Consider the following 144,179-nt stretch of genomic DNA (forward strand, 5'->3'; position numbering starts at 1 on the left):
GTCCCACCTGCAGCCAACACATCCCTGTTGCCCTTGCTTTTGCATCGCAGTAGCGGCACGGATGCAGCCGCAGGTGAGGTTGCAGTTGTGGTGATGGGGCTGGCGGCAGCACGGGCACCATGATGATGTGGGAGGAAAGGGGTGGGGACCCTGAGCTGGGAGCAGGGCATCATTGTAGGGGTGAAGGGTGGCATTGGGCCATTTTGCAAAATGTCTTGGGCCACCCCTGAGTATTGGGGCAAAGAAGGAAGAAGTCGGTTGATTCAAATCTGCACACCTTTAAGATCCAAATTAACACATGCTGATCATTGGCAATGTGACCATCTGGAATACAGAGCTGTGACGCCAAGTCTTTTCACAGCTTTCCCCCTCTTTTCCTGTCCTTTACTCTGCCGCATCCTCCCCCAGCAGAAGTCATGAGTTTAAAATTTATGCTATGATTATTGCCTTACCTAATTCATGCAACAACATCACACTCCATGGCCACATTCGTGCCTTACACTTCATGTAAGCACTATGATACCAAATGGCTTCTCCCAAAGAATTCTGGGAGCTGTAGTATCTTCAGGGTGCTGAAGCTCCAATTCCCAGAGTTCCCTGTGAAGAGAGATTGATTGTTAAAGCACTCTGGAAATTGTAGCTCTGTGTAGGGAATAAGGGGTCTCCTAACAACTCCCAGCACCCTTTACTAATTCCAGAATTCTTTGGGGTGAATGTGGCACATGACTCTTCACACTGCAAGCATAAGGTCCCAATTTAAATTTCATCAGTAGGAACCTAGGAAGCTGCTTTATACAGAGTCAGACCATTGGCTCACCTAGCTCAGTTACTGCCATCTACACTGACTAGTAGTCCCTGCTCTACATGCAAAAGGTCCCAGGTTCAAATCCCCGACATCACCATGTAGGTCTGGGAGAGCTGAAACCCTGGAGAGCTGCTGCCAGTAGTGCAGACGGTATTAACTGAGCTAGGTGAACCAATGGTTTGACACAGCTTCCTTTTTTCTTGTAGAAATGTCTGGCTGATGCCAAAAGCTGCCTGATGTCAACAGCTTCTCATGCGAAGGTACCGGCTCCTTACAGCTTCCAGGCTGCGAGGCAGGAATTGCACCATATTTAATGCAGCACACGGCAGCAGCACGCTGCGATGTAAATGAGGACTCCAGCAGGGTCATGAAATATGCATTGTTTGTGTGTTTTCTGATTCGTGCTTTCACTCTAATTGACTCCCTTTCCAGCTGACGTACGGCAAACGCTGGTATGTCTCGGCTGCAGCTGAATACTGAACGCTGACCTTTTTTGCCTTTCTTTTCTCTAGTCACACTTTCAAAGTCATGCTAAAATATCCGACAGGAATTCCCCCCACCTCTGATTATTTGTCCTCTCCTGAACGAGATTGAACACGGCAGTCATAATACTAGAAAGTACTACTGCTAGAACTCAGGGGCATCCAGTGTCGGAAGGTTCATGGCAGATGAAAAGGAAGGACTTCTTTACATATGCAAAGTTCAACTATGGATTTAATGTTCACAAGAGGTAGGTCACATAGAGAGCTTATGGTGCCACTTTAAACAAGTATGGCTGCCCCCAAAGAATTCTGGGAGCTGTAGTTTGTTAAGGGCGCTGAGAGTTGCTGGGAGGCCCCTATTCTTCCCTCATAGACCTACAATTTCCAGAGCTCCCCAGAAAGAGGGATGTTAAGCTACTCTGAAAATTGGAGCTCTGGAAAGACAAGAAGCCTCCTATTAATTATCAGCACCCTTAACAAATGGCAGTTCTTGAAATTCCTTAGGGGAAGCCATGGCTGTTTAAGGTGAGGCCATTGTGCTTTAGATGTATGGTGGGAATGTGGCCATGGTGATGGTCACCAGTTTGGATGGCTTTAACAGAGAAATAAATAGATTCACGGAGGATAAGGCTATGAATACCTACTAGCCATGGTCTCTCTGTTCTACCTCCTCTGTCAGAGGCAGTATGCCTTTGAAATACCAGTTGCTGGGGATCTCAAGTGAAGAGAGGTTCCAGTTGCTGGTTTCCTACAGGTCTCTGGTTGGCCACTGTGAGAACAGGATGCTGGACTAGAGGGGCCTTTGGCCTGATCCAGCAAGGCTCTTCCAATGCATACCAGGATGCAGATTCCACCCCTCTTCTGTCCCCCAAGCACTGTCCAATTTTGTGCTGAGCAGCAACTGCTCAAAGGATAGTTTCTTGTAAGAGAATCTGCTCCTATCCAGCACCGAGAGAGTTAGAAAAGAAATCCATGCCAGTGGCGAAGTGTGGAAGGGGACACAGGGTCAGTGCAAAATTGCTAGGGGAGCAAAATTTCAACACCTGGTGCTGCCCCAATACAGCAGCACACTTCCGTCGCTAGGCTCTGTTGAATACATCTTCTCCATGCGAACCAGGAAGTGATCTCTCCAGACAATGGAATGACTCTTCTTTTCTTAACTCGGCCACTGCGATCTCCTGGCTGATGTGGACACTGTTAGGCAGTTGAATGTGCATGCATACTCCATCCATTTCCCTCCTGCTCCCTCCCTCCACGTGGCCCTTGGCACTGGCAACCCACGCTATGCCACTGATCCATGCTATGGGAAATCCTCAAGCAGGAACTGAGCACGGGACCACTCTCCCCTCCTGTGGGTTCCAGCAACCCGTATTCAGTAGCATTACTGCTTCCAACTGTGGAGGCAGAGCATCCACTGCCCCCCAGATACTGTTGGACTCCAACTCCAACTCCCATCCCTGACTTTTGGCTGGGCTGCCTGAGGTTGATGGGAATTGGACTCCAACAGCATTTGGAACAGCCCAGTGGTGCTGTTCTAGACTGATCATCCTCTGACTCATCCAACCTCCCAGCACACACACAGCATGGTGGATCAGGACCTTGGATTGTGCCTTAATAAATCTGGACTGATTATTAAATCAGCATACACAATTTTATGCAGATCTATTTCCCTTCTTTTTTTTGGTGATGTGTTTTTTCTCTCATTTCCCTCATCAGGCACCAGGTGTGGCCTCACTGCTGTTGCTCTCCCCTCCCAGCCTTTTGTGCTGAAATGCAGGTGGAGGGGAAGGACTTGGATGCACAGCTTTGCAGCATCATCTGGAGAGAATGAGTAAGTAAGGAAGCATTAGGGCTCATTTGGAATTGAAGGCAGAGAAAGGGGAATAGAAAACCAACCCAAATCTATTCTCTTATCCTAAGGCGACTGTCAGCTGAGTGGCATTATAATGGGGCACAGAGACCGCCGTGGGGACAAGCTCAGAGCCATTTAGCTAGTGTCAGGGAAATACTAATTGCGGGCGCCGTCACCTCGCTGCTCTGTGATTCACTCTGCATGCAGCAAATCTCACTCGCCCCAACAGCTATGGTCCAAAGCATCATAGCTTGAGGAAATTTGGAGACTTGGAGAAAGGTGAACTGAACAGTCCTTGGTGGGCCAGCCAGCACTTAGGATGAGAGGTTCATAGGATGCTGTTCTATAGTGAGTCAGACTCATTTGTCCATCTAGCTTAGTATTTACACTACTCTTGGCTGTGAGCCCTGGAAGACTTGCTCCCTGCCTTGCAGGCCTTTTCCTACGCTGACTGACTCCAGCTACAAAAGCTGAGGCTGTTGAACAGACTCTGGGGCTGTTGCTGTTGGGTTTTTGTATCTTTAGTTTTAGATCTTGTGATCTTTATGTGGCAATTGTTTGGTTTGATTGTACATTTTTTATTTGTTTTTTATTGTTTAGGAGTACTTTTGTAATGTTGCAGTTATGGATATTTTTTCTTGTTGTAATCTGCCTTGTGCATGGTTTGAACTGTGGAAAGGTGACATACAAATGTATGTATGTATGTATGTATGTATGTATGTATGGACTCTGACTAGCAGTGGCTCATTGGGATTTCAGGCAGGGTTCTCTTCCAGCCTACCTGGAGTTTTCGGTTTTTGAATGTTTCGGAACTTGAACGGTCTTCCGGAACGGATTACGTTCAAAAACTGAGGTACCACTATATTCCAATCCAATTCACCTAAGTTGCAAGGTCTGCTAACACAAATTTGGTAGGTTCACCTTTAAATTTGAACTGATTTGTTTCTTTCCCATCTCTGATGGTAATCTTGTGCTTTGGGGGAGTCCCAAGATTTCCACCTAGACATGAATGAAGGAGGTAGTATATAGCCAGCATTTTACTTCTTCATTCCCTGCTTCCTTGATCTCTCTTAAGCCTCCTGTATTGCTGCTTAACCTTGGCTTCCTTTATATATTATCTGTATCTGTGCTAACACAGCAATATGTCCTGGAGCAGATTTCAGCAAGGAAGGAGCGAGGCTCTGGATACCAGCCAGCAAATGACGGATTTATTGCTGATGGGAATGGCCATCGTTGGAGATGGGCTAGATTTTATGAAATGATAAATGCATCTGTGAAATGCATTATCTGATGGTTATGTGAAATCATGGAATGTGTGAAATGCAAGGCAACAGTATTCCCTAAATTTGGGAAGTGGGTCTTCTCTTGCACAATTCAGCTGATTTTCATAAGTACCCTATGGCCTTTTTAAAGGCTATCAGTTCCCCACTGCTGGTGTAGACAATACTGACCTTTATGGACCAATGGTCTGGCTCTGTATAAGGCAGCTTCCTGTGTTCCTAAGAAACTAATGCACATTGTGATGGGCAGTGGCAAGCACACAGGTCACATTTGTCACAGTCAGGATGCCTATGTCCTGGTCACGCCTGCACCCAACCTTGTTTTTGTACAATCTTGTTTGTCCTCAGTAACCAAAATTATATTATCAACATATACAAGCAGAAAAGTTGTTTTCCTTCATTTGCAAGGAATTGTACAAAAAAAGTGGCACTAATAAAGAAAAGTTCCAGGGTGGCAACAGAAAGCAAACTAAAAATGCTTTTGCAGTTCATCAAAACTATCCAGCAATATCAAGTTATACGAAAACTGGTGCTATTAACAGTAGTCCTTCTAGTAGGTTAATTGGTTCAGCAACTTCCATGCATATGGTAAAGGTAAAGGGACCCCTGACCATTAGGTCCAGGCGTGGCCAACTCTGGGGCTGCAGCACTCATCTCACTTTATTGGCCGAGGGAGCCGGCATACAGCTTCCGGGTCATGTGGCCAGCATGACTAAGCCGCTTCTGGCGAACCAGAGCAGTGCACGGAAATGCCGTTTACCTTCCCACCGGAGTGGTACCTATTTATCTAATTGCACTTTGACATGCTTTTGAACTGCTAGGTTGGCAGGAGCAGGGACCGAGCAACGGGAGCTCACCTCATCGTGGGGATTTGAACCAACGACCTTCTGATCGGCAAGTCCTAGGCTCTGTGATTTAACCCACAGCGCCACCTGCGTCCCTTTTATGCATATGGTATGTAATGCTAATTATTTCCCCCAAGAGTTAAATGATAACTGGTATCTGGCGGGCAGACCAAAGCACTCGTCAGGAGAGCTATGAGTTTCAGATGAGAGTCAGGTGCCTTGTCAATCCCAGCAGGTATATTAAAGGACAACCCGGCCTGCCCAGGCCGCAAAAGGTTTACAAAGTTCAGTTATTGCAAAAGTTTTTCAGTGTTAATTTTATGCATTTTTTAAAATCACCACGGTATTTAACAATAATATCTTATGTTTTTTAAATGAGAAATTGTGAATTGCAGAATTTTAAATACCCATCATCATCCTTGGCTTCACTCAATTTTGTTTATAATACTTTTCCATTTTCTTCTAGCTGTGAGGGTGGGGAGTGGCCTAGGGCCTCTCTTCATCTAAATCTGGCCCTGCTTCCTGCCTGTGTTAGGTGGGTAGCTTTATAAAGTGTGGGGAGCTTCCCCCTCCTTTAAAGGCAGCCTTTCCCAACAGGAGGCCCTCCAGATGTTCTGGACTACAATACCCATCAGCCCCAGACAGTTGCAGGCCAAAGCATTTGGAAGACCCCAGGCTGGGGAAGGATGTGTTAAATCATCAAATTGGTCTGGGTGGGCTCCAGCCTCGCCCTCTCCCTACCCCCCCACAGTATCTCTGTGCCTTACCATGTGTAAGAAAACAACATTAACATTAATTAACAAGCTTCTTAATCACATTGAAACCAGCAACACAGGGGTAGAGAATGAAGACCTTAAAGGAGCAGCTGTCCAATTAGCAACGAGGCGTCTTTGATGTGCTCTGTCTGAGTTATTATACCACCGCTGCTGCTGTCATGAGCAATCCTCTAAAAGCTTTAAAACTGAAGCCAAGGGCTGGTTATTTGATTATCCTGATGAAATTCTGCACACTTCCCTCCCTCCTGTCTCAAGCCAATTCCTCCGTGTCAGCTCTGCAGCCTCCCCCCCTTTCTTTCCTTCTTGCTGTGGGGCCAAAACAGCAGGTCAGCTCCTCCGCCTTCCTCTTCCCCTGCTGGGACACCCCCCCCCAAGACTCGTCATTAACATGCAGCGCCAGGCAGGACTGCATCACGGTATGGAGTGGAGATCCCGATCCCGTGGTGCCTCCTGTTCCTTGAAATTCAGAAGGTGAGCAGCAGGGATTGCTTCAGCAGCAACATTTAACTTCTCTTGCCAGGTAAGAAGTTTTTAAACCTGTCCCCCTCAATTCTTCTTTGCTATGGTCCAGATGGACCAGTCGTATTTCTCAAGGTCTAACAGCAAAATGTTCAGTCTCCAAAATGCCCATTTATTTTGGGGGAGACCACCTTAAACCTCCCTAAAACATGAAACCTCAACCTTTGCACCTGCAACACAAACTCCATCCCTTTCCCTGCCTTGGCAGGAGACATTTCAGGGTGCTCTGTCTGCTGGTCCCCAGCTATGCTCATGATTTACCGCAACGCATTGTAGAAATGGAACTCTAAAATCAAAACGAGGGGGTGATCATCTGTGGCTTTTGCAGTCCAGCTGGATCAATGCTTTTCAAAACAACCTCAAGGGACTTTAAACAACCATTTCATTCAGATCAGGGTTGCCAAAAACCCAATGATTTAATCTGAAGTGGATTTGTCTTCTGCAGGTCTATGCGTACAATGGGTTTGTGCAATTTGAAGTAGATGTTTGAAGTATTAGGGTGACTCTGGAAAGAGTTGATAGGGGAAACTGTGTTCTGGCAGACTGTGCAATTGGTGTGAAAATGTGTCAGGACGGGATATTGTTTAGGGGTTGTTGCTGGAGTCAAGATTTATTTTGGAGGTGCATTATTTCTGCCATTATGCCATTGTATTAATATCAATGGATTCTCTAATTGAATGGTATGTCTATTTGTAGAAGATGTCTTCAATAGCCTATTATATAAATGTTGTCATATCTTGCAACTGTTTGTGGATCATACAAGCTTTTTGATGTTGCAAGCTGCCTGGAGCATGACTTACTATGGAAGGGCAGAATGCAAGTAAATGTTGTTGCTTATGATGGATGTGAGGCTACTGCACATGTGTTCAGGTGCATTCTGCTTGGTTGTGTGCCAGTGGAGGTTGGTCCATCAGGGTGAATGTGTCACTGCTCACCAACCTCAGCCTGACCTCAGCCTGCTCCAGCCTGTGTTCTTTATTCCATCCAGTCACTCATCAGCAAGGAAGAAATTCACTGCTTCATCCAGGCCAAATTCCCACAAGGGATGGGGGAGAGATCTGATTCAGTTCCTATTTAAAGGCAAACCTTACCTAAGCCGCACTTTCCAAAACAATACGTGAAGCGAAACACAGCCATCCTTCGAAATTGGCACTTGGCTGAACTTTGCGATGCAATTTTTCAGTCAAGTAATGTGCACAAAAATGTATCTACTGAAGTGGAGTGTGCATAGAAATGCATATATTTCTGAAAACAATATAAGACAAAATGCGTTAGATAAGGGGGAATTACTTTGCAAAAATGTGAATACAGGGATAATTTTTGACTAAATGCTGGTGAATTTTCATTTGGAGTTGACAAACCAATGTGGAAATGTAGAGATCTGAGGGTAAGACTGAGAAAACATGAGACTGAGAAAAACCCAAATTGACAGCTTCCCACCCAGGTTTCCCAAGAGGCCTCTGGCTGACCCCTGTGAGAAGATGCTGGACTAGAGGGACCTGATCCTGCAGGCTCTTCTTATGTTCTTATGCTTTTTTCAGGCAGTAGCAATTTGGAAAGGTAGGGAGGAGTGCGCTCCGAGATCTGGATTAAGCATAAAAAATAAGTGATGTGTTAATCTGGTTGTCATTCAAAGCACCTTCCTTCTCTGTCTCGCTCATCCTTTCTTTCTTTGGGATAATATCCTAATAATGCCAGCAAATCCAACCAAGAGACGGTCCAGGAGACCGTCTTTTGAATCTTGTCAGCTCCCTAAATTAATTTTCCAGATCACCAACTGAATGCTCCGATAGCATTTTCCCTCTGGAAGAAAAAAGATGATAGAACGACCCCATTGCTAACGAGAAGTTTAACGTTACAATGGCTTAACATCTTGCAAAGAACAAGGTGCACCAGAGAGAGATAGAGGCGTGGCTGGATTTTGATGCTGTGACAATTATGGATGTTGAGAAAGGAATTAGGAGGCCTGGCCTAGGACATTCTTCTCAAGGGCCATGCTGTTTCGCAGGAAGTGTTTTCCCCCCAGTGCTAATGGACTCCCATGCAGCTGGCCTGGCAATGAAGTTGGTGACATCTTGGGATGGGGAAAAAATTTGATTAAGTTCGCATTGAAAAGCGAACTTGACTCACTCGCACTACCTGAATCAAGATGCAAACCGAAAGTTGCACGACTTCAAATTTTGCAGTGTGGTTCTCCAGCGAAGTACTCTGTATGAAAATGCATCTGTAAGAGGGTAAAATATCCATAAAAATGCACATATATGTGAAAATAACATACAAAAGGTATTATCTTAAGTAAAGCTGCTCCTTTGTTTATTGTGCATCTATTTCATTTCATTGACAAATTGCTTCCTATGAAATGTCTTCTTGCAACAATTCAACAGGAAACCCCATCAACAATAAAAAAACATACCGAAACCAATTTCATATATGAAAACCATTTCAAACAGATACCAGCTAGGATTTTTTTTTTTAAATCCCCAACTCTGTTTAAGAGACTTGTTGGGAAAGGTAGGCTGCAATTTAATGCTGAATTTTTGTTATTGTTCTGTTTTGTGCTTTTGTTTAACTGTTATTTTATATTGATAGTTGTTTTTTTTTTTAAATCCAGTTGAATGCCTGCCCTGATAATTTTACTGAAGAGGGCACCATAAAACATATTTGAATAAACAAAAGGAAAAAAAAGATGAAAAAGGCTGATTATGTCTTTCTTTCCTTTTAAAGGACCATATGTTTCTCCCCCCAAAAAACTCACTTGCTTTTTAAATCAGTGTGGGGGAGCCTGTGGCAGAAGGGCCATAGCTCAGTGGGGGAGCACCTGCTTTCATGCAGAAGGCGCTGGGTTTGATTCCCAGCTTCTCCATGCAGGAAATACACTTGTCTGAAACCCTGGAAAGTGTCTGCTAGTCAATGTAGACAAAACTGAGCTAGACGGACCAATGAACTAGGGTGAGTCAATATAGACTGGTCTTACTCTGTGGGAGGCAGGTTTCAGGTTCATCGACAGCACTTAGGTCCAGTCCCTGGCATCTACAGGTAGAGGTGGGAGGGAACCCTCTCTGAAAAATTGTACAGCCACCGCCGGCGGTCAGTGTGCAGACAATAAGGATTATAATGACCAATTGTCAGGGCCTTCTGGCGGTTCCCTAGCTGCGAGAAGCCAAGTTACAGGGAACCAGGCAGAGGGCCCTCTCAGTAGTGGCACCCGCCCTGTGGAACGCCCTCCTACCAGATGTCAAAGAGAAAAATAACTACCAAACTTTTAGAAGGCATCTGAAGGCAGCCCTGTTTAGGGAAGCTTTTAATGTTTAATAGGTTATTGTATTTTAGTGTTTTGTTGGAAGCTGCCCAGAGTGGCTGGGGAAACCCAGCCAGATGGGCGGGGTATTATTATTATTATTATTATTATTATTATTATTATTATTATTATGGTCTGACTCAGTGTAAGTCAGCTTCCTATGTTTCTACCTAGCTTCTACACACATAAACGAAGGCAGCATGCAGCCAGGGCATGAGGAGAGCCTTTCGTGATTCGGAAATGAGACGGGAGCTCAGAAAGTGATCCTGGATGAGAATGGAGGATGCTGCAAGCAGGGCTGGTGTAGCCGTTAGGCGGGGTGCCCCAAGATGGCACTCTCGTGGACACACCTGCCACACTGCTTTTGTTCCTGCTGCTGAAGCAGGCACCAGCACTGGTTTCAGGTGAGAGCTCGCCAAAATTGCACAAGATCTTGCAAAGCACACGAGATCTCACTTGACATAGGCACTGATTCTGGTGCTGCTTCTCTGCTGCTGGCAGTGGCAGGGTAGCACTTCCCATTTCATCTTAAGTGGCAAAACTGTATGCACCACCTCTGGCTGCAGGCACCTCCCTATTTCCCTCTGTGAAAAGCTGGAGGATGTGCTTGATTTTCAAACGTTCGGGCAACCAAAGGCCAGAGGAAATTGCTTCAGGGGACCAGATCCAGCACAATACCTGGGTTATAGAAATAGTATGGGCTCTGCTGCTGCTTGCTCTGCTCACCAACCTGTCCTGCCCTTTGCTCCATCGACAGCTGTATGAACGGCACTGTGTGATGACAGCCTTAGATTTTTATGTATATAGGAAGAAATCGTCTGCCAGGCCAGGAATTAGAAAGAGAATGCCTTTCTTTCTTTCTTTCTTTCTTTCTTTCTTTCTTTCTTTCTTTCTTTCTTTCTTTCTTTCTTTCTCTCCCCCCCTCTCTTTCTCTTTGCATGAGACCTCTCCGTGCCTAGCTGAGCTGAAATGAAAAGGCCGAACCCTTCTATATTTAGGTGAGGGCAGTGCTCAGGGTGGGTAATCCTCTTTCCCTGAATTATCTAGCTTGGGGGATTAGGCCCTTTAAACTCTTCGCCAAACCTCCCCCGCTCCATAAGGACACTGTGGAAGAGATGGGCATTTGAAAACTCACATTTTGCAGAGGGAATGCCATGGCTACAAAAACATAGGGTGCCCACAGAGTGGGGCTCTGCACTTGACTTGGTGGAAGGTACTAAGGCTGGAACAAAGCATATTGATCCCCTGCCCAGATCAGATGGTCAAAGAGGGCAGTGGTTTGCATAAAATTTACATATGGTAATTAATATAGCCAGATGCACATTTGGAAAATAATGGCTGGAATTTACACAGAAATATAACACATCTCACCAGTGTGGGGGGAAAGACTGTCCAGGAGAATTTTGTGCCTGCCAGTTGTTGTCCAGGTATTGCACCTCTTGATAGTCAACTTCCTGTTCTTCCTTCTTATGGTTCTTTAGCTTTGAACCAGACAGCCTTTCAAATCTAACAGAGGATATCTTCCAGCAGGGGACTGTCCTCTGATGACCCTTCAGAATTAATGAGGACTGTCCTCTGTAAAGCAGGACACACAGTCCCAGAATTCATCGACATCTTATCTGGATTGCTCAATGGGATGGATCCCCAGCCTTCCCGGAAAGATCCCTTGCCCATCACTCCCGCCCTTCCCTGCAATGTGCAACTCTGAGGAAGTGTTGGGTGGTTTCTGGGCAGTAGGCTCTCTGGTTTTCACCAGCTGGCATCAGTGAAGTTCAGGAGGCGTAGCCGGTATCCCTGCATGAACTGACTGAGGCCTAGAACATGCTCCAGAACCCGTTGTAATGTGCAAGGGTTCCTCAGCACATCATTTGATGTGAACATGGTTCCTGAAAGTAATACAAAATGAAACAGGGACATAGACTTTGCAGAGCTCATGATGAAGTGGAGGTAAAAGGAAAGTCATTTGTCCCTCACTTACTCTGAACAGAGAAGATTCCTCCCCAGCCAGTTCAAAACCAGGGTGGGTTTTGAATTGGTTCCAACTGGAGGGTGCTCCTGATTAGCCCTCCCTCTGACACTCTCCAACCAAATTCAGGCTCTGAACCTCAGCCCCAGGGTCAGGAAAGAAATACTTCCTTGTTGTCCATGGTCAGATTAGGAAAGTCCAGAAGCAAGCCAGACTACAAACAGATCAGGGCTACCCTTCACCCCAGACTCAACCTGGTGGATCTCTCTCTAACACAGTGCTTCTCAAACTTTTCCCCCCTGGGCCACACTTTCAGAATAAAAATCTGCTCACACCGCATCAAATTTTAAATTGAAAATAAATACAATGGAAAACAAAAAGAAACAGTGTCTAGTGGTGCTTGATTTATAACATAGAACACAATTACTTTATTATATGATCGTGGGACAACCACAAAGTATAAAACAATGCAGCTACATAGGAACATGAATCATTCCCAAAATATAATATTGTTTGTCCTTGAATCTTCCTGCCACACTTGCCATCATCTCCTGCCACATCCTTTGAGAACCACTGCTCTAACAGGATGGGACTCCTCTCCTTCTCTTTTCTTCCCTGGGAGGAGAAAGTTTTGGGACCAGGGCTGGCCCTGCCATTAGGCAAAATGAGACAGCTACTTCAGGTGGGAGGTTTGAGGAGCAGGCAGCAGTGGTGAGGTGTTGGAGAAGAGAGCAGAGCTTCTTACACAGCCAATCCTGTACCCACTAGTCTATTGCCCTCAGGTGTGTTGGAAGATATTGTCCCATCACCATTGTTCAGAGGTGTTGTGGTCTAGGGTTGGGTGTGTGTGTCAAAAACCCATCACTGTTTCTCCCTATCTACAACATCCTAGAGCTACCCAAACAACATGAAAGGGGAACATTTTTAGCCACTGAAAAGAAGTCTTATCAGCCTTTGTGCAGATTGGAGCCAGAGTGAAAGGAGGCAAGTCAGCCATAGACGATTGGCTCCTAGGGTCACTCTGGAGAAGGTGCATGAGAACACTGACAAAAACCAAGGGGCTCTCTTTTAAGAGAATGGTGTGCAAGGTATTGTACAAAGGAGCAGAAATTGTCGATGTTCACCCCATGATCAGAACAGGAATCAATCCAGCCAATACGATCAGTATCTGCTTTTGTTGCTGCTTTTAGTGTGTAATAACAATGTAATGTACGCAATTACTTAAGTAAATTATGCAAGCTATGCAATTTCAACACGGTGGGCAGCTAGGCAAATAATTTAGTTGTGGACAGAAGATGAACTGCAGTGGAATGGAAATGGGGGTGCATGACACAAATACAGAGCGAAATGGAAATTGGTGCTCTTCTTATACGCCCAGGACAGAGGAAGTTTACCCCTGTTCAAATATACTATAAACTGCAGGAATCCAAATTCCAAAAGCAAATATTGGCATCCATATAATGAGCGGGAAAAGAAACTCAGAAAGACAAGGAAGTCCACTAACAGTACATTTTTGATTGCTACACAAATTAGACAATATCAGGGGAAGTGAGGTGGGTTTGCAGCCCCTCAGAATGTCTTGTTCTTAGTGGAATGGACGCCCTCGGAAGGTGGTGGACTCTCCTTCATTGGAGGTTATTAAGCAGAGGTTGGATGGCCACCTGTCATGGATGCTTTAGATGAGATTCCTGCATTTTGTAGGGGGTTGGACTAGATGACCCGCAGGGTCCCTTCCAGCCCTAGGACTCTCCTTTGCTTGTGTTGAGTCCCATATATGGGTGGTGCTTGGCGCAGATGAACAGCAGCTAGTAAACTATAGGTGGACCTCTCTCTTGACTTTCCACACCTGTCCTACATCTAAATATTGTACCACACTGTCCTCGCGGTTCTCAAGTGGATGGAGGCTCTCGTTTAATGGAAGAGATCCCTCTGGCTCAGTGTTTCACCCTTAGCAAAGAGTCCACCCCTCCAACACACATGTCCTGCTCCTTCGGATACCGGAATAAAATAGGAGAAACAAAGCAATACTGAAGCCTGGTGTTCCAAACTGCCTCCCTCCTTCTAATAACGACTATTGTCTCTCTCTGTCTCCCCCTCATTCCCTCTGCGCCAAGCATAATCAATTTTCTGTATAAGTTAAAGTCAACACATCTGTTACGTTAGTCTTCCCTGACGCCCTACTCCCTCCTTCCCTCCTTCCCTCCCTCCCCACCCCTCCCATCTGTTCTGCCTGCAGCTTCCCCGTATAGCTTTGTTGTTGGGGTGTGTGTGTATGTGTGTGTGTGTGTATGTCTGTGGATGAGAGAGAGAGAGAGAGAGACTCCCTCTCTCTCTCTTCCTAGCTGATGGACTCTCTCGTTGCTGATCTCTCCTTACCTGGATGCCTGTCCTCAGTGGGTTGATCCGCTCGGCTTGCCAGAACATTTGGTCTGCTTAATCCCCCTCTGACGCCCACATTTGAGGGGCCAAGAGGCAAAAGGAGAAGAAGGGAAGGGGGGAAAAATGACCGGGGAGCAAATAAACAAATGAGTAGCAGCTCTGGAACGAAACATTGACTAATTCTGGTAAGAAATGCTCCTTCTTTTCTTTTCCTTTTAATTCCTGGGTGCATTTGGCCCTACTTTTCCTTGGAAGTCCAGCTACAGTGCAGCAGTAAAGGATTCATCCGAAGAGCAAAGGCAGGGAACAGGAAGGGATGGCGGAAAGGGGAGGAGGGGAGAAGGGAGATTGCAAAGTCCCCTGAGCTCGTCAAGGGTTCGTTCGGGTGGTGAAGGTTCATCGGTGCCCCCAGCTCATCTTTGGCATGAGGATGTGTGGGTTATGTCTTAAAAGAGCTCTTGCGTGTACCTGGACTACCAGAAGGGTTGCGGATGGGTGTGTTGCTTGGTTATTCCCCCTCCCCCAATGCACAGGACGTCTGGGTATCATTTGGAGACCAGCACTAGGCTTCAAAAGATGTTACATTGCAATCTGGTGCATTTTGCTAGCCGCGAACTGGTGGTTTCTAGCAAATATCCCGTTCCAGATTGGCCTTGGGGACAGGTCAGAAGTGAATATCAGTTCAGAAGCAGAGGTGGAGAAATCCATAAAAAATTGAATGCAATAAACTTTTTATTATGCTAGCGAATTTATATTTTGCGTATAGTTGATCTCTCTGGATCAAATTTAAGAGACAGCGAAAAAAGTACCAGGGGAGTGAGGGGTGAAAATGACCATGTGGGAACATAAATTGAATGGAACTTTTAACAAAACGACCCTAAATTATACACACCAGAAGTGCTTGAATGGACATTTTGAATAATGATAATTTCCCAACCTACACCCCGGAGATGAGAGCAGGGATATTGAAAGGAACAAATATTTTGCCATCCCCATAAAAATAAAATGCAGTTGTATCAGAAATGAACTTGATTTATTTTTATTTATTTATTTTAAATCTGCAAAGCGTGCTCATGTTGAGTTGGCAATGTTTGTTCCTAATGAGAGCACTGCTAGGTTTTTGCCAAACGTAAAGCTGTAGCTCCTTGGCTTGGCTCCAAGAACCTCAGCCGGCAGTTCCTGACACTCTCCTGTTACCTGATGACATGGATTTACTGGTGTGGGGTACAATCCATCTGCAATGATGACCTTTGGCCATAACACATGGACCTTGCCCACCTTGCATTTGGGGCTTCGCTTCTTCTTATGGATAGTATGCAAAACTAGCACAAGTGGGATGGGTAAGGAATAGGAATTCCCCACCTCAGTAACTGTTCTGAGATAGAGATGTGGGAGAAATGTGAACTAGTTCTCATTTAAGGCAAACATACATAAATCTCACTTTCAAAATGCAGATACGAACTGACACACAGCCATCTTCTGAAATTTGCACCTCTCCGAATTTTGCTCTGCCATTCTCTAGCCAAGAAATGTGTACAAAAATGCATATGCCAGGGTAGAGTGTGCATATAAATGCATATATTAGTGAAAACAACATATAAAAAGGCATTTTATTAGAAGGAAATGACTCTGGAGAAATGTGTGTGCCAGGTAAAATCGCAATAAATTGTGCCTATTAGGAGAAATTCGCACTAAAAGGATGGTGAATTTTCATAAGGATTTAAAAATACACATAAATATCCACTAATTGCTGTGGAGAATTGAGCTTAAGATTGGAAAAAATGAGAAACTGAGAGAAACTGAAATGGACAGAGTCACCCATTGCTATTCTGAGATCAAAGTCCACTGTATGCTTATTGTTGTAAAGCACACCTCCCTTGATGGTTTGATATACAGGAGGAGGAAAATGTGCGAATGTAGCTTTCAGTTTGCAACGCTCGTTCCGTGTGCCCCCTTTCTCGCATCCTGGCAGGCTTGTACTACGGTTACATTAAACCTTAATGTGAGGCTTCACTTCTACCAAGCAGCTGGGGTTTGCTAATCCTTTGAGTGGTTGCTGCGAATGGGGTTCTCTGGCTAATAGTCTTTGCATTTGTGCTGGCAAGAATTTAAAGGGGCCAGACGGTGCCCTTTGAGTCCAATATAAGATGCAGGAAGGGGGGCAAGGGAAGAACTTGAGATGAGGTAAGCCGTTGCATTATTTTGGTTCAGAGGCAATGACATATGTGCATCTTAAAATGCTTTGCTCAATGGATCATTAAGAATCCTAAGGACTCGTGTTCGTTCCCAAGAAACAAAGGCATCTAGGAGAAAGCATGATGCCTGCATCTAAACTGGTAAAGTTGAATGAGGGTGGTGTTTTTTTCTACTTCTTGGATTGGTTGGTCCAAAGTTGATCATGAGGAAAATCTGGATCATTTTATTTCCCCCAGTAATTCTTGTTTCATTTCTGCCTGTTTTACTGTACATCAGCCCTGTGGATAGGTCCATAAAATTACTAGCCCCCAAAACCTTACTAGTGCTCCTGATCACACATAAGACTATGTGGCCTTTGAAGGGGAAATTGGGAAAACACAATTTATAAAAAAAGGGCTCTAGAACAGATTTTTGCTTGTCACATATGACCAGGTTAGTGCCTAATTTTCAGGCTTGTTAAGATCTGCTGATATGGTGGATTTGGTTAATTAGTTGATTCATTTGCCCAAACTACAAATATTAGCTACCTGTTTCATAAACATACCAACATTCTGAAAGTGCTGCCGATTCAGTGTTTTGATTTTATTATCTTATCACCCGTGAAGCCATGAATAACATCAGATACAAGTAACTCCAGATACAGTACGTGCAATTCTAAATTATTCATTCTGGCTTATTACTAATGGCTGATTCACTTGCAGGTATAACATATCAGGGTTGCTAAAAGTCGGGAAAGTGAGATTTTCTTGTAAGAAAGTAAACAAGGCACTGCGATCTAAATTAGAAGTATATAAAATCACAGGAGAGTTACTTGTACAAAAGGCATAATATTTAATACTGTTGGACATATTCCACTCAAATGTATGTGATAGAGGGGGTTTGGGTGGGCATCTAACAATAGTTAGAAGCAGTTAAGGCTGCAAGCCTATATCCACTTACCTGAGAGTAAGCCCCATGGAACCCAGCAGAACTTAGCTTTGAGTAAACATGTACTGGATATCACTGGCAGAATCTTCTTCTGTGTTGATGTTAAGTCTGGGGTATTTGATGCTGTCAGTCTGAATCCAGTCTGAGAAATACTCTAAATTTTGTAGGTGAAATTTGCTGATTAGGATGAGTGAATCTGTCTGCTTCATTTTCTAATTTTTCCAACCACCATGCCACATTTCTGCATGAGTTTGATTTTTTTTTTATAAAAAAAGGCTTTTCAGTATTAATCAGGAGTTTAGTAAGCTTTTTTCTTGTTATGTGTATACAAAGAGAAATGTATGCAAAATTTTTGCATGCTATTTCCCATACTACAATGCAATTAAGTGCCTTACTTTCATTCACATATGCAATTTATTTTGCACAACTTCTCCTAAATCACACCTTTTTGTACACATTGATTTGGTTGGAGAACTGTATTGAAAAATTCAGAGAAGTGTTAAGTTTTAAAAGATGACCATGTTCAGTTTCCATAGTGTTTTGAGAAGTGCAAATTAAGCAGGTTCATATTTAATTACAAACCAACCCAATTTCCTCTCTCATCCCTTGCTGAATAATCTGGAAAAGGATGTGTTGATGAAATTCTAATCAATGCTCACAGTGTGATGTAGAAGCCCTTGTGTTACACCAAACTCCTCCATGCTAGAGGTGTGTGTGTGTGTCAGATGTAAATTATAAACATTTGTCTTCAGATAGTTTCTGTCTTAAGATGAGATGTAGGAAGTATTTACAAATGTACAACAGAATGGTTAGTACAATGCGAGGTCTCATTGAGTTCAGTGGGACTTACTCCCGATACAGTTGGATCTAAGTGCTACTTAAAACATTGCTTTTTTTGTCTCTATGGTACATTTTAAACTGGCCCTGTTTAAAAATGGGTGATACAATATTGCTGCATCATGGGATACGGTTCCATGATGCAGTGCATCTCAACACGCAAGGATTTTAAGAGGGAAGGTGAAAGATTAAGCCAGTTCTTGTGTGCCTCTCAGCTAGGGATGTGTGAATCTGTCCGTTTTGGTTTCTCTTAAATTTTTCATTCTCCCAATGAATTTTCTCCGCATTCCTGCATCCCTTTGCAATTTTTAAAAATAAAAAGTCCTCATGAAAATTCGCCAGCACTTTCGTGTGCGCTTCTCCTAAGATACATTTATTTTGTAAACAATTTTGTCTGCCATACACATTTTTGGAAGCAGTTTCCCTTGATATAATGCATTTGTGTGTGCTATTTTCACAAATGCAGGCATTTTTATGCACGCTCTATCTAATATATACACATTTCAGTGCAAATTATTTTGGTTGGAGGACTGCACTGCAAAATCCAGAACTATGTCCACATTTCAGGAGTTAGCTCCTTTTCCATTTGTGAATTGATTCAGGGAGGGCAAATTTAGTAGATTCACGATAAAATGCAACTCAAACTGAAATTCTTCACCACTTAGCACACACACTATGCATTCATTTCACACACTGCCCCCCAAAATATCTGGGGTGAGGGAAAAGGGGCTCCCAGGTTAAACTCTGCCCCCTGAAGGTGGAGTTGGGCTGTGGCGAGGTGAATTTCAGAAACACAGCAGCTCTGATGGCCATACCAAAATGTTTTTAAAGCTTATAAGCTCTACCCTTCCCTGAAAGTAAAAAGACGCCCCCCCCCCAGTTTAAGGGCCTAGCTGAGAAAAAAACCCTTCTCTGCATTTGTAGCTGCCTCATTAAAGATTGAGCTGGCTGGTGGAAACATTGACTGGCTTCTCTGCTGTGACGTTGTCAAGAGGAAAAACCTGCCAGCTTGCAGCTTCTTCGCTTTATCCCGGTCTGTTTTATATCCCTGCCCCATGCCGTATCCCTCCTCCCTGTGAAATGAAGGCGCCTCCCCCCCCCCGTTCCACTGTGCCTATCAACACATGCTTCTCTCCCACCCTTTCTCCTGGGACTGGATGCCTCAGCTGGTCCTGCTTAATAGCCGAAAACTGCCTCCCAGTGTGTGTGTGTGTGTGTGTGTGTGTGTGTGTGTGTTGAAAGCAGAGCATCATCTGACCCTCAGAACTTCTTCGCGATGCCCCTTTTGACAGTGATCTTGCCAGAGAGTTGCCTTTGGGAGAGGGGCAGGTTGTCAATTTTGGTTTCCCCTAGTTTCTCATTTTTCCAGTCTTCAGTTCGTCAAATTCTGCATCAGTTGGTGCTTTTTTAAAAAATGATGATGATGGTAATAATAATATCCTCCTGAAACTTTGCCAGTGATTTAATGCACGTTTCCCCATATTATATGGAATTTCCCCCCAAATACACATGTTTGCAAGCAATTTCCCCTAATATAACACATGCTGTATGCTATTTTCATTAACAGATGCATTTTAAAGCACACTTCCCCCTTGTAGATGGACATATTATTTGGTTGGAGAATTGCACTGCAAATTCAGAGAAGTGTGGATTTCAAAGGAGAGTTATGTTTTGGTATTGGTTTGAGATGTGCAGATTTTGCTAGGTTTTTATTAAAAGGTGAACCAAGCGAATTTCTCCCCTATCCCTAAAAGCTCCCCTATCCCCCACCGGCAGCTCATGTAAAGCCTTTTGCAACTTTGTTGCTCGCAGGAAAAATCCACCCCATGAGACTCTTAATCTCAGGGTCTGGGGTTCGTGCCCCACCTTGGGCAAAAAGATTCCTGCATTGCAGGGGATTGGACTAGATATCCCTTGGGGTCTCTTCCAACTCTACAATTCTATGATTCTATGAATGTTTTGAACTGAACAGTGGCAGCTAGTGCCTGTTGGACTTGCTAGGGGTCGAAGCAGGGAGCCCACCAGTAGGTGGAGCCAGAGCCAATGAGAGTCAAGCCAACTAATTCTAGTTTTGTCTAGATCCTCCTCCTTCTCCCTGCTGTGTTCTACAGAGGTGACACTGAGGCTAAGGAGGAGGAAGAAGTCAGCAGGCAGTGCCACCTCCTGGACTGGTTGTAAGGAAGAAGTCAATCAGGCTGACTGAGGGCAGACTGAGTTTAGTGGGGCAGCGCCCCACTTTTGTCTTAGTGCAGCCTTTCTCAACCTGTGGGTCTCCAGATGTTGTTGGACTACAACTCCCACCACCCCTAGCTAGCAAGTCCAGAGCTCAGGGATGATGGGAGTTGTAGTCCAACAACATCTGGGGACCCACAGGTTGAGAACCTCTGGTCTTAATGGATCACCTGCAGTGGAACCAAATGTATAAATGCAGAATTATCAAGCTTTGGTTCATTGGTAGCAACCGTACACCAGTAGAAAAAACGCTGGCTTTGCCCTCATACATCTATTTGGGTTTCAGCTCACTCTCCTTCCTGCCCACGAGTCACCTCTGCATCCAATTCTCTTTTTATGAGAAGAACAGGCTGTGCTATTTGGATGAAATGTGTGAGCCCAGGATCCAGCCTCAGTCCTCCCTGGGGGAGAAATGACAAGCCAGTTTTTAATGTGGCATGAGCTGGTCTTGGCTTTGCAGAGAAACAATTACTTTAAAAGAGACAAACAAATCACACTAATGAGATTTTAAAAAAAGAAATATTAAAGCACTCTTTCAAATCCTTGTTTTTCATTCTTATTGTACTTCTGGATTTCAGCCACTAAGACTATTTTTCCCCACCCCCAGCAACAGTAAGTGCTAGAATCCATATCGAGATGAACCAATATGCTAAGTACACTGCAGAGGAGGGTTGTAAAAAGCTCCACCCTCTGATCTCTGCAGATCAAACTGTTGTTACAGCTGTAAAAGTTGAGTGGCTGGTCCCATTTGACAACCCCAGACCCCAATGTCTTTAGTGCCCCCATCTGTCAGCATTTCCCCAGGAATATGTGCAAGGATGCCAAGGTAGTGCAGTGGTTAGAGTGTTGGACTAGGACCTGGGAGACCAGGGTTTGAATCCCCACTCAGCCAGAAAACTCACTGGGTGATCCTGGGCCATGAAATGGTGGAGATCGTGTATAGCATTTTGAGTTCTTTGGAGGAAAAGTGGAAGCAAAATGTCATAATTAAGAGTAGGGGGGCAGAGCTGTGTGTGTTGCCCCTTTCCCAAACATCCTTATAGGTTCCAGTCCCACACGCTCCACACCCAACCTTTCGACATAAAGCAGGAATGCCTGAATAGGGCTCCTAAATGCATTCAGCCAAACAAAGTTAGATTCAAACTGAGCATGCAGAGTTTCTGACCCTGGTAAGGTTAAGGAGTGTTCACATGCTAGCTTCAATGAGTGTAGAATGTGTATGTACACCTGTGTACACAAATAGCCACGGTGTACATACATAGTTATTCATATGTAATGCTCAATGAGTGTACAGTCTGTGTACCCAGGTGTACCATAGTTGAGCTGTATAAACACACACTCTCTTACACAAACACTTGCACGTGTGTAGAGATATCTTGGATCCACCATAGGACACTGGAAAATATTTGCATGCCTGAGCACAACTTGCCCTAAGCAAACCTAGCAGCCTGCTTTTGCCATGTATTAATGAATTATATATACAGAGTGCTTTGGTTTGAAACCAAACCCCTCCTACCAGCAGCTTGCATTTTAAAATACAAAGTCTTTTATATATATAGGAAGCTGTCTTATACCAAGGGAGACCATTGGTTCATTTAGCTCTGCATCATCTGCACTGACTGACAGAGGCTCTCCAAAGTGTCAGACAAGGAGCTCTCCCAACTATACCTGGAGATGCCAAGGATTGAACCTGGGACCTTCCGCATGCAAGGCGGGTGCCCTACCGCTGGCCTACAGCCCTTCCTATCACTTGAGCGATGTCTTAGTGAGGCTCTTTTGGATTGTGGCTGTGGTGCTGAGGCCCACTTAGCAGTTTTGTTAAGCTAGGCCTGTCTACGTGTGTGTGTGTGTGTAAGTGCTAGGGGTAGTTTAGGGCTGGGGTGGTGAAACATTGAGAATGAGAAGGTGTGTGTGTGTGTGTGTGTTTGTGTGTGTGAGAGATAGAGATAGAGATAGAGAGAGAGAGAGAGAGAGAGAGAGAGAGAGAGAGAGAGAGGTAAAGGTAAAGTTAGCCCTAACCATTGGGTCCAGTTGTGACCGACTCTGGGGTTGTGGCGCTCATCTCGCCGAGGGAGCCGGCGTACAGCTTCCTGGTCATGTGGCCAGCTTGACTAAGCCACTTCTGGCGAACCAGAGCAGCGCACGGAAATGGCGTTTACCTTCCCGCCAGAGCAGTACCTATTTATCTACTTGCACTTTGATGTGCTTTCGAACTGCTAGGTTGGCAGGAGCTGGCACCGAGCAACGGGAGCTCACCCTGTCACGGGGATTCGAACCGCCGACCTTCTGATCAGCAAGTCCTAGGCTCTGTGGTTTAACCCACAGCATCACCCGCGTCCCTGAGAGAGAGATACTCACTCTGTAAAACAGGAGCTCCTGCTTTGCTGTTTGAAAGCAGGGATTGTCTGCAGAATCTTGTTAGGTCTGTCAGCAACAGATGGCCTCAGTTCCCAACTGGTGGAAGGGATATTTCTGCCAAAGAAAAGTTGCCAAAGTGGTTGCACCAGAACAGTAGCGAAAAGGGACAAAGGCTTCACGGCATCTCACGTCTCATGCCTAGAAAAGTTTGTTGACATTCTAGCCACATTCATTTAAAGCTCTATGATACCACTTTAAATAGCCATGGTTACCTGCAAAGAATTCTGGGGGCTCTGGTTAGCTAAGGGTGCTGAGAATTGTTAAGAGGACCCCCTAGAGCTACAATTCTCAAAGTAGTCTAACAGTCAATCCCCCTTCACAAGAAACTTAATCTGGGGGTTTGTGGGGAAGGATCTTCCACTAAGGAAGTGTGCTGGTCCCGAGGGTTAACTGTGAGGCGAGGTCCGAGTCCAGTCCAAGGTTGAGGGTGCAGTAGGGAGACAGTCCGTCAAAGCTGAAGCTGGGTTCGAGGCAGGGAGTCGGGTGAAGTCAGGAGCTCCGACAGAGAGGCAAGGCAGGGTGCAGGCAGGAACTGGCTACCAACAATGTTGCTCCCACAACTTGGGACTGGGGCTGGCTGGCTTTTATCTGCCCCGAGGCATAAGGTGGCCCTGGTCCACAGGTGACTCGCCTCTCCTGGCCTGGAGGTGAGCACTCCTCCTGCGGGAACTTAGTTCCCTCCGCCTCTCTGCCCTGAGCCTCTGCAGCTCAGGCTCTCCTGGCTGGAGGGTTACCGGACCCAGAGGCAACCTCAGCTTCCCCTGACGGGGCTGAGAGTGGAGAACCTGCAGGCAATGGATCCTCCATCACCTCAGGAGCCAGAGCAGACTCAGCTGGTGCCTGCACCTGAGGATCCAGCACAGGTGGGGGCCCTTCAGGCTCAAGCCCCAGCCCTGGCTCAGCTGGTTCTGTGCAGGCTGGGATTCCTCAGGTTCAGCCTCCGAGTCCAAATCCCAGGCCATCACAGGAAGCCTTTCTGAACCTGGTGTGTTCCCGAGGTTCTGAACTACAACTCCCATCATCTCCAGCCAGCCCAAGAAGCTAGCAAGGAACTCGCTCTCCAGGGTTTCTCATGGAAGTCCTACCTGGAAATGCTGGGGACTGAACTTCATGCAAATGACATCCACTCTGTACAATATTATGGCCACATATGGTATACCTCCTGCTGAGTGACTCCTGCAGCCCAGGTTGTAGCCAAAATATCTGAAGGGCAAGCTGTCATTTCCAAAATGCCCTTCAAAAGCAGCCTGGCAGAGAGCACATTGAAGCCGTCTAAGCTGCTATGAGCTGAGCATTATCCCTCCTCACCTCCAGACACTCCCCATGCAGCTGTGTTTCCCACCTTGAAACTGAAACGCACCAACTGTTTCATCTAGCTATTGCCAGGAGTAGTTATTTGCATAGATTCCACCCCCCCAGTTTTTACTAATTATGTTTATTGTAAATGTTTTCTGCATTCCTGTTGATTCTGTAAGTTGCTTTGAGTCATTTATGTGAGTAAAGTGACTAGTTAATAGCAACCGCAGCAGCAGCAGCAACAACAACAACAAGAAATTGGAGTGCCTGTATGTCAAAAATCATTTTTTGGCAGTTTTTATGTTATTAAAAGCAGCTGAAAACAATTTACAGTCACAGGAATAAGATGGGTCCTAAAAATATACATCTTAAGTGTCAAAAACCAGGGGTAAAGAGCTGCCAACTGCTTGTGTGAAAGAGTGTTCACTATGTGATTTGTACAGCTATTGTGTACAGAGACTACACACCCATTAAACATTATGCATGAATAATTGCACAAGTATAAACTATTTGTGTACACAGGTGCAGAGACTGTGCAGTCATTGAATGTAATGTGGGAACATGTTCCATGAACAGATTTCTAACACCATGCTTGTGGCTTAATGTTTCTTTTTTATATTAGAAAGAGCTTATGAAAGTGGATGGAATAAGAAAGACCCCTCCTTTTGTCCTTTCTGTTTATAAAGCAGAGTGTAGCATAATTTGTACATGGAGAAATTCAGTGGAGCTCGGAACACTCTTTCCCCTATCTTGATAGACCTGCCCATTTAGACCGCATGTTCAGGAGCAAGAATGGTGCGTATGAAGCAGGGAATGGAGTGGAGTCAATGTGGTGCCCTCCATATGTTGTTGGATTCCATCTCCCCATCAGCCCCAGCCAGCTTGGCAAATAATCAGGGATGATGGGAATTGTAGTCCAACAGAATCTGTGCACCTTGTTGGCTCTAGGTGTTGTTGAACTCTAACTTTCATCAGCCCTAGCCAGCACGGTCAACAGTTAGTGCTGATGGGAGTTGGAGTTCAGCAGTCATGATCCACAGGGATGTCCAGAATGGAGAAAGGCTGGTGGTTCATAAAGCTCCTTGTCAGAAGTTCCTGGTTCCCCAGTCAGGCAGAAGGGTGAGGCAGGACAAGTCAAAAGGTGGTACCTTGGAGAGCAACTTAGATGTGAATTCAGGACCATGGACAGTACTTTTGCAGCTGAATTCAAACAGTCATGCTATCTCAGCAAGATTCTGGAGTAACAGGATGAGTTTTATAGCACTGTGAAGTAGTCATTAACTGGAGGCCCTCAACCTCAAGTTAAAGGGCAGGTGCTTTCTTCTGCCACTGATGTTTCAGTGGGATTCCCAGCTGTGCAATTCTCTCCCCAGGGCTTTCTTGATCTCCTGAGGAGTCTGTGGACCAGCATCTCCCTGGAGTTTAGGTGAGGAGATGCAGGCTCCAATGTCTATGGCTCCCCATGAGACAAACCAGGGAGTATATCTATCTCTTCACTGAGGCTGTTGTTATTGCAGGACTCTGCCTTTGAGGATTCAGGGGAATCAGGGCTTAGTAGGTGGGCTTTGGTACCCACCAACCCATACCAGACAACACATTCAAGGGTCATGCTATTCTTGAATATACTTTCCAGTAAATTTAGGGTGGGGGGATGGTTCTTTAAAGTGGGAGTAGGGAATCTTCTTCAGCCCAAGGGACACCGTTCCTCAAGGGACACCTTCCAGGGATGACATGGCCTGATACGAAAGCAGGTGGACTCTGTGCCAAAAGTGAGTGGGGCAGCAGATAAGACTGTTGTCAGAGGTTTCTACACACATACTTTCCTCCATCTTCTATCAAGGCAAGCGAGAGGCATTCTCACAGTTCAATGTTGTATTCAAGCCAGGGAAGAACCAATTGAGGAGAGTGTGTGGCAGGGCCCATGAAAGAGGGCAGGACTGTGGGGCAGGCATGGCCTATGGAGAGTCCTGAATGCCAGATAGAGTCCCTGATGGGGGGCTACATCTAGGTCCCAGTACCCAGCTCCTTTCAAGCGGCATCCATTTCTCCCATACCCTCCAACATTTCTCCAAAAATGAAAATAGGGATGTCCTATTCAATAATAATAATAATAATAATAATAATAATAATAATAATTAATTTTCTTATTTACACTGGGTTGCCCTAGCCAGTCAGATATAAAAAGATAACAAAACATATATAAAAAGATAACAATATATATAAAAAGATAGCAAAACATCAAACATTAATAAACCTCTATACAGGGCTGCCTTCAGATGTCTTCTAAATGTTGTATAGTTACTTATCTCCTTGGCTTGGAGGGTCTCATAACTCCATACCCTCCAACATTTCTCTGATGAAAATAAGGACGTCCTAAGAAAAAGCGGGACATTCCAGGATCAAATCAGAAACCCAGAAGGCTTCTGTAAATCAGGGAAAATAGGGACACTGGGAGGGTCTGTTTTCCTTACTCTGCCCAGCTGGAGCCTGCCAGGAGGGAGTTGGAGAAAGGGATGCGTGGGGAAGGCAGTTACGGCTGGATCCTGGTTTGCAGATGTGAGACTGTTCGAGAGGCAGGACTGTGGTCCAGCTTGCAGCCGGCCAACCCCAGCCAGGCCTGGTTCATCCTCCTGCAGTTCTCCCCCACCCCCCTGCCCCACCCCCACCTGCCAAGTCCAGGATGAAAAATCCTTTCAATATTTAAACAGTACCACGGAACAAAAAGCACCAGCTGGCTTCGACTGTGTAGGCAGAGAAAAACGAGGGTGGGGGAGAGGAAGAGGGGGAAGGCTTTTCTTATGCATTTCACTAATGAGGCTCTTCCCTGAGGTAGCCAGGCTGGCGTGCTTTCATCCATGCAATCTTCTTGGAGGACATGAGGGCGATCCCGGCTTGTCAGCCACTCCCTTCACTCAGGAGGGTCTCAGGAACCTCATTAGAGATGCTGGCCTGTTTTCAGAGCAGCCTTCCAGGTGTAAATCTAACTTTCAGCACTTCAGACTTCTGGGATATTGCTATGCTAAGCTGCAGGCCTGATAAATCAAGATGGATGCAAGGGATCTCTTCCCTCCCAGCCAACCTGGACTTTAGTGGTTCCATTCTTTTCTTTAAAAAAACCAGAAACACCCTAAACATGACCCAAAAGGACATGGGAAGATTCTTGGTTGCAGCGCACTGCAGAGCTGCCTGCCCGAAAAACAACCTTGGAAGCCTGCATGTAGTCCATCAGGGGGAAAGCTACACAAAGCTTTCCTCACCCCCCATGATATGTTTGCTTCCTGTATGCAGACTTATAAGTATCTTCAGAGAACATTTTCACATCTTGGAACATAAAGCAATATTTTGCATTAAATCATTTTTTGAGGTTTTACTTGTGTGTGTATGTGTGGCCACACTTTCTGCTTTTCATTTTTTTTTTTTTTTGCACCCCTAGCTAACTTTGAGGCTGATACTTGGGTGGCCTCCCTTTCATCTCTGAACGCAGCAGAACACAATGTTCTGCACAATGTTTTGCATTGTGTGTGGATGGGGGCAGGCTAAGAGCCTGTTAGAAAGGTGCTTGATTGAAAAAGGAGAGGAAGCCAGCTTGAAAGAGGACTTTGAGGCACACTGGGATTTGGGAGCTGATGCGCTAAACTGACTCAGGGGTTTCTACAGAAATGATAACAGAAAGAAATTGAGCAAACAGCCCCTTCCCACCCTCTCTTCCTCCATCCTTCCTTCCTTGGCTACTAGCCGCAATGGCTGTGTTCTCTCGCTGGACGCCACACTCAGAGCACATTGCAGTCATTCAGTCTCAAGGTAACCAATGCATGAACTACTTGTGCTGTTTGGTAGTGAGGAAGTGAGTGATGGCATACAGTGAACATTGCATTCTTTTTCCCTGTTCCAGCCACCCAGGATGCTTCATTCCATTCCCCTTCCCATTTTCCATCCCTCAAAAGGCATTCAGCACTCTGTGGCCATGGAGCATACCCAGAATGTATTGTGCTTTTTTAGGGGGGGGGGAGTTGTGCCATTACAGTTCCCCCCCCCCAAAACACTCTCTTTTTGGGGCATTTCTGCAAGCCCCTGTGGCTCTCTGAGCCTGCTAATACCCACTCCTTGTTTCTCAGCGATTCTGTTTGGTCTATAACCCTGTCAGTACTCACTACTCGAGTTTGTTGTTAGGAGTGATACTGGAGTTTGTTGTTAGGAGTGATACTGTTGTTAGGAGTGATACTGGGGGGGGGGGAATTAATTAGCAGCTTTTCTAATTAATTCCTGTGCTTGCAGTTAATTAACTGCAGTCTGTCCAAAAGAAAAAGATGTTACTAATGTGGCGGGGGGCAGCTCTGAGGTGAAGTGGATGTGTCTAAATTGCACTGGCTTTCTTATTATTTTTAATCAAAATAATTTCGGCGTAAATTTCAGGCAATGCCTGGAAGGTGTTCCTCTTCCTTCTGCAATGGTGTTTTTTGTTTAAAGATTGAGCTTTCAATATCTTGACAGCCTTGCAGAAGGAAGGCCCACCAGTTGGGGGGGGGGGAGGGGAAGGCATGGCTGTGTAGAGACATTGTTAGATTCTGCTGGTTGATGACCCCTAAGCTAGAAGGAAGCAAATATCTATCAGAGTGGGAGAGTGCTCTTGCGCTGGCTTGTTTCCCATTGGGGCATCTGGTTAGCCATTGTGAGAACAAGATGCTAGACTAGTTGACCCTGCTTTGGCCTCATCCAGAAGGCAGGCTCTTTGTCTATTCTTACGAGGGTGACGTGCAGTTATTTATCCAGCACGCTGCAGCCTCCCTGCCTGCCCACAGTTCCTGATTTGAAAATGGACCCATATGGGGAGTTACCTCACAATGGCCTCTAGAGTTTTTAACCACAATTTAAAATACAACAGAACAATGCAAGATTTGTCCCCTCCGGATGTTGACAGACTACAACTCCCATCAGCCCCAGCCAGCATAGCCAATGACCAGGGAGTTGTAGTTTGGTAGCATCTGGAGGGACAAAGGTTAAACAGGCTTTCAAGGTAAAGTCTTGTCAAATGAAATCACGGGCGGGATTCGAGATGGAGGCAGCGGAAGGAAAATGATAAAATAATTGTAACAGATTAACTTTTTTGTAATAGATAAAATATTTAACGCAGTAGGGAAGAGTAAAGACACAGTGGAGGCAACGGTGGGAAGTCAACTTATGAAACAATGTAATTATGTGGTTTGAAGGTTATTGTGAAAATGTTTGAAAAATGTTATATGTAAAGGTAAAGGGACACCTGACTGTTAAGTCCAGTCGTGGACGACTCTGGGATTGTGGTGCTCATCTTGCTTTACTGGCCGAGGGAGCCAGCGTACAGCTTCTGGGTCATGTGGCCAGCATGACTAAGCTGCTTCTGGCGAACCAGAGCAGCACACGGAAACACTTTTTACCTTCCCGCTGGAATGGTACTTACGGTATTTATCTTCTTGAACTTTGACGTGCTTTGAAACTGCTAGGTTGGCAGGAGCAGGGACTGAGCAACGGGAGCTCACCCTGTTGTGGGGATTCGAACCGCCAACCTTCTGATTGGCAAGCCCTAGGCTCTGTGGTTTAGACCACAGCACCACCCACGTCCTGTATGTATATAGTGTGTATATACAGTGGTACCTCAGGTTACATACGCTTCAGGTTACATATGCTTCAGGTTACAGACTCCGCTAACCCAGAAATATTACCTCAGGTTAAGAACTTTGCTTCAGGATGAGAACAGAAATTGTGTGGTGGCGGCGCAGCAGCAGCAGGAGGCCCCATTAGCTAAAATGGCACCTCAGATTAAGAACAGTTTCAGGTTAAGAACAGACCTCCAGAACAAATTAAGTTCTTAACCCGAGGTACCACTTTACTTTCAGGGCCCAATTCAAATTGCTGGTTTTGACCTATGAAGCCTTAAATGCCTTAGGCTCGCAATACCTCAAAGGACCACCTCTTCCCATATGAAGCAACCTGGACCTTAAAAAAGAATAATACAGCAACTCCTATTTAGTAGAAAGAAAGTCCATCCTCAATATAGGAGAAATTCACATGAGCCAAAATGGCTCTTTTAAATAAAATAAGTGTTGATTTTTAGTCTCTTTGCTTCCACCCATTTACCACCATAGATAGATGTAGGCAGAAGTTTCAGATCCATTCCAGCCTTTTTATTCTGCCTGTGTCTCTCTATCTCTGTCTGCCTCACTCTCCTCCCTTCCACATGGGTTGTGGCTGCTGAAGGAGCCAGGTTGCTGCTCCATACAACATTAGACTGTGCCTGGGCATACCTAACACATCCTGTGCACACACCTATGGGAAATTGCCAAAATTGGTCAAAAAGATGCTCAGAGTGACTGGGGAAACCCAGCCAGATGGGCAGGGTATAAATAATAAATTATTATTATTATTATTATTATTATTATTATTATTATTATTCATATATTATGCAAAAGAAGATGTGCATATTAGGGAAAATTCACATGAAGATGCTGATGAATGTTCCTGCGGCCTTTCAAATAACACCCCACCACCCCACCCCACCCCTGCAAATTGATATGGAAATGTGGAGAACTGAACATAAAACAGGAAAAATAAGAGACCAAAAGAAACTGAAAATGACAGACTCATTCATCCCTATTGTGATTTGGGCTTGATTGGAAGCCTTGGGAAGGTTAAGACCTCTTTACCAGTGCTCCCAAACCACTGACCCCATGCTGGGGGTTTTTTAATATATAAAAACACCCTACCCTACCCTGGACTCTGTATTGATGAAAGGCAGCTTATACTGCATTTTAAATAAATTCATAAAGTTGTGTGATGTAATTGTTTCTGGACTGTACCAGTTCAGATTGTTGGGTGTGGGATGGATAAAGCTGTACTGGAAATTTCCCCAGAGTGAAAAAGACAAAGTGACTTCCTGCGCATATAAATCTAGTACGTCAGGAAGAAGGTTTTCAGGCTAGCCTTCTCTCTCTGGCATGTTATTTTTGTATGTTTGCACAGGGAAAGAAATGCTTCCCCTTCTGAAAGGCCGTATTTTCAGGGGAAAGCATTTTTTTGTCTTCCCATTGCCCACTGTGGATTAACTCACTCCTCTCCATATGGCATTGAATTATGGCCTTTAAATACTGGATCAAGAGAAAGGAAGCGCAATCTCAACACAACCTATTCTCCAAGGAGTCATAGAGGAGGTCACTCGGGGATTCGGTTTCTGCCTCTTAATACCATTTGTGCTTAGAGTCTAAAATAGGAACCATCTGATCTCACACTTCAAGGAGAGAACTGGCCTCCTTTGCTTTCAGATGTGTTTCATGTAGAATATTACAGGGCAGGTACATTTCTAGATACCTACAGCTTCTTTGAAAGAGGTGACCCTTCTGAATAAACCAAAAGCTACTCCGTGTGTTGGGCAGAAGGGATGGGAAGGTGCCTCTCTCCCAATATTGTTCTTGTAAGAATAATTCTAATTCTATTTATAATTCCATGACATCACAATATGATTCAATACATAGTTATACGAAAGCACTTTAACATGAGGCCCTTCTTCGTGTGCCTCCTCCTTGAGAGGTCTGGAGAGTAGCAACACAAGAATGGGTCTTCTCTACAGTGGCTCCCCATTTGTGGAATGCTCTCCCCAGGGAAGTTCGCCTGGTGCCCTCATTATACACCTTGAGGTGCCAGGCAAAAACATTCATTTTTAACCAGGCCTTTGATTGATCTGATTTCCATCCTATGCCCTTTTAAAATGCATTTTTTGGGAGGGGGTCTACTGGTTTGTTTTTGTTTTTATTATGTATTTTGTGGTTTTATATCTTGATTTTATTCTGTGAACCACCCTGAGACCCCCGGGTATAGGGCGGTATATAAATATTAAATAAATAGCAATAATAATAATAATGACCATAACACTATAGTGCACAACAATTCACTATATGTTAAAAGAGAGAATTCACAGACACACTAAATACATCCTCTTGGAAACAACCATCAGCAGGGGCAGCCCATTCTGTTTTGCCACCTGAGGCAAAATGGGAATTGCCCCCCATCCACCAGCACGACTGCCACTGCTGCAGCACTCCAGCTCTCACTGAACTGGGCAGGAGCTGGGGGGTTCCTCAAAGCATTGCCACTCAGCTTCTCCCCTGGGAGGGAGTGGGGAGCCAAGCGGCAACACAGCGTACAGGAACACCCCAGCTCTTGCCAAACTTGGCAGGAGATGGCGTGCTCCTCAAAGTATTGCCACTCGGGTTCTGTGTTGGGGGGTGGGGTGGGGAAGATGAACAGCAATGCCACACACTGGAACACTTCCCTCATGGTGGTGGAAGTGATGGGTCCAAGCGGTTTAGCATTTAGCATTTCCCCCTTGCCCTGCTCCTTTCTGAGGGAAAACCTGCTCTTTAGCTCTAAATCAGAGCAAATGTCAATCCAGAGAAAACGAAGGAGTGGTTTTCTATGGAGGAAAGCAGTGGGACAAGAGGAAGTGTGGATAAGCCCAGGGAAAAAAGACAGCAGGAGTCAGGCAAATGCATGGGTTTACTCCAGCGGAAGAATAAACCACCTGATTGGTGAGCCGAGCCAACTTTTTCTCTCTCCATGACATCATACTGCAGGGAACCCCCTCACTGCGGATTCTCAGGCACGGACTCTCGTCTGACAATCCATAAGAGTAGAGATGGAATGAAGCAGGCAGAAAGGCATGGAATTAAGGGGCTCAGATCCTCATGTTGCTGAGAGACTGTCAGAGTGGGAAGACAGATTTATCACTCTCCTGCAAAATGGTTGTGTTGTATTCTCTGGGCACTTGTTTAAGCCTGTCGATGATGGACAGTCTCTCTCAACCTTGTGCCCTCCAGATGTTTTGGACTAGAACTCCCATCAGCCCCAGCCAGCATGGCTGTGCTAAATTCTGTGACTAAATTTTACCTAATATGTTTTAGCTATAAGGTGTAGATTCGTGGCTCATCAGCGTCTATGGCTGGAATCTTGCTTTTGACAAAATTGCTGATACTCTTTCCCTGTTTTTAGATTGTCAGAGTAGTGGGAATATGTGAACAGACTATAATTCAGTTCCAAGGCTACATTCCTCAGAACCAGCCTTGCAAACAGGCCCAGAAGTCTGTCGGTCACAACCCCCCCCCCCCCAGTATCACTCCTAACAATAGCCCTCTCCACCTGCTAGCAAATGCTGAAATACAAATGATTCAGGAGGAGGCGAGATGGTTTTTGGTAGTTCTCCTTCCCCACTCCAGCCCCTACTAGCACCACCTGAAATGAGCTCCAGAAAGTTGAGGCCTCTGGAGAACGAGGTGGGGGGTGGTGTGGGCAGCTGCAGGTGGAACTAACAAAAAACCACCAGCCTTCACTAAAAGCCCTGCTGTGAGTGCAAGAATACCAGCTGAATCCTACCCATTGGACATAATGAAAAATTAAACAGCACAATGGAAAAAGAAAAATTCAATAAAACCAAAGAGCAAGACTGCTGTAGGGGGTGGGGGGAAGAAACCATACAATGTATGAAGGCCCAAGATAGATCTATCCATTATTTTGTGACTTAACGCTGCAATCGTATATGCACTTTATCTAGTAGTAAGCTGCGGGCAGATTTACTGTGTTTTGCAGTACAGTAAGCCTGCAACTTCCACACATATAACTTGTGCAAATTCAGCATCATACATATGACAATTTTGACAGAAAAAAATAAAAGGGGATGGGGTTCTGGGGAAAATGACTTTGGCAATCCCACCTGCAATTTAATCCAATGTGTTTTGACTATGCTCAATTTGGCTTTAGGCACAATCCCTGGAATGAAACCCCTGCATAAGCCATGAGCTTAATATGTTCTACACATAATTCTATGAATTGGACTGAATCCTCAGAAATTTTGGGAAATGGATGAAATGGGGACCATTGGGGTGTGTGTGTGTGTGTGTGTGTACATGGGAAAGGGAGAGATATGTTTGTGTGAACTATTTGCTGAATGGGGTTGTGACTTTGCCCCTGACATTTTTTCTCCTGCAAGCCAGAGCTTTCAAATAACAACTGCACAATTTCCCCAGCATTCTGGCTTTGAAATAAGGCTACAGATTTTTCTTCCAGTAAGACCAATGGGATCTGTTTGCATCGCCTGTTGCAGGAACATTCTGCTAACTTATTGTTGGCCATAATGCTGTTAGTCAATCTTTTCAAGTATTCGCACTTCTAAAATGTCAGACTTAAAAATACCACAATTCCTTAAAAATCAGACAAAAACTTCTGCTACTCTTTTCTAATCACAAACAAACAACCTCCTCCTCCACCACCCAACCAGCTCTTACTTTTCTGCAAAAAGCTGTTCTTAAAAATAAAATAAAAATTAAAGTGATGTGGAATATGAACTTCTTGAAATAATCATTGGGGGAGGGATAGGAAAGTAATTACATTCTAAGAATCCGCTTTATACTCAAAGAACCCCCTTACTCACATGGCTCAGGATTCCTGAAGTATTAGACATACATGTAATTGAAGGACACCTGTCACTATATTAAATTGAATTATGGCATCGTTCATTGGATTACACTGTTTTGGAGAGGAAATGTAAGGTATCTATGGAGGTGCCGTTAGTACAGATTGGTTTAAGAGACTCAAATCTAACAGTAGGTTCCTATTTGGGAATATGAATTCAAAATAATAATAAAAATAGGTAAAGGACCCCTGGATGGTTAAGTCCAGTCAAAGGCAACTATGGGGTTGTGACACTCATCTCGCTTTCAGGCCGAGGGAGCTGGTGTGTGTCCACAGACAGCTTTCTGGGTCATGTGGCCGGCATGACTAAATTGCTTCTGGCACAACGGAATGGCGTGATGGATTCGAACCTCTGACCTTCTGATCGGCAAGCCCAAGAGGCTCAGTGGTTTAGGCCACAGCGCCCCCCACCACCCTATAAGAAGGGCCGTGCTGGCTCAGCTCAAAGGCCCAGTGTCATACAGTGGACATCTAGATGCCTTTGGGAAGCTCATCAGCAACACTTGAGTGCAGCAGTAGTCTCTCTCACTGTGAGTCCCAGAAACTGACATTCAGAGGCATCCTGCTTTTGACAGTGGAGGTGGAGCATAGCCTCATCCTCCGTGAGTTTGCCTAATTCTCTTCTAAAGCCATCTCAGCATTCAGCTTCATTTGAAAGCCCTGGGTTCTATGGGAGATGCAATGCTCAGTTAAGATTCAAACTGAACATTATGGGGTAGTATCTCTGGAGTATGAGGGTTTTATTTTTACTTGAAATCTATGGGAAGGGGCTTGCTTCTATTCCCACCTCCCACCTCTTCAACTCTTTATTCAAATGTATTCATTTGAATACATTTTATTCAAAATGTATATATCCAGGTTTGTGACCTCTCTTTCCCGCTGATTCATTGTTCTACAATACTTTGATGCCTGAAACACATTAAGAGCTATTAAAGGGGAACTGGCTATTATAGCACATTCATTGAACAAATATAGGTGAGCCTCATCCTGCACAACAGCACTGATCATGTGATCAGCAGTATAACAACATAATTAACAGCAGCAGGTATGCAGCTTAATGGAGAACATGGATGATCATCATTAGTTTTTGCTTACTTGTGACTCATGAGTCATGCTAGTATATGTTGATTTCCTAAAATGCCATACCCTTCACTAAATGAACTTGGTATTCTTTTTATTTGTTGTCAACCTTTCAGGGCCTGTAGGTGCATATTTGAATCAGAGAAACTGTCAAGGGCATCACACTCACAAAACCAATCATAGCCCACAAACATAGCTATTCTGGGCCTCATCAATAGGAGTATAGCATCTAGATCAAGGGAAGTAATAGTGCCACTGTATTCTGCTCTGGTCAGACCTCACCTGGAGTACTGTGTCCAGTTCTGGGCACCACAGTTCAAGAAGGACACTGACAAACTGGAACGTGTCCAGAGGAGGGCAACCAAAATGGTCAAAGGCCTGGAAACGATGCCTTATGAGGAACGGCTAAGGGAGCTGGGCATGTTTAGCCTGGAGAAGAGGAGGTTAAGGGGTGATATGACAGCCATGTTCAAATATATAAAAGGATGTCACATAGAGGAGGGAGAAAAGTTGTTTTCTGCTGCTCCAGAGAAGCGGACACGGAGCAATGGATCCAAACTACAAGAAAGAAGATTCCACCTAAACATTAGGAAGAACTTCCTGACAGTAAGAGCTGTTTGACAGTGGAATTTGCTGCCAAGGAGTGTGGTGGAGTCTCCTTCTTTGGAGGTCTTTAAGCAGAGGCTTGACAACCATATGTCAGGAGTGCTCTGATGGTGTTTCCTGCTTGGCAGGGGGTTGGACTCGATGGCCCTTGTGGTCTCTTCCAACTCTATGATTCTATGATTCTATAATAGATTGATTCTTTCAGGTCTTCTTTTTCTGGGGGGGGGGGGGTTGCTGTGGAAGAGAGATCCCTGTGGTCTCAAGGGAAGGCATCTGTAGGCACCTCATTGAAAGCCTCTGGCCTTGGAGAACTTTTAATTTTTGAGGGTAGAGGCAAATATTTTAGACCATTTTTGTCCCCTGTGGATACTCCCACTGCATTCGTGAAAGTGAGGGATGACCTTCAGTCAGTAGAAAGCTGTTTCTAGATAGGCTGTTTATATGTACAAAAATGTGGCTGTTAACTTGCGCTATCTAGTACTAATATTCTGTCAACCCCCCCCCCCAACCCCACAAAGACTGATAAGTAAAACGACAGAAAATTTCACGGGGAACAACCAGTAGCTGGCAATGACCTATAATGTCAGCACTAAAGTATCATGGTACATGTTCAATAAATAGGCAATGTTGCATAACCTCCACACATGTTTTGTGTGAATGTATCAGAATGAATGCTCAGTGAATAACTCCTGGAATCTACAAGAATATTTGTGGGTGCAGTCCTATAAACTTGGGGGAAGGGTTGCCCTTTGAATGTGTTTTAAAACCCAAACTTGCATTACATGTTTTCAGTACCATTTAGTATGGATGTGCAATAATTATGAGGGCTCCCCCTCCCCCAGAAAGTGCTTTCTTTCTCTGTAACCCCACCCCTTGCACGATGGTAGCGATGGAGGTAGGAGACCAAGAGGAAAATTTCAGCACCTAGGATAGGCAAGTAGCTTGCTTGTAGCTTTAAAAGTTTTTGTCAAGACAAATTACTCCTCCTCAGCTGTGATCACTTGTCCTTCAAGAAAACAGATTACTGTAGTGCAACAATAGCATAAAATACCTCATTATACTTGTCATACTCCCCCGTCTCCCCCACACACATACAAGAAAAATGATCAACAAACATGGGTTCTTCTAGCTACAGACTGGCATTTCAGGCAAAATAATCTCTGCAGTGATATTTTGGGTAGCAAAATGGCTCCTTTAAATAATTCATGGACTCGGTTTGCTAATATATTCCAGCAGGATTTGAGCTCTGCCTCTCTCCACTCCCTTGCTTGCCTACCTTGCCAAAGATGCATCTTCTCTGACCTTCTGCCAACCTGTAATTTGAACCAAGGGAGTATGTGACTCTAGCTGTGGGAGAGCTAATGCAGCGTCTTAAAAGGCAACTTGGTGATACTATAGTGATAAATAGAGCAATGGCCTACCTTGTTTTCCCATTTCTCTAGGCATGCAAGTACCAGTCCACTGTCCATGGTGCTGAAATTTGCCTCTTGGAATCAGCCTGTGTCATCACAATGACCTTCAAATGCCTTTCGGCTCCTCCAAACTGTATCACGCAGCTACTAACATAGGATCTTATAGCACAGAAAGCTCACTTAATAAACCCTATGGAGAGTTCTTATAACTGGCAATATCACATCCATCAGACACATTACTTGCCTTCTTCTACTGTTATTTAAGTACTGCTGGAGTAATCTGAGGTTTATTTTCATTTTCGCTCTTCAGCCTGACAGCAGCCACAGAAAACTCTCTTAGCTAATATTCAAAGCATCAACTTGCAAGCGCAAAATCTATCCCCTATGACTGGGTTTTAGCAACCTACTCAGGAAGTTGCTGCCCCTAAATATTACCCCATATAACATAGCTGTCTCCAATACAGGCTGTGAAGGGTTCTCTGCTATTGGGTCAATAATCCAAGAGTCACTGTCTGATTGCACCCAGCAGTCAAGGTCTGTGCAGCTATTTCTGGGAATGATGATCAATAGATGCAATTTAGTCACCATTGAAATAAATAAATAAATAAATAAAAGATAAGATAAGATAAATCCAAGATAGAAAAGAGAACAAGAAACAAACAAAATAACTATAAAGGGAATTTTATTTTGAGGGAGGGGAGGAAGGTCAGAAGAGAGAGAAACATTAGTCACCCAACTTGCTGACACTATTTTTGCTACAACTTTCAATAGGGAGTGATTTGTAGGTCTTCATGGGATGCAGGAGTAATGTGAGCATCTAAAGTAATTCCTGTTGGTAATGCATTATGCAGGGTGGTATAGGGGCCATACAAAGTTTAAATGGATTGGTGACATTAGATCAATCTTTCTTTTTTAAACAAGATACACATGAATATTGGAGGAAAGGCGTCTGTTTGCAGCTTGCCTTTCTCTAGCAATGCTGGGGGGAAAGCGGAAAGACAGAACTGGAATAATAATAAAGTGCCGGTCATGAGCTTGCGTACTGAGTGACTTCTGAATATGAAACTTTCATGGACTAGAGCAGTCTTCCCCATCCTGATGCTAGCCAAGAGGTTTTTTGGACTCCAGCTTCCATCAGCCACAAGCAGTATGGCCAATGGTGAGGGATGATGGGAGTTGTAGTCCAAAAGCATTTAAAGGTCACTGGGATGGGGAAGGCTGAGTAGAGACACATGAAGGGTCATCTCCAATTGGTGCATCTCTCTCTCTCTCTCTCTCTCTCTCTCTCTCTCTCTCTCTTACACACACCCACACCCACACCCACACACACCCACCCACACCCCTTTTTGGTGCCAAAGTATGGCATTTCTGTTTTCTCAGGTATTTTAATTTGCCTCAGCCTCATATTCTTGCTCATGTTATGCTTCTATTGTATATTTTAGTAATTCATGACTTATAAAATTCATGTTTTATAATTCACCTTCCCTAGGGTTGCCATATTTTAAAAAGTAAAACCCCCAAATATAGTGATTTTAAGCTTTTTGAGCTGTTTCCACTGCTTTTTCCATACATCTGGGTTTTCCCTGACATTTTGCCAATTCGGCAAAATTCCCCCCTGATGCTACTTTTATACCCCGAAATCAGGACATGTCATTCATTCATTCATTCATTGAATTTATATACCGCCCTATACCCGGAGGTCTCAGGAATTTTCCTGACCTATGGCAAGCCTACCTCCCTGGAATTGGTTGGGTAAAAGGCAGCATATAAATATTTTAAAATGGACAAACAAAATGCATGAGGGGTCAAAGAAAAGGGAAGAAAATCTTAACAGGGGAGTCAGATGCAAAAAATGATGTTCCCGGATTAAAGCGTGCAAACCAAGGCTACATCTGCAATATACATTTAAAGCAGTACAATGCCACTTTAACAGTCATGGTTTCTCCCAAAGAATCCTGGGAAGCATAGTTTGGTAAAGGTGCTGAGAGTTGTTAGGAGATCTTCATTCCCCCTACAGAGCTACAATCCGCAGAGTGGTTTAACAATCAATCACTCTTCCTGGGGAATTCAGGGCATTACAACAGAGGGGATGGCATTCCATAGTAGCACAGGAAGAGTAGCAGAAAATGCCCCTTTTTAGGTCACAGCAGGCTCAACATTTCACTCAGCTGTCCACTATCACCCCAATATTTATTTGTGAAATTAGGATTGTTCTGTCCCAAGTTGCTACCAAAATAGAACTCTACTTTTAGATGATTCCTGTTGCATGACCAAGGTTTCCTAGGCGTAATTTAAAGATCTCAGAACTCTGCTAGTAGCAAGCACCTTTCTCTCTACTCTGAATGTTAACAAGGGCTACAGTGCCTCATTTTTAGGAAGAGAAGCATGTATTTAACAGAAAAACAACCTAGCATTTTTGGGAGCAGTGATATGAATCCAAAGTGGCAGGAAGCAGGTATCAGCTGCTCATGCTCTGAAAAACACAACCTTTTCCATGGTTCTTTATTTTTCTTTTTTTAATTGATGTTTTGAAGAAACCTATTGCTTCACCTTTAAAAACCCAAACAATCTATTTTTTTAAAAAAATCAGAAAAGCCACTGAAATGACAAAGGTTGAATTTAAAGGCTAGAAGGAATGTCGCTTTGCTGACTGCTTTTAAGCCAAGCTGTCTTTTTCTTATTTTAAAAAATGTTATTGCTTGAAGCTATTTTATTTTCTGCCATCAAATCCACCCACAGCCCATGTCAAGTTCCAGGAGTTGATGTTAGGGACAGAAAACAAGTCACAAGGGGTTTAAACAGGGCAGGAAACTCTGTAAAGCCCAAGTCAAAATATGCCGCTGTTTGTTTTTCTTTCATTTCATCCAAATGAAATAAACTACCCCAGGGCACTGCAGAAGTATCCCAAAAATTATTGGTTTTTCAAGGAATTGAAGGAAGCAATCACAGCTCGTCAACTAACGTTGTTTTTTGTACGTTAAGAGCCGAAAGCTCAAGAGAAGGGAAGAGCTAGATTCCTCACCCGCCCCAGTTATAAATCGTTCGCACATTTTCTCCTCTCTCGTAGTCTTTCTTCCAGCTATCCTACGCAAAGCAGGACTTGCAGGGTGTTAATCAGTTTTGGTACAATTTGCTTTCCACTATTCACGGGCCTGATTGAAATTCATTATTTCCAGGGCCGGTGGGGCACTGGTAATGAAATGGGAGTTGTACTTATCTGCTGTGTGTGTACAGAAGATCAAAAAACAAAACACCATAAACAGCAACAACAAATGATTCTGTCTTAGAAAGCAATTTAATTACACCGAACATGCTTCTGCTCCAAGCCACTGGCATGGTTGAGTCAAGGCCTGGAACAGCTGAGTGCCAACACTGTCATCTTTTCCCTCTGTTTGCACATATTCTATGCAAAGTTTCTCTCTCTGTGTAGAGCTGGATGGGTCCCAGGGGTCATCTAGTCCAAACCCCTGCAATGCAGGAACCACAGCTAAGCTACATCTCCATAATGATGTGATGGTATGCTATCTAGTGTGTAGTTTGTACTGGGGCTGAAGAACAGAGAGACAGGCCTCTCTGTCAGGTCCCCTGGACTCCCCTTAGGCTATGTCTGAGAGGCTGTGTGTTGTAGTAGTTAGAGTGTCAGACCAGGCCCTGGGAGACCAGGGTTCAAATCCCCCCTTGGTTGTGCAGCTCACGAAGTGACTTTGGACCAGTCACTGCCTCTCAGTCTAAGCTACTTCACAGGATTGTTGTGAGGATAAAATGGGGAGGGGAGAACCATGTACACAGCATTGAGCTCCTTGGAAGCAAATGTGGAATATAAATGCAAGAGATAAATAATAAATAAAATCATATGTTGCTTCCTTAAGCCCTTACTGGGCCTGCTTCCTCCTTGGGGTTTTTTGCCTGGCTGGAATGTGAGGACACCTCTTATTTGTCTGGATCTTTGATTTCTTTCTTTCTTTCTTTCTTTCTTTCTTTCTTTCTTTCTTTCTTTCTTTCTTTCTTTCTTTCTGCCTCCTTCTGCCACTCCAGGGATGCCAGATCTATGGGGCCAATAGGTCTTCTCAATGTTGAGGGAGTGGAGGAGGCCAAGCACAGAGCTGAGCATCAGAGGGCTCAGCCTCCTCCCAATGATGTGATGTGTGCATGTCATGTGCCACACACATGACATCACACATGAGCAACACATGCTGGGCCCCCTCAATATTGAGCTCAAGTTGGAGCCTCTGCCCCACTCTCTAGATGTAAATCTGGTTTTTGCATGGATGGAATATAACCTACTATACCAAGGGAGTTCCATCCATTGCCACATCAATTTTACTTCTCACCCACCTTTTGCATCTCCTCCCTGCCCACCACTGGCATGCAGCCCAGGGGACATTACCCACAAGGAAATGCAGCCCTCAAACTGAGGAAAGCCTCCTATGCAAAGACCTTCATGTCTGGTCTGCCCTGGAACTGTGGGTGGCTGCGTCAGAATCTAGATTTAGGAGGTGTGTCCCTCAGCTCCAGAGCCATAGGAGCTCAGGAAGCTGCTTCCTGCTGAGTCAGAACTTTAGTCCATCTGGCTCAGTTCTGCTCACACTGATTGCTGGTGGCTCTCCAGGATTTCAGGCAGGGAGTCTTTCCCAGCCCTACCTGGAGGTGCCATGCGGGACTGAACCTGGGACCTTCTGCATGCCAAGCAATTGCTCTTCCAGTGACCTACAATTCTTGGTCTGAAGGTCTATAAAGAGTTATTGCTTTTGTTTCTTTCTGTGTTATGCATTGTTGTGTTTCCATATTGTAAACTGACCTGTGATCCTCAGCTGAAGGGTGGCATAGAAATTTAATAAGTAAAACTAAAGCTGCCTTATACTGAGTTGGAACCTTGGTCCATCCAGCTTGATATTGTCTACACTGTCAGGCAGCAGACCTCCCAGGTTTTGGGCAATGAGTCTTTCCTTTGGGGGCACTGTTAAGGTAAAATATTTCTCTGTGCAAATGGGGTGTGGTGTGTGTGTGTGTGTGTGTGTGAGAGAGAGAGAGAGAGAAAGAGAGACCAATTAGTGTCAATTGTTTTTGCTTCTGTCTTATATTTCATTTTCATTTTTGGAATCCTGCCCTTCCCAACCCATATACATTCACTGAAGTGATGTGCACATCCATGCTGTGAATGGGGCATCACAGTAACATGGTTAGCCTAGGGCGAGTTCAGACGATACCTGAAAAGTCATATCTGGCTGTACTGCTGTTCTCCTCTTCTCTCACACATCAACGTGGAGATGTCCAAATTATGAACTGCAAGGGCTCCGGCTTGCCCCTGCAATTTAGGGAGCTAGGGTTGTGCGATGTGCGCATGCCATGTGCCCACACTGCGGGCCGTGCTGATGTCACTCATACATGCCGTTGGGCGTGCCCCATGACATGTGTCAGTGATGCAAGAATGTCCCATGGCATGTGCAAGTGAGGCGAGAACATCATGCAGTGTGTGCATACGCTCACCACAGAATTTTGAGGGGCCCCAGCCCCCTCCTTGAACATTTTTGGGGGCTTTTGGCCTCCTATTCCCCTAGATGACACCCCTGATGGACAACACTCATAGAGTCCCATATGTATTTAGGATGCAGTTGCCTGAATTGCAACAACCGTATGTGCTTGGATGCAGCCTGCTGGTGGGTTCTGTGGCAAGCTAGCTTTTGTTATTGTCAGGGATTGGACTCAAGAGAGCGAGACGGAGGAGGAGTGGTGGAGATCAACCCCCCCTTCTACTGACGCTGCAGGAGGAGAAGAATGCAGCATTGATTTACAGCAGAGGTTTGAGGGGGATGAAGAAGGACACAGGTCAGAGAGAGACGAACAAAGTAGTTGGGAAGTGTTAGAAGAAGGGGGCAGGAATTGCAGCAGAGCAGCCAGCTGACACATTGTCACTGGAGAGTATTTCTGATCCTCCTTCACCCAGAACTCGACGTTCATTAAGGGTGCAGGAACAATGGAATCAGAGTTTTGGCTACAAGCAGCCACTGTAAAGGGAGATGCTGTTGCTAGGAAGGTGGGAGGAGGAGCCCAGTTTGGAGCAACACCATGTTAAGGCTTGTTGCGTTCTTTCGTCTCACTATTAGGATTGAACAAAACTCGTTAAAAAAGGACTTCACCTTGTTTCTCTGCTCTTGCTGCAACTAGGGGAGGAGGAGCTTTCATGCAGCCTTGACAGTTATTTTGTTCTGTACTCGAAACCCCAAAGTTGTCTTTATACTGTTAGCCATTCTTAAGCGTCTATTATTATTATTATTATTATTATTATTATTATTATTATTAACTCCACAATAAAGCATTGCATTCATTCCTCGTGTGCCTTCTTGGAGTAAGCTCAGCTCTGAATCTGGGACCTGCCCGCCTGGTTCAGAAGACAGTGACTGGACTGCTTGGCTCTTGTCTTTGTGAATCCCAAGGACATCCAGAAACAACCTGAGCTTCCTCTGGCTCAGGACTGGAGGACTAGAGGGTGGCGGCCTTACTACCGAGCAGACTTGGCTTTCCCTGATCTGCTTCACATGCTAGCAGCTTGGGATAAGCAAATGAAATTCTGTACATGCTGGCAGCAGGGAGATGAAAAAGTAGACCCCAACTTCTTTATGTGCAATTGTGTTCTTGACTCAAAGATTTAATCTGGGGACTGACTGCACAGATTCTGCTTGTATGTGTAGGATTTTAGACACCTAGAGCATAATTTGTGCATGCCAGCAGAGCAGCGATGGGGATGGGGTGCTGACTTCATGTTGTAGGGACCCCATGGATTAGGCATGGATCACCTAAAACACCCTTTTGTTCCTTCTTCTATATTCCATCCCCCAACCTTGCTCACAACTTGTTTTTAAAGACTGCAGAACGTCCGGCTGGTGGTAGGACTTGGACTTCTCCCAGTGTTCTGGGGACAACTGTGCTGTACTGAGATGCTGTGCTTGTGGTAGTGAGGGAAACATGCAAGCAATTGACAAGCTGTCTCAATCATTTATTTTTGTCTTCTTGAAGATGCTGCAGAGTCTGTGGAAAACATTTCATTTACCCTGATTCAGCTGCTCCACAAAGTCTTGATGAAACTCTCCTTCCTTCCTTGACTGTTTCTTCAAAGCTACTGCCTTTGAATTTCCTTGTTGGCAGAACTGGACTTATTTTGCACATGATTTCTGTTCCTTTTGCTCACAGAAGGAAGCTAAGGAGTTATGAAGGGCAATGGAACTTGACCACCCCACCCTGCCACCAAGAAACCTCTGAAAATCACCTTTGGTCCTTCCTCTCCCTTCAGATATTTCATCATTCATTGCAGAAACACTTGAATGTCTATTTTCCTGGTCTTATGAGGAGTAGAAAGTTGGGGGTTTCTTTTAAAACAGAAGCAGTGGTACCGAATATATTGAAGTAGTACAGAATCATAGAAGTCCTTCTTTGTGTGCCCCCTCCATCAGAGGTCTGGAGGGTGGCAACACAGGCCTTTTCTGCCGTGCCCCCCCCCCAAGGAAGCTCACCTGGTGCCTTTATTACACATCTTTAGGCAACTGGCAAAAAACCCCAAAACTCTTCTCCTAGGCCTTTGGCTAATTAAACAATCTATGGTCTTTCAAACTGTGGGCGGGTGGGTATTGTTTCATTTGTTATTATGTTATGCATTTTGTGTTTTTATACTGTAAACTGTAAGCTTGACATATTTTGTGTGTGTGTTTTTATGCTGTAAATAAATAAATAAGTCACACAGCTAGTTTACCGAGATAAATAGGAACGAATATATCGGTCACTTTTGTAGTTGTATTCTGTTGTGTTTCATCATCAATCTGGAAATGTTTTTTTTAAAAAAAACAACAAAAAAACAAAAGCACCTGCATGAAAAATTGTGTTGTGCTCATATGCATTTCCCACCACAACATATGTACACTTTCCTAAAATGCACATTTTTGGGGGTATGCATCTTAGCCCCAAAATATGCATTTTATACACATTTGATATGCTATTTGAGGTGAGAGCTGAAAAGTGCAAACCAGGTGGTTCTCTTAAAAAAATATATGAACCAGATGAATTATTTTATTGTCTCTACCAATAAGATAAATGCACCTTTATGTCTGTGTGCCATAATATTGTGTTTCTTTATGTGCCTCTGCAGTTAAAAACAAGCTTGCCATCAGATGCAGCCTGCCTTTTGCCGAGACCTTTCCTTGCATTTTCAAGTCATTGTTGTTTTCTTTTTCTTCCCCAAGGCTTGACCTTCCATGGCAGAATGAATCAGCAAAGTCAACAACCTCCCAAACCCCACTGGTACCTGGTCATACCAAATTGCTGATCCATTCCATATCTCTTGATAGCTGAGAGAAGTAAAACAGATGATAAGGCAGCGCTGAGATTTTAAAAAGTACTATACAATGGTTCTCTGGGAGGATACCGTTCCTAATTAACAACAACGCCAGCAGAGAGCTTTCTTAGAATCGTGGCATTTTTATTGCACATCTCCAAAGGAGAAGCTATGCTTGTGTAGCTAACAGCACAAATTGGACAACTAAAAAAAGGAATAGCATATAGTACATTAGAGCATAAAAACCACACACTGTGCTAAATATATCTAGACATATAGACTCAAAATGGATGATGGCCAAAGAAACAAAGTGAACCAAGTTTCCGATGATTACCGGTACCAAGATGGCGGCTATGGAGGTTATGCTCCCAATGATGGATATTATCAAAGTGGGGAGGAGCCAGCTCAAGAGGAAGATGCTCAAAGCGATGCTACCGAAGGGCACGATGAAGATGATGAAGTCTATGAAGGAGAGTACCAGGGCATCCCTCACCCAGATGACCTCAAGAAGCAGAAGAAGAAGAAAGCCCCAGAGGTGGCTGATGAGTTCAGAGACCACGCCGACCTCATGGCGGAGAAGATGGAGGATGAGGAGCAGCTGGCCCACCAGTACGAAAACATCATTGAGGAATGCGGTCATGGACGTTTCCAATGGATGCTGTTTACTGTCCTCGGCTTGGCACTGATGGCAGATGGGGTGGAGGTCTTTGTGGTTGGCTTCGTTCTACCCAGCGCTGAGAAGGATATGTGCTTGTCACGCTCCAACAAAGGAATGCTAGGTAAGTCCTTCTTCTCTTCAGCCATATGCCATGAGGCTAGCTGTAGGATAATTTGAAACTGCTTGGAATAACATCCTCTATTTGATTCTTAATGTCCTCCAGCTCCCAATAGGGTGCAGACCCACTAGGAGTCAAAGCTGAATGAACATTCTCTTGGTGGTTTCCTCAAAAATTTCTCCTTCCAGATAAAATTTTGGAGCGTGGGGGGAAAGGGCAGATCTTTCTCTCTTGTAACAGGCCAACTTTGACAGGGGGTGGGATGCCCTCATGCCAATCATATGGTACCATAATGACACCTGCCAAAGTTCAGAAGACATTGCTATAACACAACCTCTTTGGAAGATGCATGGGGGCGCATCTCAAAGAACCTCACTGTTACCAGTAATCAGCTGGTGGTCAATTAAAGGGAGCCCTTTGAAGTCTTTGCAGAGAAAGGAATTTACATTCAAAGTGCTGGAGGGAGTGCTTTGAATATAAACCTCCTCCTTAGGAAGGGGGGAAATGCTTTTTATCAAAATGGAGTGTTTCTTCTCACCAATGGAACCCAACAAGCACTTTGTGCAGCACTTGTATACATATATCGGGTTTAGGTGTGGCTTGGCTGAAATGGCCTCGCAGGCCAATTGAGGATGCTGGTCAGACCAATTTAAGCCTGTGGGTCAAAGGTTACCCACCCCTGCTTTAATTAACCTTCCTTCCTTCCTTCCTTCCTTCCTTCCTTCCTTCCTTCCTTCCTTCCTTCCTTCCCATGAAACATCCTGAAGTGATTATTTATGGAAAAAAGTAAGTTGTTGTAAGGCTGATTGTTGATAAGGTATTCGAAAAGTTTCAGGCAGGTTGGGCTGGTTCATTAAACCAAATTCTACATAAGATTATGAACAGAACTCTGTTTGGGAAATCTGGTGTGGCACATATGACAGGAATCAACAGGTATTCAGCTCGACCCCAGCTGCTAACCAAGTAAAACAGAAGAGCGGCCAGGCTAACTGGCCCTTGGGAAATATTCCCAGGACACCATCCCTCTCTTCAGGCCAGGCTCTGCACACTCCTTGAGTGTTTTTGCCAGGGTGAAATGTATCCTCGAACTCTGAGAATGCTTGCTAGTTGCCTGGATGGAGGATAGAGTGAGGTATGTGAGCGTGTGTGGAAACTTTCTTAGTTCAAGCCCTGCACATAGCAAGAAGACATTCAGCCAAACACACATCGGAAAATCTCCCTCAGAACTACATAGCCAATGGGGTGTGTGCTACCTCAGTGTGAAGATCTTGCCACTCTTTCTGGTTGCTAAGCAACACTTTCACCCATCCTCCTCTTGGCTAGCTGACTTTAACAGTAACAGAATTAACTCTTAAGTCACACGCCTAATGATCCCTGCTGCTGCGCTTCCAACAATCCGCACAATGTATATGCTAGATTGTCCATCATGCCAACAAGACATACACAAACACACCAGGGAGTTGACTAAACAAGAAAGCAGATGGCCTGATATTATAAATAGATTTCCCCCACTCCTTCTCACTCTCTCCTGGGGGTGGGGGTGGGGGAAGAGAAACTGCATATCTCACAGTGAACATTTTGCATTTTTTCATGGCGCACAGGTCCAAACTGCAGATATTTTTCTCCATGGCAAAATATTAAATATTTAGTAATGTGTGAAAATATATTTGCCCCATCTTCCCTCTTCCAATTTCCAAACATGGCAAGTTCAATGAGTTCAAATAATGTTTGTAGTTTGAAGATGCTGTTCCACAAATTAAACAGCATTTTAAAAAATATTTTTAAAAAAAGAAAAGAAGAGCCTTGCTTGATCAGATGAAACGGGGGACCATCTGGCCCAGTTCTCTGTCTCTAAGAGGATTCGGCCATGATGGCTATGATCCATACCCTCAAAGTGCCCCTATTTTCTAGGGTCAGTCCCGGAATTACAAAACCCACCAGGGCTTCTGATCTGATCCCAGAATGTCCCTATTTCCCCCACCAGTGCCATCGCCACCAGGGAGGTGGATGAGCCAGTGCTTGTCCTAAGTGGCAGGGGTGGCAGTGGTGACTGTGAATGAGCTCCCCTGTTGCCTCTCCACGGCTGCTGCTGCCAGCTTCCTCCCTTGGGCAGCTCACAGTGGCTGCTGGAGAACAGGCAAGGTAGAGGAGAGGCTGCCACCGCCAAGGCCTAACCCTGCAAAATGCATATATATATATATATATATATATGCAGGTTTTGGTGTCCTCGGGTGTCTTCCCGTGTAAAAGTTGGGGTGTCTAGGCGACGTTTCGACGAGGTCTCACTCGTCATCTTCAGGCTGGTGCTTTCGGCTTCTTGTTACTGGAACAGAGCGGGATCTCAGTGTTTGAGTTCCTATAAATACTGTAGAGGGGTGTGGTGTATTGCCTCAAAAGTTCTGGGCAGAGGGGAAGTTCCCAGGCTAGTGTTCTTTTCTTCTTTTGTTCCTTAATTACTTGAGGGATATCTTGAGTGATTTCTTGAGTGATATTCTGAGTACCACTTAGGTGGGTCATTAGGTGTGGATTAGTTGCTAAAGCCTTCGTGTCTTGACCTCTTGAATTTGTGAAGAGTTTTTCTGGGAAGATGGCTGTACTGCACTTAGTTGTGCTTTGGCTTGGCTTCGTGTATAGGGGCGAGCTGTGGTTTTGTGCCCTGTGCCAGCCAGATCTGTGTAGGGATTGCAGGGGGGTGCAGCATCCGGAGTTGCCACTATGGTTTGGTTACTGGATGGTGTCTGTAATTTATCTGTGGAGAGGGTCTGGGTTTGGGTCTGGTGTGGTTGATTGGTGGTGGCGTTCTGTGTGCCTCTGGATCTGGTGTCGGTTTTTGTGGGGAGGGCTAATTTCCAGATGTCTGGCAGGCGGGACGTGTCGTCACGCTTGTTCATGTTGTGAGGGTGTTTCTCTATCTCGATGGCTTCCATGATTATTCTCTTGTGGTGATGTTCCATGTTAAAGAGCAATTTGGAATCTGCAAAATTAATTTCGTGTCCTGTTTCTTTCATGTGTTGGAAAAGAGAGGAAGATTTTTCTTCTTTTTTGACGGCATTCTTGTGTTCTGCGATACGTGCATTTATTCGTCTGTTTGTTTGTCCAATGTACGTGGCTGGGCAGACTTTGCAGGGTATTTCATAGACCCCTTGGTTTTCCAACTGGATTTTATCTTTGGGGTTTCTGAGGATATTGGCTATTTTTTGGTTGGTGCAAAAGGCTGTTTTGATATTGTGTTTATGGAGGATTTTGCTAATTTTATCTGTAGTGCCCTTGATATAAGGAAGGAGGGCCATGCCATTGTTTTCTTCCGTGTCTTGGTTTTTGGGGGGTGTTTCTTTTTGGATTAGCTTCTTAACCCTGTTTTGCTGGTATCCATTGGCGATTAACACATTTGAGAGATTCTGTAACTCAGTTGTCAAGTGGTCTTTGTCAGCCAGGCGTTTGGTTCTGGAGATGAGGGTCTTGGCTACGGAGTTTATTTGTGCAGGGTGGTGGTGTGATTGAGCATGTAAGTAGCGGTTGGTGTGTGTTTTTTTCCGGTAGATAGTGTGTCCTAGGGAGCCATCAGGTTTTTTGTAGATTAGGACGTCAAGGAAGGGAAGCTGGTTGTTGGCTTCTATTTCCATAGTGAATTGTATTTTGGGGTGTAGGCTGTTGAGATGTGTGAGGAAGCTATCTAGTTTTTCTTTCCCGTGTGGCCAAATTACAAAGGTGTCGTCAACATATCTGAGCCAAAGTTTGGGTTTGTGTTCTGACTTGTCTAAAGCATTGGTTTCAAAGTGTTCCATGTACAGATTTGCGATGACCGGTGAGAGGGGTGATCCCATAGGTGCTCCTTCTATCTGTTTGTATCTTTGTCCATTGTGGATGAAGTACGTGTTGGTTAGGCAGTGGTTGGTCAGGTCCAGGATGTATTCGGGGGGATTGTATTTGTTTTGAATGGCTGTCAAGGCTTCATTAATGGGCACTTGTGTGAAGAGAGATACAACATCGAAGCTCACAAGTAGGTCATCGGGATGTAGGTTTTGCTTCTTTATTGTTTCTATGAACTGGAAGGAGTTTGTAACGTGTGAAGAGATGGATTCTGCATAGGGCTGAACGTCGCCTAGACACCCCAACTTTTACACGGGAAGACACCCGAGGACACCAAAACCTGCATTCCTGTACCCGTGAAAATCTACGAAAACATATATATATATATATATATATATATATATATATATCTTCTGCATTTTGATTTCCCACCCCCAAAGTCAAAGTCAAAGTATTGCCCTACCATGGATTTTGGATTCCCTCGCCTGTTGTAGCAAGAGATAGTCAAATCTGTCCATTCTAGTTTCTCTCCGTTACTCCATCTCCATACCTTAAGATCAGTTTGACCCTTTCTCCATTATTGTGTTTGAATGACTGTTGCATCTCAGTGCTGGAAGTGCATGGCTTCTTATTCCTTGCCTCTTTTTCACACCCGGGAGTTCATTTGGTCTAATACTCTCCCCTGGCCCCCTTTCAAGCCATATTTTTGATTAGGAGGCAGGACTGGTTCCATTCCAGCTGGAGAGGAGTCAGCCTTCTGGCTTTGTCCTCATGTTAATGCATGAGAAGGGCTTCTCTTTGCCCAGACCTTTAAGGAGGGGGACATGAGAAGAAAGACAAAGTGAGTAACTTAAGATGGGCTGTGAGTGTGGGGAGAGAAGAGGGAAAGAGGGAAAGAGCTGACTCCAATGGATCTTTGTTAGAATAAGGAACAATGGAATGTTAGAAAAGGCTTTCTGTAAAAAAAGAAGCAAGCATAATTAAAGGGATCCGTTTATTTTTAGACAACATCTTAATCAATCCTTTACTGATGGAGATGTAACAATAGATATACATAGATAGATGATAGATGATAGATGATAGATAGATAGATAGATAGATAGATAGATAGATAGATAGATGATAGATAGATAGATAGAGGTGTGTGTGTTTTTGTTTGTGTGTGTGTGTGTGTGTGTGTTTGTGTGTATCCAACTAAGTCATAGAATAGACCCATTGAAATAAGTGGACTTGGGTCCATAAATTTCAGTAGGTCTACTATAATTTTGTTGGATATCCCTCTATATCTTTCTATCTTACCACATCTGCACTATACAGCTGAAGCAGCATCATGCCACTTTAAATAGCCATGGCTTCCCCCAAAACAGTTCCTGTAGCAATTTGTAAATGAACATTGGTCCGCATTTTGGTGCATTTCCCCCCTGGTAAATACATTTCTGTATTCAGTTTTGAGTCATTCACACACATATTTTTTGGCAAGCAGTTTCCCCAGATATAACACTTTCAAAAGTTACTTTCACTATTTTTCCCCCAATGCATGCCTTTCCCCAATATATGCATTTTTGTAAAAGTTGCAAGGTTGGAGAAGTGTAGTGTAAAATTCAGAGAAGTGTGAATTTTGAAAGGTGGACCATATGGTGACTGTGTTTCATTTCTTGTATTGCTTTGGAAAGTGTGAATTAGGTCAGTTTGCCTTTAAATTCAAAGTGAATTGAATCCCCCCCCCCGAATTGCACCTTGAACCACAAACATATGATTTCAGGTTGTACTACTTCATTTTCTTCTTTTACCTAGGTTGCAGCAGGTCTTTAAGTTTGCGTCCAGCTCTGTTTATTCAAACAAAGAAATGCTAGCGAATCCAAGGCCTTTCCATTTTTATGCTCACCCTTTCAGAGTCTCATAAATCAGTCGGATATTTCCGCACCTGGCAGGGGCGATTCAGCCCAGCTTGCTTGTCCCTGCTGGGATTATTTGTGTTCCAATCTGCCAGATGTCACTGTCTCCTTCGGCCCAATGCTAGGAGAACAGTCTGCCCAGCATTGTTTTATGTGTGGCCCTGGCAGGATTGCACTGATCAGGCTGTGAATATGAAAAAGAATCTCCATCCAAGGCTGAACTGAGGCAGTGGAAAAAATGAAGAGAGAGAGAGAGAGAGAGAGAGAGAGAGAGAGAGAGAGAGAGAGATGATGATGAAGATGATGATGGAGAAGAGCTTTGTAGAGAAGACTAGAAACCATTGTTAGGTCAGCTGATTAGGGCACAGACTTCAGATTTGTCAGACCTACTTTAAAGTTTTTACCAGAACTCCAAAGTCGGGTACAAAAAACAGAGAGTTAGAATGAAAGACCGCTGTGTCCCTGAACACATTCTGAGCCCAGGTATTTGGGGGGTTTTTTGACATCAGAACTGAACTGAAGTTATGGCCTTTTCCTGCACAAGTCCACTCCTGGAGTTTTCTTTGTTTCAGTATTCTGTGGAAAGTTGTTTCATTGCTATTGTTAAATAATAAGGAATAAGAAACCGTCTCTGGTCTACTGCAAACCAGCAGAGTGTTCTACCAGAAGTTGGTGCCACTTTCCATGTTCTGCCTGAGAAACAGAGTGTTGTGGCACCTTAAAGACGAACAGATTTCATTATGACATAAGGTTTTGTGGACTAGGTCAGAATCAGAGGCACAAAGTATTATTCTGAGCTAGCAGGTTCATGCATTGTGTGTGTGGAGTGAAAGTAGTGAAATCAGAGGGAAACACACAGGGTAAAGACAGTAATACTTACATTAAAGCTCAGGTGTATGCAAAGTCGCAGTCTAATCAACCCAATGCTAGTCTTACATTTTTTAAAAAGGGTTTATTTTTTGCTTACCAACTTGAAATGAACAAGAGGGGAGTGCTCTTTGGCCCAGCAGAGCCTTCAATGTGGGGTTCCTCAAGGTTCAATTTTATTCCCCATGCTGTTTAACATCTACATGAAACCACCGAGGGGGTTATCTAGAGTTTTGGAATATGTTGTCAGCAATATGTTGTTGTTGTTGATGATGATGATGATTAATTGAATTTATATACTGCCCCATACCCGGGGGTCTCAGGGCAGTTCACAGAATAAAATCAAGATATAAAAACCACAAAATACATAATAAAAATAAAAACAATATCCCTATAGCCCCGCCCCCAAAAAACCACATTTTAAAAGGGCATAGGATGACACATAGCTTTGCTTTTCCAGGTGGGGCAATGGATGTCTTCCCTTGGTAATGGTCTGGATGAGAGTTAACAAACTGAAGCTCAATCGGGATAAGACGTGAGGCACTTTTAGTGGGTTGTTCCCTAAACCAGATAGATGGGAGGTTGCCTGCTCTTGATTGGGTTACACCTCCTCTAAAGGAGCAGCTGTGTAGCTTCAGTGTACTTCTGGATCCTTTGCGGTCGCTTGAGGTTCAGGTAGCCGCAGTGGTGTGCAGTGCCTTCCATCACCTTTGGCTGGTGGCCCTCTGTCTGCACAGGGTAGCCTAAAGTTAAGTGTTATACGTGAGGCTGCCTCTGAAGATGGTTCAGAAACTTCAGTCTGGTGAAGAATTTGGCAGCTAGGATTCTCACTGGGGCAAGACGGTTTGAGCAGATTACACTGATCCTGCACTGGCTGCAAATTACAGTGGTACCTTGAGTTACAGACGCTTCAGGTTACAGACTCCGCTAACCCAGAAATAGTACCTTGGGTTAATAACTTTGCTTCAGGATGAGGACAGAAATCGATGCGGTGGCAGCGGGAGGCCCCATTAGCTAAAGTGGTACCTCAGATTAAGAACAGTTTCAGGTTAAGAACAGACCTCCAGAATGAATTAAGTTCTTAACCCGACGTACCACTGTAGTTTCAGGGCCCAATTCAAATTGCTGGTTTTGACCTATGAAGCCTTAAATGCCTTAGGCTCGCAATACCTCAAAGGACCCCCTCTTCCCATATGAAGCAACCTGGACCTTACAATCACCATCTGAGGCCCTTCTTTGGGTGCCTCCTCCATGAGAGGTCCAGAGCATGACAAAAGAGAATAGGCCTTTCAGCAGTGGCTCCCCATTTGTGAAATGTTCTCCCCAGGGAGGCTTGTCTGTCACCTTCATTATCTTTAGGTACCAGGTGGAAACATTTCTCTTCAACCAGGACTTGGGCTGATTAAAATTCTATGCCCTTTTAAATGTGTTTGTGGGGTGGTATGGGTTTGTTGTGTTTTTGTTTTTTATTATGTATTTTGTGTTTTTATTTTCTATTTTTATACTGTGAACCTCTCTGGGATCTTTGAATGAAGGGAGGTATACAGATTTTTAAAAACCAAAGTGATTCCCCAAAGAATTCTTTTGGGAGTTATAGTGACAGAACTACCTAAACTGTATAGAAACTTATTTATGTATGCTACTACAGCGGCAAGAATGTAACTTGCCCCAAAATGGGAAAAAAGTAGAAGTCCCAGCAATGGAAGAATGGATACAAAAACTTATGGAAGATGCAGAAATGGCAAAACTTACTGGAAAAATAAGAAATCAAGATAACAAACTTTTTATAAAAGAACGGAAATGCTTTATTGAATATTTACACATAAATTGTAAACAGATAAGAACATTGGCAGGATTATTGTAATAACCTGCAGTTTCATAAAAGTATATATTTAAAGTAGATGAATAAATGAACAAACTAAGTTAATCTGGATATGCAGAAGATATTAAAAATAAATTTAAGGAACTGCAGAAAGAGGGGGAAGGAAGTCAAGTTTTGAAATATTAAAATGACTGTAAAATTGTTGAAATGTATAAATCTGAAAATTATATATATATTTTTAAAAACCCCAAAATGAAATAAAAACAACGAAATGCATGAGCAGAGCAGTGCTGAGATAGTGAGGAGGTCCCGTGGTGCAGACATGGCCTCTTCCAGGGCAGGCAGAAAGTGAGGGAGTGCCCAGACCTGTGGAAGTATGAGGATTGAATTGGTTGCAGGCAGTGTGCAGTCAGGAGTCCCAGTCAAGCAGAGAACTTTCAGAACCTTGGACAGCTCCAAGGGGTCCTTCTAAGGCAGATACAAGAGATGTTATCTCTGCAGGGCTGTACAGCCAACTGAAGCCTTCTGTAGACCCACCAGGGAAGTACGCAGTACCTTATCTAAGTAGACTTCCCCTGAAGTTTGTTGGAAGAGCAAAAAGCCAGGAAGGGTGGCTCCTGAGCTCCTGAGACCAGTGTACTCACTGGTTTTGTTTTTAAGTCTGTAGTTTTACCTCTTAAAAATAAAATCTTTCCAAATTGATTTCTTAAAAAATAATGATTAAAGACTACTCAAAACAGCAATGAATAGCTGTCAATGGCACTGTGGCAGGCTCCACATTTTACAAGAAAGGCCTGCTGAGTGCAAGGGGGATTTCAGGGGAGGCAAGGATGTGGGAAGGCTTCAGAGTGTAGAGCACTAGAGAGATCATTAGGAAAGGAATTCCTGTAGTCTGGTCACCTCACCTTATAAAGGATCTTGTAGACGAGGACAAGGTTCAGAAAAAGTCAACCAAAATGATGAAGGGGATGGAGCCACTCCCCTATGAGGAAAGGTTGCAAAATTTCAGACTTTTTAGTTTAAAGAAAATGCAAAGGATAGGCGACACGGTAGAAGTTTATCAAATTAGGCACGGCATGGAGAAAGTATCTCTCTATCTCTCTATCTATCATCTATCATCTCTATCTATCTATCATCTATCATCTATCTATATCTATCTATCTATCATCTATCATCTATCATCTATCATCTATCATCTATCATCTATCATCTATCATCTATCATCTATCATCTATCTATCTATCTATCTATCTATCTATCTATCTATCATCTATCTATCTATCATCTATCTATCTATCTATCTATCTATCATCTATCTATATCTATCTATCTATCTATCTATCTATCTGTCTGTCTGTCTGTCTGTCTGTCTGTCTGTCTATCATCTATCTATCTATATCTATCTATCTATCTATCTATCTATCTATCTATCTATCTATCTATCTATCATCTATCTATATCTATCTATCTATCTATCTATCTATCTATCTATCATCTATCTATCTATCTATCATCTATCTATCATCTATCATCTCCCTCCCTCATAAGGCTAGATCTCACAGACATCCAAGGAAGCTGAATGTTGGGAGATTCAGGACAGGTAAAAGGACATATTTATTCACACAACACATAGTTAAACTATGGAATTCACTCCCATAGAAGGCAGCAATGGCCACTGGCTTGGATGGCTTTACAAGAGGATTGGAGAAATTGATGGAGGTTAAGGCCACTATGCTCTGCCTCCATGGTTGGACATGAGAATAATTCTGAATACTAGTTGCTGGAAGCCACAGAAGGTGCACTTGTGCTTGGGTCCTGCTTGTGGGCTTCCCATTAGGGCATCTAGTTGGTCACTGTGAGAACAGGATACTGGATTAGAGGGGCCATTGGCTTGATCCAACAGGTTCTTCTTATGGTCTTATGAGATGAGTTGCAGGATAAAGAAAGGACATTCACAAACACCATTTGGCCACTTCAAATGTAAGATAAATACCATGAAACATCAAACCCCACCATTGAGAATTTCACCATTTTTTTTCTCTTCACCTTGATAATGTTTGATTGCCATTTCCTGTTCCATTAATTGATGAAAAATAGTTGGGGAAGGTGGGAGGGCTGGAGGAGGGATTTTCAGCATAGCAGTGCTGGAAAAAAACAGAGCAGGCAAGAGCTGATTCAGGATAGCCCATCCCTATTAATTTATATTGGATTTCAAGTGACTTAAGTGGCTGGTTTAAGCATAGATGCTGTTCTCAGCCAGTTTGGAAGAAGTTCCCCTGCATTTTGCAAGAGGCAGCTGCCCTCCCCCCATCCAGGCTTCTTGCACAGAATAAAATGACGAAGAACGAACCTATGGTTAGTTAGAATAATAAGTCATTTCAATGTGCCACACAGCATGAGTGGGGGAGAAAACTTGGATTGTAGAAATAACATTCCTCCAGAAATCTGCCCTGTTCTGTTCCCACCCACCTTGAAATTTCAAATGACGCAAGTGCTTTAGGCTATGCCTGGCTAGGGAGATTTTTCATAACTGCTCGATGTCGATACAAAGTATATATATGGCAGGATTTTGAATAAATAACAAAATGGGTCCTGAACTTGGGTTGCTGGCCTCAAGGGCATATAACTAACCCAAATCTATTTGTAGAGCTGATAGTCAGTGTGCTGGGGCCTATGTATGTTTGCATGTATTCCAATTTATTTATGTGAATCATTTTTATCTTGCTCTTCTCGTGTTTGTGACATACCGATGTCCCGGCGTCACACGCATGAGGTCAGGACATCCGGAGGAGCTTGGGGCAGAGCCAAATGCAGAAGCCACATGGCTCAATAGCCTGCAGCTCCTCTTCCACCTTCTCTTGGTGCTACCACCAGCAAGAGGGTGTTCCGACCCTTCTTCCCCTCCATGGCAGAAGGAGGAGGAGAAGGAACCAGCTGCTGGAGGCATGCTGCACTCGGATCCACTCTTTCGCTCCATGCTTTTGAGGTACAGGAGGCCCCAGTCCCTACCCCCCAAATATAGATACCTCTAAAGCAGAGTTTCCCAAACTTGGGTCTCCAGCTGTTTTTGGACTACAACTCCCATCATCCCTAGCTAGCAGGACCAGGTCAGGGATGGTGGGAGTTGTAGTTGGAGACCCAAGTTTGGGAATCCGTGCTCTAGGAAGTCCTGGTGTTCATGCAAAAATGCATGTAATGTGAGGGAGGCAAGCTTGCTTTGAAATGTATCCATCATGCTCATGATGTAAATGAGAGAGGGGATGAGAGGAGACTGAGGAATGTTAGTGAAAGGAAGGAAGGTTCTCTTCTCCATTCACCCGCATGTCTACCAGGAAAAGTAATAAGAGCAGAGAGACATCAGAGTGCCAAATAGGGTCACTCAGGGGACCATGTGAAGCTGAAGACTTTCCAGTTGCTGATCTCTGAGATCATTAGAAGAGCATTGGCAGATCAGACCAAAGGCCAATTTAACTATCCAGATGCATTTGGGAAACCAATAAACAGGACAAGAGGACAACTACCTCTTCCTTTTCTGCATGCGAAGCATGTGCTGAATCATAGAAGAATCACCCTCCTTTTAGGAACATACTTCCACTGAATTGGACCGCTGGTCCAATTAGGAATAGCCAAGATGGAGCTAGCCGGATGTTGTGGCACACCAGTTCCAAGCATCCCTTAGCATTAGCCATGCTGGCTAGAGCTGATGGCAGTTGGAAGCCCAACATCTGGAGAGCACCAGATGTTGATAACCCTCCCAGGGACAGGGGCTTTCCAGGTTTTCAGACAGTGACCTCTGCCGCCCTATTTGGAGGTGTCAGGACTTGAACTGGGACTTCAAGAACATAAGAAGAGCCATGCTGGATCAAACCAAAGACCCATCTATTCCTGCATCCTATAATCACCAAGTGGCTGTGGGAAGCCCACAAGTAGGGGAAGGGGCTGGAGATTGCACAAAAGACCCAGGCTCCCTAGACTATTCCTTGACAACAACCCTGGACAGTATCCACACAGACTGCCAGGGAAGCACATTAGTGTTCGAATGAGAACGTGTTCTTTTGTTAAAAGCAAAATGGATGGGTTGGCTCACTGGATCAGATACGTTTGTGTGTTCTTCCGTTTTTAAGGAGCTTAGGATGAACAGCTGGGAAGTTGGATTTTCTCTGCAGAAAGCAATTTATCCAGCCTGGCCGTTCAGTTTTTAATCTGGGAGCAAGAGCGTGAACTCAGGCAGAATGCATGAACTTCCTTGATGGCATCAGGTGATGCTTCTGTACAGCTCTTCCCTAGTCTGGTGCCCTCCAGATACTTTGGGCAACAGCTCCCAGCAGCTGTCTTAACTGGAAAAAGTGCTTCACATAATTATATTTTGTGCACGGCAGTTCACTGTTGACAGCGCTTGACAGAGTAGGACAAGCAATAGGTGTTTGTCTCTGCCCCAAGGTACTTACATTTTATTTTTCAACAGTAGGGGAGGGAGAAGAAGGAGGGGAAAGGATGAGTAACAAGAGATGAATTTGCAAACTTTGGTTTAGTTTCATGTTGTGTGTTTAGGTGGAAAGCCTAAAGGGGTTAAGCCAGAGGCATCACACAAAGCAAACTGCAACAAACCAAGGGAGACAAACCTCTGGACTTCCAGAGGTTGTCGGATCCTAACTCCCATCAGTCCCAGCCAGGATGGTTAATTGTCTGGGGCTATGGCCTCTGGAAATCAACATTTGGAAGACACCAGTGTCCCCACCCACCCAGTAAACATTATAACAGCCCTGACCAGCCTCCAATCCCTGTATTGGAGAGGGGTTGGGGCAGAGGTTGAGCAATGGAGCTTTAGCAAATAAACATGATAAGAGCCTGGCTGCTGGATCAGAGCAAAGGCCCATCTAATCTAGCATCCTGCTTTCACAGTGGCCAACCAGATGCCTGAATGGGAAGCCTGCAAGCAGGACCCAAACCTGAGTTATCCCCATGCAATTCCAAGCAGCTGATAATGAGAGGCACGCCGCTTCTGAAAACGAGGAGAGAACACAGCTCTGGTGGCTAGTAGCCTTTGATAGCTTCATCCCCCATGAATCTCATACCAAGTTAGACCACTGATCCATTGATGTGGCTTGTGGACTTCCCACATCCATCTGGTTGGCCACTGTGAGAACAGGATGCTGACCCATTGTACTGACCCAGCAGGCTTATGTTCTTAAGCTCTGCATTGTCTACCAGAACAGAACTGAGGTCACAGAAAAGGCCTCTCCTGGCTATCTTTTATCATTTTAGCTGCCTAGTTTATGGGGGAATCATAGAACTGAAGTGTTGGAAGGGATCCTGAAGGTCATGTAGGCCAAGTCCTTGCAATGCAGGAATCTTTGCCCAATGTGGGTCTCGAAGCCATGACCTTGAGGTTAATAATAATAATAAATTTTATTTATACCCCGCCCTCCCCAGCCAAGACCGGGCTCAGGGCGGCTAACAACCAATAATAAAAACAAGTTGATTAAAATACAATAAAAAAAACAAGATTAAAATACAACATTAAAACATTAAGATGCAGCCTCTTCACAGGAGGAGAAGGGAAAAAGAAAGAGGGGGAGGGAATCAAACTGATTCTAAGCCAAAGGCCAGGTGGAACAACTCTGTCTTACAGGCCCTGCAGAAAGAAATCAGATCCCGCAGGGCCCTGGTCTCATGAGACAAAGCGTTCCACCAGGCTGGAGCCATTGTTGAAAAGGCCCTGGCTCTGGTTAAGGCTAATCTGACTTCCTTAGGGCCCAGGACCTCTAGGATGTTGCTATTTATGGACCTTAAGGTCCTCTGTGGGGCATACCAGGAGAGGTGGTCCCGTAGGTGCGAGGGTCCTAGGCCGTGAAGGGCTTTAAAGGACAAAACCAGCACCTTAAATCTGACCCTGTACTCCACTGGGAACCAGTGCAGCTGGAAAAGCACTGGGTGAATATGTTCCCATGGCAGAGACCCTGTGAGGAGCCTTACTGCAGCATTCTGCACCCGCTGGAGTTTCTGGGACAGCTTCAAGGGCAGCCCCGCGTAGAGCGAATTAGAGTAGTCAAGCCTGGAGGTGACCGTCACATGGCTCACTGTGGCCAGGTCGGGGCAGGAAAGGTAAGGGACCAACTGCTTGATGCGGCAAAGGTTAAGAGTCTCATGCACTGAGCTATCCCAACAGTCCCAGAAAGAAAGCCCCTTTGATGTTACTGTTGCTAAACAACTGGTGTTGGAAACCAGTTTGTTGCAAATCTTGCAGACTTCTGCTAGGACATCCCAACCTGACTTCTGCCCACCCCTGCCTCAAAAAGACATTCAAAAAGCCCCAAACAGCAATGACGGCTGGCCACTTCAATAGGGAGAGGGACAAGTGGCAGATGGCATCTCTCCAAGGGCTGAATTTAGCTTGAGGGTTGCCAATTGCCAATCCCCAGGGTCCAATAATCCATACAGTGATCAGGACCCTTTTATGCATACAACTTACAAACCAGCTGTGAATTGAGTTTCAAGATCTCATTGCAGAATACACTCTGTAATGGATGTGTTTGCTTGTGTGTCGTCTATAGTTGCATGCATGATCAATCCATTGACTAACAATCCCCTTGGAAAAAAAGTGGAATGATGAATAAATGAAAGGGAACTGCAGCTGGCTTGCTGCCAACATCCTGAAAAGCTTAAATACTGTGTGAGTCACTATGAAGGGATTTGCTTACATTCTTATTAGGAGAAATTACAGCATTTATGGATTCCTCCAAGGTCTGATTACCGTGAGCTTTAAAGGCTTTTGTTATGAAATCATCCACTGTTTCTCTTATATATTATTGTTGTTGTGCTGCATTGCTTTTTAATTTAGCAAAGCGTTTCGGGTTTGAATTTTTGACTAGTCAGGAGAACTGAATTTGTTCCAAAGCCAGCATTTGATGCAGAGTAAGGGTGGGCAACACATCCAGCCAAACCTGACCCTCCAGGCCTCCCCATTTGGCCCATGATGCATCAGGAAACATCAGATGTGGAGCGGGTAGCAATGTGGCTGCAGAAAACATGATTGAACTCCTCACCTCCACCCCACGCATTGCCTGATGCACAGGCTGTTCATTCCTGTTCCATTCCGGTGCACCAGCAAGCTCCTGTTGGAAACTGGCTGGCATGTATGAATGCTGAAGAAAACAAGGTTACCCCATCCCACCCACTGGAAATCAGCAGGTATGCAGGGAATTCAGTCTAAGGTTACCAGATTTTTTTCAATGAATCTCGGGACACATAAATAAACAAACAAATAAACAAATAATTAATTAATAAAAAAAGTTCGGGTGTTGATGCTGCAGCAATGTCGGAGGCAGAGGGGCGGCCTTTCTCTATGAGCCTGGGCAGCCCCTGAGTTGTTGATTCTTCAGTGGTGGTGGGGAGGCGGTGCGTGGTGGGTCAGGCACAGAAGACGGAGAAGGAGGGCCGAGAGCGGCAGTGGCGGTGGTGAGGCTCGGGCAGCTCAATGCCTCCCTTCTCATCGGAGCAGCCCCAATCCCATTCCTACTAGCTTGCAAGCAGGAGAGGAGGGCGGGGATCCCTCAACTGGTAAGGGAGGCTTCTCGTTGCCTAACTGAGAGATCCCTGCCCCCTCCTGCTTGCACGCAAGCTCCGATAGGCAGCATGAAGCCTCCCTTCACAGCTTCACAACATTAAAAACTTCCCCAAACAGGGCTGCCTTTAAGTGAAATCATGTGTATATTTGAAACACCACTGAATAATAATAATAATAATAATAATATTTTATTTATACCCCACCCATCTGGCTGGATTTCCCCAGCCACTCTGGGCGGCTTCCCACAAAATATTAAAATACAATCATCCTTCAGATATTAAAAGCTTCCCTAAACAGGGCTGCCTTCAGATGTCTCCTAAAAGACATCTTTTGTTTTTTCCTTCGACATCTGGTGGGAGGGCGTTCCACAGGGTGGGTGCCCCTACTGAGAAGGCCCACTGCCTGGTTCCCTGTAACTTTGCTTCTCACAGTGAGGGAACCGCCAGAAGGCCCTTGGCGCTGGACCTCAGTGTCCGGGCTGAACAGTGGGGGTGGAGATGCTCCTTCAGGTATACTGGACCAAGGCTATTAAGGGCTTTAAAGGTCAGCACCAACACTATGAATTGTGCTTGGAAACATACTGGGAGCCAATGTAGGTCTTTCAGCACTGGTGTTATGTGGTCTCAGTGGCCTCTTCCAGTCACCAGTCTAGCTGCCGCTAGGGTCACCTTCAAAGGTAGTTCCACATAAAGCGCATTGCAGTAGTCCAAGCAGGAGATAACTAGAACATGCACCACTCTGGCGGGAGTCTGTGGGCAGGTAGGATCTCAGCCTGCGTACCAGATGGAGCTGATAAACAGCTGCCCTGGACACAGAATTGACCTGCGCCTTCATGGACAGCTGCAAGTCCAAAATGACTCCCAGGCTACACACCCAGTCCTTCAGGGGCACAGTTACCCTGTTCAGAACCAGGGAGTCCTCCACCTGCCTGCCTCTGTCACCCCAAAACAGACCTCTGTCTTGTCAGGATTCAACCTCAATCTGTTAGCCGCCACCCATCCTCTAACTGCCTCCAGATACTCACACAGAACCTTCACCACCTTCACTGGTTCTGATTTGAAAGAGAGGTAGAGCTGGGTATCATCCGCATACTGATGAACACCCAGCCCAAACCCCCTGATGATCTCTCCCAGTGGCTTCATGTAAATGTTGAAAAGCATGGGGGAGAGGACAGAACCCTGAGGCACCCCACCCTGCAAACACCCTGTTTCGCCGCCACCTGTTTCTACCCTTTTTGTGACATCTTCGGGTCACTTCCATTTTTTGCGCAATGTGCATGTGTGCAGACACATACATCTTGAACGAGTGTAAATGGGGGGGGGGGAGGGTTGCCTGAACCTTACCACCCAGGGCCAACATTGAAAGGTGAGTGGGTGGGATCAAGCTACCTATCAATCACCTGACATCATTATAATGTCAGATGATTGGCAGATGAGTGTTCTTGCCTACCTGTCAATGCTGAACCACCAAGCTGGAGGAGATCAGGATTTGGCCCACTGGGAATTGCTCACCCATTTCACATTCATGGGTATCTTTATAGACATGAGGACTAGCTGCTTGCTGTAAAAGAAAGAAGGAAGGAAGATGTGATTGCTGGGAAATTGAATTTTGCACCCATTCCTACAGTCTGCCCCCCCTCCTTTAGCACTTTTTCCAAAATCTAGGATCTAATAGGAAAGTGTTGAAGGAGCTTGGTAATCTTTCCGAGCAACTGATTCAACATTAACATTTTCTCCCCTCTCCAGGATCCATCAGAAACACCTAAAATTATTGCTTGCCATCCAATCACAGAATAAAAGAGACATATTAACATCCCTTATAAACTCCCACCTCCTGGTTTTCAACACAACTGAACTCTCTTCCCCTGCTGATCTTCCTGCAGCACCAGTTGCACTAGGATGAGTTAGCAGGGCTAAGATGCCAAACACCTGCCCCCGTCACTGGTGGCACGTACAGAGGACACGTGCACCCTTAAGCTGCTTAGGCCGCCTGAGGCTCACGGCATTTCTGATCTCTCTGAGTGTAGCAACAACTAGTCAGGCAAGGCGTCGCTGATGACTCAGCTCGCAGCGCCCTCTTGTGAGCACGTAATCTCACTCAGAGCTGAGATGAACTCAGGCTGAAAGTCTATGCAGTTAACACTTGGGCTGAAGGAGAAATGTGATTTTGTTTGCATTCACACTTCTCCAACCGGTACACAGACTGAAACACAGCCGTCCTTTGAAATTAGCACCTCTCTGTGTTTGGGAATGCTGTTCTCCAGCCAGTGTGTACAAAAATGCACGTAGCGTGGGATATCTGTGAAAAACAATTGTTTGAGTCCATTTGCCCAATAAATGCGGCACTTCTATTTTTTGCAGTTCACAACAGCTTATGGCAGTCTTGGGTGCAGAGTCTTGCAATCTAACATCTTTTTTACCCAGGATTCCCATATTCTGGGAACTTCTGCATGCAAAGCAGGGATAGGAAGATGTTTTCAGCATGAGGGCCACTTCCCCTGGTAGGCAACTTCCCAGGTAGGCAACATGTCAGTGATAGGTGGGGGCAGAGGCAAAAGGGGGTGGAGCAGTGATGAATACCCTCCAACCATCAAATTTTCCCCTCAAGGGGCAGATTCATGCTTACCCACAACACACACAAACACCCTGCCCTAGCTGGAACCACCACCACCCAGTCCATTTTCTCCCTTCCCTGCTTAGACTATTTTGGCTTCTTTCAGTTTCTTTTTTTCCCAGTCTTAAAATTCAGTTTGCACCCTTTCTGCATTGCTTTACTTATTATTTTTTTAAAGCGTGCATTTTCATGCAAATTTTTCATTTGCACAATATATTTGCATTTTTGCAAGCAATTTCCCCTAATATTTATGCAACACCCTTATCACTAATACACTGCTGTGCATCTCCCCCTAACATGAACTATTTTGCATGCAATTTGGGGAGTTGGAGGACTACCTTGCAAACTCCAGAATTTCAAGAGATAGCTATATTGCTTTGGTTAGATACAAATTAAGTCATTTCCCTCTTTTGTGTGTATAATTTTTATTAAATTTTCTGTTTTACAATTTAAAATATTCATTTAAACAACCTTAAAGTATCAGTGACTTCCTTTCTTCTCTTTCCATGGTTCATTTTTCATTTCATAAATCCCTGCATATTTTATATAAACTAAACCATTCAGTATTCCATTATTACATCTATCAAAACTTGTTTACACTGTTGAATTTATCTTAATGCTGCCAACGTTTTCAAGTGTACACCCCCCCATATATTCAATGAGCATTTTCCAATCTTCTTTAAAGGTATGTTCTTCTTGTTCTCTTATTCTATATGCAAATTAAGTCATTTTCCAATAACGTGCCAACAAATAAATGTCTCCCTTATCAATATTTCTGGACCAACATGGCTACATATATCTGATTTTTTGTCTTCTTTTGCTTTGCTTTGTCTGGAATGAAGTAGATTCACTTCTTCTCTTTTTTTTTAAACCTCCCCTTTGTCTTTGTTTCTCCCGCAGGACTGATTGTCTACCTGGGCATGATGCTGGGGGCTATTATGTGGGGTGGCCTGGCAGACAAACTGGGCCGGAAGAAATGCCTCATCCTGTCTCTCTCCATCAATGCATCTTTTGCGTTCCTGTCCTCGTTTGTACAGGGATATGGATTCTTCCTCTTCTGTCGCCTTATCTCTGGTTTCGGGTAAGCTATGCAACACCCAGCTTGGGAAAGGGCCAGCTTGCATTAACGAATAGGTCTCTGTATCAGATTGGCCTGAATCTCAGAACTGAACCAGGCCCATTTTGTGGCATTTGGATATTGGCTGGGTTGGGAGGCAATAGCCTTTGATCGCCCTGGGTCGGGCTTCCTGGAGCAATCTGGGGCTGTGAATGGGTGGGCCATTGGGCAGGAAAGAGGCAGGCAATTTCCCACAGGGAATACACTGGGCAAGCAGACTCAAGCAGGAGAGAAGCAGATCCCTGCAGCCAGCAGAATTGAATCCTCCTTCACCTGCTGGTCCAGACAAGCCATTTATTGATCACTCATTCTGATTTGCTTGTGAGAAGGCTAGGCTGCATTAATCCATTGTTGTCTCACACTTTCCAAGACGTTTCCATATCACTTCCTGGTTTTATAATTCATGGAAGTAGCACAAACCATCTTTAATTGTGCAACTTGAATTTGCTGGTATGGGATTGAATTCCCTGCCCCAGCAAAACAGCATCTGGGGTCTAGGCTCCAATGCTAGTCCTGCATTTATGTTTGTATGAATTTATAGTTTATATTTATTACTACATTACACACACACACATACATACACGCACAATGTATGTATATATTACTACCTTTATATTCCACCTTTCTTGCAAGTGGTCCCGTCCTTCCCCATTTTTGTAGACCAAGAACATTCTACCCACCAGGATAGGCTTGCCTAACCAAAAATGTTTTTAGCAGGCAACATAAAGAGTACAGGGAAGGCACTTGTCTGACATCAATAGAATCACAGAATTGTAGAGTCGGAAGGGACCCCGAGGGTCATCTAGTCCAACCCCCTGCAATGCAGGAATCTTTTGCCAAGCGTGGGACTCAAACCCATAACCCTGAGATTCAGAGTCTCGTGCTATACCAACTGTGGTATATATGAATCATTCTGGGTGGGGGGTTCCGAAGGTTAGGTGCTTGCAAATGTAGATTGAGTATTACATGGCACTTATAACAAGGCCAGTCCCAGCAGTCAAGTGGGCATATATAAGGCAATACAACCACACAGGTAAACCAGAGTTGCCATATTTCAAAAAGTGAAAATCTGGATTCCAGGGTTTCAGCCTGGCTGTGTCCACGAAATTCCGGGCATATGGAAGCCCCAGGTAAACTGATCTGAAGCTATTCAGGACTGGATATATTAAGAGCAATACTTTGGCCTGGTTTTCATTCTTCCTGTCTGTTCTCCCACCTCACCTGCTTCCTCAGAATTGGAGGGACTCTCCCCATTGTCTTTGCCTATTTCTCCGAATTCCTGTCTCGTGAGAAGAGAGGGGAGCATCTGAGCTGGCTCTGCATGTTCTGGATGATTGGAGCCCTCTACGCCTCCATCATGGCCTGGAGCATCATCCCGCACTACGGTAATCACCTCTGGATTCAGACGGCACCCCTGGCCTTTATCCATGTGTGGCATTCAGGCTGAGGATTTGCTTGCTGTCTATACAGCGATGCTCCCTTACGCCTGGTAGGACTGGGAGGTGGGGCCAGACTTAGCAAGGCCTAGGTCTAGGAATGCTTATACTGAGTCAGATCACTGGCTGATGGGAGTTAAGCAAGTGACACCTCAATAACACCACATGGCCTGATCTAGCTCAGTACTGCATGCTCTGGCTGGCAGCAGCTGTCCAGGGTCTCAGTCAGGGGTCAACCCTAGCCCTACTCCATGAGGTGCTCTTCACTGAAGATACCAAGGATAAGGAATGGCCAGAACTATCTATTTCCAGTCCACCTTACTTTTGCATTATTTTTTTAAAACCCCACAATTCCATTATTTTCTGTGTTAACCTGCATTCTTAAAACCAGATTTCCCTCAATGTACATATTTAACGATGTGCTTTCATATATTTTTACATGGGCATGTTCTCCAAAACAGTTGCATCGAAGCACCTGTTTTGGCACACAAAGACTATTAAGAATGGGGTCACTATGTTTCGGGAAGTGCTGAATTTGGAAGGTAACTATTTCCCTGAGAAGGGCAGATTAGGCCATTTGGTATCTTATCAAGGAGGAATCCCTTGCATTTGCAAAGGCTGGATTTCTAGATAGCTAACCTCACACATTAGTCTATGAGGTGAAGTCATTTGGTACAGGAATTCAAAAGGTCAAATCCCTCAAATTCAGATCCCTGGATACCTAAGTTCCAATTTGAACATTAGTCCAGGGGTTGCAGGTCAGGACATTTTTTATAACAACAACAACAACAACAACAACAACAACAACAATTTATACCCCACCCATCTGGCTGGGCTTCCCCAGCCACTCTGGGTGGCTTCCAACAAAATATTAAAATACAGTAATGCATCAAATATTAAAAGCTTCCCTAAACAGGGCTGCCTTCAGATGTCTTCTAAAAGTCTGGTAGTTGTTCTCTTTGACATCTGGTGGGAGGGTGTTCCACAGGGCAGGTGCCACTACCGAGAAGGCCCTCTGCCTGGTTCCCTGTAACTTGACTTCTTGCAGGAATTTGCATCCCTCCAGCATCCCACCTCCACTACCTGGAACATAAGATGTGCTCTGCCATCTAGGAATGTTGGAGAATTCTGATGAAAACAGGGGGGAAAAGAGGACATTGTTGGTATTTGCATATTTGTCCCCATGTCCAGGATTCCAGAATGCAAATCGACCCATTGGTATTTGCTGTCAGTTGGTTGCTTTCCATCAGCAAATGATATGCCACTGATTATAATGCTCCCGCCCCAAATTTGTATTGTGTTTCCCTAGCATTGAAATGAATGTGGTGGAATTGCAGCATGGCCAGGTAATTTACATAATTAATTACACAAATCACTTACGTCACATAAATCTGCCACAGTGGGCAGCAAGACATATAATGCAGTTGATGGGGAAAGACAAACCGCAGTAGAACGGAAATATGATTGCATGGGACAAATTCAGGGTGGAAAGGGAAAGAATGCCATCTTCCATCCCTCGCTGTAGCCCCTTTCCCTTGCTTATAGGATGGGGCTTCAGTATGGGGACCAACTACCACTTCCACAGCTGGAGAGTTTTCGTGGTTGTCTGCTCTCTGCCCTGCATCGCATCTCTGGTTGCCCTGAAGTTCATGCCAGAAAGCCCACGGTTTTTGCTGGAGGTAAGAACACATGCCTGAGAAAACAGACCTTTGCATTGTGCAGATTCTTCTAGAGGATATGCCATAAGCAAAAGAAACCAAAGGGACTGTGATTTGTTTGACATAGGCTGCAACACCTAATGCATTTGCTCGGGTCTGGGAGCAGTGGCTCATTCTCAGGGCCCTTTGGAATATTGGTCAGTACAGGATTTTGAGCTTACCATATCATTGCAAAATAAAAAAAAAATCCTTCCAGTAGCACCTTAGAGACCAACTAAGTTTGTTATTGGTAGGAGCTTTCGGGTGCATGCACACGAAAGCTCATACCAATAACAAACTTAGTAGGTTTCTAAGGTGCTACTGGAAGGGATTTTTTCAACTATGGCAGACCAACACAGTTATCTACCTGCAACTATATCATTGCAAGGCAACCAGCAGTAGGCCCCACTGAACTCAACAGGACTTGTTTTTGAGTACATATCCTTTAGATCACACTATTAATTGTGTAATTGCATTTTTTTAATTAAAAGAAAAAGGCCTAGAAACTTGCATAGAGTTTCTCAGGATGCTTCATTCTGTGGCTAAGATGAGAATGGGGACCCCTTCTCACTTTATCTGGCATAAATCAGGGAAAACTTTCCGCATCATCACTTTATCTCCCTGCCAAGTTTTGCCTGCTATGCATTTTGTGTTGATGCTAAAGGTCCAGGTGTGAAACCATCCAGAAGACAACAACTCTGCTGTCCATTATGTTATAAAACAACATGCTCAATGTTGAACAGCAGCGTTGGGGAACTCCTCTTCAGCCCAAGGGCAACATTCCATTCTGGTTAACCTTCTGAGGGCCAATGACACTGGTGGGCAGGGCCAGAGGTACAAGTGAATGCTATTTTTACCTTTCTACAGTCAGATGGTTTCTGTACACACTCACAAACCCCTCTCCACTCAGGCAAGCAAGAGGCATTATTGGAATTCAGGGACTGGTTCCAGCTAGGCAAAAATGCTCAGGGTGTGGGAAGAGGATGTGTGGCTTACGGAGATTTTAAGGGGCCACATTCAGCCCCCGGGCCAGAGGGTCTCCCCTCACATTGTACAGGTATTCTCCGGCAGAATCCAGAACTTCTGCCCTTGGCTAGGACATCATCCCACTGTGGTTGAACCCATGTGACTTCCGATGGAGCCATAGCATAACTGGGGAGAAAGAGCCTGGGATCTTAAAAACACTTTCTGAAGGAAATGCTCTTTCTGACATCCTTTGCTTTGGCCTTTCCAGATAGGCAAGCATGACGAAGCCTGGATGATCCTCAAGCAAGTCCACGACACCAACATGAGGGCCAAAGGCGAGCCAGAGAGGGTGTTTACGGTAAGCATGCTTTCTTCCTAGGAATGCACTTCCCCTCAATATGAGACTTTGGTCAAAGATTCAAAACCTAATTGGTTTTTTTATATACATTGCATAAAGCCCACAATCCACCTCTTTCTTCTCCCGAAGATTCAGTATGCAGATTCTAATTCAGGGTTATTTTCCAATTGGCAAACATGGTTGCCATCCAGGCAAGAAGAGCCTTTTCTCCCCAACCCAACTCCCATCAGCTCCAGCTAGGTATGGGCAAATCTGCCAATTTTGGCTTCTCATTTCTCCAGTCCTATGTGCCACATTTCCACGTCATCCTTGCATATATATTTTTTTTAAAGACCACGTGAAAATTCACCAGCATTTTAGTGCAAATTTCTCCTAATGCAGCGGCATAGCGTGGGTTGTCAGCACCCGGGGCAAGGCAAGTAATTTGCGCCCCCTAACCCGTGGATTTGCGCCCCCTAACCCTAACCCCCAGATGTTGCGCCCAGTGCGGCCGGGCCCCCCCTGCACCCCCCACGCTACGCCACTGTCCTAATGCATACAATCCCCGCCATGCCCAATACACACATTTCTATAAAACAATTCCCCCCAATATAATGCATTTGTGTATGTTGCTTTCACCAAGATGTGCGTTTTTGTGCATGTTACTTGGCTAGCAGACTGCATTGCAAAATTCAGAGATGTGCATATTTCAAAAGATGGCTGTTTCAATTGGTGTGTTTCTTTCAGAAATTGAGAATCAGGGAGATCTGCCTTCAAATGTAAACTGAATCAGATTTCTCCCTCATCCCTAAACCCAGTCACTGCTGGGTTCAAAACACCTAGAGATGTTTCATCCCAAGTCAGAACATTGGTTCATCTAGCTCAGTATAATCTGCACTGTCTGACAGTGGCTCTCCAGCGTTTCAGAGAGAAGGCCTTCCTTGCCTACTTAGAGATGCCAGAAACTGAACCTTGAACCTTTTGCATGCAAAGCAGTCTCTCCACCCCTGAGCTATGCCCCTTCCCCACGTCCAATTATTTGGGAATAAGCCTCCTTGTACACTGTGGGACTTGCTTCCAAGTAAACGTACTCAAGATTGGAATGCATAGGTGTTTATTCATTTTGGCGGTTGACTCAACCCTCTGTTGTGCTGTTTCTGAGCAATTGCTTACAAGAACAAAGCTTAGTGCGATTGCTGTGAAGTCAAGGGCTGAATATTTTGGCTTGTTTTTTCTTGTTTATTCAGGTAGCCAACATAAAAACTCCAAAGCAGATAGATGAATTCATTGAAATACAGTGTTCTACAGGGACGTGGTACCAGCGTTCTTTTGTTAGAGTGACAACCACCCTCAAACAGGTATGGGAGGGGGATGGTGGTGGCACCTGAATGCACACAACAACCAGTAATGATTGATTGCCTAGATCTGTCATTGTGCTACCTGCCCACACAATGAACAGGTCATGGGGTTGCAGCCTTTCCTGATTACATCTGGGTGCAGTACTTTGACCACCCAGCCTATTAATCAGCAAACATTTGGTTTTCATGTAAGGCTCTCAACTCAACAGCGATTTTTAAGTGGATCAACCACCTGCATTTTTACCAAGCGATTAATTGCATATAGATTATGTTATATTATCAGCTTCGGTAAAGGTGTCTTCCTGACATACTGAAATAAGTGTAAGTGTAAAGGTAAAGGGACCCCTGACCATTAGGTCCAGTCATTGGGGTTGCAGCGCTCATCTCACTTTATTGGCCAAGGGAGCCGGTGTACAGCTTCCGGGTTGTCAGGGAACTGACATCGGAGCTAGAGGCGGAGGGAAGGCTCTCAAATGATGCTGGAGAAGGGCCCAGCAGGGAGAGAGGCAGCTCAGCAGATGGGGAAGCTAATCAGCGCAACACCAGGGATAAAGGGGGGCAGATGGGGGAATCGGCGAGAGGGCTCCAGGACTCTTCACCGGACACCAGCGGGGAGAGCACGGGTCCTCCGCTACCCACGCCCTCCCTGCGCAGAAGACTTCCGCGCAGGAGGAGTAGGAGGAGACTTGCCGTCAAACAACTTTTATGTTGGAAAAGGTTTAAGAAACGCCCACTGACGGATTCTGCTAGCAACTGAGGCAGCCACGAAGTGAAGGGCTGCCCAGACAGAAAGGTTTAACCAGGCAACATAGCCAGGAGAGGCGGCAACATACGCACGAGCAATCCATACTCATTACACGGGTCATGTGGCCAGCATGACTAAGCCACTTCTGGCGAACCAGAGCAGCGCACGGAAACGCTGTTTACCTTCCCGCTGGAGCGGTACATATTTATCTACTTGCACTTTGACGTGCTTTCGAACTGCTAGGTTGGCAGTGTAAGTGTACATTGGAATTAATAAATAACACTGTCACTTGTTGTTAAGTGGGGGGACGGGACTATATTTGTTGGAAAAATCTTTAATACCATATTTAAGGCAAAGTACCTTTCATATTTTATTTTTTGGTTCCCTATTCCAGTGATACACCAGAACTTAATTGCCTTTGACATTGACCTCAGTTTTAAATTATTTAAATTGCCCCATAGATTAATCAACCAAGATTCAGTTAATTTATGTCATAGTGGGTTTTAAAGCAAATGTAGGATTTGAGATAAATAAAGCCTGCTTCACTGAATCTAGCCAGCTGGCTGCAATGTAAAAACATGGAATGAAAATACTCATAATAAATTATTCGCCATTTCCACAAACAAACAGGTATTTGTTTTTCATTTTTGGAGGGGATATAAGCTACATTAGAAGTTAGTTTTCTTAGGACTTTTTCTGTAACTGATTCTTTGGACAATCCTTTTCTTTTAGGTTATGGACAATGTAATATACTGTCTGACAGCCCAGTACAGAATGAACACGCTTTTCCTGGCAATTGTGTGGTTCTCAATGGCCTTAAGGTATGTGCCTTGGAATTCTCAAACCTGTTATTAACCAGAGATTTTGAAGATCATCCAGTCCAACCCTGCAAGAAATCTCTTAGTACAGCATCCCTCATAGCCGGCTATCCAGCATGTGCTAAAAACCTTAAATAAGGTTCTACTATTGATACAAAGGAAGCTACCTTATAGTGAATCATACTGTGGGTGCCTCTAGCTCAGTGGTTCTCAAGCTGTGGGTCCCCAGATGTTGTTGGACTACAACTCCCATCATCTCTGAGCTCTGGCCTTGCTAGCTAGGAGTGATGGGAGTTGTGGTTCAACAACATCTGGGGACCCACAGGTTGAGAAAGGCTGCTCTAGCTCAATATTGTCTACACTGACTGGCAGTGGTTCTTCCAATTTTTAGAGATGACTCTTATCCAACCCCCCCTGGAGAGGGATACGATTGAACTTGGGCCATCTGCAAACCAACCAGGTGTTCTACCACTAAGCTGCAGCTTATCCCACAAGCAGAGGCTCCCAGGTTCCATCTCCAGCATCTCCTAGTAAGGCCGAAAAAGACTCCTGTCTGAAACCCTAGAAAACCACTAGCAGCCAGTCTAGGCAATACTGAGCATGAAGTACCAATGGTTTGACTTGGTATAAGGCAACTGCCAAGTTTCCTGTGGGTAAAGTCTGCCTGAGACATTTCGCCAGTCTTAGCAAAACAAATATTTGCTCCTTTTGAAAGACTTTGCCTGTTTCCTCAGAGCAACAAACATTCAAATCAGAAATACAGGAAGCTGCCTTGCAACTCTTGCAAGGCTAAATAAGTGCAACAGGAACCTGTCCTGAACATTTATTTTCCCATCATTACCTTTTGGGAAGGTTAGGAACTTAGGAAGCTGCCATATACTGAGTATTGATTGGCAGTGCCTCTCCTGGGTTTCAGGAGAGCCCTACCAGAAGATGAACCTGGACTAAACCTGGGACCTTCTGTATTCAAGGCATATTCCACACTACTGAACTGCAGCCTTTCCCCCAAAGACCTTGTTGTTGTTGTTTAGTCGTTTAGTCGTGTCCGACTCTTCGTGACCCCATGGACCAGAGCACGCCAGGCACTCCTGTCTTCCACTGCCTCCCGCAGTCTGGTCAAACTCATGCTGGTAGCTTCAAGAACACTGTCCAACCATCTCATCCTCTGTTGTCCCCTTCTCCTTCTGCCCTCCATCTTTCCCAACATCAGGGTCTTTTCCAGGGAGTCTTCTCTTCTCATGAGGTGGCCAAAGTACTGGAGCCTCAGCTTCAGGATCTGTCCTTCCAGTGAGCACTCAGGGCTGATTTCCTTAAGAATGGATAGGTTTGATCTTCTTGCAGTCCATGGGACTCTCAAGAGTCTCCTCCAGCACCGTAATTAAAAAGCATCAATTCTTCGGCGAAGCCCTAGGCTTAGACCCAAAGACCTAGGAACGTAGAAATCTGCCTTATACCAGGTCAGACCCTTGGTCTGTCTAGTCCAGTACTGTCTACACAGACTGGCAGTGGTTCTCCAGGGGTTCAGGCAGAAACCCAGCCCTAGAATAGAAAAAAATTCAGCAGGCATTTAAAAGTTGAAACAGAAGGCACCTGCTGAATCTCCACAAAACTGGGCTTATGACACAAGAGGCTCAGTTTCTTGTTGTTGTCAAATGGGACTTGTCAACTTGGGGGGTGACCAATGATGCTTCTGCAGATGACCTCAGCTGGGAGATAAGGGTTCAGGTGGTACCCTGGACCTAAGTTATCAGTATTAATACAAAGACCCTCAACCTGGATCAGTAGTAGATGGGCAGTCAATGCAGATGTTTTAACACTGATGCCACATATTCCTGGCCAGATGCCTCCTTCAGCAATCTGGCTGCCACAATCTGCACCAGCTAGAGCTTCAGAACCAGGCCCAAGTGCAGCCCCACAAACAGCGCATTGAAGCAATCTAGCCTTGAGGTTACCAAAGCATGGGTAACAGTTGTCACTTCTCTGTGTCACAGTTCTCTTCTTCCTCTTGCAGTTACTATGGCCTTATCGTCTGGTTCCCTGACATGATACGGTACTACCAAGAAGAAGCGTATAAGTCCCGTGAGAAAGTCTTTAATGGGGAATCAGTGAAGGACATCACCTTCAACTTCACCTTGGAAAATCAAATCCACCGGAATGGGACATATTTCAATGACAAGTGAGCCATCACACCTCACCAAAACAGATGGAAATGTTTGCTTATATGTGCAGCGTCCTGTGGGAGCTACTATCCCACTGATCTTGGCTGTGGCAGCAAGCACCTTGGAACAACCAGAGATGATGGAAGTCGCTTCATGATGGAGATCAGTGAGAGATTACCCGTGTGGTGCCCTTGAGCTCCCTTGAGCACCCTTGAGGTTTATCTCTGGTGCCCACAGAGACTCTGAACCTCTTATTGCCCCTTTAGTCATGAGGGAGAGTGTGTGGCTACTTTTTCTCCCTGGAAAAATATAGAGAGCTGAAGGAGGAAGTAAGAAGGAAGACATACTTTCCCACTTCTTCTTTCAGCTGTATGTACTTTTCAAGGCCCAGATCCTTTGGGAAAGTGGTTTGTATATCCATACTTTCTGTCTACCTCTCTCTCTCTCTCTCTCTCTCTCTGTGTGTGTGTGTGTGTGTGTAAGAGAGAGAGAGAGAGAGAGAGAGAGAGAGAGAGAGAGAGAGAGAGAGAGAGAGAGAGAGATATCTCCAGGGAACAGGTGAGAGGAGTGACCAGAAGGGTAGCTGCAAAGTAATGGTGGCTGGAGCCCAACGATAGATGGAGCCAGAGCCAATGGTGTGCAGAGCCCACTAAGTCTAGTTTCCCCCTCCACCCTCCTCCCTGCTGAGTTCTACAGGGGTAACACCAAGACTTCGCAGGGGGAAGCTGATAGTCAGTGCCACCCCTGGGCTAGTTGCACATAAGAAGTCTGGCAGGTGGGAGTAGGCAGAGGTTGGGGGGATAATACTTCACTTGCCCAAGTGGCTTAGCCTCCAGCGGCACTTGCTGAAAGTGTCATATCCATTGCTGTACCTCCTTTTGCCTCTTGGCCATCCATGTTTGCCTTTGGCTCTGCCAGTTGATGATCTGTGGCCCCTGGAAGGGTTCCGTAGGAGAGAATATGGCCCTTAAGCTTTTGTCCTTGTATGAGATAAAGAGTGACCCATAAACATAATAACAGCAGCAACTGATGAAAATACTGTTTTTGCTAATTCAACATCTATACTGGGAAATCAACTTGGATATCTGTTATGATCTAAATGAATTAAATTACACATGCTGATAAACTTTTCTGCTTTGGGCTTCAAGGAGCCATAATATTTTTAAAATCACCTTTGGACATACTGACATCCAGTGGTCATGTAAGGAAAGGCACATCGAGGGCCAGTTCCCACATTACTTTTTTCTGAAATATCATATTAAGGCATATATTGCAGCTGAATGGATGTAGAAATTTGCTTGATTCTCATTTTTTATGAGAATCAATCAGAGTGGAAATTCCCAAACCTGTATGCAAACCAAAACACAGCTCTCTTTTGAAAGTTGCACTACTCTGAACTTTGCAATGTAGTTCGCCAACCACAGAATGCAGACAAAATTCATATATTAATGAAAAGTGCATGCAAAAATGTGCACATTTAGTGAAGAGAGGATAGAAAAAGGTATTCTATTATGGAGGAATTGCTTGGACAAAAAATTTCACACATACCTATTATTATTATTATTATTATTATTATTATTATTATTATTATTATAAATAGCAACTGTCCACATAAGAAGGCTCTGTCCATGTTCACTCTATCTTGGCTATATTTGGTTGCATCAGCTGTCCATCTTTTTTTAAATAATGTTTTTTATTCTTATTTTTCATAGTACAAGCAAGTAAACTTCCACCACATTGACAAGTTCTTCCCTGTTGGTAAGAATCAGGTGCAAGATAGTCAATCCCCTTGTTGCTTCTTACAACCTTCTGGGAAATGAAATTGTCAGCAAGGCAATTGAGGAGTTTGTTGGGCCTTACATTCTTGGCAGACTTTGAGTTTCAGCTATCCTGGCATCTGTTGGAACTCAAATCAATAATCAATAAGAGAGAAATCACACAGAGGTATAGAGAGATACCAAATGGAGTCTTTCTTTCAACATATTCATTTTTGTTCACTGAAAGTACCCTCCCCCTAATGAGCCATGGGCTGTAAATGGTTTTGGAGTGAAGTTCAAAGTGTTCGCATATGAAACAAAGCTGAATTAGATTGCATCAAGCTCACTGTCTTGGCTTCTGGTATCTTAAATTGTGTGTGCTTATTTTTATTTTTTTTAAAGTTCAGGGATAGGAGCTTGCTTCGAATGAAGATGATGGTGAGTTATTTTCTATGTTGCAGGTTCATCAAAATGAAGTTCCGAGATGTGACTTTTGAGGACTCTGTGTTTGAGGAATGCTACTTTGAAGATGTGACATCGAGTGAGACCTTTTTCAAGAACTGCACCATTATAAAAACTGTCTTCTTTAACACAGGTAACGCGGGAGAGTGTGTGTTTCTGTGTTGGCAAAGTGCATCTGCTGGCTTCTGTCTGTGTTTTCATTTATAGAAAAGCGGAATGAAGTGAAGAGTTAAGACTGGGAAGAAATCATAATCATTTTGATGTGGTCTGTTTTTCCAATACACAATAACTTAAGCGCTATTGTTCCCTGTTTATCAGGAATGGTAACAGATTTTTGGTATCTGGTCCTGCTGCCGCCTTTGGGGAATATTTTCTGAACAAGTTAGTAAGCGTGACTAGGCTTTCCATTCTTCAGATTTCAGATACTTCCTTTGGTCTTGCGAAGTTAGATGGGTGTGAGTTATATCTTAAGGGCCCCCCTCTGTAAATGATAGTGCAAGTCCCTTTACTTACTTCAAAAAAAATCTCACATGTTGTTTGGGGGCCCTTCTGTGTGTTGTTCTGAATGGTGTACTAGACATCTGCTCCAAAGTCTAATAGGGGACACAGCCATGTCAGTGTGCATCACACCATGTGGCAAAATTGTGTACTTTATTCTGGCATACTTTCCTGCCTTTTTTATGGGTGAATTATGGGAGAACAGAAACCTGCTTATATGGAAAGCATAGGGGAATAGCAACGTTGTCCAATGACATTCATTGGGACGCACCATGCCCACTGGTGCAAATGAAATTTGCTGTGACGTGGCAATCTATCCATCAAAAAGTCACGCTTCCATAATGCATTGTAAAAGTAACCGATATAAAGGCGAGCAAGCTAACTAAGAGACGTGCGGTGAATGCGGTGGAAATCTTTTATAATATTTTAACTAGGATTTATATATTTTAATGTTTGAAGCATGAATTTGGTAATATTATTGCTTATGAAAAGTATTCCCCCCCCCTTTTGTCTTTCTCTCTCTGTTTTTTTAGTTTGCATTTTGGAAAACATGTATATAAATGTGTTTGCACTGTTATGTATTGTTCTTTGCTTCTCTTTCTCTTTCTTTTTCTTTTCTTGTAAAATTCAATAAAAATTAATTTTAAAAAAGTAAAAGAAACCGAGACAGAGCCGCTAGCATTATAACCAGGAAAAGTAACACAGCAGTCCCCATGTTTGAATGCAGTATGAGTTCCATCCATCCATCTTTCTCTCTCTCCCCGCCCCCCCTTAGACCTGTACAAGCATAAATTTGTCGAATGCAAGTTTGTGAATGCCACCTTCTTGGAGCAGAAGAAGGGCTGCCACATGGATTTTGAGAGGGACAACGACTTCCTGGTTTACCTCGTCGGCTTCTTAGGCAGCCTCTCGGTCTTGCCAGGCAACATTATCTCAGCCCTGCTGATGGACAAAATAGGTCGTATCAAGATGATTGGTGAGTGGGGAGGGGTGACATATGTCAATGTGGGAGTGGTCAGAAAGGTCCCCCCCCCCCCACGTGGTTTAGTTGATCTCATGCCAAAAATCTTTCCAATTTCTCAAAACTCTTCCTCCATTGAGAAGGAGGTTTTCACTTATTGTGCCTTCCCCTCAGGGCACTTTAGAATCTGTGTCAGCACAGGAAATTGAACTTTCCATCCCATTGCAAGGTTTGCCAAGGGTGGTGGAGGCTGGTGCCCATTGGGACTGGTAGGGCAGAAGGAAGGGAGCCCAACAGTAGGTGGCGCCAGAGCCAATGGCAGGCAGAGCCAACAAGCTCACCCATCCTCCTCCCTGCTGAGCACTGCAAGGGTCAACACTGAGACTAAAGAGGAAGAAGCTGACAGCCAGGACCACCCCTTATATCAAGTGTTATTCCTTCACATTTGAGCTTGTCTTATTTCTCTTTTTTATAATTTTTTATTAAATTATCTGTTTTACAATTTAGAATATTCATTTAAACAACCTTAAAGTATCAAAAACTCCCCTTCTTCTCTTTCCATGGTTCATTTTGCATAACACAAATCCCTCCATATTTTATATAAACTAAACCATTCAGTGGGACGCGGGTGGTGCTGTGGTCTAAACGACGGGGTGAGCTCCCGTTGTTCGGTCCCAGCTCCTGCCAACCTAGCAGTTCAAAAGCACGTCAAAGTGCAAGTAGATAAATAGGTACCGCTCCAGCGGGAAGGTAAATGGCGTTTCTGTGTGCTGCTCTGGTTCACCAGAATCGGCTTAGTCATGCTGGCCACATGACCCAGAAGCTGTCTGCGGACAAACGCCGGCTCCCTCGGCCTATAGCGTGAGATGAGCGCACAACCCCAGAGTCGTCCGCAACAGGACCTAATAGTCAGGGGTACCTTTACCTTTTTTAACCATTCAGTATTCCATTATTACAACCATCTAAACTTATTTACACTGTTGAATTTATCTTAATGCTGCCAATGTTTTCAAGTGTACACAATCGCCCCCCACCCTATGTTCAATAAACATTTCCCAATCTTCTTTAAACATATGTTCTTCTTGTTCTCTTATTTGGTGTGTTAGGTCTGCAAGCTGCGCATATTCCATCAGTTTAAGTTGCCATTCTTCTTTGGTTGGGACCTTACTCACTTTCCATTTTGGGGCTAACAAAACATGGGCCGCAGTAGTGGCATACATAATTGACCTTGTCTTATCTCTCCCTGCCTCCTCTTTTGTTCTTTCTTGCAGGGGGTTCCATGCTGATCTCTGCCGTGTGCTGCTTCTTCCTGTTTTTTGGCAACAGTGAGTCGGCCATGATTGGCTGGCAATGCCTATTTTGTGGTACCAGCATTGCTGCCTGGAATGCCCTGGATGTGATCACTGTGGAGCTGTACCCCACACATAAAAGGTGACTCTTCCCAGCAACCTCCCTTGGGGTGAGGAAGGAGGGTGGAGACACACACAGGAAGATTTCCAGGGGCTGAAGCTTTTTAGCATGGTCCTTCACAATTTGAGAACAAACCAGTGGAGAGCCAGTGTGGTGTAGTGGTTAAGAGCGGTAGTCACGTAATCTGGGAAACCGGGTTCGCGTCTCCGCTCCTCCACATGCAGCTGCTGGGTGACCTTGGGCCAGTCACACTTCTGTGAAGTCTCTCAGCCCCACTCACCTCACAGAGTGTTTGTTGTGGGGGAGGAAGGGAAAGGAGAATGTTAGCCGCTTTGAGACTCCTGAAGGGGAGTAAAAGGCGGGATATCAAATCCAAACTCTTCTTCTTCTTCTTCTAAATCTGGAGCTGCTGGCAGTGGCATCGTTGGGGGCACGGAAGTAGGTTTGGGGTGAAGCACTTCTGCTTATATCACATCCCCGGAGATGATGTCATTATCTGGCGCTCTATTTGCTAATCTCCTGCATGCCAAATTGTTTTTAAAAAGCCCTTTTTCAGCAAAAAGAATTCACTGTGCTGGTCTGCAAACCATATAAATATAAAACCAGGCAAAAAAAATCTTAAAACCACTTGAAAGCAAATACAGTGGTACCTCGGGTTAAGAACTTAATTCGTTCTGGAGGTCTGTTCTTCACCTGAAACTGTTCTTAACCTGAAGCACCACTTTAGCTAATGGGGCCTCCTGCTGCCACCGCGCCACTGGAGCACGATTTCTGTTCTCATCCTGAAGCAAAGTTCTTAACCCGAGGTACTATTTCTGGGCTAGCAGAGTCTGTAACCTGAAGTGTCTGTAACCCAAGGTACCACTGTATATATATTTAAACCAAGGGTGCACCAATGTGGTGAACTGAACTTAAGATTGGGAGAATAAGAGCCTGATCAGAAGCCAAAATTGACATATCTGCCCACCCTTAGAGCCGACTTGGCTGACTATAAAGGTAAAGGTAAAGGGACCCCTGACCATTAGGTCCAGTCGTGACCGACTCTGGGGTTGTGGCGCTCATCTCGCTTTATTGGCTGAGGGAGCCGGCGTACAGCTTTCGGGTCATGTGGCCAGCATGACTAAGCCGCTTCTGGCGAACCAGAGCAGCGCACGGAAACGCCGTTTACCTTCCCGCCAGAGCGGTACCTATTTATCCACTTGCACTTTGATGTGCTTTCGAACTGCTAGGTTGGCAGGAGCAGGGACCGAGCAACGGGAGCTCACCCTGTCGCGGGGATTCGAACTGCCGACCTTCTGATCGGCAAGTCCTAGGCTCCGTGGTTTAACCCACAGTGCCACCCGCATCCCTTTTTTGGCTGACTATAAAAGAGGCCAATTTATGGAGGAGAAGGCTATCAATAGCTACTAGCCACGATGGCTATGTTCTACCTCCACTAATGGAGGCAGGATGCCCCTGAATGCCTGTTGCTGGGAGTCACCATGGGGAGAGTTGCGCTCAGGTCCTCCCTGCAGGCTTCCTGTTGAGGCATATGGTTGACCACAGTGAGAATAGGATGCTGGGCTAGATGGACCTTTGGTCCAATCCACCAGGACTCTTCTAACCTTCTTAGGTGGCTGTGTTGCTTTGGAGGTTAATATGAAGAGCTCCTTCCCTTCACAATGGACCACTGGACCACTGCCTCCTGGACCGTCCCCATCTTAAACTCCCTTTGCTTTCTCTCCCTTCTCCACAGAGCCACAGCCTTTGGCATCCTCAATGGGCTCTGCAAAATTGGGGCCATCTTCGGGAACGCTATCTTTGCCTCCTTTGTTGGGATAACCAAAGTGGTCCCCATCCTCCTAGCATCCTCCGCTCTGGTGGCAGGAGGCCTCCTTGCCCTGAGGCTGCCAGAGACTCGCGACCAAGTCCTGATGTGAGCCGCCCAAAGGAAACGTCAACAGACAAGGACGAGATGCATTTAGAAGAAAATCGGGGGAAAGCCTGTCAATATTTCTCTGCCGATACCTCGGATCTGAGGAGGGAGGGGGAGGAAGAGGCACCCCGCTGAGATAACGTTAACCCCTTAGTTCTAGGACGGTTGTGAAGTGGTGATGGAGCCCGCCTGTCTAGGGCTGCACCCGCACACGCACACCCTGAGCTTTGCTCATTGCTTCAAAGCTATCACTTGTTAGGGGGTGAAGCCCCATTTCCCCCCTGAATGTGTGTGAACATCTCAGGCACTAAACCAGTAACAGAAGAAGAAGCTGCCTCGTGATCGTGCATGTTTGTCTAGATGTGTGCATTGTGATGGGTGGCACTGGGAAGTGAGCCATTCCTCACACAAGTGACCCTCTCAGAGCTCAGCTGAATGGCTTGATGTCTACATTTCTATAGCTTTCCGGGCAATTAGCAAAAAGAAAAGGGGGGATGAATATAGTTTTAAAACTGAAGCCCATTCACCAATGGTAGCTGGTCCTCAAGAGAGATCAAAAACCAGATGGTTTATTCAGGGGCAAGGCTACCCTTTGGGGGGAGTCAACAGCCATTGACTTACATTTTGCGGAGGGCGGCCTCGTATTCCAAGAACCAAAACTGAGACGCCCAACATAGCTTGTTGTGTTTCCTCAAGGAAAGCTGCTGATCCTTTCATACATTGGACCTCCAAGTTGTCTAAAGCAACCATCACCACCTCTCTCTCATAGGTATGCAAGGGAATCTGTAGGAGATTCTGCCCACACACTTTCCATTTCATTTCAATTTCAAAGAATTTCAAAAAACACACCACAAAAAACCAACCACAGAGATATTTCAACTGTCCACAATAATTTTAACTGGATCTTGTGAGAGAGGAACGCTAACACAAGTTTAAGCCATCAGTCAGTATTTCAAATGTGTTGAGTTTGGGGGCATCACTATATTAAAAGAGCATAAATTGTTGTTGGTTTTGATCTAGTTTCATTCCTGTTTCGTTCCTTGAGCATCTTATGATTCCTGAAACCAAATATGTACATATCCTGCAGTGTAAATAGAGCGCTTTCGGGGGGAGGGGGATATTTGATCACGTATAGAGTACGGTATCTGCAGGAATTTGCCAGTATTATAGCCATATTAACAAATGATAAATGTCTGAGTTACTTATATGTAGACTGCCATCTTACTGGAACACTCTAAAGCACAGTTTGGGGAGTAGCCATTTAAATTGTTTTTTGGAGATTTGCACTCAACAAAAGGTTGTCATATGGCATGGCTGGATCTGCCCTTTCAGCCAAGGTTGAAAGAATAAAAAAAACCTTCAGGTTTCAGGACTTGTTGGTCTTGAACTGTCTTATACTCAAGAGATCCAAGCTTGGCTGCAGAATGGAATGGACCATGTTTTGTGGCAAAAGCAGAGAGCAACATCACTGGCATCTGGCATCAAGAATGGCTGGATGGTAGACCAAAGGATGCTGAGCACTGCTTTGAGCTGCTGTTGATGAGGCCATGAGGACTCTGAGGAAGGAATGATGGAAGATACGATGCACCTTGATGCTTTTATGAAATGTCCGTTCCCAACGGGGAGCCAAAGACTCTCCCCAACAAAGGCTTTGCTTCTATACTAATTCACCTAAAATGGATGGAGGCTTTGCTACGAAGGATTTCCTTCGTTGGAGATGATAGTGTTTTAAAAATAAATAATAATAATCAGGAAAAATGAGCCATCCTCAGAGAGCTGCAGTGCAAACTAGCCTCTCATTACATAATAACTCTTCTCCGGGCATAGACAGAGTTGAAAATCAGCTGATTTATGCACATTCTCAGATTGCATGGACCACATTTTCTTCTTCGTTCTATTCAATGAGCTTTAAAGCCCTGGTTGCTTCCTTCCTGGCGTTAAAAAAAAAAAGCCATATTGTCTTTTCCAACCTTAGAGAAAAAAGGACAGGGCTGATTCCAAATGCAGACCTGCATTTCTCTGTTTTCCTCTTCTGACTCTGCATCTATATGGATGCCTTCATATCTGTGTTGACACTTCCTCCTGATAGCTGTGGGATCTGGGGCTATAGCATAATATGTACAGAAGACATGTATTCAATAGATGTTGTCACCATCCAGAAACCTACATTATAAAATTCTTTTTTGGGGGGTGGGGGTGGGGGAAGGATCAATTGTCATGAAAACGCTGTTTTGTAATCCTTTGTCAACCTCCACTGAATGTGTCCACTACTTTGAAGAAATTCATGTCATGCAATGAAATTGCAATAAATGTAAACCAAACGTGGTGTATTTGAAGGCTAAATGTATCTGTAGTTTTCTTAAGCCATATTCACAAGTACTTCTGGCTACCGACCTTTTTCCTGTGCTGAAACAGGTCTGTGTCCTCCTCTCCCCCACCAAAATAATAGGGGGGGGGAATAAGGGGGAGAGCCCCAAATCAAGGCCCCATCTGCACTGCACATTTAAAGCAGTATGATACCACTTTAAACAGTCATGACTTGCACCCCAGAACATCCTGGGAACTGCAGCATGTCAAATGTGCCGAGAAACTACAATTCCCAAAGATCCTTGGGAAGAGGGATTGATTGTCAAACCACTCTGGAACCTTTAGTTCTGTGATGGCTGGTGGGAGTTACAGTGGTACCTCTGGTTACATACTTAATTCGTTCCAGAGGTCCGTTCTTAACCTGAAACTGTTCTTAACCTGAAGCACCACTTTAGCTAATGCCCCCCCCCCCGCTGCTGCCATGCCACCGCCGCACGATTTCTGTTCTCATCCTGAAGCAAAGTTCTTAACCTGAGGTACTATTTCTGGGTTAGTGGAGTCTGTAACCTGAAGCGTATGTAACCCGAGGTACCACTGTAAAGTCCAAAACTTCTGGAGGAAGCCAGGACTGAATATAGACATATGTAAAAAGCGCTGTGAAAATGTTTTTTTAAAAAAACCACACGTTTTAAAGTACTTATTGAATTTGCCATTAGCTCACCATTGCCATCTAGTGTTACATTTGTATAATGCACTTAAAACACACTTAAAATATATTTGCAGCTGTATAGCTGAGTCCCCGGTTGAGGAAGGCTGCTGTCCATGGTAGAGTCTACAGGAAAAGACCTTCTGCAGAGAACTCGCTGGGCAGAAGGTTGTAGCTTGCATACAGAACACCTTAAGTGCAATCTCTGCCTATCTCCAGCCAAAGGATCTTGGGAAGAAGTGTTGGGTGAGGTCTTAGAGAGATATCACCAGTCAGAATAGAGTAGGTCACTGATAGAACTAGTCCAAGACATTTTGCTTCCCGAGGCAAAGGACCAGAAGGCATTAAAATGACAACATACCAACAATGGAATTTACCGAACTTATATAATTAATTACATAAACTGTACAAGTGATGTAACTTTACCACAGTGGATGGCGAGATGAATAACGTTGCTTTTGGTAGAAAGCAAACCGCAGCAGAAAAGAAAAACTGCTGCATGTAACAGGATGGAATGTAAGATGATACCTTCTTAAAGGTAAAGGTAAAGGGACCCCTGACCATTAGGTCCAGTCGTGACCGACTCTGGGGTTGTGGCGCTCATCTCGCTTTATTGGCCAAGGGAGCTGGCGTACACCTTCCGGGTCATGTGGCCAGCATGACTAAGCCGTTTCTGGCGAACCAGAGCACCGCATGGAAACGCCATTTACCTTCCCGCCGGAGCAGTACCTATTTATCTACTTGCACTTTGATGTGCTTTTGAACTGCTAGTTTGGCAGGAGCAGGGACTGAGTAACGGGAGCTCACTCCGTCGTGGGGATTCAAACCGCCGACCTTCTTATCGGCAAGTCCTAGGCTCTGTGGTTTAACCCACAGTGCCCCGCATGTCCCGATACCTTCTTACTGTCCTAAATAATAACCAGCATAGTGTCTTTGATAGAATTTTTCATTTAGGCACTCTTTACAGGTGATTTGGTATGAGTGAAATGGTTTCATTTTATTTCCTTTTTTCTTAAGGTTTTGATTTGCTTTCTTCTTCAGCCTTATCTAATTGTCCCTGGAAAATGGAACCATTCTTCAATCCGTAAGATTAAATGTTGCGGGGCAAGGGAGGGCACTTTCTGTGTGTACAAATATATGGCTGTGAAATCCACTGGAGGGTTTCAATTTTATTTATTGGTTTGCTTTATTTTTTGTCTAGCCCTTCCTTCAAAGAAGCCCAGCGTGGAAGAAAAACGAGCCTTCATGCTGTGATTAGGGCAAAGATCTGTCCAAGACTCTGTTTATTAAAACAAAGCAATTGCTTTGGAGAAGACCCCAGCAGCCAGAATCTCTTCTGAACTGATCAGCAGGGTTTCTGCTTACATACAGAGCTAACAGCTGCTTCTTGGGATAACAAAGTGTCACAACCTGGTTAATAAGAAACTACAAGAAGCCAGATTTACAGGGAAAGCACAGGGAAAGCAGCCTTGCTAAAGACAGGGAGGCATTCGTGCAATCCAATCTAATAGCAAAATTAAACATTAAAAACCTTTATGTAATAGCTATGGTAGAGCAACAGCTTCTCAGGAAGCAGAGATAATAAAACATCAAATCTGATCACCCTTCCCTGAAGTCTTGGACCAGGGATGATGATGATGATGATGATATATTATTTATACCCCACCCATCTGGCTAGGTTTCCCCAGCCACTCTGGGCAGCTTCCAGCAAAATATTAAAATACAGTAATGCATCAAACATTAAAAGCTTCCCTAAGCAGGGCTGCCTTCAGATGTCTTCTAAAAGTCTGGTAGTTGTTGTTCTTTTTGACATCTAGAAGGAGGGTGTTCCACAGGGCGGGTGCCACTACCAAGAAGGCCCTCTGCCTGGTTCCCTGTAACTTGGCTTCTTGCAGTGAGGGAACTGCCAGAAGGCCCTCGGCACTGGACCTCAGTGTCCGGGTATAACGGTAGGGGTGGAGAGCTATATTCAGCCTGAGGGCCACAGTCTCTTCTGGGAAACCATGGGGGGGGGGAGGGAAGTACATGCCAGAGCTGGATGGGGCCAGAAGCAAAAACTGGCAAAGAATATGAGTTTTGTCTTTATATAGTAGGCTAGTTTTATATATATATATACATACCCCTCTCTGCTGTCCATCCAGGCATGATCAGAATTCAAGACCACAGTCTAGCCAGGCAAAAACACTCAAAGAGGAGGCAAATCAGGGTTGGTCAGGGGGGTACCCTGGGAAGAGGGCGTGTTGCCGGGAGGGTGTGTGTGGTCCGGAGAGAGCTGTTGTGGGATGTATCCAGCTCCCAGCCCTGAGCTTGGACAAAGAAGTGTGTGTTTTAGCTGGCAGCAAAATAATGCTAGTGTGGGGGGCCTAACACCGCTCTCTGGGAGTTTTGAGGGGGCACCACAAAGAAGACCTGGCCAAATGGGCTATTTCCCTTGGTGGGACCATGACCGCAACCTCTCCAGGAGACCTTAAAGTCCCTGCATCTGCTGCCTGAGGCAACTGCCTTCCTCTGCCTAATGGCAGGGTTGGCCCCGTTTTTAATTCTTTTAGGTGGAGGTCAAGTTCAATGAGAAGAAGAGTTTGGATTTGATATCCCGCTTTATCACTACCCAAAGGAGTCTCAAAGTGGCTCACATTCTCCTTTCCCTTCCTCCCCCACAACAAACACTCTGTGAGGTGAGTGGGGCTGAGAGACTACAGAGAAGTGTGACTGGCCCAAGGTCACCCAACAGCTGCATGTGGAGGAGTGGGGACGTGAACCTGGTTCACCAGATTACAAGTCCACCCCTCTTAACCACTACACCACACTGACCGTATACACTGATGCCTTGTATACGGAAGGTCCCAGGTTCAGTCTCCAGCATCTCAAGGTATCCGCTGCCAGTCAGTGCAGGCATTCCTGAGCTTGATGGGACTGAGTAATCTGACTCAACATGAGGCAGCTCCTTACATGTCTAACTTGACAGCAGTAAGGTGCTTTCAAGTACTTGTGTGCCCCATGAGCTCTCACACGGCACCATTGGCCTCAACAGCCACAAGGGGGCATCGGTTTCACACAAAACGATGCTGCAAGTCCCAGGTTTGATGCAAGCACTGCTCAGAGAAGAAGCGACAAGGGAATGAGGAAGGGTGCTTGCTTGAAGGCTTTCAGAATGGAAATGTGGGGCTGCTGGACCCGACTGAGGGTGACTCCAGAGTTCCCTTTCTGATGGAAGCCAGGCAGGTGCCTCTGCAAAGCTTGCAGCAGAGGAAGAGATGCACCACCATCTTTTCCCTGCTTGTCACAAGGCAGCCAAACAAATCTATGGGTTGCTGTGTGCAGTTCTGGTTGCCACACAAAAAAGTAAGGTGTCCTCACGGGAAGCCTAAAAGCAGGACCAGAGCTCTTTTCCAGTGGCGTAGCGTGGGTTGTCAGCACCCGGGGCAAGGCAAGTAATTTGCGCCCCCTAACCCGTGGATTTGCACCCCCTAACCCGTGGATTTGTGCCCCCTAACCCGTGGATATGTGCCCCCTAACCCGTGGATTTGCACCCCCTAACCCTAACCCCCAGATGTTTCGCCCAGTGCGACGGCCCCCCCTGCACCCCCCATGCTACGCCACTGCTCTTTTCACTTGCGATTCCCAGCGACTAGCATGCATACTGTCTCCAAAAGTGGAAGTAGAACACAGTCATCATCATGGCTAGAAGTTGTAGCCTTCACCCCTGTAAATTTGTAGAATCCTCTTTTAAATCCATCCGAGAAACTCTGGTTACGTGCACGGTTTTCTCTGGTGTCATTTGGAATGCAAAGAGGAACAAACAAGACTGGAGGGCAGGACTCGAACCAATGGCTTCAAGTTATAATAAAGGAGATCCCGACTAAACATTTGGGGGGGGGGACTTCTTGACAGAGCAGTTCAGCTGTGGCTGAAATCATCGCCATGGCAACCGCTTTCCTAAAAGAGAGAGCCAGTGTGGTGTAGTGGTTAAGAGCGGTAGTCTTGTAATCTGGTGAACCGGGTTTGATTCCCCGCTCCTCCACATGCAGCTGCTGGGTGACCTTGGGCCAGTCACACTTCTTTGAAGTCTCTCAGCCCCACTCACCTCACAGAGTGTTTGTTGTGGGGGAGGAAGGAAAAGGAGAATGTTAGCCGCTTTGAGACTCCTTAAAGGGAGTGAAAGGCAGGATATCAAATCCAAACTCTTCTTCTTCTTATTCCCCAATGGAACTAGGGTTGTGTGATTTTGCGATGCTTTCTTGACAAGGGGAAAACATTCCTTTGAAGTTTCTGGAGTGGGATTGCTACTGACTTTATTGGGCTGTCCCAGGAAGCACAGCCGGGGTGGCGAGTGAGAACTCTGCTCCACTTCCTGCCAGCGCCTCTTCCCAGAGCACCTCGGGAGTGACATGCTGATGCAGAGACAATGCAGCATTGCTCCCAGTGCAACCCACAAAGGGCAGCTGGCAAGAAAGGCCTGTAAGAGTTTGTTCTAAAAGTAGGAGAGCAGAAAATCCTTGGCACCCTTTTTATTTATTTGATCTTCTCAGCTGCTTGTCACCCAAAGGGTTCCAAGGGACTTACATTAAATAAAGAGAATGCAAATACATTATATCCTAGGGGAAAGGGGGAAGTCATATATCACATCAATGTTCCATACATCACACAGAACAGCAAAAACAACACACCACAAACAATGAACAGAGCAATATTCCCAGCCATCAGCTAGCAGATAAACAAGAACCCAAGCCCCATTCCTAGTCCCAAAACCATTCCCACCAACACAACAATCCCTTAATGTCCCCACCCACCCAGAAGTTCAGCTTAAGGCCAGCTGCTGAAAATCGGGGTGGGGGTGAGTCCAGGGTCCCCCAGGGATGGTCCAGCACCTTTTCTCTCTCTTCAGCAGGGAGCAGTATCAAAAGCAGAGCAAGATGGTGGTGGCAAACGTTTTAACTGCTCTGCCAAAATCCTGGGTATTGCTGCCCGTCTCCTGCAGCAAGGTTAAGTAAAGTAAGGAGGAACCTGTCTTGAAAAGTTCAGAAACATTTCTTTTCCCATTGTGCAGCTCTCTAGGGTTTCAGGCAGGGAAACTCTCCCAGCCCTACCTTAAGATGCTGGGGATTGAATCTCCAACCTTGTGCCTGCAAGCAGTGGCGTAGCGTGGGTTGTCAGCACCCGGGGCAAGGCAAGTAATTTGCGCCCCCTAACCCGTGGATTTGCGCCCCTAACCCTAACCCCCAGATGTTGCGCCCGGTGCGGCCGGCCCCCCCTGCACCCCCCACGCTACGCCACTGCCTGCAAGACATGAGCTATAGCCTTTCCCCAAGGTCATAGAAAGCTGCCTTATACTGATTCAGAACATTGGTCCATCTAGCCTAGTATTGCTTACACTGACTAGCAGCCACACTCCTGGGATTCCATTCCCAGACTTACCAGGAGGTGTTGGGGAGAAAACATGGGGCTTTTTGCATGCAGGACAGATGCTCTGCCACTGAGCTAAGGCAACTTTGGAGCATTCTGAAGAGAGAGACACGGTTTTATTCTGCCCCCACCTACACATTCAACGAACAAGATTTTTTGAATTCTTTGACACCGCTGTAGCCAGCATCGAAGGAAACGGAGCCAGAGACTCAGAAAAACAGTTCTAGCAGAGGAGGCGCTTGTCACTGCAGGCTGCAGCCCAAGGTCATCCCAGTGAAAATACAGTGGGTATCTTTCAAACAAGAGGAAGTAAAATGGCCGTACTATGATACACCACTAATTACCTGCCATCGAGCATTCTTACCTGACTTAGTGATGGGAATAATTCTTCCTCTCTGTAGAAATAGCAAGGACCTTCAAATAACAGAGGCTCTCTTAAATCACAGCAGACTTTAATTTAAATTGCAAGCACGCAGAGAGGACCATAATATCCTGGCTTGGCTCTCTGTCCAATATAGCTTTATTAACATCACATCAGAAAACAGACCCAGGTCACTATGCTAAGTACTTAGAATAATAGAACTGTAGGGTTGGAAGGGACACTGAGAGTTATCTAGTCCAGCCCCTGCAATACAGGAATCTCAACTAACAGCATCCATGACAGATGGCTGACCATCCGACATCTGCTTGAAAGCCTCCAAAGAAGGAGAGCTCACCATCTTCCAAGGCTTAAGAGGCCATTTTTTAAACATGAGAAATGAATGAAAAAATAAATACAGTGGTACCTCAGGTTACATACGCTTCAGGTTACAGACTCCGCTAACCAAAAAATAGTACCTCAGGTTAAGAACTTTGCTTCAGGATGAGAACAGAAATCGCGCGGCGGCGCAGCAGCAGCAGCAGTGGGAGGCCCCATTAGCTAAAGTGGTGCTTCAGATTAAGATCAGTTTCAGGTTAAGAACGGACCTCCAGAATGAATTAAGTACTTAACCTGAGGTACCACTGTAAATGTCCAATCGTAGCAACATTTGAAGAGCTTAGGCTTGTGAAAGTGACCACATGGCAAATCCATCAAGTCACCACTTGCCCTAGTCTTGCAGCTGGGCCTAGTGTTTTGGAAATCAGATGAGTTTATATGGGTCGGAAGCTGCCTAGAGTGGCTGGGGCAACCCAGCCAGATGGGCAGGGTATAAATAATAAAGTTGTTGTTGCTGTTGTTGTTATATGGAAACCCTGGACTTACTTCCAGCCTTACAGTTCTAGAAACCGTGACATTCTGAAACGAGCATCATAAGAGCTCCGAGCCAGGTTGGAGCAGCTAAGTGGAAAAAATATGGAAGCTGCTTCTCTCAATCTGCATCTGAGCAAATGAGCTGGAAATTAGTCTTGGGGAATCTCTCAGGGAGGCAGAAGAGCACCCCCCCAATCTTCGACTCTTTGGACATCAAGCTCATCAATGGTTCTTTGATCTTTCTTCTCTCTGTTCTGTGACTTGATCACAAAAGGCCCCATGAAGCTTTGCAAATAAATACCTTTTTCCTCAAGGGCTAGATTGTACAAGTGATCAGAGAAGAATAATTGCCACCTCTTTAAATGAATCCAGTAGGCGCACGCCAAAGGGACTGGCCCTCTGTTATTCCCCTAATCTGTTCAGGTTGATACTAAGCAGGAGACAGACATTCTTCCCTGTAAAGATGCATAAGGAAAGCCATTTCCTCCCCCCCACCCCTTGTCACGAACTTTACTCGCTTCTCACGCATTGCTTGCAATTTCCAGGCTGCAAAGAGTTTTGCTCGGGGCCAGTGGTTGACCTTTCAATTGATGCAGAATGTGTTAAATGCTCGCTTACATTACTCCTTCTGCTGCTCCTCAGTTATTCCATCGGCTCCCCCCCTGCTGCTTGACAGATGCCCCCAACGCCAGTCCCTAGAGTTGCAACTAGGAATGGGAGAGCAGTATGATTCAGTTAACATTTAAAGGTGAAGCTGCCTAATTTGCATTTTTTTCTGAAAGAATACATGAACGCTTGAACCTTTTAAATTTGCACGCCTCTGAGTTTTGCATATACCCCAGTAAAGTGTGCGTAGGAATACATATAATGACGAAAATAACACACAAAAATACATTATATCCTGGGAAATTGCTTTTCAGAAAAGTGCATATTGGGCAAGATTATATACAAAAGTGGGCTTATTAGGAGAAAGCCACAGTCAATTGTTGATGAATTTTCATGAGGACTTAAAAACAACAACAAATTCAAACTGATATACAAATGTGGAGAATTGAATTTAAGATTGGAAAAATGAGTAACGTAAATTGACCGATTCTCCCATCTCTAGCTGAAATGTATAGGTAGCAGAGTATGAGCTTCCAACCTTAATTTCCTCCCCATCTTGTTCCATGTATGCACTCAGCATAATGGACAGAAGGAAATTCAAGCTTTGCACCTCTGAAGCTGATGCAGCAGAATCAAACTGCCAAGCATTTATTGGACTGAATCACTTCAGCCTGGAGGCTGAGTGGGACTTGCATGCTGATCCCAGGGAATACAATGCCCAGCCACTGTGGAACAATCAGCTTCATATAATCAAGATGCTTTCGTCTAATTAGTACACAAAGGGGTTAATACCATAGAGTAAGCTGTCCTGCCAGGCTTAGCGAGGTCACTTCCCCTTGCCTTGGGAGGAAATGGGTAAGCAAGCCTATTGTTCAAACCCCAGTCTATCTGAGAACCTCAGTGTGTCAGGATCTGGCTGCTCCAAGCTTAGACCGCATGACTTTCGCAAATCACTTTTGAGTTCCTATACCAGTAATTTAGGAACTTTCACCACTTTGAAACTAAGCCTAGTTTTACTGCCTGTGTAACTTTCTGAAGCACATGACTCTGACCTTTGGAGAGTTTGTAAGTAAACCAGTTTTTAACTCACCAAATGTGTGCCCTTTTTCTATACCAGGAGAAGAGGGAGACTTCAGAAGAAACTTGGAAGGGCATATTTTAAAGGTCTAACAGCCTGTATTTCCATGCTTTACTTTGCTCTATGTTTTATGATTTTAAATCTCTGCTGGGGTTATCTCACCAAAGAGTGCTTGGATCTTGGCATCCAGGAATTCTCCTTTCTATAGATACCTATTTTTCCTTGAACCAACTGTCACAACGTAGAAAACTAGCTAATCAAGGAGAATGGCCCAGCCTGGACTTTTCTTGAGAAGTTAGTTTTCTACATGACCAACATTTATTTATTATTATGGAATGTGCAGCCTTAAGTGGTCTAGCCTAGGGAAAGCTTTATTACACGAGTGTGCTGATTGCATAATCTGGTCTTGAAATCGTTATAATTAAAAGCATTCTTGGGAGAGCAAATGCACTTGTGATCTCAGCACCCCAACACCCACAGTGACACAGAACTATCCATTTCCCAACATGAGTTACAATGCTGTGGCTATGAAACAGAAAGGGCTCCTGGGGTGTTTCACCACAAACAATTCCCTTGCAATCCCTTGGTGAATTTATAGTTCTTGTTTGTAGCTCCAGACTAGGGTGGGCAGAAGGAAGATCTGGGTGATTGGCAAGGATTTCTGACTTCCAAGTGCTTAGCAATGGCAGAACCTATATACACACCCCATTCCTGCATTCTGTAGCTGAAATGAAACAAGCTTGGAGTAATCAGCAGCAATTTTTCTATGAAAGGACAGTAAGTTCTATTATGTTCTGGCACTGTGCATAAATTTGTGCACTCATGATTTGTTCGTTCTAAGTGTATGGCTTTTGCATCAGGCTCACGTTCATAGTTTTTTGGGTTCTAGTAAGAATCAAGAGAGAGCCAACAAGCCTCATGTCTGCCCACTGCTGGTCCAGACTATGGTAGCTCACTCTACAACCCATGGATCCCATCTCAGGGATTTCAGATTCCTAGGTAAGAGGGAAACATGTTTGTGGGTGTGGGGACGATTTGCAGGGGGATTCCATCCTTCCTGGCTGATGTCAATTACATTTTTTAAAAAAACATTTTTTAAAAAATTTCATTTCAATCCCAGATCTCCACAGGTGTGAAAACTCCTCCAAGGCAGGGATAGCCTACATGGTGTCTTCTAGATGTTGTCTGACTACAGCTCCCATCAGGCTTGACCACTGGCTATGCCAGATGGGGCTGATGGGAGCTGAACTCTGACATTTGGATGTTCCACATTGGACATCCCTGCTTTAAGGTATTTAAACACTCTCATTAATGGGACGCGGGTGGCGCTGTGGTCTAAACCACTGAGCCTTGGGCTTGCTGATCAAAAGGTCGGTGGTTCAAATCCCCATGATGAGGTGAGCTCCCGGTGCTCAGTCCCAGCTCCTGCCAACCTAGCAGTTTGAAAGCACACCAAAAGTTCAAGTAGATTAATAGGTACCACTCCAGCGGGAAGGTAAACGGCGTTTCCGTGCGCTGCTCTGGTGTCAGTGTTCTGTTGCGCCAGAAGCAGCTTAGTCATGCTGGCCACATGACCCAGAAAAACTGTCTGCAGAGCGGACAAACGCCTGCTCCCTCGGCCTGTAAAGTGAGATGAGTGCCGCAACCCCAGAATCATTCACGACTGGACTTAGCTGTCGGGTCCCTTTACCTTTACCTTTACACATTCTCACTACCTTTGTTAAAGATGCTGGAACACTTAGGGCTCTTTTAGTCATCCCTTGACATTCTGGGCATGCATTTTCTGTGCTCATTCCTGGGAAGAATTTTTCTTTAAATAAAAAAACAACAACACTCTATTATTATTAATGCCATGATCATTACTTAGCCCTTAACATACCAAGTAGCTCTTAAAAACACAGCACAACCATTTGGTTAATTAATTAAAATGTGTCTCCCGGAAAAAGGTCTCTCTCTCTCTCTCTTAATATCTGGATTTACGACCAACTGCATCTTTATGGTTAAAAGATACTGCACATAAAATTGGAAATGCTGACTGAGCCTTGAAGCAGAAGCTGGGCAAGTGAGGGAGGAAGAAGGTGCTTTCTCAAGTTGTCAGACCCGGTTTGGGGTGGGAGGAGGGGACGGTTGCTGCTGCCTTGCTGCTATTTATCCCCCTTTCCCACCTGAAAACACCAGTGAAAATCAGTAGCTCCCAAGGAAAAAGAACACCACCACCCCAATCCTGGATAATAAGGGTCTCTGATAGACTTTTTGTTCTTTGATTAGCAGGAATGTATGGACCTGACAAAGGCTCTGCCATATATTGCACAATTATAAGTGCACACAAATATATGAAAGCTCTTTTTCACACACAACCCTTATATCTGCCTCCTTCTCCTAAACTGGACAAATGCAGCATTTTCTCAGGAAACCATATTCTAGTCCACTGAAGAACCAACCAACAATTATGGACTATTAACAAAAAACATATGAAACCAATTTTATGACTGTCTGTGATGGCCTGGGATTCAGACTCAGAGGCTGAACCTGAGGAATCCCAGCCTGCACAGGATTCCCTGCCTCCAGAACCAGCTGAGCCAGGGCTGGGGCATGAGCCTGAAGGGTCCTCACCTGTGCTGGGTCCTCAGGTGCAGGCACCAGCTGAGTCTGCTCTGGCTCCTGAGGTGATAGAGGACCCATTGCCTGCAGGTGCTCCACTCTCAGCCCTGTCAGGAGAAGGCGAGGTTGACCCTGGGTCCGGTAACCTCCAGCCTCTCCTGAATTGCAGAGGCTCAGGGCAGAGAGGTGGAGGGAACTAAGTTCCCGCAGGAGGAGTGCTCGCCTCCGGGTGAGGAGAGGCGAGTCACCTGTGGACCGGGGCCGCCCTATGTCTCGGGGCAGATAAAAGCCAGCCAGCCCCAGTCCCAAGTTGCGGGAGCAACATTGTTGGTAGCCAGTTCCTGCCTGCACCCTGTCCTGCCGGAGCTCCTGACTTCACCTGACTCCCTGCCTTGGAGCCAGCTTCAGCTTTGATGGACTGCCTCCATACTGCACCCTCGACCTCACACTGGACACAGACCTCGCCTCACGGTTAACCCACGGGATCAGCACACTGTCCCATAAAAGGATGACTGAACCTATCAATTTTAGTCTCTCTCGGTTTCTCATTATTCCAGTCTTCAGTTCGATTCTCCACATTTCCACATCAGTTTGCAATATTATTTTTTGTAAAAAAAAAATGTCCTCATAAAGGTTTGTCAGTATGTGAGTGCAAATTTCTCCTCATACACATATGAGCAATTTGTCTGCAATTGCTCCTAATCTACACATTTTTGCGGAACGACGTTCCCTAATGTAATGCACGTGTGTCTTGTTATCTTCACTAATCTGTTTATTTCATGCTATTTATATACTGCTTGGTTGTTAAAAATGAAAAAAAAAAAAAACCCCAAATGTGATTTACAAGAAGAATCAAACAATGAAATTACCCGTTAAAAAAACAACAACTGTTTGAAACGTTCAAAATGTAATTAAAACCAAGGATGAGCTCTAAACCAGATTATAGTACATGCCAACATTCTACATATCTGGTTAGGCTTGCCTAAAGAAACATGTTTTTGGCAGGCATCAAAATGATTGCAGTGCCTGTTGTCCAACTGTCAGGGATTCTTCAGCTGTGATTCCTGGATTACAGGAGGCTGGATTAGATGACCCTTGTGGGTCCCTTCCAACTCTACAATTCTATGATTCTATGTCAAAGCAGGGAGTGCCAGAGTAATGGTGCCGCCACACTAAAATATAGATAACAAAGGAGGAGAAACAATTATTTATGTATGTGACGGATTTAGGTTTGATGAGGCCCTAAGCTACTGAAGGTAATGGGGCCCTTTATATGTCCAACTTGTCCTTTGTCAACAACAAATTGTCACTGGTTTTTGTGTTGAACATGTGCGCATGCCCTTAGTCTATGCTGTCTGATCATCAGTCTACAAGCACTCTTTAATATTAGATAACAGGTACAACAGCTTGACCTGCATTCAACTGCATTCAGCTGCAGCTGCATGCTACATGTTGCCAGACACCCAGTCCATGCAGAATGTAGGCACCCTATATATAGAAATGAGCAAACCGGTGATATTTTAGGGAGCAGGCTAGCAGGCGGGGCCCATCATAGGAGCCTACACAGCACAAAACACTGTTGCTGTATGTAGGTTTTATTTTATTTGTTTTTTATCTTATGTTTTGGAAATGTACATCCAGTTTTTTCCCTTTAATTTTTTTGGGGGGCCCCCAAGAGAGTGGGGCCCTAAGCTATAGCTTGTTTAGCTTATATGTAAATCCGGCACTGGACGATAGCAGCACGGATACTACTGGCCCAGAGATGGAAAGAAAAAGTCCCAGCCAGAGACGAATGACTGATGAAGATGATGGACTATGCCAAAAGGGCAAAAATGACCAGGAAAATCAGAAACCAAGAAGAGAGGAACTTTAATAAGGAATGGGGGAAATGTACTTAAGAGAACACTGTAAACAACTGAAAACTTTGGAAGGATTTGAGTAACGCCTGTAATATACTTAAAAAAAGGTGAAAATTGGACTATTTAAGAAAAATAGAGAGACAGTAGTCAGTTTGTAATATTTTTGTGTTTTGGTGTTGTACTTACTGTATTTTTTGCTCTATAAGACTCACTTTTTCCCTCCTAAAAAGGAAGGGGAAATGTGTGTGCGTCTTATGGAGCGAATGCAGGCTGTACAGCTATCCCAGAAGCCAGAACAGCGAGAGGGATTGCTGCTTTCACTGTGTAGTGATCCCTCTTGCTGTTCTGGCTTCTGAGATTCAGAATTTTTTTCCCCTTGTTTTCCTCCTCCAAAAACTAGGTGCGTCTTGTGGTCTGGTGCGTCTTATAGGGCGAAAAATACGGTATTTTCTTTTTTTGTTTATGAGTTATTTTTTTATGTTTTCTGTATGTATTGCATATAAACTAATAAAGATTGAATTAAATAAATAAATAAATAAATAAATAAATAAATAAATAAATAAATAGATAGATAGATAGATAGATAGATAGATAGGGAAGATATGTGAGGCAGTTGAAAAAGATTGAAGATGATAACCATGGAAGGGTGGAGGGGAGTCCTAAATGCTGATGATGATGCTTAATGTTTGAATTAAAATGTGCAGTGTAAAACTCAATAAACAAATTTATACAGTGGTGCCCCACAAGACGAATGCCTCGCAAGACAGAAAACCTACTAGACGAAAGGGTTTTCCGTTTCTGAGCTGCTTCGCAAGACGATTTTCCCTATGGGCTTGCTTTGCAAGACGAAAACGTCTTGCGAGTGTTCCGATTTTTTTCGCTCCCCCCCCCTTTCTAAGCCGCTAAGCCGCTAATAGCCTTTTAGACGCTAATCCGCTAAGCCTTTAATAGCCGCTAAGCCTTTAATAGCCGCTAAACCGCTAATAGCATTAATCCGCTAAGCCGCTAATAGGGTTGCTTCGCAAGACGAAAGAGACTCGCGGAACGGATTAATTTCGTCTTGCAAGGCACCACTGTACAAAGAAAAGTAAAATAAAATAAAATAGCGATTTTATTCACACTTTACTGTACTATATGCATTTTTATTCATATCCCTTGGCTGGAAAACTGTGCTGCAACATTCAAAGCAGTGCTGATTTTGAAGGAGAGCTGTGTTTCTGTTTGCATATGGCTTTGGAAAGCACTGGCTAGGTAGATTCACTTTTACACGTGAACTGAATTTTCCAGGTTTGTTTTGATGCCATGTGGATGACCGAATGTTAGACGTGACAAGTGCACATGTGTACCTGTCTTGGAAGACAGCACTTTGTGTTTGGTAATTGTTTTAATTTTTCCCAATAAAGTTTATTTTTTTAAAAAAAAAACTCCCCTCGCTCCTGGTCCCATCATATAAGTTGTCTGTGAAGGTCACAAAACAAATTTGCCCAGAATCTGCAATAAGGATTTCATAGTTTAATATTGCTACATTTTTTAAAAAAACAACAACAACCCCACACATTTTGCACAATATCGTATTTTCTTATTGCCACTTTTCGAAAGCCTGTTTTGGACAGCTCCACTTCATTTCAATGGCACTGTCATGGGATAACTGTCTTTACAGAGAAAATGCCAAAGAGAACAATATTTAAAATGTTATTTTCTTTTCCTCCATGGCTGGCTGATTTCTTGCCTTCCTGGGGCTCCATTTCCAGAGTTCAGTCTCAATTTTTCAGTTCAGTGCCACTTCTGTGAGCTTGAAGATTGAATTTAGTGCGATAAGAAATGCGGTGTGAAGTGGGGGGGGGGGGAGAACCCCCACCAGTGTGCGATTAACCTATCTGGCTTGCACCTTGCGGTCGCCTTCTGATGCGTTTTAAGAACACCTGCTGGAAGTGCTCAGCAGAGCTTTGAATGAAAAATGTGCAAGGCTAAGTAGCTCTTCTGCTCCCAGCTCCAGGGAGAGACTTTAAAAGCTTGCTTAAAACTAAGAGCTCATTTGTGAAGGGTCCCAGGCAGACCCCTTCCAGTCGCCGAGAGGGTGTGATGTTCAGCTCCCTCCAAACTATGGAATTATTATTATTATTACAGTGGTACCTAAGCTTACATACACTTCAGGTTACATACACTTCAGGTTACACACTCCGCTAGCCTAGATATAGTGCTTCAGGTTAAGAACTTTGTTTCAGGATAAGAACAGAAATCGGGCTCCGGCGGTGCGGCGGCAGCAGGAGACCCCATTAGCTAAAGTGGTGCTTCAGGTTAAGAACAGTTTCAGGTTAAGAATGGACCTCCGGAACGAATTAAATACTTAACCTGAGGTTTCACTGTATTATTATTATTATTATTATTATTATTATTATTATTATTATTACAAATCTCAAGGTGGTTACAACATAAAATACATAATAAAGAAAGATAAAAGGAACCCAATAACACCTCCCCAACCCCCCCCCCATTTTAAAGGGCCCCTTGGATATAGAGTTTCGCAACAGGGGGCAAGGGGGGCAGTGCACCCTGGGTGCCATGTCTGGGGGGTGACAAGAAGGCCCCCCTGCGGGGGCTCACACCGCCGCAGCCACTTGTGGAGGATCCTCCATTCGTGGCTGCAGCTGTGAGCAGAGGATCCCAGTGCTGGCAGCAAACTGCTATGTACAGCGCATGTGCAGTGGTGCACGCATGCGCTGTACGTAGCGATGCCGCACATACTCTGTACATAGCGGTTTGCCACCAGCGGCACTCCAGTACCGTACGGATGGCAGTGGGATCCCTCTGTTGCCACTACAGCTGCATGTAGAGGTACCGTCCGTATGGTACTGGAGCAGCAGTGCCGGCAAACCGCTATGTACAGCGCATGTGCAGCGTCGCTACCTACAGCACATGTGTTGTAAGTAACGACGCCACAAATGAGCCCTACATGGCGCCGCCCTGCCTTCATATGCCCCTGATTGGATGATAGTGAAAAATTTCCTCCCATGGGAGGTGGTGATGGCTACCAACTTGGAGAACTGGACCAATTCATGGAGAATAAGGCTTTTGGGGGCTACTAGCCAGGTTGGCTTTTTTCTCCAGGCAGTGTGATGCTTCTGAATACCAGTTACACAGGAGGGGAGATGGTTGTTGCCCTCGGGTCCCACTTGCAGCCAACCCACGGGCCTCTGGTTGGCCACTGTGAGAACATGATGCTGGAGTATATGGACCATTGGCCTGATCACACAGGCTCTTCTTCTTATATTCTTGTGTTGGGTTGTTTTTCTTTCTGTGATCAGCCAGTAATGTGTTCCATTTCAGCAGCCAAAGAACAATTTGTTACTAAGCCTTATTTCCTAGGCAGAAATGCCAAGTGCATTTGCGCTGCTTCATCTCAACAGCTAATTAAAACAGACATGCCCACCTTTTAAACTCTGCATCTTGTAAACTGATCTCATTTTGCTTTGGGGTCAGTTGTCTGCACATGGGGGGAATGTGGTCTGAATGGAAAACGAAATGGGTACCCACAAAAGTCTTCATTATATATTCGCACAATAATCCACATCACACAAGAGACTGCTTGATCTTCTTGCCCAGTTCCTGTTTGTACTGTCTCTACTTCCTCCTACATCGAGCATGCTCCCTTGAAACATGACTACATTTCATTGGATGCCATTGCTGGACACCTAGCCTCCCTTCCACTGTGAAGAAAGAAAGGTGCAAACAGCCTTTTCCCCCTTTCATGGGGTGTTGGTAGGGCATGAGCACACATTTTGTGGTCTGCTGTCAGGAGCGAGCCAGCAATAAATCACATGGAGTAAGTGAAGTTAACACTTGATTAGAAGAAACAGGATCAGCTCAGGAGTGTCAAGCCTATTGACACAGCAACACTTCTTTGATATGTCTTCCCCCTATGAGGCAGCTGTATAAGTTTCCTCCTCTCTCTGGTCATTTTCAAGCAAACTGAGACTATGCTGGCCTGCTGGCCTTTGCTCCTCCCACTTCATGTCTCTCCTGGTCCTGAGAGACCAGAAAGGGGGGGGAGTTTGTCACAGCAGGAGGGGGAGACACCCTGGCTTCTTCACCTGCCTGACTCATCCCTGCCTCTGGGCCTCCTTCCTCTGATTCTAGACTTCTCTCTGCCACCGACTCGCCCTTCTCACTAAACCCTCTTCAGCTTCTGACACCTCCTCCTCCCAATCGTCCTCCTCATCTCCCTCTGACCACTCATTGTCGTCCCACCACCAATCCCCAGGCTCCGAGTCTTCTTCCCTTGGCTGTTCCCCCACTGATCCCTCCCACAATTCCTCTGTGTCCATCCAGTCCATGGCATCTCTATTTTTCTGCTCATTTGAATGTGGCAGCCATTTTGTGTTCTGCCATGTCCCCACACCAGCCATTTTGTAACTGGCGCCTGTGGCACTTTCTCAAAATTCCAAACCTTGGCATTCTTAGTTTAATCACCTGGTCCTTACATGCAACTAAGGGTATGGTCATGGATGGAGTTGGGGATTGTTAATTTACTGATCTATTTTGATATATGCACAGGCCTTGTTCCTAAAGCTGCGCAAAAGAGTAGTCAACTTCCTGATGTTCATTAGAATTAATTAACAATATTCTGTCTCTTGGAGACTCAAAGGGAGTCTGGGAGGGTGGGATTGACAGCTGTTTCAAAAATGGGTTTGACACGCAGGCTAAAAGGAAGCATCTGCAGGGACTCGGGCATCTTTCATTTGAGCAGAGCAGGAGCCACAATTTGGCTTGATGAAAACTGCCAGTGAATTATAAACGGGAAGAAACAGCCTGGCTGACAGATTTACAATGGTGAAAAACTAAAGGCAAAAGTCTCCAGCTCAAGAGTTGCTATTTTTTTAAATAAAAAAGACTTATTGTTAGAGTAGTTTGAACTCCATTGTTTTCTGTTATAAAAATGTGGCTGGCTTTTTTTAAAAGTCATTTTTTTCTAGCACGGATCAACAGATTTAAAGAGCTTTCACCTGGTAAAAAAAAATGTAAGGTTTCTATGACAGGGAAACCTCTGAGAAGGTGCCATCACTGATTTTTTTTTTCTTGCCAGGAACCATCCCACAAAGACATTCAGTGGTGGGCCTCCCAAAATATAATCACCATCCAGGCTGGCTTCAATGAGAACATAGCAACACAAGAAGTCAACCAGACAGGAGAAACCACGGCTGAGGAACCCCTTGAGGGGCCCTCCAGTCTGCAACCTGTTGCAGAATCCCTGGAGCTGTCAGATGAAACCACTCCTCAGTCCTCAAAAATGCCATCACCAAAAAGGGCTGGGTCCCTGCCAAAGAGTGACACTATAGCATGTCAAAAGGCTCAGAGTTGCTGTGCTATTGGAAAGTACCTGGTGAGTAGTACATGGTGAGTAGACACACCATGAAACTCCTTTACTACCAGCAGTTGTGATCAGGGCATGGTGCAAGAACCAGGACAGTCCTGTTTCATCATTTGAGGTGAGATGGAAAGCTGCTGCCCACTCCTCACCAAAGCCTTGCCTTAGAGGATAAGCTGTGGAGAATTGAGGAGAAGTGGTGGCAGCAGTAAGGTCTCACGAGAGCTCCATGAGATATCTCAGGATCTTGCCAGAAGCCACCATCATTCCTTGCTTCTCCAGCAGCAGCAGCAGAGGTAGGTGGGGTGCCTCTGAGTGTGCCACCCCTTGGGATTCTGCCACCCGAGGCAGCTCCGTCAGTTTGCCTCATGCGTGGGCTGGCCCTGTTCAAGAAGCAAAAGTACATAAGGTCTCCCTCTTGAACCTTCTAGTCTCTGGAAACAACATAGGTATTTGATTCCTTGTTGGTATGTGCTCGCATCTCGGTCTCCTGGCTTCATGTGGTGTACCTTGCTAAACACCCTATGATATTGACCTTGGGCTGGATCAAGACATATTTAAAAAATGCATTGTAAAGCTCATAATGGGAAATCACATTGCCAAAGGATCAAGCTCTACAGGGCCATCCAGCGTCGCAGTGTTATAGCACATTTAAAACGCTTTTTTTGACTGATGTAGCTGAGTCCTTGGACTGTTTCCTGTCCTTACTTCAGGACCACAATTGGAACCTGGACTGATATGCTTGACCTTGGTCCACTTGGACTGTGCTGCACCAGCAACCCAGTCTGGGTTGGTGGGTAGTTGGTGAGAGGCTTGTACCAACCCTTGGACCCTAGCCTCTGAGGGTATCCACTGGAGTGTAACACTAATTCAGGCCCATGGCTCATCTAGTCCATAATCCTGTGGCCAGTCAGATCCCCCAATGGGAAACCCATAAGCAGGGCCCCAGCACAACAGCACTCACCTGCAATTCCCAGCAAGTGGTCTTCAGAGGCATACTGCCTCCAACAGAGGATGTAGAAGCTAACAACTGTAGCTGGTGGCTGTGATTAACCTTATCCTCCATCAGTTTGTCTAATCCAAGTTGGTGGCCATTACTGGGTCATGTGGGAGCAAATTTTAAAGGCTGGAATTCTGTGCTGCGTTAAGAAGTCCTTTGCTTTGACTTGGAGCAGGTGATCCTTAATTGTTGTAACCTGCCCTGGGACCTTAGGGTGATTAATAGTGATTAATTACCTAGTGAAAGTTACCTCTGCTTGGAAAAAAACAAAACACCATTCTCCATCAATTAAAGTGAAAAGAAACAGCATTCAAAGTTATGAAAGGAAAGAGTAAACTCATGATCAGTGGTGTACAGAGTTGTTGTTGTTATCTCTGTCTGTCTCATCCCCTAGACTTGGGTCTTATTGGGCACCGTTTCGTTGTATGTCACTCTCCGTGTTTCTCAAGAGATTTCTTTGGCTTTCCTCAAAGGATGACAAACAGAGCAAGACCTGTCTGTCTCCTCAAATTTATTTTTAAAGGGAACAAAAATGATCTTGAGCTTCTGTCTGTGGGGAAAAAATATGCCACCGCCCTACAAAAACAGACACACAACACAACACTGTTCATAGAGCTGGTTGTGAATGTTTAGATGCAGTTCCATGGAGACATCCCTGCCCTAATAAAGACGTAAGTCTACAGATAATGCTGGTTTATTGAATTAGCTGCCCATCTGGTAAACCTGAGTCATAGCAATTTCTAATTTTCTAATTTTCTGAGAGCAGAAGTGCTTTTGGGCAAGGGCTGTAGCTCAGTCATAGATCATTTGCTCTGCATGTAGAAGGTTCCAGGTTCACTTTCTACCATCTCCAGGTAGGGCATGGAGAGAGAAATCCTGTCTGAAATCCTGAAGAACGTCTGTTTCTCAAAGCAATACTGAACTAGAGGTTTTGCATGCAAAAGGTCTCAGGTTTGTTCCCTGGCCTTTCCAGGTAGGGCTGAAAAGGTTACCTGCTGGAAATCCTGGAGAGCTGCTGCTATCATTTGGTGTAGACAACATCAAGGTAGATGGGCCAATGACATGAATCTGTATGACAATGTGATAATAAGACTGAAATTCTAGCAGCAGTCAAATAGTTCAGTGAGTTGTTTTCCTGCTGATTTCAACCAAGCACACAAAAGGGGGGAAAGATGGGGGGTTGGTGGAATCAATCCCATGACCAGGTTCCTTTGATGGATAAGGGCTGGTGTGTGTTGCAATGTGTTCTGTTATTCAGGCCATGTTTTCAGGTCACATTTGTGAATTAATCAATCTCCTTACCTGGCTTTTCAGAGACTCTCTCTGGCCCTGGGCACATACTTCTATAATGAGCTGACTTTGGTACTGCCGCCCTGAACAGATGCTGACACCAGGATGCAAGGCCTGGATTCACAAAGAAAAAATGAATGGGTTAGCACTTGCTCTGAGGAAAGTCCATGACCAGCGATAAGTAGAATTTTCCTGCAGTGAGGTTGCATTGCAGTGCCATTTTATTCTTGGTAAGTGAGAAGGGAGTTGCATCTTCTGACCTTTGCTCATGTCTGATGGCTTGAAAGAGGCCTGCACAAAACAAATCACTTTTTAAGAGTCTGGAAGGTACAACTTGATTGCACACAAGTGTCTGTGCAATGCAAGGCTGGTGCAAATTGCCAGAGGTTTTGAAGTGGAGGTGCTACTCGATGAAGTCAAATACCTTACTCTTTAAGTCCCTGTGGCAGCTTGCTGCAGTTTGTGTGTGGAATTGCTGCTAGCCTGATCTCTGCTGTGTTGATGCACCACCACTGCATATGACTACAGCTGCCAAATCAGCAAGGATAAGGTGACACAAGGGACTCAGTGTGGGTCCTAGAAAGCAGGGGTGTGAAATCTGTGGGCCTCTTGGATGTTGTTGGACTGCAACTCCCACTATCCTTGGTCATTGGCCATGTCGGCTGGGGCTGATGGGAGCTGTAGTCCAACAACTGTGGAAAGGCATCACATTGACTGCACCTTGTTTGGACCAACCTGAAAGCATTTATAGCCAAGCAGGTTCAGGTGGAATCAATGAACTGCCTAACAGAATGGAACCATGGCAGAAGCAGGAAGCACGATTCTGCTTTTTGTGATCTTTTCAGCCAGTGTGGTGACTAGAGCATTGAACAAGGACCTGCAAGACCACAAGGAAAGGTGGGATGTAAATTTCCTACTGGAACTAGATAGGTCAGGGATTGAATCTGGAATTGTGGTTGATGCCGATTGGGCCTGGCAGGACAGGAAGGTAGGGAGGCTAACAGTAGGTGGCGCCAGAGCTAGTGACACAACCAACCAATTTTAGATTTGTCCCCATCCTCCATTCTGCTGAGATCCACAAGGACAACACAAAGGCTGCATCCACACAGTAGTTTATTTTGTTTCCCTGACATTTCCCTAGCTGTTAATTTCCTCATTATGTTTGAGCTTCCACACAATGTAGAAGCCAATTTTAGAAAACTAATGGAATATAGTGCATGTAAACCTCTCATTTCCATCTAATTTGATTCCAGGGAAAGAGATGTTTTGTAGCCGTCTTAACCCAGAGAACGAGGAGGGGTGTTTTCATGGGGAATTCCTGGGGGAGCAAAAGCACACAAAGGTGGAGAAGATGGGAGATTAGCAACATCGTTCAATGATGTTCATTGCTGTGTCACAGGCAGGCAAGTGAGGGCTGGCTGCAAGTAAACTGAGACTAGTGGGGGCAGTTCCCCATTGGTTGAAATGGACCAGCCCCCACTGATTTCAGACCTTCTACAGGTAGAGTTCCTAAGGTCTCCTGGACCCAGGTTGTTCAGGGCCTGATAAACTTCTGCATCAGGAAATTTTTAATGTTTGACATTTCAATATGTTTTTATATGTGTTGGAAGCTTCCCAGAGTGGCTGGGGCAACCCAGCCAGATGGGCGGAGTATAAATAATAAAATTATTATTGTTGTTATTAGAGTGAACGCTCTCCCACCAAGCTGCAATCTCTCCTCTAGTGTGTTACCCCTAGAATGTTGGTTTCTCCTTTCTCCAAACTATCAATTTGTGAGGTGTGTGAAGGTTGAGGGAGAAGTGGAGAGATCTTTTTGCCTCCCCAAATCCTACAAAGGCAAAGCTGTGAGGTGGAGATAAGACAGCGAGTTGAAACGCTCGCAGATGGCAGTTGCTATAAAACAGGACAAAGAACCCTTTAATTAAGTCTTCCTCTCCCCACTGATTAAAATTCAGAAAAGATTAACCATGGCATTTGTACTGTACCAGGAAAAACGAATCATAACAATTACCCCCAGCCTGCCCAGTGCTGGCTCAAGCGCAGTTCATTATTCTGGCAAAGGCTGGAGATATCTGCATATGTGGGAAGAAGGTTTTCTGTAGTCAGCTGAAGCACAGCCACAAAGATTGGCTGGCTGTTTGTTCCTTTTGAGCAGGGGTGCTCAACCTGTGGTACTCCAGCTGGAATGGACTTCAACTCCCACCAGCCCTAACCAGCAAGGCCCATGGTCAAGGCTGACGGGAGTTGGAGTTAACAGAGTCAAGAGAGTTTCTTGAAGACATTTTCAGATGAAGGGGAAGGGGGTGAAAACAGTTAGTTTGGGGAAGGCAGTGCTGCTGTTTATTTATTTAGATATGCTTTGAGGGCAAAAGTCATCTCAGGGCAGCTTCCAAGATGAAAACAAACAACTAGAGACAATTCATGCAGGTGGAATCAGATCTTGGAAAGTTCATTTTTTGAAAAAGGAATGGGCTAAGGTTCAAGATGTCCCCAAAGAAACGAATTCCAGTCCACGTTTGTTCCTTTACAGAACAAACCAGTTTGGGTCTTGTTCAGTTGACAATTTAATGGAAGTGCATGTAAATGCATGCATGCATGCATGCATAAATAAATAAATACATACATAAATATCTAACATTCAGGAGCTGCTGTGTTGAAATGACCTAATGTATGAATTTTGCTCTCAGAAGAGTGGCAGGCAGTAGGGAAAGGGACAATTCATGCAGCTTGGCGCTGCATGCTTTCCCTTATAATGTTTTAATACCACTTAATGTAATAATCAGCTCTAAGCAGTTTGCAGTTAAATTATCTCAATAACATTCAGCAGCATTTCCTATAAACACAGCAAAAACATATATCATAAATAAATCTGTTATTTTATTATTATTGTTGTTGTTGCTGCTGCAATTATTTATTATTATTACACTTGGTGATGATGTATATATCCCACTTCGGCAGCTTACAAGTGATGTTCAATGACATATTTTAAAAGCACAACAAATAATACTATCATATTAAAAGGAACCAGGAACCATCGCACAGGGGAATCGATGGATCATGCAGGGGATGTTGTTGCTCTTTCTGTTGTGGTTCTGGAGTTCAATCCATGGCATCTTTAGGTAGACCTAGGAGTGTCTGAAAGCCTGGTGAGATACTGCCAGTCTGTGTGGACAATATTGAGCTAGATGACCCATTGGTCTTCCTCAGAGTGGGGCAGCTTCCTATGTCCTTATCAGAGTCTACTGCCCAGGCTGTTCATAGGCTAGCATGTATGTATGTAGGTATGTATATCTATATGTTGATGCCACATGATCTTATTTTTTTAAATGTGTCTATTAACTTTGCTTTGTGACAGATCAATATGTGCAATCATTAATCCAATGCATATAAAGGCAGTGCTTTTATGCCCATGGATAGTGTGGAATAACTCTTTGGAAGAAAGCCCTACTTTAAAAAGAAGGACATTTACTTTCTTTTCTTGGTTGTGAAGAACAGAGTCAAATCCTATTCTACATTCCCAAAATATTAGATTCAAAAACAAAGACACCTAGCAGATGATTTTTTAAGCATGCAGGTAACTAATTCCAAAATGACTGCTACTTATCAGCAACACTGCACTCTATTGATCTGTTGAAAGACAAGCCCATTTTGTTTCACTGTCCCTGGTGGCTTCTTAAGATGTGATCAATACTTCCTCTGCTAAACTGAGGCCCCTCCTCTGCTTTTTTCAAATGCAAAGACAGAACACAAAAAAGTTACCTCATGTGTGGTATAGGAAACCACTTCCCCAGAAGTCAGTTGCAACCCCCAGGAGCCCCTATCTGGCACCTGAGACTCCTCCAGTCATGGTTTCCTCCTCCCAAAAAGAATTCTGGGAGCTGTAGTTTGTTAAGGGTGCTGAGAATTGTTAGGAGACCCCTATTCCCCTCACAGAGCTACAATTCGCAGAGTGGTTTGACCTCTTCTGGAAATTGTAAGGTAAAGGTAATGGAACCCCTGACCATTAGCTCCAGTCGTGGCCGACTCTGGGGTTGCGGCGCTCATCTCACTTTATTGGCTGAAGGAGCTGGCGTACAGCTTCCTGGTCATGTGGCCAGCATGACTAAGCCGCTTCTGGCAAACCAGAGCAGCGCACGGAAATGCCGTTTACTTTCCCACTGGAGTGGTACCTATTTATCTACTTGCATTTTGACGTGCCTTCGAACAGCTAGGTTGGCAGGAGCTGGGACCGAGCAACGGGAGCTCACCCCGTCACGGGGATTCGAACCACCGGCCTTCTGATCGGCAAGTCCTAGGCTCTGTGGTTTAACCCACAGTGCCACCCGCGTCCCTCTGGAAATTGTAGCTCTGTTTAAATGCATGGTGTGACTGTGACGTTCAGAATTTGAGGGACTGACCTTGTCCACGCAGGATTCTGGTTGCAGGCCGAAACCATAACTCTGTGAGAAGCCTGCCGAGCAACCACAACGGCTGTGAATATTCCATTTGTGGTTGGAATATTCCAACCACAACGGCTGTGAATATTCCATTTCTTCAGGTTCCGAGCAGAAGCCACCGAAATAGGGTCACTGTATGTCCTTCCACTCGATTACCCACAACAGGCCTCCTGTGTTCATGTGGACACATCGCTGTGCGCTGCTAGCGCTTTTGAAAGCCAGCGCAATGGAATAACCCAATTCCACATGAGCAGGCTAAGAGGCCCAGAGAAATTTCCAATGAGAAAGAGGTTAGTTATCCTGAAACATTCATAAGCAGGGCCAGCACAGCTGCCGGATTGAGGGAAAGGCTGGTGGCAGCGTTGCTGCTGTCAGCTCAGTGGCTGTCAGGTGAGGTGAAGGTTGACAGGTGTGAGAATAAGGATGGGTGAAAAGCCCTCCTGGTGCTGAGTCAGCCTGAGGACAGGGAGAGAGTCCCGTTTCAAACTGTGAATGTCCTGTTGTGCCTGGGAAGCTTGCAAGCAGCACACAAGAGTGATGGTCTTTCTCTATGGCTTGTGTCTAATAACTGGTACTCAGAGGTAGTGGTTGGGGAGAAATCCTATTCAGTTTGCATTTAAAGGCAAACCTATTTAATTTGCACTTCCTTAAACGGCACGAGAACCAAAACACAGCCCTCCTTCAAAACCCACACTTTCCCCAATTTTGCCGTGAAGTTCTCCAGCCAATTAATGTGTACAGAAATGCATTGACTGTGCTAAAGCTTGCATTAAAAATGCATCTATTAGGAGAAAAGGCACACTGAAAGGCTGGCGAATTTTCGTGAGAACTGTTCTTTAAAAAACTCCCCACATTGGAAGACTGGCAGATAAAAATGGTCGAATACGTGGCACTGGCAAAGCTGATGGGGAAGATCTGGAATCGGCGTGATGACTTGTTTCAAAAGGACCAGAGCAAATTTATACTCTATATGAAAGAAAATTGTAAACAGTTGAAAACGTTTTTAGGTTTGAGTTGAAATGTTTGGTAATGGGAAAATAAGGGGATGATTTACATACAAGAAGGTGAATGCTAAAAGATTGACATAAGGTAAAGCAGTGGATATAGGAATGTGAAGAAATTGGTAAAGTTGTGTGGAAGTCAGTTAGAGGGAGGGAATGAGGTTGATGCTTTATTTAAGCAATGTTTTAAGTTATGGATTTTTTATTTTTGATATGGAAATGTAATGAAATATGGAAAACTTAATAAAAATCATATTTTTTAAAAAGAGAACTGTTTAAAAATTGCAAATGAGGAAGACTGAAACTAAGGTGGAAAGTGCAACTGGTTCCACTGTACTAGGCTCTGAGCCTAGGGGGTGCCGCAAGGCGTCACAACTATGATGTAGTCATATTGAACAGAACAGAAGGTGAGAGGCAGGGGGCGCTGAATTTTGGCTCCACACAGGGCACTGCTGAACATTGACAGACCAAAGTCTTCTTCTGGTTTGATGGCGGCAGTGTTCTGTTCAGAAAGGAAGGTTCCTTACGGATTCACCATTCAAAGAGCCCCAGGCATCTTCTTGAGAATCAACTAGTGGTGCGTCCCAGGTTAGCCTGAAAAGTGCCTGCAGTATTGCCTGTTGCCACTTATTTATCTGCGCAATGACTAAATCGATTACCCATTTATTTGTTGACTTGGCAGGAGATAGGTCTTCTCCAGCGTATTGTCTCTCCTCCTCCTCCACTGTTAAATTCTTAACTAATACTGTGCCCATTTAGTTCCCATGCTAGGTGGATAAAGCAGAACTGAAACAAAGAGAGAGAGTGTTTCTACCTGTTCCAAAGCCATCTCCTCTCTAGGGGTCTCTGCCAAGCAAGAGTAGAATAATGGCAGTAGGTTAAGAGCTATGCATTCTGTTATTTCCAAGAGGCGAAGGACTTGCGGTTTTATCTCGAGGAAGCAGATTATTAAGAATCAGCAAATACCATTCTGAAACTGAGAAGATAAAAATGCCTTGCTGTGACGGAAAGCAATGCTCAGCCCTGAACCCCACGGAGGCAGGTGGAATTCTGGGGTGGGAGGCAGGAGGGTTGTGGGTCTGGAGGAGGAAAAGAAAAAGGATTAGCAAGAGCTGCAATTGCTTTTGCCATTTGACTTTGCATTAATCTTCCTATGACATCTCATATTTATTTTTTCTATGTGTAGCCATGTGGAGTAGTAGCCAGAAGTATAAAAAGAGAGAGAGAGAGAGAGAGAGAGAGAGAGAGAGAGAGAGAGAGAAGGCTGAGAGGAAATAAAGATGAAACAAAACCATGAAGCTGCTTGCTGAAATTTTGAATGTATGTAAATGAGGTACATTTTTAAAAATAATATTTCCAATTATGGATGGTGGCAGATGTGGTTTAAGGGTGTGTGTGGAGAGAACAAGGTATAAATGATTGAATTTAACAAATGAATCATTCATTGCCTTACAATTCATGCATAAGAACTTGACAGTTCCAAGCAAATATTTACGAATCATCGCATGACCTTGCCCACCTTGCTTTCATGTGGCATCCCAAATGCAAATTTTTAACCTCGGTATTTTCCCTGGGAATATTTCCTAAATTCTGAAGGATGAAGGATTGGTTTTCAGTGTCGTGTGTGTCTGCTGTGTGTGTGTGTGTGTGTATGTGTGTGTGCGCACCCCAAAATTATATAACACCAGAAAGAAGGGAAAGGGAAAAAATGACTCGGTCTGCAGAATAGGTTTTCACAGGTCCCTCCTGTTCTTCCTTGTTATGGTGCTGTACAGTGGTACCTCTGATTACGTACTTAATTCATTTCAAAGGTCCGTACTTAACCTGAAACTGTCCTTAACCTGAAGCACCACTTTAACTAATGGGGCCTTCTGCTGCTGCTGTGCGATTTCTGTTCTCATCCTGAAGCAAAGTTTTTAACCCGAGGTGCTATTTCTGGGTTAGCGGAGTCTGTAACCTGAAGCGTATGTAACCCGAGATACCACTGTATGTCCAAACCCAAGTTGGACCAGTTAGTCCTTTAGTAGAGCACGGGGAACTGCCTTATGCTAAGTCAGACCACTGGTCCATCTAGGTCAATACTGACCACTGTGGCTGGCAGCAGCTTACCAGGGTTTCAGGCAAGATAAATGGGCAGTTCTTCAGCTATAGAACTGTCCTCTGTAAAGATGGTAGCACAGATGAGCAAACCAGGTTATATCTAGCTCAGAATATGCAGACCAAAGCAGTATGCTATTTGTGTGTGTGTGTGTTTTAAAGCAGTTTGTTTAGACAAGTTTTGCATAAGCCTCCAAATTTCTCAGTGATTATCTGCACACTGCTAAATCCAAGCAGGAGGGAAGAATGCTCAAATTTCCACAGAGTAAATCTGCTCCTAATCTCCAGCTGAGTGACTGCAGCTTCTGTTCCTCTTATGAAGAGCTTGCAAGAGAGGCATACAGCTTTCCTTTGAAATCTGAGTATCTGTGCAAAATAATTATGTTTTGTTCAGGGCTATTGGAGTGGGGGGGGGGGGAGGAAACATGCTTACTTTTCCATTTTGCCCTTTTGTTGAGTTATTTACTTGGCTTGATGATATTTTGGCGTTATGAACTGCTAGACTCTTCAGGGAGCTGCGGCAAACCTCCCGTCAGTTACTCACTTTAAGCTTTTAATCCAAAATGCAAGCAAGTTAGATAGAAGTGGGGGGCGGGGGCAGGTTTCTTTGGATATAAGCAGAATAGAGTCAGTGTGGTCTAGTGGTTAGAGGGTTGGAAGACCCAGGTTCAAATTCCCACTCACTATGAGAGCTCACTTTGAGCCTAATCATCTTCATAGGGTTGTTGTGGGGATAAAACAGGGAAGAGTAAGAATCATGCACACTTCTTAGAGTTCCTTGGATGAAAGTTATGGAAATACAGTGGTACCTCAGGTTAAGTACTTAATTCATTCCGGAGGTCCGTTCTTAACCTGAAACGGTCCTTAACCTGAGGTACTACTTTAGCTAATGGGGCCTCGAGCTGCTGGAGCACAATTTCTGTTCTCATCATAGAATCATAGAATCATAGAGTTGGAAGAGACCACAAGGGCCATCGAGTCCAACCCCCTGCCAAGCAGGAAACACCATCAGAGCACTCCTGACATATGGTTGTCAAGCCTCTGCTTAAAGACCTCCAAAGTAGGAGACTCCACCACACTCCTTGGCAGCAAATTCCACTGCCGAACAGCTCTTACTGTCAGGAAGTTCTTCCTAATGTTTAGGTGGAATCTTCTTTCTTGTAGTTTGGATCCATTGCTCCGTGTCCGCTTCTCTGGAGCAGCAGAAAACAACCTTTCTCCCTCCTCTAAAGCAAAGTTCTTAACCCAAGGTACTATTTCTGGGTTAGCGGAGTCTGTAACCTGAAGCGTATGTAACCTGAAGCATATGTAACCCGAGGTACCACTGTAAATAAAATGGCACCTAATGGCAGCTGTTCATGCTCACCAATTCTCACTTTCTCCATCCTTTCCACCCAACCAGGTCAATCATTAACCCTACATTATCTTTTTCAACCAACCATTCAGTTCCAACAATACTACTACACCCCACATGCAAAGAGTAACTGCCAAGTCCACACATTTAAGATACCATACCCATCTGTGAAGCACTAACACACCCCTCTTCGATTTCTCACCTGGAGGAGGCCCTGTTCTAGACCAGTGCAGGATCTTACACTGGAACATTCCCCTAATCTACTTTAATAAACCTACAGATCTTGCAATTTATTAGCTGCGGTCTCGGATTTTTATAATTCTCAATATCTAAGGCACTGATCCTTTCACTTTTTTTGTCGCTTGCAAGTGTGCGGATCCCCTGTTAAGTCATCTCTCTTCTTTCCGATGCTCCAGAGTCAAAATGATCAGAGGGGGAGAAGGGGTCTGCTTGGGACCTTTAGAGACGAGTGGGCTAATACGTTTCATAAAATGTTCTGCCACTGCAAAAATGTTTCATTTCGTTTTTCTTTATCCCTTGAAAGTGACACGTTCCCATTATGGTTCCCATTATGCTAAAACTGACTGATCCCTCCCTTACAGAGCTTCATGGGGGGAGATTATATGGCAGCAATATGGTAGGCTGCGGTTACCATGGCAACCCTCTTCCTCGCTCTGGGAATTCAGGGACTAAATTTATTTCAAGACAGGGATCTAAAAACAGCTGACAGTATTCCAGCTGAGGCGCACTTTTAGCCACCTAAATTAACCTCCATTTGCAGGGCAGATACGGATTTAATTGGGGAGGGTGGGTTGTTTCACACACTGCAATTTTCCCACATAGAGATAATCCTTGGGTGAGGGGAAACACTTCAGCTGAGCTGAAACGACTTAGCCAGCTCTGAGCTTGTTTTGAGGGGAGTGTTCTATTTCTTTGAAACTTGCTGGGATCATATTTGGTGATGGGCCAAACTCTGTGGTTGAGCACCTGTGTTATATGCAAAAAGTCCCGGGTTCAGTCCAAGACACCTCCGGGTTGGGCTGGGCATGTCTCCCCCACCTGAAACTTTGGAGAACTGCTGTCGGTCAGTGTAGACAACACTGAGCTAGATGGTCCGACTCAGTGCCTTGGGTGGGTGATGGGAGTTGGTATCCAAAACATCTGGAGGACAACTGATGGTTTAAATGTCCCCAGTGTAATGTATTTGTAGGCCCAGATGCAGTGATGGGGTGTGCCGCTGGCAAATTCAAGGAGGTATGTATTGGTTTCAAAACAGGACACAACTTTATTGATTGCAGCTGAAACAGGTTTGAGATAGGCAACCAGCCCACCTGGGAATGACAATATTAGGGTCCGCCGATGGTGTGAACTGCATCTGGTGAACCCTGACTTGTCACTGGTGGGGGGCGTTGTGGCCCTGAGCCCCGAAGCTAGGTGTGTGAACAGGAAGTACTATCTCCAGGAGTGCCAATTTGAATGAAATATGGGGGGCAGGTAAGCTCCATAATCAATTACAAGGCACAACACACACACACCATTTCAATAGCAATGCACATCAGCTTGATGGGGCAGCCCCCTTTGGTATTTTACTGGGGAGGCTGAAGGGACCTTGGCCTCTAGGAGTTGGCTCCTATGCCTCCAACCTCCCCCCCCATCCAACACTTAGGAGGATACCCCTATGACATGTGATGGGGGCAACTTACCCCACCCACTCTCCCTAAAGATGCAGCCCAAGGCCTCTTCCACCCTAAAGTTGTGACAATTCCTCTGAAGTGGACAAAATGTGCCAACTCTGTAGGAAACCAGTCTGCAGGAAACTTCCTCCCTGGTCCTGAAAACAGTGACCAACAGATTTCCATAGCAAGGTATGTGAGTAGAATTGACTCATTTCCCTTGAATACAGTGGTACCTCGGGTTACAGACACTTCAGGTTACAGACTCTGCTAACCCAGGAATAGTACCTTGGGTTAAGAACTTTGCTTCAGGATGAGAACAGAAATTGAGCTGCAGCAGCGGGAGGCCCCATTGGCTAAAGTGGACATCTCAGGTTAAGAACAGTTTCAGGTTAAGAAAGGACCTCCAGAATGAATTAAGTTCTTAACCCGAGGTACCACTGTAGTTCTGAAGCCAAAACAAGATAGGTGAGTGGGAGTGAAAGTTTGAAGAAGACTGGGGTGCCTGAAAGCACCTTTCACCTCCTTATGTTCCCTCAGAGCAGACCTGGACAGGTGAAGTCTTCACCCAAGTCCGCCCTGAAGTCCCGCCCTTCAGAAGCCTGACTTGGATGCCAATTGGCTCCTGGGTCCTTGTGGATTTTCCCTGGCTCCACCACAGCCATGAGAACTGCTAGGAGTGGAGTCTACTGCCAGGCTATGAACACAACTCCTGGTAAGTGGGGGGGGGGGATGGGAGATGGAACTGACAACATCTTCTGACTGCGTATTTTAATGATTGTTAGTCATAGTGACCCTCTCTCCTTTTTACATCTGTGCTGGAGTCTCAGCGCCACTGAATCATCCCATTTATTTAATTCATCTCTAAGTGATGTACAACATAAAAACAATAAACAAAATATTATTATTATTTTAAAAAGACAGAACATAAAAACCAGTAGAACGGCAGTATACCAATAGAACAAAGAAAAATGGGAATCTAGGGGATTCATATAAAAAGTCTGATCCAATGAGTCACTGAAAGCCTAGGAAAGTGATAGATCTTTACAAGACATCTGAAACCACAGAGAGTTGATGCTTCATGTGTGGCAAAAGAAAGAGCATTCCATAGGAGAGGCATGATAGTAGAAAGCACACATTTTGGGGTCACTGCCCAATGATACTCTCTAGGGTGTGGTACCACGAGCAGAATTTAAATGGATGATCTAAGTGATCTGACAGCAACCTTTTCCAACCTAGTACCCTCCAGATGTTTTGGACTACAACTCCCATCAGCCTCAGCTGGGACAGCTGGGGCTGATGGGAGTTGTAGTCCTAAACATTTGGAAGGCAATGGGTTAGAAAAGATTGCCTCCTAGGTCTGTCGAGCGGCAAGAGACCTGTGCAAGGTTCATCCATCGTTCTATGCTGTGCATCTCACAATGATTTATATGCCTCTCCTTTTCTTAATCTCAGCTAGAATTCAACCTCAGGTGTTTCCTCCAGCCCTACCAAGGCGAAAGGTAATGACTCTGAAGGGAGCCGTTTATCACCTCCCGCTTGCTTAAAGTTTGGCTCCCAAAATAGCAAGGAAGGATAAATATGCTTACCAGTCCTCTGACCAACTTATGTATTTTTCCCCCCTGTGAGAGGTAGACAAATTATATCTGTAAGTTTATATGTAAAACACCATTTAACACATTAAGAGCTAATTAGTATGATGTATTGGAACATTCCAGAGTGCAGGCTGTGCCCCATCTTTTTTCATTTGCCTCGGGAAACCATGGCTATCTTACAGGAACCTAGAAAGCTGCCTTATATTGAGCCAGACCATTGGTCCATCCAGCTCAGCATGGTCTGCAGTTGTCCATGTCCTTGTGACCTACTGTCTGGGCTACTGTAATGCACTCGATGTGGGGCTGCCCTTGAAGATGGCCCAGAGGCTGTAGTTTGTGTAGAATGAAGCTGCTAGGCTGGTAAGGTGAGCAAGCTGAAAGTGCTGCACTGGTTGGCAATGAGCTACTGGTCCCAATTCAAGGTGTTAGTACTGGCATATAAAGCCCTAAATGACAAGTGGCCCAGATACCTAAAAGAGTGCTTTGACCAGTGACATATACTTGGAGTGGATTTCATGCTCTTTATTCAGCTCATAGTGGTGAGGAGGAATGAAAGTTCCCCCAAAGTATCTGCTTTATATACATTATTTACACAATGGGCTGCACGTGATTGGCTAATTCCGGGATTCTCCTGTAGGCCAATCAGGTTGTGGAGTCACTTCCATCTGGAGCTGGATTGGGTGGCTCCTGTGGACCAATCATACTGCTGCATTGTTCTAGGACCAATCAGACTGCTGCATTCTGAATCCTATTGTTTTAGGACCAATCAGACTGCTGCATTTTGGATCCTATTCAACTCAGAACATAACAGCCAGCATCAACTATCTACAATTTGCAGAAGAGGCCTGGTTGGTTGGTTTGCCACCACTGGGGGCTGCCTGGTTGGCACAGAATTGTGGCAGGTTCTTTTCAGTGACAGTTCCCCATTTTTGGAAAGCAAACATTTGTAGTGAGGTGAGCCTATATCTTGCATAATTAAGGATGAATGTAAAAACTTTCCAGTTTACCAAAGCATTTGATGGTTGAAAGACACTATTCCTGGCAACTCTGAGATCACTGGTTGAGAGAACCATTACACTGTTAATAGAATGTTTTTAATTGTTATTAGAATGTTTCTAATAATAATATTTTTTTTTTTAAAAAATGTGCTTGCTGCCCTGGGCTCTTTGGGGAGGAATTATTATTATTATTCATTTCATTTCTATATTTTGAAGGGGGGAGTGAAACAGTTTACAACCTACATTAAAACAAGAAATAATCCAGAATAAAACCTTACTGAAGAAAGTCGAATATAAAGTATACATTTAAATACAATTAACATTCATTCAAACATAATTAATAGCAAACTAAAATACATTATCCTAAACTACTACTACTTTCTTCTTCTTCTTCTTCTTCTTTTAAAAAAACCACTACAGAGGAGGTCAATTGCAGAATGCACATTTAGTAGAGCAAAGCTAACAAAAAAATTATTTGGATGATGGAAACAAATGCTAAACATACACTGTATTCTAATAATTTCCCAGAAGTGTTTTTTACATCATGTAAATATGATGCAGAAATTAACAGTTACAGTAGAGAAATGTCAGGGAAATGGAAGAAACTGTCGTGTGAATGGAGCCTGAGTCAGATCGTGCTCCATCTAGCTCAGTATTGTCTACACAGACAGGCAGCGGCTCTTCAGGATTTCAGTCAGAGGACACCGCTGTGTTTAGGCAGTCACAATTAAGACTCCTGTAACTGATGAGCATAGAATTGTAGAGTTGTAAGGGACACAAGGGGTCATCGAGTCCAACCCTCTGCGGTGACGGATCACAGCATCATAGATGGTGGTAATAATAGCAAGAATAACACTTGCTATTTTAGCACGTTGAACATTTGTTCCTTAGTTTCACTCTCTTAAGCTCCATTGAAAGGGGGAGAAACTATTCCTGCTGTTGCTTTCTTTGATGTTGTTGTGCTGTCTGATATGCTTAAGCTGTTTTGCTTGCCTTGTTAGAGTGTTCTAAAGCTTTATGCTTTAAAAGGCAAGAGCCAGAGATATCAGGGAGAAGAAACTGTATTTGGGGTGACAGGCCAGCATTAGTATCCCTCTAGTCTCTTGCTGAGCACCAAAGACATGCATTTCTCGTAACCTGTGGCGTCTCAAGGGCATTTTGTTTTCGAAAACCTTGTTGGGAAATAAATGCAGGGAGATATTTCCAAAGATATATTTTACCAGTGGAAACCTTGGTTATTTTCCATGAGGGTTTTCCTTCCTAGGAACAGGAAGAGATAAGAACATAAGAAGAACCTGATGGATCAGGCCAGTGGCTCATTTTTAATTTTTAATTTAATCATTTTTATTGATTTTTCCAATAAAAACAGCCAATCAACATATCCACATCATAATCCAATTAAAAACAATAATATAAAAAACAGAACAAATTACAGTCCAAATTGTTAATTATTAATTTTTCCGGGCTCCGCCTAGCCTAGACCTCTGAAGAATATCTCCAATATCTTCGTTCTTGCCTCTTCTCCAGGCCAGTGGCTCATCTAATCCAGCACCCTGTTCTCACAGTGGCCAAGCAGATGCCCATTATGAGAAACCCACATGCAGGACCCAAGCACAATTGGTCCAAGCCTGGATCTAGACACATCAAAGAAGCGTATCAGTTAAACACGTTGTAAACTTCATAAAGGGAAATCACGTTGGCGAAAGACGGGACTCCACAGCGCCATCTGGTGCCACAGTGTTGTAACACATACTGTCAGGGGTTCAGGAGCAGAGGCGAGGGCAAGGGAGGAAACAGAGAGTGAGGGGGAGGAGTACGAAGAAAAGATGAGTGATGACGACGACCCGAGATCTCCGAGTCTTTCCAGTGAATCAGAAGATTCACAGAAAGGAGCGCCAGTGGCCAGAGCAAGGGGGGAGCTTAGGGGGGCACCCCAGGAAGAAGGGTCCAGAGAGGGTTCAGAGGGCAGCAATTGGAAATCGGGGCCAGTGTCACCAACAGAGCGCAGTGGGGAGGAAAGGCGCCAGGTATCGAGCTCTGGCAGCTCGCAGCAGGGGGGAGGGCATGAGTCAGGAGTGGCCACACCTCCATCGGAGAGCGAAGAAACGGTCAAGCGGAAAGTGGAAGGTTGGGCGCACGCGCCAAGTTCAAATGCACAGGAAGGCGGCGCAGTAAGCAGCCCGGAAAGGGAGCCAGGTCCTAAAGCCTGACGCAAGGAGACAGAAGGGTCCGGGGGGTCAGCGTCAGAAGAGTCCAGGAAGGAAGAGACCACGGGGGGCAGAGGGACCCAGAGAAGAACGGTCAGGCGGAAAAGGTGGAGTAAGGCTAGGGTATTAAGTTGGTGTACAGGGGGCGGAGACTCAGACGGAGCTTCGCCGGTCTAGCTTATGAGACGTAGAGCTGCACGCGGCAGCTTGAAAATGGAAACTGTAACTCAATAAAGACTTTTATAAAGTGAACGCTGGCTAGCGTGATCCTCTGTGAGCTAGGATCTGGGAGCAGCTCTGACACATACAAATCGTTTTTTCTTTACCAGTGTAGCTGGGTCCCAAGCCTCATTTAAATCCTTCCAAGTTGGTGGGTGTCACTGCCACCACTCCCTTCTAAAAGTGGTCCTCCAGTGAAGCCAACTACTGATCAGGGCTGAAGATTCGTAGCTGCATTGAGGCGGAGCGTACTTCATGGGGAACCTCCAAGAACTTGTTCCACGGTCTTTCAGCATGACACTGAGAGCCAGGATGAGCTCCTCCCCAGTCTCCTGTAAAGAATTCTACTTTCAAGAGTGATTGCTTAGCATGGGGCCTTGTAAATGGCTGCTGGGTTAGCAGAGCAAGGGCTTAATTAAATGCATTCTGGCAAGACCCAGTGTGGTTAAGAACAGTGGACTCGTAATCTGGTGAACCAGGTTCGCTTTTCTGCTCCTCCACATGCAGCTGCTGGGTGACCTTGGGCTAGTCACACTTCTCTGATCTCTCTCAGCCTCACTCACCTCACAGAGTGTTTGTTGTGGGGGAGGAAGGGAAAGGAGATTGTTAGCCGCTTTGAGACTCCTTCTGGTAGTGATAAAGTGGGATATCAATTTTTTTTTAAAAAAATCACCATCCGAACATGGGATCTGGAAGAGGGCTAGCAACTCTCAGCACAGAGCTCCTGCTGTACCTGTGTGCTGCAACAGAAATGACTCTCATTCCTTCCTCACTTGCCTCCTTTGTTATGTAACATCCTTGGTTCTAACAGGGATGAACTCACAGCTCACAGCTCAATGGAAAACTGCATATACTGGCAAGTTTAAGTGTTCTTACCTCCCAAACAGAACCCCTCACTCACCCATTTCTTGAAGGAAGCGCATCTTGTTTATTTATTTATAGAAATATGTGCCACAATTTTATAGAAAAATATCAATGGGGTTTAGAACAAAAGGACATGCGAAAATACACACACACCCACACCCACACCCACACACACACACACACACACAACCTAAAGCAATAAAAATGTTAAAACCAGAGCTAACTGTTGCTGTCTTGGCTCCCATCCCAAATGCTATGACAGAGGTTCCTGCACTGAGTTAGAAAGAAAGCTTGATTTGAGACTTTCAACCGTCAGGCTGTGGGTACAGATTGTAAAAGGTATGGCTTGGGAGTTCAAGAACAGCATGAGGAGTCTGAGACTGGTTGAAGTTTCTGAAGGCGTCTTGCCAAACACCTGCGCCCCTTCCACCAGCTTGGTTTCATGTGTCTGTCAAAGGAGCCTCACCAACTTGGACCATGACCAACTATGCTCTTGGAAATGATCTCAGTGATGGAGCTGGGATAGAAGGGGGTTAAGGGGTCCCTAAGATGTTGGCCTTCTGATAACAATCTGTTTGCCTTGCCTCATTGAGCAGCAGTTGGGGACTGGGAGACAGCCTAGTATTAGCAGTGACAGTAAGAGGAAATGTTTTCTGCTTCCCATATAGGAGGCTGCTTATATTCACACTAACTCAGCATTGGCAACACGGATGGTCTGCCATTCTTCCCCAGTTTTATGTGGAGATACTTTCACGGTTCTACCTCTGCCAACAAAGGTCCGTCTAGTAAAAGCTATGGTTTTCCCAGTAGTGATGTATGGAAGTGAAAGCTGGACCATAAAGAAGGCTGATCGCCGAAGAATTGATGCTTTTGAATTCTGGTGCAGGAGGAGACTCTTGAGAGTCCCATGGACTGCAAGAAGATCAAACCTCTCCATTCTTAAGGAAATCAGCCCTGAGTGCTCACTGGAAGGACAGATCCTGAAGCTGAGGCTCCAATACTTTGGCCACCTCATGAGAAGAGAAGACTCCCTGGAAAAGACCCTGATGTTGGGAAAGATGGAGGGCACAAGGAGAAGGGGACCACAGAGGACGAGATGGTTGGATAGTGTTCTCGAAGCTACCAGCATGAGTTTGACCAAACTGTGGGAGGCAGTGGAAGACAGGAGTGCCTGGCGTGCTCTGGTCCACGGGGTCACGAAGAGTCGGACATGACTAAACGACTAAACAACAACAACACTTTCACGGTTCTACCTCCGTGGTCGGAGGTATTACATCTCTGAATTCCACTTGCCGGGAACTGCCGGTGGGCAGAGTGCTGTTGTGCTTATGTCCAACTTGCAGGCTTCCCACAGGTCAGCCACTGTGAGAATAGGAATCTGGCCTTGATGGGCCTCTGGCCTGATCTAGCAGCTTATTCTTATGTCACATCAGGGATCAAAAACTTGGAGCTTCTGCGAGCAAAGCTCTGTCCCTGAGCTATGACCTTCCTCCTAGAACATTTAGAAACATTGCAAGCTGCCTTGGATTGGGTCAGACCAGTCCATCTAGCTCAGTATTATCCATGCTGACACAAAAGATGTGGTTTCAACAGGGACCTTGAATCAACCGAAGCAGGCAGTACCTGGTCCAAGCAGATGGCAGTCAAGATCAGGACCTTGGCCAGCTCCTTGCTCTTGGCTGAAGCATTCTCTTTCTCAGGAAGCTAGTGCCAACCGAACCCTTACATAAGTCTGACCAAACCTGAAGTGTGGAAGGCCCTGCCTACCTGGAGGAGCTGCCTGGCTAGTTAAAGGACCCTTGACTTATTTTGTAGCCCTTGGTTTCTGAAAGGCTGGGGAGACAAAAGCACCCTGAACCTTGTCCTTGTCAGAGTCCTCCATGGGGGAGGCTGCAGCTGTTTGAGTGTGCATGCAAACCCTCGTGTGTTCACACAGGGGGAGTTCTTTAGGCCTTGGGGAATCAAGGGAGTATTAAGCCTATTTGCGAAGATTGAGTTTGCATATGTAGCTGTATTTGATTAGGTAATAGCAAGGATTAGCAGCACTTATAGCACAGAAGTTAATTGTACGCTAACAAGGTAATTAATTGACTGGTGCTTTTGTACCCAGTTTTTGACTTCTACTTTCCCCTGAATTAAGAGCCAAACTACAAGAGAGCTCCATGACGAAAGGCCCTGTCTCATTTAATTTAACCTGCTGCCTCCAACCTGATACCCTCAAGATGTTTTGGGCTAGCTGGGACTGGTGGGAGTTTGAGTCCACCACGCTGGGGAACACTGCGTTAAGCAAGCACTCAGTTTGGACTTGGCCTCTGAGCCCTAGGAGAGGAGTCCAGTAAACACAATCCTTTTGCCGAGCATGATTTGCCTAAAGCAAATTGCCCCGTGAAGTTCATATATGCCCTGTTAAAGCTCGCACATATATACATTTTAAAGCCAAGAGTCTTTGTCATCTTGTCTAGTTAGGCTCTAAATATAGTTGCTGTTCAGGGAGGGTGGGAGCAGTCAAAACTCCATGGCTGTCTGGTGCAATTCAACACAGGCATGGTCTGAAGCCCTCCCAGGAGGGAAATAAAAAGGAAAACTGAAAATATTGCTCTGGCTGGGAGGAAAGGAAGAAGGAAACAGAGAAGGTAGAAGGCAGGAATGGGGTAGATCTCTCTCTTCCAAGGAAATAATCTCATTGAGTTTGTTGACCTGGAAGAGCAGAGACATCATTTTCCTTCTGGGAGATAAAGTTCTGTCAGCAGAGCAAATCAATAATAATAATAATAATAATAATAATAATAATAATAATAATAATAATAATTTATACCCCGTCCTCCCCAGCCAGGACCAGGTTCAGGGCGGCTAAGATCAATGTATATGATAAATTAAAAACATAAATCAAACAATCAATTAAAATACAGCTTAAAAATCAAATTTGGAGCAGAATAAAATCAGATAGCAGCCCACAGATTATAACTATAGGGGTTGGGAACATTGAGTGCTCACCAGGCCCAACTGTTTGTGCTGGTCTTATATGATCTGGTGGAAAGGGTTAGGGAGGCCACTTACATACAGGGTCTTATTAAAAAGAACAAAGAGAAAAAGGAGGGTCAGACTGGGCCCCAACCAAAGGCCTGGCAGAACAGCTCCGTCTTGCAGGCTCTGTTAAATCCCACAGGGCCCTGCTCTCTTGTGACAGAGTGTTCCACCAGGCTGGGGCCAGGGCCGAATACTCTCTGCTTCTATGTTCTTTGGGATTTTACTGCCCCAGATCTCCTGGGGATACTTATTGGGACTGAAAAGCAGGGTGATGATTAAAATCAATCCATTAAAAAGCACACCTTCACATCAAGGATAACTGTGGGTGGGGTCCCAAGCTAGAACTAACAGTGGCCAAAACTCTCTGCAGGATTTGGTCATATAGATCAGTCGAACCCACAACCCTGAGATGAAGGGTCTGGCTGAGCTATTTGGGGGCCCACTCTGCCGGAGCGTTCCTTCTGTAAAATGGGCACGCTATGTTCCCAAGGACAAAGCCAGGAGAGATTCAGGCAAATAAATGCTGTACTCATCTCACACTGAGACAAAAGACTGAAGAAAGCACAGACAGGGGGATAAAACAGTCGTGCAGCTTGACTGGTTTGTTTGTGTTCTCTTGGGTGGGAAAAGAAATGTTGGAGATCAGGTGTCTTGTGTAATACAAGAAAGCCATTCACACAACTGGAGTTTGCTTACAGCTGTTGTGCTTTTGTGGAGAAGTTTTGTTTTGTTTTGTTTTGTTTTGTTGCCCTGGGCTTCTCCCCTGAGTTTTCTGAGTTCTGCGTAGCAGACTAAAACCATTTTGTTTGTCCCAGCTTACTACATTTAATGGATTTAAGCTGTTGGTTTTTTTGGTTTTTTAAAAAGTTTTATTGCATTTTTATTGCATTTTTAGCACTTCTTTTAATGCCCTTATTTTATTTTTAACCATTTCTAACCAGTGGTAAGGTAGATTTACCATTTTAAATCAAATAAATAAAAAATGAAGTTTTCAGTAAACCGAATTTGTTTTTAAAGATAAAAATTTTAAAAAAAAATCCTCTGGTGGCTGAACCTGACACTCACTTGTGACTGATTCTGAGCTCTTTGGAGAGGGTTTTAAATAACTAGCTAATGAAATAAAACAGCATCTGAGCCAATAATGTTGACTTGGCTTCTGCTTCATCCATAGCTTGTGCAAGCTGGTGGATCAAATTGAATGGGCTGCGTGGCTTCCTTCCATCCCCGAGAGCCAAGAAGCTGCAAAAGCTCATTTCGCTCACTGCAGGCAGATGAAGCTTGGAGAGAGAATGAGAGGGCAGGCAGGGAATTGTGCTTGTAATGTAGCCGAATATATCTTTATTTGCATCTTTTGGGCAAAAAAAAAGAAGGGACAGTGGATACAATCTAGCTGACACCTCATTTTAACTTCTCCAAATCCCCAGCAATTCCTCCTTCGGCTTGCAAAATTATATTGGCACAGTTGTTTTGGAAGACTGTGCAGGGTAGGGAGTCTTAGTGTGAACATTTGATGGAGAAACCCAGAAATTATTCTCAAGATTCTCACATTGCGGTCAAGAGAAGGATTTTTTGTGTGTGTTTATGTGCGAGTGGGGCAGGGTCCTAGACAGTATATCACAAGGTCTAGCTGAAATAATTAAAAGCTTGTCACCTGCCTGACATTGTTTGGTTCTGATAGTGCATTTACATACAACTACTATGCTATAAGTAAGACAATGATAATAGTCATTTACCCAGAATTACATTTGACTGAAGGATGCTGGTGACACTGTGGGTTAAACCACAGAGCCTAGGACTTGCCGATCAGAAGGTCAACGGTTCAAATCCCCTTGACAGAGTGAGCTCCCATTGCTCAGACCCTGCTCCTGCCAACCTAGCAGTTCGAAAGCACGTCAAAGTGCAAGTAGATAAATAGGTACCACTCTGGCGGGAAGGTAAACAGTGTTTCTGTGTGCTGCTCTGGTTTGCCAGAAGCGGCTTAGTCATGCTGTACGCCGGCTCCCTTGGCCAATAAAGTGAGATGAGTGCCTCAACTCCAGAGTAGTCTGCAACTGGACCTAATGGTCAGGGGTTCCTTTACCTTTAGCTTTACCTTTGACTGAGTCATGTTCACTCATTGAAATCAATGAGCTTAAATTAGCCCCAATGATTTCAGTGCATCTATGCTGAGTATGTTTTTGGATGTCATACACACACCATACATTTAAAGCATAATTAATGCACAGGATTTGCCCCCAAAGAATCCTGGTCATTTTATTTGTTAAGAGTTTTGGGGATTGCAGCTCTGTGAAAGGTAAACTACAGTCCCCAAGACTTTTGGGGCTAAGTCGTGCACTTTAAATGTACGGTGTATATGCAGCTCTTGTTGTTAACAAGCCGTAGTGTTTTAGAAGGTGAATGATCTCATCAATTCCTACCCGGAAATATTATATGACCATCTGCATATTGGGCTGAGATTGCCTACAGAGCTCTGGGTTAAAGGCCAGATTTGAAGCAGGTTGTCTGTCAGAGAACCAGTGTGGTTTCTGCATTTATAGTTTGGTTTCATAAGCTCCCCCTAACCTGAGAGTAAATTCCACTGAATTCAACAGGTCTTGCTTCTGAGCAGACATAGTTTGGACGGCTGCCTTAGCCAGGAAATGACAAAACTCTCTGAAGGATGCACTTAGCTCATCTGGCATGGGAGTGTTTCAGCAAGGTTCAGCATTTCTATTTAGGATATTGTTGGAGCTGTAATAGCCTATGAGTGGGAAACCTTTGGCCCCCCCTGTTGATTTTGGGCTCCAGCTCTCATTCACCCAGCGAGCATGGTTAACAGTCAGGGATGATGGGAGTTGTAGTACAACATAAGAATGCAAGAAAAGCCTGCTGGATCAGGCCAATGGCCCATCTAGTCCAGCATCCTGTTCTCACAGTGGCCAAGCAGATGTCTGTGGGAAGCCCTCCTGCAAGACAGGAGCACAACAGCACTCTCCCCTCTAGTGGCTTCCAGAAAATAATATCTGCTGCCTTTGGTGGTAGAGGCAGAGCATAGCATTGTGACTGGTGGCCACTAACAGCCATATCTTCCATGAATTTGTCTAGCCTTTTAAAAAGCCATCCAAGCTAGTGGCCATCACTAACTCCTATGGGAAGGAGTTGCATGAAGACATCCTATCTTTTATCCTGAATCTTCCAACATTCAGCTTTGTGATAGGAATTTTGAGGGCTTAGATATATGGTAATGTTCATAAGTGTACCAACCAAGCACATACATAGATCAGCACAGGAAGACCGACCTGGAACCATTTTGATTCCTAAACTAAGCAAATGTTTTCTCTGCAAAGTCAAAGTGGGAAACGTCTCATTGTCTCTTTCCTCACAAATCCTATCTTAAGGGCACATTTAAGATATGAATAGGGTGTGAGCCTGTGACCTGGCCCAGGAACTAAGTATTTATCATTACAAAAGATTCGCCAGGCTCCCCAGGAAATCCAATCAAGTAACCTGCCAGACAGGAGATAAACAACGACAGGAGAAAAACAACATTCAAATTCCTGTTTTAGACCGCCTTTTTTGTGATGTAGGTACGATGTATCCGGGGGGGGGGGTCTTAGGTTACACCCCTTCTGTGATGTATGTATGGTGTTTCTGGGGGTGGTCTTGATCTACAGGGTGACAATTTCAAAAGTATTTATAAGGCCTTGCGCGCTATTTTTCTGGGTTCCTCCTCCCTCCTGCAGGTGAGGGGAGCACCCTGTTGCAACAGATCAATAAAGATCAAGCTTACTAGCTGCTTTGCTTCTCAATATTCTCTGGTTGGCCTCTGTTATCTTCTCCTACCAATAGGGAACCTATGTAAGGACTCTATATGGGCTCTTGGATACCCCATAAGGGAAAAGGGCCATTTTTGTTTACAACAGCTTCCTTGGATGTCCCTGAGTTCTGGGGTTATAAGAGAGGGAGAAACACGTTACTCTCTCCACTTTCTTCATGCCATGCATAATTTTATAAACCTCTATCATGTCACCTCTCACTCGTCTTTGTGTGTGCAGCAAATCAACAAAAATATTTAAGCAGGAGGGAGGGGACATCTGAAGAGCACCTGGTTGAAGAAGCCTGGCTTAGCCATTTGGCAACCCTTCCACCTGGAAACGGCTCTTTTTATTAAGGCATTCAGGCCTTGATTCTTCATCCAAGCCAGATGAGCATCCCTCGTGGACCAGGTGTATGTAACAGCTTCCTGCTCTTTGTAGTATGGCTTTCTTGCTGATCCAGAATAATGCCTCAGATAAACAGTATGATGTTAATGGCTGGGGAGTAATTACGCAGTGTTTGGTCTACAAACAAACCGTGTTTATCGAGGAGCTTTTGCTTGTTTGCCACCAGCTGCAGGGCCAGCCAGCACTGAAAGCTTTCAGCAAACATCCTGCCATTTGTTTAGGGAGGGCCTCAGGTGTGCCTAATATGGTGGATGCAAAACTGCACCAGATACAGATGGCTATATCTACCCATTTCTTTCATTTTCTCATTTTTCCAATCTTATGTTCAGTTATACACATCCATGTGTGATTTTCTTTCACAAGTCCTCGTGAAAGCTCATCAGCAGAATTTCTCCTAATATGCACATTTTGGATTAGCACTTTTACTTGATATGATGTATTTTAATGTTATTTTCACTATGCATTTTAACACTCACTTTACGTTAGTGTGTATACATTTTTGTAAGCAGTCATTGGTTGGAGGACTGCACTGCAAAATTCAGAGAAGAACTAAAAAAAAATGGGGGGGCTGTGTTTTGGTTTGTGTATTGGTTCAAAAAGTGTGGATCAGGTAGTGTCTCACTGAAAGGTAAACAAAATGGAATTCCTCCCCTACCCCTAGAGGTAACTAATCTGTAGACCTCCAGGTGTTGATGGGTCTCAGCAGTGCTTTTTTTCCTACAAAAATGTTTAAGGGTACTCTCATTCTCCTATTCATATGCTGCCCCACAAACTTAGGCCAAACTTAGATTCACAAAATGTTTAGGGGTATGCGTACCCCTGTGTACCCCCAGAAAAAGCACTGTGTCTCAGCCAATCAGACTCCAAGATTCTCCAAGACAGCACTTCCCACCTTTAGATGGAGCCTCTCGAAAAGGTAAGCAGTAAGGACCCAAATAGATGTGAGTTTTCATGACTCTTGGTCCAGGTTCCAGCTTCATATCTCAATGGAAGGAGGACTGAACTGAGGGTGCAGTGATATACAGTGGTGCCTCGCAAGACAAAATTAATTCGTTCCGCGAGTTTTGTCATCTTGCGATTCTTTTCGTCTTGCGAAGCATGGTGTCGGGAAAGTTTTGGAAAAGCTTCAAAATCACCAAAGTCTTTAAAAACCTCAAAAAAGGCTACCAAACCGCGTTCTATGAGTTGCTCCTCGAAGTCAAGTCGCAACTGTATTAATGGTGTTAAGAAAAAGGAAACAAACTTGCAAGACGTTTCCGTCTTGCGAAGCAAGCCCATAGGGAAAACCGTCTTGCGAAGCAGCTCAAAAAACAAAAAACCCTTTCGTCTAGCGAGTTTTTTGTCTTGCGAGGCATTCGTCTTGCGAGGTACCACTGTATCCTGTTCTTAATTTGATCTGGAAGAAAGTGGTTGGCTGTTTAGTGCTACTGCCAATACCACTGCAAGTAAATTTAAAGTCATGGGGATGACAGGCCAGATTTGGCCTTCAGGCTGCCAGATGACCACCCCTACTTAATTTAAATGATTTTTAAAATTCCATTTAGGAATCACTTCACATAAAACATCTCAAAGCAATTCTGCAGTAAAAACAACAATAAGTCCATGCATAAGACCAATTCCATATATACAGAATTAAAAATAATTCCATGCATTACAACAACTAAAACAATTTCAAGCATAAAACCAAATATAAACCTCCACCCAAAAGGCTTGTAGAAAAAGGAGGGTTTTCAGCAGGCACTGAAAAGATGATGGAGACATCTCCTGTTTGGTAAGGAACAGGCTCTGATGCCAAACCCTCCAACTCATAGCTTCCACTACAGTGGTACTTCAGGTTAAGAACTTAATTTGTTCTGGAGGTCCGTTCTTAACCTGAAACTGTTCTTAACCTGAGGTACCACTTTAGCTAATGGGGCCTCCCGCTGCCGCCATGACACCGCTGTGCAATTTTTGTTCTCATCCTGAAGCAAAGTTCTTAACCCGAGGTACTATTTCTGGGTTAGTGGAGTCTGTAACCTGAAGCATCTGTAGCCCGAGGTACCACTGTAATATGTTTTGATCATTTTCATACTGCAGCATGGGCTTCAGATTGTTTGTTGCCTAAACGGAACTGCTGGCTACACATTTCTCAAAATCAGTCTGTGATGCACAGTGCTTCTGCCCCCCCTCCCCCCCCCAAAATAGGTGCTGGAACTCACCATGAAGAAGAAGAAGAAGAAGAAGAAGAAGAAGAAGAAGAAGAAGAAGAAGAAGAAGAGGAGGAGGAGGAGGAGGAGGAGGAGGAGGAGGAGGAGGAGGAGGAGGAGGAGTTTGGATTTGATATCCCGCTTTATCGCTACCTGAAGGAGTCTCAAAGCAGCTAACATTCTCCTTTCCCTTCCTCCCCCACAACAAATACTCTGTGATGTGAGTGGGGCTGAGAGACTTCAGAGAAGTGTGACTAGCCCAAGGTCACCCAGCAGCTGCATGTGGAGGAGCGGAGACGTGAACCCGGTTCACCAGATAACGAGACTACCACTCTTAACCACTACACCACATGAAGTCATTACAGTAAATCACTGGGCAGCCCTGAACAGATGCTGGTTTGGCGACAGTCGTGTTCACTGCCCATGAAGGTGCTGAAAACTACTGCAAGCTGTCTCCCTAGTTGGTTTGGTGTAGGTCTTGGTTCTGGTGCAGGTCAAATAATAGTGCCCCCGTCTCCCTCGTTGTCTTAGATTCAGGTGGAAGGCCAGGGCAGCTCGGAAAGGCCCTCGCACAAATCCCCATGTGTGCAATGGTAGAGGCCAGGCTTAAGCTTAAGGCCCACCACTGCTACACAGGAGATGGATTGAAGTAAAGGAAATACAAATTGGCTTCACATCATAGCTTTACCAATCATGGCTAGGAGCGGCTAGGAGCTAGGTGGAGTTATAGATCTAAAAAAAAAATGTGTAGACTTGCACACGCTGGCCAGTTTCTATTTTGATGTGACAATGGGTCATTTTGGGCTTCTCCGAAGTGCATAAAGGCAAGAACAGGGCAGGAGGAACATCGGCTTGCAATGGCATCCACCTGAGAGGTGCCAGAACTGTGCTCTGGCAGAGAAAAAGTGCTGGTGACACAGCATTTGAAGCAAGGTGCCAGGGACCTTGGCATGAAGAACATTGTGAAGCAAATCTGGGTACACGGAATGCCAAAGGAGGGTTGTTGAAGAGGGAAGCTATAAAATTGGCCAGAACCCACCAAGTTTTCTCATCTGTTTTGAAAGTGCTGCCCATTTGTCTTTTTCTCACAGCTGCATCTTGATATGGGGTTTGTAGGATTTTCAGATGTGAAGTGCAGCTGAGATCAAAAAAGCTCCATGAAGCAACTGTGATTGACTTGCATAGCAGGGAGAATGAAGACGCTGTGGATTCCAGTAGACTACTCAGCTGTCAGAACCTTTAGATTTGACCCACCATTTTTGTAATTGTGAATGTAGGTGACTACACTGGGTTACTTGAAAACCTGCCTTTACTGCTAAGAGATGGAATCAGTCACCTTTTAAAAAGAGGTGTGGAGGGAAGAGCTCTTTTGGGGGGGACTGCTGCCTTTGATATTATCTTCAGAAAGGCAGTCAAAAGCTTATCTCTGGCTCCTTGAAAGATTTTTTGCTAACTGCTTGACAGCGCTGCTCTGTCTTTTTCTCTGTCCTCGCTTCAGCAAGGATAATAACTGTTGTGAGCAGAAGCTCAGACACAAAAGTGGTGGAAGCGTCATATCGCGTTGTATCAGGGGAATAGGTAGGCAGCACTCGTTTCCCCAAGAGGCAGCAGGAACAATTGTATTGCTCACCCATGTGGGTCTCTCCATTGCAAAAACCTTGGGAGTATTTCTAGTTTCCAGCTAGGCTAGTTGGAAAGGGACAGATTAACCACCCAGCCCCAACTTTGCTGCTACTATGCCCCATCCGAGCACCATCTGGGCAGGAAGAGGCTATTGATGACTAAGCTCTGTCTCCACGGTTGCAGTCTGTAATGCTTCTGAACACCAGTTGCCTGGGAACCATAGCAGAGAGATTGCTCTTGTCCTCAGATCCTTCATGTGGGTTTTCCATAAGGGCAGCTGCTTGGCCACTGTGAGAAAAGGATGCTGGACTAGACTTTAAATGTGAACTGAATCAAATTTCTCCCCCATCCATAGTTGAGGCTCATCAAAACACCTTCTTCAAAGCTCGAAGTAGAAGCAGCCACCTGTAGTTGTCTTAGCACATACTCCTGCCCTGTGCCCAAGGCAGCTGATGGAGCATTTTGGGATGACCTTCGGAGCTCACCATTTTTGCAGGGCTGTGCTGGGCAGCCCAGGGAACAAACCCCAGCAGGCCATTAATCATGACCAAGAGTGAGATTTGTGATGGTCCGGCTTAATAGCATCCTGGCAGCCCTTCCAAGATTTAAGTCAGCACTTTCTGCTAGCAGAGCCTCTCTCTGGCTGGACAGCGTTTTACTGCATTTTACATTTCGCAGCACCAAGAGGGCAATAAATTTTGGGAGCAATAAATGATTAGCTGCTAAAGGTTCTTTCAAGTTTACATTTGCTTTGCAGTAATCACCATTAGGTAACAAGGCGGTTGCATGTTGCTGGTGGCGCCAAGCATACTGCTTTGTAAATTACTCATTTTCTGCTTTTACCATTTTCTTTTACTTTGTGGTGAGGGGTGGAGAGGGGCTTGCTCAGGACATTTCAGAGTTCCTCTACCAAAGAAAGTGGGGGGTTGAATATCAGTGATGTAAACAACCAACCTTCTGGGCTTTAATGCATTCCTAATGGTCATTCAGAAATGCAATGCATTCCTAGGACCATTCGGATGGAACAAATATATTTCAGTGGCCATTCTCAGTCCTGGAAGGTCAGGAAGGATCAGGCGGGGCAAAGACGCATGACGCAAATTTGCACAAAATGTGCACACACATTTATAGACAGGCAGACATTTTAGGCAAATTTTCAGGGGGAGGAAAATCCCCATTAAACTGTAACTGAGATGCAGCCAATGTGCTGCCTCCTATGGATGATGCTGGTCTACTTTCCCCACCAGTGCTACCCAATGGTAGATGATGTGGGAGTTATAGTCTAACAGCACCTGGAGGGCACCATGATGGTTATCCTGCTGCCCAGGATAACCCGGCCATGAAGATTTCATAGAACAATAGAATTGTGGAGTTGGAAGGGACCCCAAGGAATCATCTAGTCCAACCCCCTGCAATGCAGGAATCTAAACAAAAGCATTCATGACAGATGGCCATCCATTTGCCTCAGGGAAGTGGAGGGGAGTCCCATCAACACAGCACTTCACAGTTAAAAATTAAAAAAATTAAAATTAAATAAAAAAATAAAAAATACTTAAAATAATTAAAAATTAAAAAAATAATTAAATTAATTTTAAAAAAATAAGAGAAAAGGACAGGAGAGCCAGAGCCTCAACACAAAAGATTCAGGACTCTCCTCAAAGACAGGCAAAGGGGGACAACACAGCAGCTTCCTCCAGCAAAGAGCCACCCAGGCTGACGGAGTATAGCACATATTGGATCTCAGGTGATGCAGGGCCACCTCTATCATTAGGCAGCGTGAGGCAACCACCGCAGGCAGGGGGGGAAATCCACATGAAAAACATATTTATTTTAGTGCCCATTTCTCCTCCTTTTAAAGACTGCAGGCAGCTCTCAGGCCAGAAGGGCAGGTAGGGGAGCAGAGTCAATGACAGGTAAGCCGGGCTAGTTTTCGTAAGCCTCCAGATGATTCTGCTCCTTTGCTGAGACACCATATTCCATAGCTCAGCCATCAGGGCCCACTGGGAGCTGTCCAGGGTGCTGATGTGCCTTTCCTTGGAAAAAACTCCAGCAACTGCCACCACTTCCCTGGCAAACAGCAAGCTCTAGCTAGCAGACGAGATAGAAGAGACAATTGGCCCTGGCTTATACAATCACTAGAACTGCAGCAACATTTAAAAAGTCTCTAAGTTTCACACATTGAACCTAGTTTCCACATGATTCAGTTTGCATGGGGAAACATAGTGGGGTCATGCAGGCTGGCTGTGCCCTAACCATTGCATCCTGCAGTGACCCCATGCTGTCTGTGGGTGGGTGGGTGGGATCTGGCTGGGGGGAACGACTACTGAATACATGTAGGCTGTCGCTCACAGCCCCATGGTCTGGAACCCAGCCCAATCTAGCATCTGCCACATGGTTTAATGAACATTGACTGCTGGTAAATGATTGCAAAAACCCAGTTCCTTAATGCTTATTTCTTTTTGGAAGCTCTGAATGAATACCTCACATCTTTCCTCACCTGTGCCACACACTCTGCCTCCTGCAAATCAAAGGATGTAACAAGTGACAAAGGGAGATTCTCTCTACAGGACAAATGCTCATAGGTTCTGAAGCAATGGCTCTATTCATCTACTCACACTTCCATTGTTAAGAATGACCCTCCTTACCACCACCCACCATGATCCCTCTCTGTGTCCTCCCTGGAACTTAATTACATTGACATTCATGTCTTGAAAATGTACTGAAACAGGGAGAGATAAACTACCTCTTCCCAACAATGGCTGTCTGGATAGCTGACACAAAGAATAAATCCTCTGTGCATCTCTCGGCAATGGAATCCATTATCCAGAGTGGGAAACACCTCCTCAGTCTTAGGAACTGTTCCTAGGCTTAAGGGCTCCTTTTTTGGACATTGCAAGGCTGCAGAACTGGTTTTGGAATGGAGTGAAAGATTATGGGGAGCTGGTTCTGTAGGAACTAACTTCTACTGTGTCTGATGCCACGGTTGGAGTTGCTAGGAATGACAGATAGGAAGAGTTCTGATTCACTCAGGTCTTGTTTGAAAGCTTCCCAGAAGCATCTGGTTGGTGAGAGCCAGGGTGGTATAGTGGCTAGAGCAGGCATAGGCAACCTCGGCCCTCCAGATGTTTTGGGACTACAATTTCCATCACCCCTCACCACTGGTCCTGTTAGCTAGGGATCATGGGAACTGTAGTCCCAAAACATCTAGAGGACCGAGATTTCCTGTTCCTGGGCTAGAGTGTCAGGCAAGGATCTGGGAGACCACATTTCAAATCCCCACCTGACCATGATACCTTCATTAGCAAATTCAGGATCTCTGTGTTTGCAGGACGTTGGTGATAAAGAATGAAAGACAGCCTTCACCTTCATGCCCCATTGAGCTCCCAGAAGCACCTGACTGGTGCCAGAATCCTGGACCAGATAGCTAAGGTGATCTAGCAAAGCAATTTGTACATCATTTCCTCTATATATAAAAAAAGACTTCCTGGCACAGAAGCAGCTGCTGAACGGGGAAAAAATGCATCTAAAATTATGGAAATCAGTCTATCTATATTCATAAACTGGCAGGGTTCAGAGGCACAGATGACAGCCAAACCTCTTTATGGTGTATCATTTTAAGTGCCTCTACCATCCTTTTCAATAATATCTCCAGCACTAGCAAATGAAACGACAACACAGAGGCATCCCTCCCCTGCAGTGAAAGGCAATGAGCACTAAGATTGCTCCTTCAATGGCTGGATTAGTTCATTAGTCCATGTTTTAGTGATCCCCTAAGTCAACACAGGGTGGCTGAGGGCTTATGGGAGTTGTAGTTCAATTGCAAGAAATATAAAAGCATGTCATTAAAACACATGGTAATGTATTCATCAAAACATTTTAAAAATCAACAAATGGACAATAACATATGTTTTAAAAAGCACAAGTATAAATAGGCATTAAAACATAAACAGGTATGCTTTCAAGAGTCAGTGGAATGCCAATACTGATGGACAGGAATGCAGGGGGGGGATTGGATTCCGTTCACATTTGGGGGGTGAACCAACACAATTTGCACTTTGCAAAAGAATAATGAAGCAAAACACAGCCATCTTTTGGAATTCACGCTTCTCCAATTTTGTAGTGCAGCTCTCCAGCCAACGATAATGTGCAAAAAAGCATTTACTAGGGGAAAGTGTGTTTGGAAATGCACATATTGAAACTAATATGCACACATGCATTATATTAGGGAAATTTGCTTTGCAAAAGTGTGTGTATTAGGGGAAAATGCATAGAAAAATGTGTATGTGTGTGGTTTGGGAGCTGCACGGCCAGGGGAAAAACAATGCTATCCAGGGTTGTAAAGACTGCAGAGAGAATAATTGGGTGCACTCTTCCCACCTTAGATTAAATCTATGCTGCCAGGTGCCATAAGAAAGCAGCAGAGATAGCAGATAGTATGCACCCCGGAAATGATCTCTTTCAGCTTCTGCCTTCTGGAAGAAGGTATAGGGTTGTAAAGGCCAGGACCAGTCACCTGAGAAACAGTTTCTACGCAAATGCAATTCTGGTTCTAAATGCAGCATAAGGGGTCTCTATAGTATAGTGTATTTTAAAATGGGGTTTCAGAGTTTTTAGGGGTTTTTGAATGTTTTATGTAGTTTTTATGTAGCTTTATGTAGTTTTATGTAGTTTTATGTAGTTTTTCAATTTCATTGTTCTGCATGGGACAATGACAATAAAGATATCGTATATCGTATGTGAGGAGAAATTTACACTGAAATGTTGGTGAGTTTTCATGAGGACTTTTCCATATATCTATATATACATCCACAAATGGATGTGGAAATGTGGAGAACCAAGCTTAAGAATGGAAGAATGAGAAACTGATTCTTCCACCCTCCCATTGATTGGATATGGCCAAGAAAAGCATTCCCAGTGAACATTGAAAGACACCCCACTTTACGAGTGTACTTGTAACAGAGACAAATGGGTTCTGGCCAGCTATGTCCTACTCGAAGTAGAACCATTGAAATTAATGGGCCTAAGTTCTCCACATCCATTTATTTCAGTGGCTCTACTTGGAGCAGCACCTGGTTATTTCCTTCCACACAAGTTTCTCTGAGTAGACAAATCTTCCTTACTGAAATGGAAGCCTGATTCTTGGCTATTGTTTGTAATGAAAAACACATTAATCACCCACACCTGACAAGGAGCAGGTAAGAAAATTAAATCTGGATATTCCTTCCATTCCCCCAGGCAATGAATGTTTGAGCAAGTGACACTTCTCATATATTTAATAACAACAACAAAGGAAAGAGAGGGCTGGCTCATGGCACGGTGGTTTTTAAAACGAGCGGTGGGAATTGTAACCGCTTGACAAGAAAGGAGATGTCTTGCTTATTACTGCGCAAGCTGGTTCTTCTCAGAGCTGCATGGAGGAGACGGTGTGTTGCATTACCAGCCTTGAAAGAACTACTGCAGGCATTTTGCTCTGACAATTGCATCTTTTCCGTAACAGCATCTTTCTCCATCCCAAACTCTAGATGGGGGAGATGGGAACCAACTTTTTCAGACCAAGGACCACATTCCCATCTGTGTAACCTTCCAGGGGCCAGAGGTGCGCAGGGCCAGAGGCAAACGTGGACAGAGCAACAAATCATAGAATCATAGAATTGCAGAGTTGGAACGGACCACTAGGATCATCTAGTCCAATTCCTTGCAATGCAGGAATCTTAACCCACAACCCTGAGATTAAGAGTCTCATGCTCTTCCAGCTGAGAAATGCCAATTTTACCCTTGTGTAATATGGTAGTTTTACCAGTGGCGTAGCGTGGGGGGTGCAGGGGGGGCCGGCCGCACCGGGCGCAACATCTGGGGGTTAGGGGGCGCAAATCCACGGGTTAGGGGGCGCAAATCCACGGGTTAGGGGGCGCAAATTACTTGCCTTGCCCCGGGTGCTGACAACCCACGCTACGCCACTGAGTTTTACAAATACCCCCACTCTCCTTCTAGACAAGCAAGAAACATTATCAGAATTCAATGACATATTTCACTCACTCAAGAAGAATGTGAGCAATGCAGGCTGAAGAGCATCACGGGGGCCAGACTGGGAGACCCTGAGGGCCACATTTGGCCCCCAACCAGGCCAGAGGATTCACACTGCTGTTTGATATATAAGGTGGGGACGATTGCCTGAATCAAGGAGAGCCAGTTATAGAGGACAGGCAGTTCTCGTAGACAGCTAATCTCATATTGACCTAGTTTCATTCTGCGGCCTTCTAGAGTAAATAAAATGGCAGCTTAAGCCCAAGAACCCCCACGATTTCTGCCACCCCATCTCCAGAACCAGGAGGTGCTGACTTTAGAAATATGAACCTTTGCCTCAATGTGCAGTTGCCCCTTGTGGCAAAATACCGACATTGCGACTTGGAGCATTTCCTAGCCCCCAGTACTTAGGCTCTGCATTGGCTCTGTGCATCCAAGTTGCCATTTGGATCCTCTAGGATGGGAAAAGACATAAATGGCTTCCTGTTTGGGCTGCACGTCAAAATGCTTCCTGCCTCGACTCCTCACTCACCTTTGATGGGTGCTTACCATTTGCCGTGTCCCCAACCTCAAAAATCTAAGAGAAAGAAGGCAGTTTTGACCCCCAACACATCTTTTAAGTTGGCCAAAAGTTCAACATTCTGAATTTTCAGTGCAGGCCAGAGCAAGAAGGGTAGAATGTTTTATTTGTTTGTTAATCTCATTGAACCAAAATGCATATTCATCTCGATTGTAAGAAAACCTCTAATTGGTTTAAATGAAACATTGAAATGATTGATTAAAAACACGTATTTTAAAATATTCAAAAGATGGTTAAAATCAACTGTAGACAAAAAGAAATAAAAGTCATGTAACTTCTGTATGTCTGCACTGCCTAAACAAAAATGTTTTAAGCTGGTGTTGAAAGAGAACTGCTGCCACACTACAAGACTGATCTATTACAAGTGCAGAAGGAGTATTATTATGTGGCACCTGAAACAGTGCCAATTCCACAGATCAATATGGTTGGGCAGGCATTTATGGAGCAAGCTGTTCCCACAAGTAAACTGGACCCAATCTGTTTACCCACACAGTTCCTGTTTTAACCTCATGATGCACCCCCCCCCAAAAAAAATCCTAACCCAGGTACTTAGGGGCTGAAGCAAGCTAATTTCCTCTCTTCTTTCTCCCCTCTTCACTTCTATCCCTCCCATCATCCAAAGACATGCTCACAATTATGTGGAATCCTAAACATTTAATATTCCCCCTGCAAATGCTAAAGTCAACACAAGCTTGTGACCACAGACTGAAGCTGGGGACCCTTCTGTGGCTGAGAAAAAGTGCCTTACAGCAGCATGCAGCGTGCTTCAGAGCCAGGGCTGCTATAGGTTTGGATTTCCACTCCGAAATTCCCTATACAAAACACCTCTCAGCTCATAGCAACCATCCATCTACATAAATTACCCCTGGAAATTCCCTCCAGGTCAACATCCAGAACACTCAATCATAGGCAGAAGTCATTACTGCATCAGTGATGGATTTATAGTCATGTGCAAGATGTGTGGAATTAGGGCCCTGTGTAGCTGAGGGGTCCCCAAGATATCAGTATACATTGTTAACTGAGAAAATACCTTTGAAATGTGGCATTATTGAATTCTGGTATTTTAGTTGGTTGTGTTGTTTTTGTTTTTCATTTCTCCTACTCCTTGATTAAAGTCAGTGGATTAGAGTCTATAAGGGAAACCAGGGCTAAATCCTACCAAGTTAAGCAACTATTATTACTTTTTACAGTTTTTGGTTTAAATAGTAGCACAAGGCTCTTTGCAAAATGGCTTTTAAACAGCCCTATGCTGCACTTTGAACTCACAACAACTGGGGGTTCAAATCACAGTGTCACTGGACGTCATAGTGAAGACTGACAGGTGAGTGATCTAGCCTTTGGAGTTCTTGGCTGGTAAGACTTTCTCCCTGTTAATTCTAGAGTGCACTCTCTCACCCTCTCCTGCTAGAATTTGCTGACTTCTTTTTATGAAAAGGTCTTTTAATTAAATTCAACATCTCAAGGATGTTTGCATACATACGCACACAAAGTTCAAGTGCGCCAAGCTTAATGAGCCCACTACCTCAATGAAGCTGAAAATTGTGTTCCATTCTTTTAAGTGATGAAGCAATTGAGTTAATCACACTTTACTCAGCCAAAAAATCACCTAGGCCTAGCGCACTATTGCCAAATGACAGCTGTCATGTCTTAATACACAAATGCCTTGGATACTGACACAGGAGAAGGAACGGGTGAAAGTTAGCAGTACACCGTCTCTGTTATTTTGTAAGCTGCAAGGCAGACCCAAAGGAACAGCGTTCTCCAGGCTAGCAAAAGACAGAACATTTGGTGAACTGGCTGTGCTGTTGAGGCTGGCAGTTCAGTCTGCCAAGCAAAGAACAGAAATCAGCCAGTTCACTTTGCCACCCACCCAGCTCTTCACTCACATTTTTTGTGGGGGAGGTTCCATGCATTTTCACTATGGCCAGAAATGAATACTGTTGGATTGAGGAATAGAAATGAGCTGTGAAATTAATAAGAGCTTTAGAAGAGCCCGATTGGATCAGGTCTAGTCCAGCACCCTGCTCCCACGGTGTCCAAACAGATGCCTGGGGGAAGCTGGGAAGCAAAACCTTAGTTCAAAAGTGGCCTCCCCTTCTCTGATTCCCTGGTATTCAGTGCAGTGCTGGATTAAACCCTGTGGAGGCCCCTAGGCATTCAAAATCTCAGCCCCCTCCCCACATTGAACTAAGAAAGCTTGATTGCAATTTTCTTTCTTTCTAAATCCAATATTATTTTGATCCGTTGTTGTGGAGCCCCATAGGTTGGTGCCTACTCTGCCTATTTGGTAATCCAGCACTGATTCAAAGGCATATTGCTTCAGACGACAGGCAGGGTTGGCTCACCCAGGGGGCAAGATGAGGCGACTGCCTCAGGCGGCGGAATCCACCAGGGCTTCCGATTTTGATCTTTCTTCCCCGCTTGTTCCTGGTGTAGATATTCCCCCACCTTTTCTTCTCTGATGGGGAGGGGGGCACCATTTGGGGGTCTGCCTCAGGTGCCAAAATGTCTTGGGGCAGCCCTGACAATGGGGGGACAGAATACAGCCATCGTTGCTATTGCTAGCCTCATCCTCCAGAAATTTGCCTAATCGTCTTTTAAAGTCATCCACGTTGGTGGCGATCATTATCTCTGGTGGGAGCAAATTCCAGTATTCCATGCACTGTGTGAAGGACTTTCCTTTGTCTATCCTGGATTCTCCAAGGTTCATTGGATATCCCCAGATTCTAGTATTATATTAAAAAAAACCATCTTGCCACATGGATTTAGGGTTACTGCATCTTGCTGGGTTGGGTTTGATGTGCAAAGATCTGTAGGTGCACAGATACCTATTTATATGCAAAGGGTGGAGCTGGATGACCTCTGGTGTGTCCTTTCTGCTGATATATCATGTTATGAGTGTATTTATGAGTGCGGAGGGGGGAATGTTGTACGTGACTGGCATCTTTATTTCAGCTCATTACCTTCTCACTGGTTCTGGCCTGATCATTTTGCAAAATGTTTATATGCTGGAAATGGTTTCTGCAGTGGTAAAGTGCAGCTGCGAATGGGATCCTGGCCCCATTTGAAATTAATGGGAGCTTTGCAAACAAGAATTCAAGGTGACCATGGACTTTAATGACTATGCACACCTACAATCTAGGACTGAAGGGGCAGGTAACCGATCAGGCTTCCAGGCAAACATAGTTTATAATGAGGCTCTTGCAGAATTCCAGTTGGTAATGCTAAGAAATGTATAGATAAAGCAACCTTCCCCAATTGTGGGCGGGCTTGATAGGATTGGTTGTCCAAAACAACTGGAAGGCACCAGGTTGGGGAAAGTTGGTTTAAGACAGTGCTTTTTTTCTGGGGGTACGCATACCCCTAAACATTTTGTGAATCTAAGTTTGGCTTCATTGAGGGGCAATATTTCAATATAAGTAGGAAAATGAGTGGGACGCGGGTGGCGCTGTGGATTAAACCACAGAGCCTAGGACTTGCCAATCAGAAGGTCGGCGGTTCTAATCCCCGTGATGGGGTGAGCTCCCGTTGCTCTGCCCCAGCTCCTACCAACCTAGCAGTTTGAAAGGCCGTCAAAGTGCAAGTAGATAAATAGGTACCACTCCGGCGGGAAGGTAAACGGCGTTTCCGTGCGCTGCTCT

The 144,179-nt window shown here is 44.8% G+C and overlaps 1 protein-coding gene across 2 annotated transcripts; it reads left to right on the forward strand.

Annotated features, from left to right (window-relative positions):
- The first annotated feature begins 14,061 nt into the window (after positions 1–14,061).
- SV2B (synaptic vesicle glycoprotein 2B) lies at positions 14,062–85,349 on the forward strand. Of its 2 annotated transcripts, none has more exons than XM_083475076.1 (13): positions 14,062–14,387; positions 45,929–46,799; positions 66,271–66,451; positions 67,721–67,872; positions 69,469–69,602; positions 70,855–70,944; positions 72,171–72,281; positions 73,759–73,847; positions 75,856–76,020; positions 78,222–78,355; positions 79,496–79,696; positions 80,953–81,112; positions 82,827–85,349. In XM_083475076.1, exons 2-13 carry the CDS (start codon positions 46,307–46,309, stop codon positions 83,008–83,010), a joined length of 2,094 nt encoding a protein of 697 aa, XP_083331202.1. In that variant the 5' UTR covers positions 14,062–14,387; positions 45,929–46,306; the 3' UTR covers positions 83,011–85,349. The 2 variants fall into 2 exon arrangements, with proteins under 2 accessions (XP_083331202.1, XP_083331203.1); XM_083475077.1 differs by lacking the exon at positions 14,062–14,387 and adding an exon at positions 16,131–16,386.
- Positions 85,350–144,179: the final 58,830 nt, after the last annotated feature.

Source organism: Podarcis liolepis (genome assembly GCF_965112155.1).
Source record: "Podarcis liolepis genome assembly, chromosome: 14".
Taxonomy (NCBI): Eukaryota; Metazoa; Chordata; class Lepidosauria; order Squamata; family Lacertidae; genus Podarcis; species Podarcis liolepis.

What these genes read in the sequence shown, in the direction of transcription:
- SV2B (XM_083475076.1), top strand. Translation starts at nt 46,307, where the DNA reads ATGGATGATGGCCAAAGAAACAAAGTGAACCAAGTTTCCGATGATTAC. An exon ending in CTCCAACAAAGGAATGCTAG is followed by an intron (nt 46,800 to 66,270) that starts GTAAGTCCTTCT and finishes TTTCTCCCGCAG; the next exon opens with GACTGATTGTCTACCTGGGC. An exon ending in CGCCTTATCTCTGGTTTCGG is followed by an intron (nt 66,452 to 67,720) that starts GTAAGCTATGCA and finishes CTGCTTCCTCAG; the next exon opens with AATTGGAGGGACTCTCCCCA.